The sequence below is a fragment of the Aphis gossypii genome, chromosome 2 (genome assembly GCF_020184175.1).
Source record: "Aphis gossypii isolate Hap1 chromosome 2, ASM2018417v2, whole genome shotgun sequence".
NCBI lineage: Eukaryota > Metazoa > Arthropoda > Insecta > Hemiptera > Aphididae > Aphis > Aphis gossypii.
In genome coordinates this window covers 69,884,950-70,029,128 of record NC_065531.1, presented here as the reverse complement: position 1 = coordinate 70,029,128, position 144,179 = coordinate 69,884,950, and the positions used below count along the sequence as shown (strand labels likewise).

Sequence of the window (144,179 nt, the reverse complement as noted above, 5' to 3'; positions counted from 1 at the left end):
ATGTGACATCCAAGTGACATGTGAATTTATTCTATTTTACTATTTTCTATTTTCTGTACAGAACTCTACAGGAAAAATCAGTCTAGTAATATTATTCTTTGAATAATTTAGAATCTAAACCAATAACATTTATTTACTCTGAAGAATATACAGTCAAACTCAATCAATATTAAATATTTAATACTAATACACCAATAGGTACTATAGAATTTATTTAAAATACTACCATAATTTAATTTTCTATTGGATTTTTTTTTTTTTTTTTTTTGTCAACTGGAAATCGTCGGTTTTACATGTATCATAGTAATTTATAAATATATACACTTAAGTATACAGGTTAACAATAATGTACCTAACTTACACGGTAGTAATAATAATCTTAGACATATTTTGGAACTTTCAATAATATAAATCACTCTCATGTCAGTCGTGGCATGAAGGAACTTAGATTCTACCGAAGTTTTAAAATGTATAACTTATTAATGGTTAACTATTTCAAGAGCTATGCCCTATCTATTGTCTTCTCGTATATATGGACAGAATCTTATTTCCAGTTCAATGTTACATATAACTAATAGCTGTGAAGCATATCACTCCAAATTTAATTCAAATCAATCCCAATATTTTTCAATCTATTGAAGTCCTAAAGAATTTGCAATATGATTAATTTTTAGAAGTATATACCTACTAGAACATTATCAAAGATGACACGAGTAAAGCATTTTATAAATACACAACTACAATTTATGTTAATTTACATTTGTTTTTTTAAACATCTCGTGCTACAGTAATCCAAAAAAAATCTACCGGACACAACTCATAACCCATAGGCATACCTTGGAAAAAGCTAGAGACTCAATAAAAAACTCATAATATATAATTTATAATAATTATACTTTTGAGTATTACACCAATTAAAAAATTATAATTTATATATATTTTTCAAATTATAATAATTTATAATAGATATATTTATAGTTATTTCAAGCAATATAATACAATACAGTCAAAGTACTTTATACCACCGACAACATATTGTTTCAAGTATTTCTCAGTAGACTCTCGTATCGTAAGTATGATTTAGTATTCATATGTTCATATTTTAATTGAATATTCCTATATCATACTTATTCATAATTTTATGATTCATCTTGATGTGAATACTGAATCATACTTACGATACGAGAGTCTACTGAGAAATACTTGAAACAAGTAGAGTACCCTAAGATGTGTACCTATATAAACGTAAAATATGCAGATCGGAAGTTATTCTACTACTATTGTGCATATGAGTACACAGTAATAAAACAAATTGTGTATTTGACTTTTTTAATAATAAAACTAAAATTACAATACAGCAACAATGGCTAGGGTATTTATGCTATTGTCTGTGATATTCATCAGTGTTTACGTGACAGAACAAGCATACTTTTTGGAAGAAGATTACATTAACAAAATCAATGAGCAAGCAACCACATGGAAAGTAAGTCTTAGATTATTTTTGAATTTTTTTTATGTTGCAAAGAGTTATGCAAATCTAATAATTTAATAAAGTTCAAAATTAAAAACTCTCTGTAATATTGTTTATAATAAATTATGAAAAATAGCAAAAATTTAAATAACAAGTATGTTCTTTGTATGCATAAAAATTGAAATTGGAATGAAATAACTTACAGTAATAAAATAGATATTAATTACGTATTTGTGACAATAAAAATCTTCATTCGCGTGAACTTATATTATTATGAATTTAGTATACGCAATGACTTTTTAAATTTATTTTAACACAATACCTATCTAAAATATTATAATCTATTTTTACTGTTTTTCGATACTTACAGAATAATATTAATAGATTTTAAATTATATAGGTTGATGAAATATAGTATGGATAGTTAAAGGTATTACTATAATTATAAATTATTACTAAAAAAGCTCACATAATATAATAAGTGTAATACTTTCGAAACAAATTGTATCAATATACTGGCTGTATTAATAAAAGTGAAAAAAAATGATATAAGAAGGTTATCTACTTGCCCACTATTTAATTGTCGCTCATACTCATCGAAACATTTAACAACCCAGGCAGGCGCCAACTTCGACCCAAAAATGGCTGAAGAACATTTCGTAAAACTTTTGGGATCCAAAGGAGTGCAAATTCCAAACGAAGTAAATCAGAAAATGTACAAGACCGAAGATGAGTCTTACGACAACTTATTCGGCAGAATTCCAAAGCATTTTGACGCTAGGAAAAAATGGAGACGTTGCAGCACGATCGGAAAAGTTCGTGACCAAGGAAATTGTGGATCCTGTTGGGTAAAATATCAATTGATCTGCATGTGTCAAAATTTGAACATAAATTTTAAATTGTTTATTTTACTAGGCATTGGCTACGAGCTCTGCTTTCGCCGATCGTTTGTGTGTAGCTACAAACGGAGATTTCAATCAATTGTTATCCGCCGAAGAACTCACTTTCTGCTGTCATACATGTGGTTTCGGATGTCACGGTGGTTATCCAATAAGAGCCTGGAAACGTTTTAAGAATCACGGTCTAGTAACCGGAGGAGATTACAAATCCGGAGAGGTAAGCCACTTGTTCGAAGATGATTATTATTAGTATAAATATTTAGTTTAATCGTTCGTTTGTTCGTAATTTGTAGGGTTGTGAACCATACAGAGTGCCACCTTGCCCTTATGACGAACAAGGAAATAATACATGCGCGGGTAAACCAATGGAAAAGAATCACAGATGCACAAGAACATGTTACGGAGATCAAGAGCTCGATTTCGACGAAGATCACAGATACAGTATGATTCGTTTTTGCAATTGATTAAATGTAGTTAAATTTTATTGATTTATTAACAATGTTTATAGCACGTGACTACTACTATCTGACTTACGGCAGCATCCAAAAAGACGTTATGACTTACGGACCAATTGAAGCATCGTTTGATGTGTACAGCGATTTTCCCAGCTACAAGTCAGGTAAAACATATAAATCAATATCCATATAATTATATACTAAATTTCGCTTATAAATTGTCTTTCATACATTCTATATGGTTTATAGGTATTTACGAGAGAACCGAAAATGCCACATATTTAGGAGGACACGCTGTGAAGTTAATCGGTTGGGGTGAACAATACGGAATTCCATATTGGTTGATGGTCAACTCATGGAACGAAGATTGGGGTGACAACGGTTTATTCAAAATTCGACGAGGTACAAACGAATGCGGAGTCGATAATTCTACAACTGCTGGTGTACCAGTTACCTACTAACAAATTTTGGTATTTGTCTAAGAATAACAGTGTAATTTTTTTTGTGTTTGAATAAAATTAAGTTTCTTCCTTAACGATTTGTTCGTATTGATTTCTCAACGGTTATAAAATTTTACAACGTAGAGTTAGTTTTACAATATTTATTTATACACCTAGGTCCTTTGAATCTTTGTAATTTTATTCCCTCACTACTTGTTTCAGTTCTACCTAAATACTATTAAAAATTAAAATACTTTTATTTAATTTTCCTAGTAAGAGTATACGGTTATGCAAATATTTTGCTCAATGTTTTTCGAGAACTGCGTATTATTGGACATTATACTGATGTATACGATTATAGTGTTTGTATCTCAAAATATCTAAATAATAGATTTTATTTATAATCTAAGTTATAACGACGCAATGCTTAGTCTTTTTTATTAATATGATGAATAAAATTACGAGTATGAATCAACTTACTGCAAATCTGCATTTGTTATATGACATGACGAATAAGTTCTACTATAATAGGTATACTAATTTATTTATTTATTAACTGTATGAGCTAAACTCACGAATATTGGAGTACAATTGAAGTTACAAATAAAACTAAGGTAGCTGCAATTGAATAGATGTAACCGGAGGAAATTACAAATCTGAAGAGGTAAACATTTTTTCGGAGATGAGTATAAATATAAATATTTAGCTTAACTATTAGCATATCGTTTTTAGGGTTGTGAACCTTACAGAGTGTCACCTTGTCCTTATGACGAACAAGGAAACAATACATGCAAGGGAAAACCAACTGAAAAAAATCACAGATGCACGAGAATGTGTTACGGAGATCAAGATCTCGATTTTGACCAAGATCACAGATACAGTATGATTTATTTTTACGATTTATCAAAGGTGGACTAAGTAATGAAAATAAGAATATCGTGTAATGTTAAGTGAATATTAATTCATTGTGTTAGTAGTTAATAATTCACAAATAATAAATTTAACACTCCAAATTTAATTTTAATATGGAAAAATATACTAAATTTTTTCAATTTAAAAAAGTTATTCTTCTTTTTCAATAAACTAGTACGTTGTTCGCATAAATAATGATTATGTTCTTTCTAATTTCTATGCCAACATAATAAATTAATAAATTAGAACTCTTGTAATATTATATTTTGTGTAAAAATATAAAAAATTTTAAAGATTAAAACATAATTTAAAATAAATATTATATTTTCAAATACTTATATAGATAAATATAATATTCAACATTTTAGTAATATATTATTTTGCTATTTGTTCACAGTTTAGGTACAGCGTTATTTCTGAGTTTTTTTTTAGGCAATTTTGCTAATTAATATATTGTTAATTAATAATTATCGTGTTTTAACTTCTGGGATGAATTAATTGTAGGAAATAAATTTGAATGTTTAATTAATATTTATAGTTTAAGAGTAAATTAGAAAAAAAATCGACTATGAATAATTTATGAAAAATACTGCAGGTAAACTATTTTTATAATATTCAATTACTCATTAAGCTCATACACATCATATCATTTATACATACTATCTACATTACTATTTACTACATAGGTAATATATTACTATATTATATAATATACATAGATTTTAATAAACTATTGATATTGATTAAATTATACACGTTGACGATGTCGTATTAAGTATTTAAAGAAAAATTATAATATAAGCGATGAAACAATTTTTTAATTAACATTTTAATAATTGCATATTATTGTAAAATGTATTTTACTTTAAATAAATGCAACTATATATAATATTTTAAGTATCAGTGTGAATAATCTGTCGTCGTATACCTATATATGAAATACATTTTGCTAAAATATACGAACGATAAGCTGCAGTCACTTTTCAGCTGTAAAATTTCAAACGATAATGATGTTAATGATATAAAAAAAACATCGTTGTATCTATCCGCGTTTTGTATAAAATATTATTATGTTTATACGGTATAATTAATTTTACCCGCAGCAATTTCGAAGGCCTATAGAATAAACACCTTCACCGACCGTAGTTCCCCCCCCCTATCCCCATCCGCCTATTGTTTTAAAAAAAAAAGACGTAGTCTTTCTTCTCACAGACATCGCGAGAAAAAAAACTAAATAAAACTAAAGGAACGAAAAAAAAAGCATAATAATAATATTATAATATAATGTGATAAAAACGCAAAACGGAAAAGGCGGACGGGCGCATATTATTTCTCCCCCCTCTCACTCGCACCCCCTCCGACCGTTACTATAAAACCTCGTCGCGTATATATTATATACGACGCTCTCGCTGCGGATGACGACCGCCGCACGGCCCGTTCATTATCTTCAATTTTCCCATTCTCCCCTTTTTACTCGAGAGGCGCACTAACGACGTTATACACCGCGCTCGGCGTGACCGCACGACGCCGACGAGCACGCACCGCGCGACGAGCACTAAAATCAATTACTCGCCGTCCCTTCGTGCTCGCGAAACCCTCTGTATGCTCGTCGCCGCAGTCCTACGCGGACGTATATATGTATATATCGCGTCCTTCGCATTTCCGGTGAACGGCAGCAGCGGCAATAACACACTATCGCCCCTGAGAGTCATCCGACCTTATCAGAGCACCGCACTGCACACACAATATTAATATAATATAATATACGTACAGATAATAACAGTTCCGTAGTCAATATTTTCACTGCATATTATGTATAATATCTTTCCTATAAACACGCGCATGTAATAATATTTTGTAATGTTATATTATTATACTCCGTTTTCGTACATAACGAATTAGCTGAGTACCTACATAAAACGATTTCTCGTGTACAATAAAATAATAGGTGTATAGATTTCTGCCGTCAAAAGGATGAGCGTATTTTATATTATAATATATAATATTATTCCCTCGAAACGATCGTAAAGCGTTTTTCGACATAAAACAAACCGAATCGCTTAAAAAACAAAACCATTCCGCGAATAATCGTCTTCCTGTACATACAGCAGTATATATAACGGTTCTGCAGTACGTCGACGATATAGTGTGTGCCGGTCGTAAAGCTTATTTTACATATATTATTTTATTGCTATTCGCGTTTTCCGATTACAATATGTATATAGGTATACTGCAAACGCTGTACACGCATTATATTATATATATACAGACATTCCGAAAGCGCAATATATTTTTATCGATTTGGAACGCGAGCGACCAATTGATTTTGTTTATACGTGCAGTTGTGCGTATCTATACATATATACGCATACCCCAGCCCGGGGACTTTATTCATTCCGGCCGTGTACCGCGGCGTATATATTATATATATATATACGTACACAATGAAGACGAAGACGAGACTGCAGAAGAGGGGAAAAGCAATTTCTTCGCTCCTATAAAAACGCTTTCTCCGGCATTATTCGGATAGAGGGACGCACCCTCCGTAGTGTTACCACACGATCCTTTTACCGTGAATATACTCGTTGATGGGCACGGGGACGGTATGTATATATATATATATATATATATAATGGAGGGAATACATGATTGCGTTCTTCGCGTGTAGCCGCGGGTGCGTGCGACAGAATCTTTTTGAAAATATCGAAAGGGCCCTGCACATATAGGGTAGGGTTGCTGGTGCAGAAGACACCCTTATATGTATACAAGTATATATACACACGCGTTAGTGTGTGAGTGTGTGTATATAGTACGATTTGGTCGACAAAGGGAGATTTTAGTCGTATGCGTATATACATATATTTGCGCAATAATAATATTCTATACTATATGCGTTTAAGCAGAATTGTACACATTTGCATTTCTCTCCCCATCTGCAGCAGTGTTCAGGCGAATACCTCCTTTGTCGGACTTACGTCACAAATATAAAAGCAGTAAACGGCTTTGGCGTACCTATACATGCTTGCAGTGATGTGTATATATGGTGAAATATAAAAACTGAATAAGTAGGTATACTAAACAAAAAAATACAAAAAGTGTAATACTTCTATGCGCTTAGAATATATATTGTGTACATTTAAATACATTAATATATTGCTATGAATATTGCAGAGTACGTGTATGTATAGGTACTTACTATATACATAATATATAGTGTACTCAACTTCTGAACTAGAATACATTATTTATTAATCCTGTAAGGCCAAAATTAAATCATGTTTTATTAGTCTGCATATTTATCTATAACTGTATAAAGTTGGATTAAAATTTGGAGTTTGATTATTGGATTTAGTGTATATATTTTCACAGCCAATACCACCCGTTCACATATTTTTAATATAAAAGTACATTCAAAAGATAATATTATATACCTAAAACATGACTGCAAAATATAAAATGTAGTCATCACCATCAATATAACGTATAATACATTAATTTGGATCAAATTATAAGTAGGTAAATAACATTTATGTTTGTTTAACTACGTGTTGTTATTTATAACTTATTACTTTTTAAAGTTTAAAATTTCACAAGATTATGCAAATGCAGGTAAATATAAGCTTTTACAAGCATAATATATTGCATATATAGGTATATTGCTAATGTAAGCAATGAATTCTTTAAAGTATATAAATATTTTTCTATAATTATAGATAAATGTATATAAGTATTATACAAACTCTATGTATATATTAAATAAGTAAACTTTCGTTTAGTAGGTAATAGGTATATACTATTTTTGTAAAATAGCACATATAATTTTTGAAATAAAATACCTAGCTACTTATAATACTTAGCTTACTCACCTTTTTTTTATACTTATAGATTAATGACGAAACTTAAGCTTTTCCATCAAATTTATTTTATTGATAAATTAAATATTGTTGAAAGTGTGGCGCAAATTAAATATTCCATTTCATTTTCTGTCGTGGCGCAAAATACCAAAATTAATTTGTATATATGACCCAAAATACATGTTATATTTTTATATTTTGACACAAATTAGGTTTATACGTATTTAAATATACCTAATGTACCCTAACCTATTCGTGGCACAAATCACAAGTAATAAAATTGGCACAAAATACCATCTCCCTTATTTTTATGTCTATAAAAATAAAACTTTATCAATAATTAATGTAATTATTTTCTAATTTATTTCTCGTGTTTATTATTCAAAATTCTTAACCAGCTATATTCAATTATATAGCAATAGAAATATTTAATTTTTTTTTTTTGATAAAAGATGATGAATGCTTCAGTGCTTGGACACAATACAAGTACCTATACCTATTAACTATTAGTTTTTATAATTATTATTTATACGTACTATAGTATAGACAATATATAGTAATAGTAGTAATTAGAAGAAGAATACAGAATTTAAAAACTTAATATTTCTGCGTAACTGCATACCTAGTATATACAAACTTTAAATAATTCATATTATACTCGTGTAGAGCTTCTTCAAAGTCAATTCAGTTTAATGTATTTGAATTTATTCGTACATATTTTAATTAACCAACATATTGAATTACTATAATATATGCCAAAGAATGGCAAATATACGTATATATATATATCTAGTATTATGTAAATTATTATCTTAATTGCCTTCTTATCCATATAGGTATATAAACGTAAAACTACTATATAGATATACTACCATAGTATTAAAATAAAAACAAGTTTAAAATAGTTAAATTAACATTATTTTTCTATGATTTATATATAATGTAATTGAAAATATTTAATACTCATATGTTTTTATGTATACGCATGAAAAAAGTTCATTATAGATGAGTGATGATATAAAGAATATCTAATTATGATTATACCTAAATCCTATAACTAACTAATTATATTAAATATACAAGTAAAATAGTGTCTATAGTAGGTAGGTATAGTAAAATATTGTAGACAAATTTAAAAATATATAATATATTCAATAAAATGAAGTGACGAATATTATCGATACACGATTTACCACTCAACTATTTTGTAACTATTTATTAATTTATATTATATCATAATATAGATATAATGTGATATATTATTATGAATATTATTAAATTATCACAAATTATTCGTTCATAGATAAATAAATATTAATATTGAACTTATAACTCAATTATTATTTACTGTCTATTATGATTTCCTTTCTTTTAAAAACAAATTTTAATAACATAATACTATTATAAGGTATTATTAAGACATAACAATAACATCATTTATTATAATAAACATAGACAAGCAATAAAAAATACAATTTATAACTGCTAAATAAACAAGATTATAATATGTTTTGTTGTCTAATAATATTCCTCCTATCGTTTTGATTTGATTACTATTTCTATGCTCAATACTTCTATATAAAACGTATAATAACATAACTATAAACGCGCGTTTCCAAACTACATATTATTTATACTATATTATAGCTACTAAAGCTAGATAAATAAATATGTCATTATTATATAAAGACAATAGTGCATGTGTGTAGTATATAACTATTTAGATTAAATAATGGATATTATTAAATGGTCGGTTATGGGTTATTATAACTTACGAATTTATGATAAATAATGAAAATGTAAATTAATATAGGCATCGAATTGTAATAAAAACATATTCATCATCAAACGTAATAATGTTTGCTATGGATTACCTTATTATTGCCTAAAATGTATATATTATTCAACAGTATATCTAATATCTATATTATTACCTTTTATTCACATATAATTTAAATTCTACGCAAAGCGATGACACTTTTATAATAGAAAAATACTTAAATTTTTAACTTTGAGCGAGGTTTATGACGTTTATGCGGTAGCATTTGGATTTAGTTTATTTTATACTTTAAGGGTACGGGGAGGAGTCAAAAGTTTAAAAAAAGGAAAGTATAAGTATAACTGCTATACCTACAGTTTAGTAGCTAGGAATTAAGTGTACATTTTATTAAGTATATTATGCACTGTAATTAATAGATATGTAAAATTTGAATTCAATATTTCAATGATAAGCCATTGTGCATATTTTATACATGTACCTATATATGTAACCAAAGTTACCAAATACATATTTTAATAAAAACATTAAAATCTTAAACAAATCTCGTATCTAATTTTTTTAATTTTTCTCTATTATTTCAAAAAGGACTGAAAAATGTCAATTTTGCAGACAAAACTACCTAATTTTCTATAATAAACTTCCATCAAAGTTGATTATTAGAGTATTTCTTCTACCGTAGAAAAAGTGTCTTTATAGAAATAAAAATACACATCATTGAAAAATTAATACATTCATAAGGTACTGACTACTGTACAGGATTTAAAATTCTCATTGATATTCTTTTTAAAATAATAATAAATAAAAAGTAAATAAAAAATATACAAATATTTGGTAAAATTATTGAAATAATTGTGCGCTTACCTTATTCATTAATAAAAAGCTAGACCAACTTTGATCAAAATCTTTTTTATATGGTTATCGTTCATCATTGCAGCTTATATTTAATTGAATTCGAATTCAACATATCCCGAATACATACTCCAACCTCCTTTACAATAAAGGTACACTCGACATCTATAAACTGTATATAAAATATATATCATGTAAAGCAGTTACCTATTTATCAGCTTTTTTTTAATTTAACCATAATGCAAATAATTATTTACTTCAAAATAGCTGTTTGAAGCTGTTTAATTATAAAGGAAATAGATATGATAATTACTAAACTAAAAATTTTTGAAAAGTCCAGTATATGGTGAAATTTAAGTAGATGTATAGATTTTCATGTTTGTATTGCTTACAGGTAGGTATTAGGTTTGATATATAATTATGAAGTTTATGGCGTAAAAATTCAGTGTATGTATAAAACATGATAATACACATAACAATTAACATTACACATATTATCGTAATTGTTTACCTATATATCTATATTTTTTAGTGTGCAAAATACATATTTTGACTCCAAATCATCCTAATAATGTATAATACATTTTAAATGGATTTAATCTACCTAAGTAATTTAATTTAACAGGTTAATTTTCAATTTAAAATACCATAATTTGTACATTAATATGCTGGGTTAATAGACCCTATATTATATACTTATTATTAAGTTTAAATAAGACACAATACGATCATGAAGCTCTATAAATTAATAATACACAAAATACGTATTTATTTTAGACGTCTTTATATAACCACCATGTCACATGTTTTCTTATGGAATTTTTTGAACTATATTGACTGTAGAACAAAATTATACATAAATGATCATGAATTTTATACATAATTTATTATTATTTTTGATAAGATGACGAGTATTTAGAAATTTTCCAAGTATTGATTGGAAATGATCATGCGTAAAGGATTATCTCATATGGAGTTTAACCTATAAATTAATAATACATATATAAAGGGAACTATTAGCTCATTACATTGTATTATTTTAATTTTTATGAAGTATGATAACTAAGTATAGGTTCCAAGTCTTACTTAAATTGCTATATATTCACTAGATACCATCAAGATCAGGAGACAGCTAGTGATTATCAAAAAAGTAGACAAAATGAAAACAAAATACAGCGATAGTAAACTAATAAAAATAAACTTAAAACATACTGCACTTATAAAGACATTTCAAGGTTTATTAATAACAAAACGATCACGCAAGTGGAAAAAAAAGAAACCAAACTAAATAAGAAAAAACTGACAACCAAAAAACAACAAACTTATGTATAAAATAAGAGGAAATCTTAACACATCTAAAAATAGGACATAACCTACACACACGCAGTTACTTAATGGACAAAAAACACCCTATAACAAATGTATAACTTACAATCAAATATCTTCACATTGAATTCAAGCAAACGAAAGCTGACAGAATCAAATACAACATATACCGAGTTCTTTCACCAATCTTATTTGGTCAAGATGAGACAACCATTAACAAAAACATCTATAAAATAAATTGATATTGAAGATGCATTAGGTATAACCACGGTATAGAAGATAAAGTTATAAGTTATATCTTCTATACCGTGGTATAACAAAACTGCAATAACATATATCAATATTATTATAATTATTATCAAAAATAAATAAATAAAATATTTACTATTTCAAATGTCTGCCTGCTATGACCGAATTTGCGTGACTATTATTTATAATTAAAATTACTATTACGTATATAATGTACATATATATACAGGGTGTCCCGTGAGGATTTACCCATTGCGATATCTCGTTATCTGTATTTGTTACCACTATGGTATTAAATAATTCACTGTTTTTCTAGAAACTAGAAAAAATATTAAAAATCAGGAAATTAATGAAATCAAAATGTTGAAACGTCAATATTTTCAGAAAAATTAACTCTACAAAATGGCTATCTTCGATTTTTTGAAAATAATTAAATAAAAAAATATATTTTTTAACTTTTTTACCAAAACATTAAAATAAATTAAAACATAAAATATTTGTAGTTCTTATTCCTGTGAGTCTTATTAAAAAATCAGAATTATGATATGTCCATTATTTCAGGAGATATCGCAATGGGTAAATCCTCACGGGACACCCTGTATATATATATATTATAAACAGATAAAATGTCATTTTTACAAGTTGAAGAGATTTTGGCTATAGGTAGTATTTTTGTAACGACTAGTAAGGCAAAAAATTTCATTTTATAAAGACATTTTATATACGAAATAGTGAACATTAGTGTAGGTAGGTACATTATAGCTAGGGCTCAGATTTAAATGGCCTAAAAAGTACAAACTATATCAAAAAATAATCAAAACTTCAATAAAAAATGCCATTTCACTACAATATGTATTGTAAAATAATGCTATTAAAAAACAACCAAAATTTGTTTAACAATCACACATTCACGCAAGTTAGGTTAAACTTTTTAAAATGTTAACACTTCTTAATTTATTATCTTTAGAAACAATGTACTTATTTGCATTGAAATACTACATTTTTTCATAACGTATAATGAGATTTTAATTATTTATGATTACATTATTTAATCATTAAAGTTCAAATAAAATTAAAATTATAAATTCTATATTTATCAATATTCGTTTAACTTATTCTAAAGAAAATAAAAATTATTATAAATCCGATACCAGCGATGATAGGTACCTATTTATATTATTGATTATCAATCAAAAATAATGTATGAAATTAATTGATTAAAAATATCGATACTACAAACTATAATTCATAAGTGATATTGAGTGTGGACAAAATAAAGATCTATATAGTTGGTCATTTTTTAAGCTTATTAGTTATTATTATGTTTACTGTTTAGTAAATATTAGTTTGCAGTAAATTAGCTCTAAATCGAGAAACCGTAATATTGTGATGAATGCTAATAAATAATCAAAATATTTAATAGTAAAAAATAATTATAGAGTACCTATTGTCACTCGATGACTAACTGTAAAAAACGAACGATTGCACACAAAAGATGGTCGAATGCAGCTCTTATTTTTATTTTAAGAATCTGCAGATCTCCCATATTACCTATACCTATTTATAGCTCTTATATGTGCGTATTGAATTTTTTATACGTATATGTATATCGGTATTATGAGTCTGATTGGAAATAAAAAGTCGAAACGCGTCGACTACAACGATAATATTCTATAATAATTATAATATTATGTTATTAATTTTAAAACGATAAAAGCACGACGATCGCCGCGGCGGCGTAAACCCTCCGGGCACCCGTCCGACAGTTTAACGTCCGACATCTTGGCCACACTGTCGCGTGGCGTTTTCATTTTTTTTATTTCTCGTCTCCTCATTACTCGGTTCCCCTCTCCCCACCACCCCGACACCGCCGCCCGTAACCACGACCGCGACTAGACGACGACAACGACGACGACCGTCGTAAATTACTCCGTCGCGGCCCGAGAGGGGCCCACACACACACACACACACACCCGTCGCTCGACGACGCGCCTCAACGCACGAGCCGGCAACGTCGCACCGCGGCCGCCCGTTCCGAAACATTACACACACGCACACGCTACAGTCGGCGGCGCGCACTGTTTTTTCTATTTATTTTTTATTTTTTTTTTTCCTTTCCTTTCACCCCTCCCCGGCTCGTCGCCGGTCCGTTGCGGCGTTCTCTTTGTAGACGTGCGTTGAACCGCCGCCGCCGCCGCCGCCGCCGCCGTCGTCGTATAGCCACTGTTCTGTGTCGGATCGACTGTGGTCTAGGAACGAGATAACCGATGATGATAATAATAATAATAGTAGAAGAAAAATATTAAAAAAAAAAAAAAATGATTTTTATTAGCCGCTTACGCGTTCTCACCCCCTAACCCATACCACTGTATTACCGTCAACCCTCGTAAGGCACTTCGCAAGGGTTTAAAATGGATGTAAAAGGAGCTTTATTGCTCCAGGTCGCGGTTTTTCCTTCCCGCATATTATACACGTCCATAATAATATATTATACACATAAAATGTATTTTGTCTTACTGTAACTCCTTGATAAGAGGTACCAAATTTATATAGATCACTCCAGGGCAGCTGTGATCCTTAATTCAGCTCTGATATTGTATAAGATAAGGTCTATAATATACCTCTATATACAGGATTTCAGCGTTTGATTCAATATAAAAAGTAGAGACCTTGTGAAATATTTAATTTAGGGCGCTTATTAACTAAGATGATTGGTAGAAATAAAAGAAAATAGGAGAAACTATTATTTAAGGAAGCTGATGTTTTTTTTAGCTCTCGCGTAAACTAGATACTACGTTTATATTATATTTTGATTATTCATGCATGATGGCATTTTATTTGATGTTTTTTGCAATGTAGAGACTATACAGATTATCTGAGTATATATGGGTATTAATAAGGACCTATAAGGGACAGGAGTGATATCTTGAAAATGAGAGGTCCCAAGCTTCTGTATCGCGTGCACATGAGTGTAAATTAGCCCAGGACGTGTGTACCTTTTAAATCTGCATATTATATATCATAGTGCGCAATCGAATAAATTATCATACCGTTAAACTGAAAACGAATTAAAATAAATACTGAACGACCGCGGTAATAAGCTGCAATAGCAAAAAGGACGCCTGAATCGAAACCGTTGAAAGTGTGTATATACGCTGCAATTTATTTAAAAATATCATTGATTTCCGGGAATAACATCGAATCCAATAAGGACATATAGTGAGGTTGATACGTATATAGTTAATATACTGAAACTATATGGTCGGGATTTTTTATCAGTGTCTATAGTTTCAATTATATATATTATATAATCCGTTGCAGATTAAAGGTATTCATGCACTGCACTACTGCAGTATTATCCATATGTATATGGGTATACTAACGCCGACAAAGAGCGTAAGTGTAGCCTGCAGAGTTACGCGAAGGTACACATTTTACGACCACCGTTGTCACGATAATATTATTACGATGTATCGATTTTTTTTTTTTTTAATTTCTAATTCGGAAAAATTTCGTTCTATGATTATACCCGCGACTGTACTAGTCAGACCAGCTGCGCTTTACCGGTTTAATAATGTAATTTTACGTACTTACTAAAACTGTGCAGGCAGTGTGATGTATATAGATAATTTATTATTTTATTAACATATATATATATCGGTGAAAAAATTGTCGCACACTCACTCGCACGACACTCATTTTGTTCCTCTCGAAGTCGTCGTATAATTACAATTTAATATACATTTGAATATTTCTATACTGAACGTGCGGGCGCTAATATTATATTATATACAAGACGGGACGACAACGTCGCGCGTTAATTGACTATTACACCGTCACGCCGAAATAAGGATACAACCATTATGATCAAGTGATAAAATGTAGTTTTAAGCTCGTTTCACACGGACCCGTTAAATTCATATACGCATTAAGCCGACGAGGAAACGCACCACGTTGAAATTATTTATAGCATATATAGATAACTTACATTTTTTTCATATAAAAAATGTCAATCGACTATCGTGTGATATAATCCTAATTAGGTACGTACTTATAATAACGTACGTCGGCAAGTGGTTATTAACTGCGTGGTGACTGGTGATGTGTGGTTATAGGTATAAACGATTAAATAAGTCCTGCTGCAGGATCATGTGGTATTATAGGTAGGTACCTACAACGTGTGACACGAATTAATCTATTAATATTCTAAGTATATGTTTTTTTAATAAAACAGATCCTTTTACTATTTTTTGAAGTATTAATAGTATACGTTAATATAAATATTATATTATACCTACATAATAATAAACACAAGTGATAGATTATTATCATCGAGCGTATATTCAATAATGCTCCGCGATTATTTCAAATTTTAAATAAATAATAAGTGATTATTGCTTATATAGCTATATTTGCGGATACAGTGTTCAAAAATTCGTCCTACCTAATTTGGATAATTTGGAAATAAAATATACTATTAAATTATGAGGGATTATATGCATATTAAATAGCTGTCGAGCGCCGCGAGCGGTCACCCATCCAAACGCGGTGGGCGACGCGTCGCGACGTGACTCGCGATCGTGACGCCGCGCACCGCTTTCTAATGTACACAGCAATATTATAATATAATAATATACTTGTGTACAAGCGGTACGCACTACTTACACGAGTACGCCGCGACGAGCGCTCTTCTCGAGTTGTATATACGTCGCTGCCAAAGTCGTAAGAATATAATAATAGTGTATAAACGATACTTATATATATATCTATATAAGCTCGACGGCAATAATAACAGGACTCAGGACTCGTATAGTGTCGAATCGTGTACGACGATGACAACTGCACAGTTAAATGCAAACTGTGTATATAGTGCGACACGTCCACTCATCGTCGTCGTCGTCGTCGTCAACGTTTATAGCATTCCGTTTTATTTTTCGCGAAAACAGAAAGTCACGATAATATATAAATAGTGTTTTGACCGAAAACGGTCTAACCCCCTCTTATGGGCGTATTTGAAATTGTATCATTGGCCGTCGTACACACTGCCGCGCATTTAAACCTGCATGCTGCACCTGTCGCGTGCGACCGATTGCATTTACTCGTACTCGCTATTATTTAGTATTTACAATTTACGCAAATAGGTAATATATAAATCATTATAAATAAATTGTAGGTAAGTAGAACCTACCTACCTATAGTATTTTTCTTTTTTATTATTTGTTGTATAGGTTCATCGTATTTATATTTTATAAAATAAGGATAACTATAAGATAAGAATATAAAATCGAACCTAATGTAATAATCTGCGCATCATTAAAATGAAACATTAATATACAATATTATGAGGTAAACATACAAAAGGCGCACATTAATTATATTATAATTGATCATTACTTAATTAAGTCGTTAGAAGAGACACGAGAGGCTTGATGACAGCTGTGAACTCGAAAATGAAAGAAGTAAATTAATATAGGATCGATGTTTGGACAAAAACGGGGAAGATTTTAGTTAGAGGAAATAATAGTGTGAGCATAAGAATCTATGGTGAACCTACAGTATTATTGTATTATACAACACTACCTAATACCTAAAATGTAGTATCTATACCTATTTTTATATATTATTGTCTAGTGACTTGTACACAGCCGTCTGAGATTAAAAAAATATATTCCTTTAAAAAAACATTATAATATATAACCCTTTGTAGGGTGTATTTTCAACAACATGATTACAGTGATTACACCATGATATAACTATATTTCCATGGACTACGGGATACGTTTAGTAGATAACTACTTAAGTTCTCCATCATACCTGTAGAAATTGAGACCTTACAAGTAAAATAGAATTGAAAAACGTGCAATATAACGTACTGCATATTATTTACACGGACAATACAAGCTTTCAAGCTTGTCGAAATAGTTTGGACGTTTAACAATAGACTATCATAGTATCGTGTAAAATATGTAATTCGTCGAACTTTCTCGAAAGATCAAAACACATTCTTCCGAGCCTACACATTAACGGTCGTTTATAGATTTCAGCCACGTGCGACAGGATTCACCTGAATGCTTAGAACCGTTCAAGTAAAACTAAAAATAAAACGGATAGTGAATTAGAGATACCTATACAAAAAAATAAAATAAAATCACTCTCTCAAAACGTCAAATGCAATCGTCTAAGTCCTAAGTCACAACCATTACACGCATGTATGTGTTTTATTTTCGACAAATTGTGTTTCAAAAATTTATTTTTTGAAACAATTTACAAACTCTTTTAGATTTAATAGCGGACAAAATTTCGATAACCGATAGTGACCACAGTATTCAGATTTTACGTTTACAAAACATTTCACAAAATCACATTCGAAGTAATGTTTATATCTCACTCGTCAAATTGTAGAACTATAAAACTGGCAACCGTCACATATATATAGGAATGACGAATGTAATATGTATAATTGTATAAACGAGACAGTTTATTGGCAACAGTGAAGAATATGCACCACTACTGCACGCTTCATAATTATTGTATTTGACGAAATTAAAATGAAAAATTCATACGACAGAGTTATAAAAAAAAATTATAAAAGTTGGTTTTTTAAACTATACAAAAATTTGTATGATCTTAAAATTCAAAAGTATTTATTAAATTCATCTATAGGTAGGTATAATTGTATGAATATTATATGTATAATAGGTAATACAATACATAATACATTATTATATTATTATATTTACCTAAACTTGTATCTATACCATAACTAATATTATGACGGATATTTAAATTTAGAACCGAATGTTTCCAGTAACACAGTACTATACGGATAACATATATTTATCGTAAGTATATAGATAAAATAAACAAACATTAAATGTACCGTGAGATATTTGGAACATAAAAACGCGAGTACGGCGCTTTGTTTAAAGTTTAAACGTTTTATGTTTGTGTTTTTTTTTTATATATTGAGAAATAAACTTATTGCGACTAAAATAAAATCTAGCTTATTTATATGTTGGTAAATTAAATATTAATACTTAAAAATTAAGACTTAGCTATGTTTAATATGGTTATTGGTCAATGGTCGGCGCGCGGCGTCTGTCAAGTTAAATAATATGTACTTCATAATCCAAACCTTTTGAAAAAAATCGTGATAGGAAACATTGCAGGAATACAGTCGAACAGAGACTCGCGGGTTTCTTTATTGCTAGGTAAAATTTGCGTATTGTGTTAATGTGTTATAAATATCCGATTGTTGGTTATAAATTGTTATGTATAGACGATAACGAAAATCCAATCTATATTCTATAATATGTGGTGTATATAGGAAACCAATATATTTAATTAGTTATGCGAACGAGCCGCAGACCAGATTTATAGGGTTTAGTAATGCATATTTATTATTATCGGATAGCATATAGATAGAACGTCGGTAGACATTTGGTATAGACGATTTTAATTGAAATTTACTACGTTTTATGGTTTAAATTTTAAAATAAAAATGATTTTGAAATTGAGAAATATATTATTAAAGAACACATATAGCAACTTTGGTGAAAAATCTGTATTATGACTTATGGCTATATATTTCTCTACTTTTGCTTTATTTTTAAAAATCAGAAAAACTCGCAGGTCCAAATTGGAGTAAAACGAAGGACGTGAATACGTGATCATGATTCTATAAATAATTGGTCATATAATTTTATGTTCATGGCTTAAGTTTACAAATGGATTAAAAATTTTTTTTTTTTTTGATTAAAAAGTAATTTTGTTTCATTCATAAAAGCTAAATCGGTGTTCTATTTTCCACTCGGATTATATATAAGGCACATAATGTATATAATAAGTTATTAAATTTGTTAATATATAACTCACTGTCAGAGCATATTATCCACTTATGTCTTATACTGACTAATGAGAGAAAGGATTGTTTCATGAACTTGGAGGTTATCCAATTCGTGCGTACAAGAGTTATCAATCAAAAGAGTCGTGGCAAATGAATCGTCTTTCGCCATCAATGACGTGAAAAATATAAAACTACATATACTAATGTATTTTTTGCACCTAAAAAGCAATTCACATATTATAGTTATATGTGTTTTGAATACACAATATTGTGTTTATCACTTATCGATATAGGAATGGGATTCTAATGTACTTTGACTTAGTATATTATCTGTCAATATATAATTAGTCACAGGTCTCAGTTTTATTGCAATTCCGTTTCATACGCATATTGTCGAGTGTTATCACTGAATACCTCTGTACAATTATACGCATATTTTAATTAGGTATACATTTATTGAGAATTAATAGTAAGTTATTAACTTATAATAACTGTATAACATATAGTTAACAATAATAATAATATAAGTTGAGTTAAAACAAAATACACGATTCTCGAGGCGCGTTCTGTTGCGCCGATCTCGCCCGGTGATCCTTACCTATATTAATTCGCTTCGTCGCGATTAATAGCTGGCGCACGCGGAGGCACCACGTACCAGGTGTGACGGCGGTAATGACTTTAACTATTATTATCATCGTCGTCGTATAGTCATTATAACATCGTTCATATTATATTGTACGGGCCACAGGCTTATACAACTCGAATTAAAAGCAAATTGACGATTACGTCGCAGTTTTGTACGTTAGCCGGTATATAGGACCGCTGTATCGCCTGTAAAACACGCGACGGTAACAAATCGGACTGCGGTATAGCATCAGCAGGTACCAATAATGATAGGAAATAAAATATCATCGCATTACTGCTCGAAATCGGAAATAGATGGTAAAAACTTAAAATTTTGAGTCTTAAAAGATGTAGGTATATTACGGGAGTAGAGTGTCAACCGCCATCGCAGTTAAAATGATACAAAATATTATACCTATATGAGTGGCGACAAAATTCGTTAAAATCGGCGAGCGCCGAGCAGCGGTAACGATAATAAATTATAACGTAATGTTTTAATGACGGCGATAAAACCATTTATTACAATAGTGTTGGTGTATTTTATGTATATTTATATATTATATTATTGTAAACATATTATTTATTAAGTATATATAGTCTCAGCGCATGAATTCTCAGAACAAGAAATTAATGGCGTCAAACGCGCGTAATTTGTCGTTTTAAAAAAGACACAATAAGTGCGTAAATACTAAATATTATAATCTTGCGCAAATTACACTCGGTAGTTGGTAATTGTATTTTCGATTAATTAGTACCTACATAATATTAATATGTCAAAGAATATCAAAACGTCGGACGACCGTTTTCAATCGATTTATTATATTTCCAATTATTTACCCGAGCAATATTAATTACTATATTAAGACTCGAATTTCAAAGCATATAATAAGTACCTAACCAAAAAAGCACACTATTGTTTTTTTTTAAAAAAGCAAAAAAAAAATATTTATTTTTAAAAAAAGCAAAAAAAAACTATGACCAAAAATTAACATGGACTATTATAATTATAAAAATGAATAAAAATTTAAAAAAAATTAATTTAAATTTAAAAAAGAATTAATTACCTTGTATTTTCCTTGATTTGCAGAAGTGAAACTGACTTTATTGTCTGACAGAATATTTTTATACGTATAAAACGAACTCTCCACATCCACTGAAGTGATCGGAGCATCTTTATACAAAAGGTTTCAAATTACAAAATTAAATCTTAAATTTTGATATGGTTAATATCGATGTTATATGCATACTGGCAGTATAGGTACTGCAGGCTAAATGTAGATCGATCGACGTTTAATACATTTAATAAACAACCCGATAACGAAAACAATAATAATCCAATATATCTGCATTCTGGGTTTTTACATTAATTTATTAATAATTTTTTTTTTTATTTTATTCAAATAGCATAGTAAAGATATACAAATTCACAACTAGAATAATTGAAAAAAAGCAAAAAAAATCATCTACATTAAAAAAAAGCAAAAATAAATTGGTTTAGGTATTTGAAATCAGAATGACGTGTAACGAATTTATGTACAATAATTATAAAAAAAAGAAGCATATGCTTTAAAAACCGAGCCCTAATTATTATCAACCTATAATACCTAAAATAATATACTTATAGGTATGATCTAAAATCTGAATATTTATGCTTTTATATAATTTACGCTTGCGACCAAATAAAATATAACGAATTTTATTTTATTTTTATATAATACCTATAAATAACCTAACCACGGTTTGGCCACCCCTGTTATGTACACTGGTGTATAGAGCTCTAATAGAAATACACATAAGTACTTAGAGTATATTATGATTTGAAATAAAAAATTATCAAATACTTTTCTAAAACCTCGTGAGGTGATCGTCAAATTCGTTTTATGTTTAGTAGGTTTATCATAAATATATAATTAGATTAATATTTAACCTACGAGTATATACTATATTATGTAGTACAAAAGCACTTGATATAGAAAAATATTATACATACTATAAATGTTCTATTCTAAAACCAAACCGAATCAATAACCAACGACAGTTATAGCCATACGTATATATAATAGTTGTTAATATAAAAAAATGTATTAAATTTGACGAAGAACCGATTAAAAAAATAAAAATGAAAATATTTTTAGAGTAAATATAATATTGAAAATGTTTGTAATTTTTAAATGATACTTTATTGTTAACTAGGATTTTTTTAATGTAAGTTCAGATTTAGATTGTTCTCTGATTCTTCTTCGTCGTATCAGGTCGTTTTGCTGTAAGATTGACCAGTGTTTGGTTCATTGTACGCCCCTTGGCCCCTATTGTTTATATCCTTCGATAAAAATAGGTACCATACACCTACTACTAGAACGAATTAAAGAAAACACTAGCTGTTACCTGTAGGGGGCACCGCGTAGACTGTAGAGGTCCTTACCATGTCACCAGATTGTATTTTTTTAAATAAATTAATAGAGAAATCTTAGTAAAAAGTTGCACTCCTTTATCGGCAATTTGTTGACGTGTTCTGTCATGCGGCTTATAATTTATGTATTGTTATGCAAATAAACTTACATGTATATAGGTAGGTACGCATGATATAAACGACGGTGGCAGCAGGTGACGAAGCGTGAAACACAAAACAGGTATTATATTTTTACGCCCGTCTGTATTGGTTGCTCATAATAATATTATTACACTGACTTCGTGACAGAATGGTTTTTTAAAATTTTTTATGAAACGTCCTATATAATATTAAGATAACCATCGCGAGACCGCTTACGCGTGCACACAGTTTGAACTGTTTTGTGGTATCCTGTAATCTTGACGGACGGATGTCCCTTGACAATAAATTGTATTACATTCAACTATTATCAGTTATGTATGTGCATAGTACATTTGTACATACATTATATTTCAGTATATGGCGTAACTTAAACAACAATAAATCTATACATACGGTTTCATACAATGTTGCCATTTATTCTATTATTATTAAACATCTTGCAGTGAAAAAAAAACATTTAGCAGCTATATTTATTTCATAAAATGTATAATTAATTTTAATTTTCAAACAAATTCTTTTTATTATACATGTTAGTATATGTTACATATATTATCGTATACTTAATAATAGCTTAGAAGTTCTAAGTTCTAAGTGTTAAATGAATTATAATCGTTAAAATTACTGAGTCATAATCTTATATGTATGTTTAAATTTTCTATGGATAAAGCTTTTATTTGAAAAACACTAAACAATAAAACGTAAATCAATATACCTACCAATATATTATAATCGTTATAGTATGTTATAAATAACTACGAGAATAAAAGACTAATAGTGTTATAGAAAAGTAATTTACTACATCAAATTCATTTTTTTGATGTCTTAAAAACAGTTTTTAATAAATTTGTTATTATATTTATGTATAATATGATTGTGTTATACTGTTATGTTTATATTAAACGTGTTATTAAAACCTTTTGACAGTCACCTACAAAATTATTGCGTGTATATTTTCTTCATTATATAATTTAAAAAGCTTACATATTATGTATGGATAACAAAATTATACAAAAACAAAAAACCAAACAAACAAAAAGTATGTATATTAGTAATTATGGCAATAAAAATAAGAGTTTAAGTACAATAAAGTATAAGAACTAATTATTATAAAAATAACCAAACGCGAGGCAACAACATGTACTCGTATTTTAAAAACACATTGAAAAAATAATAATTTGTGTAAGACTTATAAGAATAAGTAGATACCTGCAGTTATAATGTCCGTTATTTTAGATTCTGAACGGATGTATTGATTTTACAATGATATGTTTTTGTGTTTGTGAACATGATAACTTGTCGAAATAATGCTTCAATTTAAAACTTCAGGGGTGGTATCTGTTACCAAATTGAATGTTCTTAGTGCGCTTAAAGTTCAAATACTTACGAAATATTTTAAAATCGAAAACATTTGCAAGTATCTAATTTTGTAGTTGAAAATTTATAAAATGTTATATAAAAATTTGAATAATGTAATATTTTATAAGTAGTTGCACCTTATTATATTGATAAAATTAATCAAAAACTATACTATATATTTTCGCATATACAATTATATTCTTGACTTATACCTGTAGTTCAAACTCCAAATACACATTATGTGATACGCTACACAAATTTATTATATTTTTCAGTCGCCATAGATGCATATTTACCTATAACCTATATGTACGGCTGTCTCTATAATAATTGCAATACTGTTGATATTTACATCTCGGAAAAATTTGATTCCCAATAGTACAATAGTTTTATAACATATAATTACAATCCTTATAATTTGTTTATACAGAATATATCACAATGATCTAGCACATTCAAATATAATTTTGACGTAAAAAATTTCAAATCTTCATGATACAATGTGAATACCTTTATATGACTTATCCTAGACTCTTGCTGTATGACTATATCTATTCTGCACAATTCATCGTGTATACGATGTTTTAACTATATTTCTTGAATCATATACGATATACATATTCATGTAACTCTATATACAAACTAATCTTCTGTTAAATATAAATATTATATATTAACGATTTTATTAGTTATTATTTTGTTAATTAGCTAACGTTATTTTGGTGTTATATTTTTGATAGTATAAAAAAAAAATTGTTTGTACAAATAAATTTTATTAACGTTTTTAACAAATACAAAACATGGCTGAATTATTCACGCAGAAACGTACATTTTAAATTCCAGAATAACTAAATAAATAAAAAAATAGTTGACTAAATGTGCCACAAAATTTAGCATGAAGAAAACAAAATGTGTATAAAAAAAATTAACCGCGGCTTAAAGAAAAAAAAATTACAATTTCGCCGTAGATCAAAACAAAATGTGATAAGAAAAAAGTCGCCAAAGTGGCTTGTTTTAGAAGAACATAAAACAAGATGTATAATGTATATACAATTAAAAAAAAATTGCCTAAGTGGCTATAAGAAAAAAAAAAAAAAACAAAAACTTCGGATAGATAGGACTTCTCAAAAAACGGGAAGGGGGATACGAGATGGCATATAGTTGGTACATGATATTGCGTATTACAGGCCACTGGTCACCTTCGCACATTCTTACGACCGAACCTGCTGGCAATGAGTGCCACGGTTGCGTTTACTCGGGCACGTAATGCGTCGACCGCCATGACGGAAAGCGGGGCTCGTTTTCTTCAGTCTGCACGGGACAAGGGTTGACGACGATGGAGTTAGTGCGCAATGTGGTGCGCGTCGTAAATGACGATTCTCGAAACGGAAGGTGGAAAACAAAACACAATAATTGGTGCTACAGAATGGCAGGATTGCCGCAGAATGAAAAAAGAGTCAGCGGACTGGTGCAAAACGCGCCGCAGTCCTGATACTCTCCGTAGATTTCCCCATGGCATCTTGTGAGTCCGGTGACCGTCAGTCACACGCCGCCGAATCCTGAAACATTAAGTTTTTGCAAGTCCGGCGCCGCATGACGTCTGTATTCCTAACTTAATAAGCTCACTCCGCGATCTAAGTCTTCACCGCCGTCGTTCCGAATCGTCATCACAGCATCATCGTCAAGGCGGAATCGTTGCCCATGTCCGTACGGTATACTAGCTGCCGTGTCATCGTCATCCTTCGCTCTGCGTGACCATAGAATCTGGGCGCCCGCACAACCGCCAGAGGTCGAGCGCGTCGGCGACCGCGGAGCTCACGATAACCGCGAACTCGTCGCGCAGCGGGTAATCGAAAAATGTGCGTAGGCGACTTACCGCCGAGCACCGTCCGTGCACTTTCTCGTATCCCTGCTTCGTCCTTACGTCGCCGTCATTCTGTCCGAAGTCTTCGGCTAAGGGGTTAAGTTATTTGGCTTCCGACGGATGTCCGAATCGGAGGCAACACACGCCACATACAACACGCTTGACGCATCGCCACACCGTGATAAAAAAACCACGTCGTCGGCGAGAAGCGCGTTGTCGGGGTATTGCTCCAGGATCAAGCAACCCGTCGAGCTCGCAAAAGCATCTCCTAACTTTAACACCCTTAGCCGGCAAGACGTGGTCGACATGGTTCGCCGAAATTGCAGCGTCGCCTTGACCGTCTTCGACACCTACAGACGTTCTTTTTACGGAGGTATCGACGATCTGTAGTGACGGTGCATCACCGCTATGCGATTCACACACCAACGTTAATAGTTCTTTTACCACATCATCGACTACACTTTCAACCGTTTTTCTTCACATTGTACCTTTATTAAATCTAATATTGCATTTAAATCTTTAATGATATCGTTAAGTAATGTTGCAATGACAATGTTTTCGTTTGTGTCCATATTGTAAGTTATAATAACGATGCGATATACGATTGTTGAAAAGTGTGTAGTACACGTCTTGAATTTTGAATTGTAAGTCAACTAAATTGGAATATTGTCCGACACCATAGATGATAAATTCGAAAATCTCCTAGACAACGAGTACCGCGTCGTTATTGTTACTAGCCAGCAATTACCTATACGTTCAACAATCCTAATCAGCTGACATAAAAATTCCACGGGTCCGTTTATTTTTCCAAACATTATTATATACCTATATTACAAATTACCAGCTATTACCGTATGGTACCTATCATAATAATTTAACCAAGATTTCAAGTATTTTGATTCGTATTGTACCCATTTTAAACTTTAGGCGGTCTTTTTAATTTTATATTTTTATGTACCTATTATAGGCGTACAACACCTATGAGTTAAAACGTAATATTATATCCATTGCAGTGACCTTTTCAAGTACGCTACTACGCTAGACACCTATACACATTACAATATACAATAAAGCTACTCGGTACCTCGTTTCGAACATATACTTTTTTTCTGTCAAAATTGTTTGAGAAAATTGAAATTTGAAGTGTTTGGTAGTTAAATGGAACACTTGTGTATATATTATATAGGTATGTTATGGATGATATAATATCTACTCAAGTCTTGAAGACATTCTCTGTATTGTTCAAACAACATGAACATCGGTGCGTACTATAGACACATCGGAGTGTAAAATGGCAAAATGACAGTTATACGGCAATGTAAATTGAATAACAAAGTGATGGAGTTTGTATAATACGCATATTAGGTATAATAAACACCAAAAAAAAATATTTACTGCAAGTACCTTAGCTGTTCGGTACGTGACTTCTACGCATATTATAATACAATTACATACTTGGCCAGCTCGTTATATTCGTGCGTTCTATTTTCGGATGTATATTCGGACCCCTAAATCCTGTACCTCGTTACGTGGGTTATTAATAATACACGCGTGTGCGAGCATACGATGATTGGGGTGACGAGTGCGTGTGCGTTGCGCCCGGAAGAATGCGTTTAAAAATCACAAATATAGATCCCAATTAGTATACGGCTAAAAAAGGCATTGCCATTAAATGTGTTGCGCACGCGCATATACACACACACACATATTATACATGAGAGTAACAGTATACATTATACATCTGTAAATCACCATTGAACTATATTGTATTGTAATATGGATTCAGAAAAATGTATCACTTCGTCATATTGACCTCTTATTGTTTCCGACGAAAACAATCAGCCACTATCTATTATACAGGGTAATTCGCCAATCACTCCGATTTTCAATCAATTAATGAATTAATTAAAATTCTTATTTTAAGAATTGTTAAATATATATTACGAATGATAAAACGAAATTAAATTAAACTAAAAACGAATTTGTACAACAATTGTATATAGTGCAAATAATTTAAGTGTGGATAAAGGACGCTCCGCTGTAATTTGAAAATATATGGTCTTTAAGCATATTTGAAAATTCCAAAAATCAGATATCGAATAACTGCATTATTAAGAAATCAGAGGGTGAACATATTTGGTGAATCACCTCGTAGGTATAATATTTAAAAGATATGTATACAAGCATACACCCCTCGTATATGCGAATCACGAGAAATAATCCAGTGCCTTGTCATTATTTGTACCTACCTACGATAACCAATGGCGCAGTGAAGGTATTATTTTTGAGCGATTATACTCATTCAACATTTTCGGGGGTAAGTGATACTCCCTGCCCCAAAATACCTAGATATATCATAAAAATTACCATGTATAGTATATACAAATATGAGTCATATTTGCATGTGTGACTTACACCATAAAACTGTGTTTGTTGTATAATAAACTATATAATTATAAGTGGGTACATATATGTATACAATAATACGAATATCTCTATAAATAAAATAAATACTTTTCTTTTGTAAATTAAAAAATGTTTGTTGATGTAAATTCGATGTCACTACTCACTATAGAATACATTTTTGTTACTCACTAAAAATTAGACTACAGCACTGAGTCGATAACAACGTACACACACACACACACACACACACACACATACACACATTTACACATAATGAATACATTTTCTAAAGATTATGTATCGAATCCCCCACTGATATCATCTGCGTCGCAGGTCCACGTATAAGAATACCAACATGTATTATAATCCCCACTATTCTTGTCACATGAAATTTTCAAGACCCTGCATGTACACACGCAGTCTTTATCCGAAAAAATAAATCGTATTATAAACTATATATGTATAACAAATTCGAGATACTATTACTATATAGTACTACACGAGTTGTGTAAAGACTATACGATAAGCTGCGTAACATTCCACGGGTCGGATTGTCGGAACATAATATATGATATAATATATTATAATTATATTATTGTGTAGAGCGTTAGCCTATCGCTTTCAAGTCTGTGCGGTAGTATATATAACACGAGAAATACGACTTAGAACCGTATCCCATTGTGTATATTTAGTATAGGTAAAATACATATATTATAATGTTACGTAATACACCACCGTTCGTTTCACATGAAAAAAGTACACGACACGGACAATGCGACGTCGGTATATATTACATAGATACTGTTATATATATATACCTATACACATAAAAGCATTAAGCACTTATACATTTATATAATCTAACTAATGCTCGTCCAGGCCCAATTCTTTTCAATGCACACGAATGCATTATGACGGTAGTTACGTGTGTCTTATATACATACAATATATACATATATACATCTATACAAGTAGTAAAATATGCACTGTTAAACGTCTGTTATATATCTATACATTAATTTGCATACAGACAAATGCCATCAATGAACCGCGTGATACAGATAGTATCAATATTATTGAGCTTTTATAATTTAGTAATTATATAATAATTATCATAAAATTAAATGTGAAGTTTGATTATTTGAGGCATCAATAAAATTGTTAAGAATAGACCAATTTCAAATTTTTTAGTATTATTTCATGCTTTGATATTGATAATCACTTAAAACTTTTGTTTTGTCGTTTTTCGTCCGTTTGATTGAAGTATTAAGTAACTTTCTATGCTTGGTGGCGTTCTTATATACATATTATAACATATAGTATATGCTGAAATAAAATTATAAATTTATGGTAATTTATGGATCGCATATAAAATTGACCATTCTAGTGATTGTGATTAAGAATTCTGAGGACTGAGAAAAATTGGATATCTGCTGACATTTCAAGTGATACAATTGCAAAAATATAATAAGAAACGCTGATATTTTTCATTGTCGGTAGCAATAGAAAATAGTTCATTTACAATGCATCAGCAATTTCAGTAGAAAGTAAAACCGTCAATCCAGAGAAATCGTTCAATCAATGTGAAATTTTAGATTTATTTTTGTCATATTAAATTAAATTAAATGTCCATTATAATGGTCCATGTGTAAAATATATGTATACTTTTGAATATACAAGCAAACGAAAAAACACAGATTCTCATTTAGAAGATGCACACGAAAGTGTTAAGCTCTCTATAGTGAATTGAATTGCAAGAAAAAGTAAAAAAAAATATCTAAGAATTACATTTTTTTTAATTAAATTTGTTTTCATCAATGTTAATAATATATAGCTATCACATGTGTACACAATCATTTATTTTTTTTTTCATAAAAAATATATATAGGTAGGTATATATTAAGTGTTTTGAAACTAATATATACGTGTATAAGCTTTTGTATAATAAGTGCCTTATACTTGCATTTATAGTTTTATGTTTTATAAACGCAAGAAGAATTTTATGAGTGATATTTTTTTGTGGGAGCCTCAAATTTTTTTGTTATGCCGTTGAACAGCTAGCTAGCTGTTTGACCGGAATGCTTAATCATTAAGTATATATGCCCATGTCCGGCTACGATTGTTCTGTTATTCTATATATTATATATGTACATAAAATCCCAGCACTGCGTTTTAATTTGTATAGCACCTATATATTCATTATGTGTACACTGCAGCACACATTCACACACACACACACACACACATATATATACTTGTTAATATTGTAATATATACATATTTTTCTATACCGTATTTTATTTGACTGTTGAGTAGTGACTTCCGGAAACGCAAACCCACACAAAAAAATATATAACCCGATTAGCCCACACATGTGCGTGTATTTGTGCATAAAAAGATACCCTATTGTATTTGTTATACACAATGTCACTACGTTGTTAATTATTTTCGACTTAGAATTCAAACATTGTAGGCATAAACATGTATAATTTTGATGAATGAATGAAATGTGTACACGATTTACTGTATATCGACATATAATGGCATATATATATATATATTACGTGTGTTAAATCATGTTACTTCTGTAACAGCTAATAACTCAGTTGCTGAATGATTGATATTTGATACATCACTAAAATAACAATTTGTTTTTACGGAGGTAATATTGAATATAATGACAACGTAAGATATACACGAATACGATTTATAGATTTTTATATGTATTTTTTTTACACGAACAAAAATTAAAATAACTTTTACACACGTCATTTCACTGAATCGATTTGTATTTCTGTTATAATTTAAACACGTCATTGAAATTCCACTCATATAGGCCATAACCGACTCATAATTTATCTCTAAAATACGATTTCTCGGAATCCACTAAAATATAATAGTTATAAGTACTAGTAAGTATTAAAAGTCAAAAGACATGTTATAAATATAGATTAATGGGTGAAAAATATTTTATCTATAATAACTGTCTTCAATTGTTCATTAAAAAATTTTAAAAAAAGTTCGTGATGCTAGGTATATAAAAGACAGATGATAAAAAATACATCTCAAATTTCCCCTTCAGTCATCGGAAGACGTTTTATTATAAGTAATTGAATTTCCTAAAAAGGAGATTTTATAAATTTCATGGACAAATGGACATATTCTCGAAAACTGTATATTATGTTACGGGCAAAGTATATAATTTGGGCATTTTACACAATGCCCGGGCATTTTATACATTGTCCGGACATTTTATACAATGCCCTTCGTATATTGGGCAATATAGAAAACGGATGAAATGATTTAACGAATAATGATAAATCGTAAAACATGACTAAAATAAAGTCAAATTATCATTTAAAAATTATTATCTGTCACTAGGTAGTTTGTTAGTAAGTTCTTATCGTATTTTTACAATGGGGATGTCCGCTTGTCCACATATTATATACGTGTGTACGTGACATAATATATTACCTATAACTATATTTACTAATTTATAAGTTAAATTATATGTAGTTGTAGTGCTTATCATGGAGTGCTACAATCGGCCTTTTAACTATTCTCAAAAATAAACTATTTAGTAACCGCGAATCGTTTGTACGTTATAGTACAGGTTAATTGATTCAGTGCGTAACTATTGTTTCGAATATGGAAAAGTTTAATGAAGATTTAAACAATTTGTTAAAAAAAAAAAGGTTAGCCAGCTAGGTTACACGAATAAAAAAAAAGTCTTCTCGTGTTCACGAAATGAGCGGATTTATTTTAATTATTAACAATACTGATTAAATGTCTAATGCAAAAAAAAAATAAATAAATAAATAGAATTGTTTGACATAATGCACGATTACAATATAGGAGTAATGCCATAGATATATTGTATTATAAAACCAATTTAGCTATTTACATATAAATATATTCTGGCCACAAAAACAATAGAAATGTTGTCGTCAATGAAATGATTTTTCGGTGTTAAAATATATCTATTCATTCCTGTTAGACATAAAATTTCGTCAGTACTATTTTGAACGTTCAACCGTAGACATCTGCAATATAAAATAAATTTAACTCGTCTATAATATAAAGAATTCATAATTTATATTTGCATTTCACATTTTACGTGGTATTCATAAAATATAATTTTGATTAATCATATTTAATTCGAGTATCTAACTTTTCTTTTGGCATTCTAGAATCCTATTCTAATAGTAAGCAATATTGAACAATTGTTTAAATTGTAAGTATACATTTAATTATTTCAAGAGTGTGTTTTTCAATAATCAAACTCGCCTACGTAACTTTACACAGAGATAATTACTAAAATGTATTATTAACCTACTTTTATCAGTTAAATCAAAAATTGTATTTGTTTGAAGGTGATATTTCAATTGTGCTTAATTCATTCAAGATGAATTTTTTGAACTCCTTGCAAAAACTAAAGACGTGGTCGGCAGATTCCTATTCGTTTATTCAACGGTTATTAGGAATCGTGTATTTATTCATTCTGGACTCGCTCATGCCCGGCGAAGTCGATATCGCCGATGCGCCTGGAACAATTATTGACGAGCGCCTCGGTGCATTAGAGGACGCCGTCCGGCTACTCTCGGCCGAGTTCGCGCAGTTCAAGTTTAACCACGCGCTCACAAACCAGGCTTCAATTCAAACAGTTCAATCAGTAACAAATCGCGCTCCAACAAATCGCGCGACGCTAATTCAAGCGCCAACCAATCGCGCGCCAACAAATTGCGCGCCAACAAATAGCGCTCCTCTAATTCAAACCTCTGGACAAACCCATACAATCCCAAAGTCGTGGTGTTATTACCACGTCCGGTTCGGAAAAGAAGCGTACAAGTGCTCTAGCGAGCTTTGCACGTTCACGCCAAAGATATCGACAAAAAATAAAACATTTAAGAAGACGTTATATACCTCTAATAAACCGGAAAAATGCACCTACCCGTGCTCTGAATGGAGAGACTTTTAGTATATTCAGACCTTAGTCTTAGTCTTTATGTTTATCTTTATCTTTATGTTTCTTTCTTTAAAAAATGTTTTCTTTTTTTTTTCTTATCTTTATTGTAAATTGTTATATAAATAAAACTTATCAAGAAAATATAATTTTTATTTTTGTTAACTGTGAAAGGTCAAATTTTAAGTTCAAAATTTAAAATAATATACTGTTTCTAAGGTGAAGGAAAATAATATTTATGGAAATGAAATGAATGAGTAAAATATATTAAACATTAAAATTAAGAATATAACCTCCAAAAATTTAAAAATTTAAATTATTTTCGAGACATAATATTTTACCATTTTATTAAATCAACTATGGCTTATGTATTTTTTACGACGTATACATATTAAATAATAATATTAAGTCATATTAAGTCTTTTTACCCCATACTAAAAACTTATAAGTCGACGTATCATTCGGTTCATCGGTAGCTCACTGTTTTATACGTCTATTACGTCTTCTTACATAGAGCGTCGAGACCATCGGTTACTGTATATCAATGTTTTATGATAATCCATGCTACTCTATGTGTTTATCGTTTGTCATGAAATGACTGTTCCATTTCCAAAATATTAAAACAAAAGTTATGAGTTTATGACGCATCTTAACAATGTGAATTTTTTAAATTAAAAGGGAATTTTTAAAATTGTATTTGTACAAAAACATATTATTTCTCAAGTTGGTTTAAACTATTCTACTTAGTTAGTTCAAAATTTACTAGAAATGTAGAGACTGTTATTGATTAAAATTCATCAAAATACAATATTCATTATAACAATACTTAAAAAAATATTACCAAAACAAATAGTTACATTAATTTGTAAATTATACTGAATTCAAGCTATATGGCATTACTATTTTCTATTACTTTTTCTCTTGTTATAATGTACCTAATAACTATTTACACAATGTTTATTTTAAGTAATCATAAATTATTATTCTAAAATACATTTGTTATGATTGAAAAAAAATGAAGCTCTTAAATAATATTTTTTATAATTTATAATTGTTGATATTTTGTTAACATTATAATCATATAATTATATATAATATACACTTATCTATCTTGAAAATTGTTAATTATACTATACATATAATTATGAATTTAAAAACTACTCTCACAGTGCCACCAGAGTTGTGTTAAGGGGAGGGGCAAAGGGGGCAATTTCCCCCGGGCGCCTTAATTTTGTAATTTTGTAAAAGTAAGGAGCGCCTTTATTTGCGCTTAATATGCCACCTGTAGTCTCAAATGAAATTTTGCCCCAGGGCGCTGAATTACTTGACACGGCTCTGGGTGCCACCGCGGTATCAGGACACATTTAAACTGCATTTTTAACTAGCTATAAAATATATAATATTATGTACATAGGTTCTATTATATAATAACGGAGTATATAGGTACCTGCTACCCCTTTACAATATTTTTTCGATGAAATAATTATCAGTAGAATATTAAACGAAACATTCAGACCGCTATACGAGATACTGCAGACACGAAGCGAATGGGGAAAATGATATAACATATTATATTGTATTACATAAATCAGGACTTGTGTCATTTCCTGCGCCAAAAAAAACATTTTTTTTCGTCGACAGATGAATTATTATTATGTCGTCATCCCGGAACGTCACGTTACAGGGACATTGACAAATTGAACGATTGACGTTTCTTTTTTTTTTATCCACGATCAGTTATTATAATTACATAATATGTTGCGACAGCTTTTCACGTGCACGCATTTATATAATAGTTTATATAAATCAGTTTTTCACCCTCTACAAATATATGTAATATCCCGACGTACGAGCGGTGCGCCATGTGTGGTGCGCGGTTATCGCGATGACGACGTACGTAATATTCTCGATTTGTACGCATAAATACGATCTATATGTACACGCCGCGCGCGTATATATTATATCTCCGCCGAGTCACGACGACTCGAGAGCCGGTGCACACTCAGAGCTGCTTTTTTTTTCATATATAATATATATTATTATTATTTATTTCAATGGGAACATAAAAAGAAAAATAATAATCAGAAATCGCTACAATGTTATAATATATAATATATATATGACGCTGTCGACGAATAATACTTATAAAAACACCTTTCCCGGCAGCGGCCCACGCACGTACATCATATATATATATAGTAATATTATATTCGAGTACAATGCACACACACACATACTTTGCAGCCGGCTGTATCGAAGCGGTGTTTCTCGGAAAAATAATAATAATATTGTATTATTATATATATGTGTGTATGTGTGTGTATACTATATTATATAATATGTGTATTTTTGTATGTGTGTGTGTGTGTGTTATGCGTACATTATTATCATTATATGTATAAACCCCACGCAGCCCACGCCTCACGACCACCGACTGGATCCATTCGATTTATTATATTTTTATATTCTTCGGCGCGCCGAGCCGAGTCTCCATCGTATCTCGTATGTATATATTTCGAAACGCATAAAAAGCACTAATTTATTCATCCACGTCGGGTTTACTTTTCGAAAAGATTATAATATTATGATGTTATATTATACAGCAATATAATAACGAACGTGCTACAGATAATAGTCTCGTTACGCTGCAGAGATACCCGAATCTACGCGCGCAACGACCTAAACGTTAATTGTAATATATTATATTATTATAATAATAATATAGAATAGAAGGCACGTCTCACGTTTTTTTTTTTATTATTATTTTTTTTTTACCGAGTTTAACGACTAGGTAGGTACCTCTCGTTTCGGACCACCGCCGCCGCCGTCACCGACGACGACGACGACGACGTTCGAACGGGTTTCTTCGTACCTATATAATATATAGATATAATGATAGTATCATGCCTATCTACCTACTTAAATTAATTTTTTTTTCATTCCAGTTCGTCGGAACCGAATACATGGTTACATTTTTTTTTTTATGTATTCGTATAATATATATATCCGTTCAAATCATTATGTGGCACATCGCCATTCGACGCGCTGACGATGATGATGCGTGTACACGAAGAAGTTCTCATATCTATATATAATCGTTGTTTTACTATTTATAAGTGTGTAACCTGCAAGAATTTTTTTAAGGGGGGGGGTGTTTTAATTTAGATTTAATATTTATGTATATATATACTATACTAAATGTATGAAACCCTTATATAAAACATATATAAATATAGGTAGGTACAATAGCGTTTCCTATGTCTCGTTCTTACTTCTCAATATCATTCATTCATCATTACATGGCTATACACTGCTGACTTACACGCATTATATAGGATTATTATAGCTACCCTATCAAAAAGTTAATGCAGCCAGCTTAACGTTTCCCGGAAAATTATTGACAGTATAGATTAATGTATCCACCCACCCCGTAGCTTCATTTATCACCCTCTTATACGTGTTTTATACCTTATAGTCATAATCATCCCCATTGACCCTTCGAGTCAGTCATCCATACATATGATAGTAGGTATATAGTCAATGTCCACCAATATCGCAATGGCTATTATTATTTTAAATCAGAATGTATTATTATAAATCTAAACTGTTGTCATCATAACATATTGAATATTATTATATTCATTGTTATTTATATTGTACTTGTGTAATTTCCCATATGGGCATTAATTAATTAACAAATAAATAAATACATTAAATACATAAATTATACGGTGCGTGTGTGCTTATACACAGTTACACCCCTCGTCAAGAGTATAGGGTATACACGAGGTTTTAGTTTCGCTCGAGATGTTTTGCACCAGGAAACCTCGTAAGTATAGGTTCGTGCACAGTAATAGTACCTAAAATTATATGTGTATTATTTTCAAAGAGTCACACGCGATATCGCCTTCGTAATTATATAGAAAAGTACAAATATTATATGTGCCTAGGCCTACGCGTGTTTGTAATACTATGTAATATAATATATATTATACCGACTTTGCCCCTCTTTGAGTTTCGATCAATTTTCAGTAATCGCATTTAAAGCTTAAAGCCGACTTTAGACTACGCCGTGTCTGTATATATATATATAATATTATTCAATTATTGTATAGGTAATGCGTAACAAACGTTATGTTATTACTACGTATTAATATACAGAAAACGAAACATATAATGGTGAGTGGCTTAAAATTTATTTCTCAAGAACTTCCCTACAATATTAATATATTATACTAATTTTTTATTTTTATTTTACATTTCATATTTCGTCTTATACACCTTATGTTTCTTATATTTACCTGCAGTTAGGTATAACAAAAGTTACAAGTTTGTACAAAGGTAGTTCCAAGGAATACGTCGGATCATTGTGGTGGTTCGTTGAGTCTGCAGTATATAAAAGAAAGAATGGTTTTTATGTATGGCAATGGCTGACAGGACGACATGATGAATGATGGTTACTTGTTGAACAGACTCGTCGAGTTATTATTTTGACCAATACCATCAAAAAACATTAATGATTACACAAGTCATTGGTCGCATGATAGAAAGTCGAATAATATATACGCATATTGCATGTATTATATGTAAATAAATACACAGTATATAACTATATATAATATATATTATAAGTAGGTATATATTATTCGAAAGTTTGATTTGGTATGTCAAACGTTCATTATTATTAAAAAAATATATTGTGTTGAGTGTATATAAATAAAACTAAGATATCGTTAAGGGAGTTGACAGTTGACACACTGTAAAAACTATCACATCCACGTACAGTGCATGATGGGGCGTAAGTATATTTTAAAATGGCGTAAAATCTATACATATGGTACATTTGCTGATTAATTTTCAAAATATTATTTATATACATAAATATTTATAAGAAGGCTATTAAGGGTGCTGTTCAAATAATTGTACATCAAAATTAATCCACTATATGCGTAAGAAATAAAAAAGTCCATAATCTGTATGGTTCATTCACGCTCATGATGATGTCATATATAGGTACTTATATCATTGTCACTTTAAGTATAATAGAATATCATCACTTACATAATAGAGAGACAAAAAAGTAACTGTATTTCTCCGCCGTGTATAAATGTATAATATATATTGAATGTTGATATACATACATATATAACTCGCGTGTATAAAAAGACATTTCAGAACTTAACTAAATCAAGATATAGTAATTTTATGTGGTCAAAAATAATTCAAGAACGCATTACTGATTTCCCTAACCTTAAGGTTTTTGTAAAACACATAACAGACTTATAAATATAAAATGGAATACAGTATAATACATAATATAGCGTTGCACGTAATGATGTATTCGTATAATAATATTGTATTCCGTAATATTATATGTAATTATTAATTGGAAAAGAATCAATTGGTATAGTAAAGAGTCACAACAATTTACTTATGGGTACGTTAAAAATGAGAGTTCTCAAAGACAATGAAGTGAATTTAATTAAAACAAAATTATTCGGAGAAACTTGAACTGAACACATCATCCGCGCTCACATCCTCACAAGTCTCAATTTAACGACTATGGTAGAGGTTTATTTAATTTATGCAAATTAAAAACATTTTCAGTTTTTTTTTACAAACCATTTACTACCTATATACCTATCTGATCTCTCGCAAGTACAGAATTAACAATAAAAAATATCAGCTATTAAAATTCAATCGTAATTACGAATAGGCACGTCTATATAGCGTTAAATTTTCGTGACATTGTGAGTCATGACCTAACTTCAATCGCCTGTAAAAAAAAAAATACAAAAATATGCATGTTTTATTTATGCATTTAAACTAATTGATTACGAATTACATATTTTTTACGGATAAATACATAATATTATTAAAACGAAACGGAGAGGAAAATTATGCACAAACGCAAAAAAAAACAATTTAACGGAAAAAAGTTTAATAGCTGCAGGTTTATACAAGTTATATACAAAGTAAAATAAATTTAGTTGTAAAAAAATTGTTAAGTCAAGACTCAAGATTATATTATATACATACTAAAATATTATAATTTCTAAGCGTTGTATATCATCAATTTAATTATTTTATTAATAGATTATATAGTGTACGGTACCTAGGTTATTATATATTATGTTATATTATATACATATATTTTATATACGTGTACGATATATATATATAGGTATATTACGTATATAAATATATAATAATGAACTGAATATAATATAATCAATAGTTAAACGCCTACAATATAATAGGTATAGGTATTTAGTGAATAATCATTATATACCTACCAAAAAATTATAAATGTATGTAAATATTATAATATATATATATACACACAGAATACAGGCAAGTGTATTCAATAATAGTTACCATAGTAATACGTAAATGATTAAAAAATATTTTAATTATTATAGGTCGAATCATCGAGCGCGGGCGTACCGCCGCTAATACTATACGAATCATAAAAAAAATTATAATGCGTAAAGTGTATCTTATTATAAAAATGTTACTAAGGTATAAAAACTAAAAAATAATATTTGAACGAAAATCAAATTATATCCATATAAAAATAACCTATTTGTTTCATTATAATATTATATAATTATAAATGATGATATACATAATACTATAATAGTATGTAGAATGTAGATATATATTACATATTTATTAATATGCTATATTTTATTTTAGATTCAGTAATATATGTATTGATTTTACAATGATCATATATTTTTTTTTTAATTATAAAATTGATTTCATACCAGTCGAACTTAGATTTTCAACCTCAATATCTTTTCTGATAGCAAACTGAATATATTGTTGACATTTTGAGAGGTTGAAAGTATAAAATCCCCAATAATCTTTTTAATAATAGGGAAAAACGAGAATTTTTACCAATTTAGTTTTTTGTCAAATCAATTTTCGTATTTTTTTTTTTTTTTGCAATTCAAAAACGAATAACCCCATAATTAATTTTTTTTCAATATCAATATGTTTTATATTTGAGGGTCGTAAAGAATTTGTAAAACAAAAAAATGCAATGTTCTTAGGTTTGTCTAACCTTCTAGCAACATAAGTATTTTTTTGAGAGGTAAAAACAAGCAGATCGAATGACAAGTTTTCAACACACATTCCATGTTGAACGCTTATACTAACATAAAATTATATTTCATACTTTTCCAATAATAAACCACATTATTTATATAATTTGTCGATATAAATAAATAAACCTTAAGAATTAAGATAAGTAGTATTTTTAATGGCCTGGAAATATTAATGATCTTATGTTTTATTTTAAAAGGGAGAAACTAAAGGTTTTCTTACAAACTTTGTTCGTAAATGTTGTCTCTCTATATGATACGTAATTATACTCAATAATGCTCTGCATACGATAAATGTATGTATTATTATATTACTTATTGCTAAGTTATTTATGATGACAAAAAAGGAAGAGAAGTTTCAAGTTGGCCATCCTAGGATTATCAATCTGCAGCATTGTGATGGTATTCGAAATCATGATAACAATAGAACAATGAATGACAATGATAACTTTAGGTTAGTTAGGTCAAAATATTTATAGAACAATAATATGATGTCCAATAAAAATAATTATAGGGGACTTGAATAAGCTTGTAATTTGAATATAATTGTATATTATTACTGTATGCGCGTAATGTCATTATTTTTAAGATATTTAGATTAATTTTAAGCCGGCCATTTATACCGTACTACGCATAAAAAGTATTATAACCTTATAGTTGTATAAATTAAACCGTCTTCGCTAAGAATCGTTTTTAATATGCAATAAAATTTAAAAAAGTTACAGTACAGTGGTTATCAGAAGTTTCTTAGTTTTTTTAATTTTCTTTCTGCTGGGTACTTACATCCAAGAATTTTCGTTTCGTTTTGATTAAAACTACAATGAAACTAACTTTAATAACAACCTGCAGTTGTGTATCATTTACAGTCTGGCATAATGTGATTTTCGACTAATGTTAACCATACAAATATGAAAGTCTACATCCAAATACTTTAATTGGAATTATTATTTTAAATGAAGTTTTAAATAATTTTTACATTCATAAAGCTCTAATTGCGTTTAAAGGTTATATACTTTTTTGAAATGTTTTTACTCAAATCGTTTCTTCTGTTGTGATGATAAACAGTATAAGGTCGGTTATTAAAACCTTGAATTCATATGACGTATTATTTAATTTGGGTGTGTTCGAAATGGCTTTAATTTCTTCAAAACGAGTTTCCATCTGTAATCGTGTCAATTAATAATGTAATTAATTAAGTATATAAATAATATAATAATAATATGAATCATTACCTATAAATTTAATGTAGTTAAGCTCCATTTTATAACAGATAATTGCGTAAAATATATAATAACTATTTAAGCGCAGTATCCCTAAGGACTGCCCTTCTCTTTCGCTTTGGAGATAAATTTTAAGTTTTGGGCACCTATAGTAAACTTTCACTATATTCTTTTAAAACTTTAGTGAATATATTATTTTCTTAAACTGTACTTAATCCAAAATAAATATTATGTAATAATGGATAGGTATACTATATTATACTTTATTTTATTTTGTATTTTCGACCACGATACGATACGATATAATATGGTAAATAATAATATATTATGATTAAATATTACGATAACGTGTACGTCGTGTACGTCTATATATACGTCTGCGATAGTCCGCGATTATCATTGCGACACGCGACCGTTTGTCGGTCGCCGTACAGCTCGCCTGAAATCATAATTTTAAGCATATATATATATTTTAAAACCACTGACTATTAAAGTCCGTGGTAAAATTATATCATTGACGCGGCTTTAGTGTTTTATAATATATTGTTGCGTGAAAACAGAATTTATTGCGAATAACGACCCCTCCGCACGGGCAGCGATTATATTTACGTAATATATATATCATACGCGCTGCGGGAACGATTTGATCAGGTGCACTCAATGCGAAATGTAGCGTACAGACACCCAGTAATATACGTAGTGTGCACTAAACGATATTATTATACTGTTGCATTATGCACTGCGGGCGCAGCATTCGAGTATATAATAAACGCTAAACTGAAATTACTGCGACGAAAGCAGTTTCATTAACCGCACTGGTAACCCGTAGGTACACTCATATACGGCGGCACAGCACGATAATAATTTAACATTATATTGCACAAATACAGTACGGTAAATAGACAATAATAATCATTATTATACTATTATCAGTATTATCATATTGCCGGTATGCTGCACCGTTGCAGCGAATTATGATATATCATTATAGATATGCGTCGAAATAATTATTGTAATATAATAATATATTACGCCTTTAAAAATTAAAAATTACAATTATTATTATTAAGTGTCGTGTTGTTATTTATTGGCATTGTGTCTGTGAGTGTGTGTGCAGTGCGCGCGTATTATCGAGCCGAGTACATTGTACTTGTGATTCTGAAATCTGGTAGTTAGAAATGTATATATAGCTAAAAATGTATAACTATATATTCGACCGAGCATGGTGCAACTCGAAGATCGTTTTTTATATTTTGCATCATTTCAAAGAGGACCGGATGCGATTTGTCGAGTCGCTAAAAAATCGTATGGGTACACAGCGTGTTGCAGACATTGCAGCGGTAACGGAAAATAAAAGTTCATAATCTTACTTATAATATATCATAAGTCATCGTTTTAAAGCTCGTAATCGGTCAAAACTGCGGTCCAAAACGAACGCGTTAAAAAACGTGCGTATAGTCTATATTTATCGGAGCAGTTCCAGACGAGGTTTATGCGTTGGCATTATTTAATTTGCCACGCGAACAACTCCGCAGTCGGCGAGGGGATAAGTCGTCGTATAATATTTATAATATAATATGATAACCGCGGCTCAAATCGACGTGCTCGCGTGCGAATAGCATATAATATTATAATATAATACACCGCGCACTCGAATCCGCGACGGCCCACTTGTACTCGCGCGGTCCAGACGACGGAGCACGGCGAGATGATGATAATATATTACACTGGCTCGTTCGTTACCGCCGCCGCCGCATCTGTTGCATATATTATAATATACACACATTATTATATTATATAGTAATAATATAAATTACGACGACGATAAATACATCATCGTCACGACGACGCACGTAAACGTCGTACACTCGTATTAGGTATATATACTACGTATATATTATATTATTATTGTACGGGCGGCGACTGGCGGCAAAAGGAATATATATGCGTTGTTTACGTTCCGCAGCTATTTAAATCGAGAAGTATACAGAGAGAGGTACTCGAGAAGAGCGTATTACATACATATTATTATACATAGGTGCCTATACGCGTATATACACACGGTTTTTTTCACGCCGCCGCCGCGCGCCGTCCGGAACAGATTAAATCTTTTTATCGACACGAATAATAATTATTAACGACGATCGCGCACGCCTTGAGTAAACAATTTATTTAACGCGGCGTCTAAAAACAGTTATTCGAGTGATATTTTATTCAACGCATATTTATAAATGTAATAGTATACATAATGTTATACAACGCTAATATACGCCGTGCCAAAACATAAAAAATATATTGTCGGGAATCTTAGCGGAACGAACGACCGTTTTTTTTTTATTAAATGTTAAATTTTAATAATCATAATATTATCGAATTCGTTCCATTACACTATACACTATATACATCATTTCTCGAAACGATGACGACCGGATAGTTTCAATATAGGTATTGTTATAATATAATGTCTGCAATATATTGTACTATAAAAACTATAGTGTTTGGTTTCCGTGGTTCTAATATACTGCACCACTGAACGGACAATGCGAATTTATTTTTAGTGGTGTTTTGGAAAAAAATTTATACATGATTAATTACCGTATTGGAACATAAATCCTAGTCACCTATAACTGCAGTCTCTGTTTTTTATTTTATATACCTAATATGTACGTAATGTAATGTACACTCGTTGTAGATATAAGTATAGGTTATCACGTACACATACACGTGCAGTCTCACACGGTCAACAATATTTTATAGTGTGATAATTGTATATTTACACATTAACGCTTCGGTACTTCATATATATCTATTAAACTTGCGTGTGTCTTTTTTATTTGCCTTATATAATAAATTAATAAATACGTACTCGAGTTTGGTTTGATCGTTTAACACTCGCACTACATAACTCGCTATAACGACCCTATACCTAAATGTTGTAACAAAATAAACGGTCAAAAAAGAATTTTTAATTATCAAAAAAAAAAGGAAAAATAATTAAACTATGATAGAAAATATTTTTTATAATTTAATTTTTTTGTTTTATTAATAGTTAACACTGATAAAACTATATAATCTGTATTCCTATGACGCTATAAACTATTTTAATATTTTATCACCCATCTATAATATACTATAACTACATTTTATTCTCAATGACGGACAATTAATTTCGACAATAAAACCTAACAATTTCACATATTTCAATCAATAAAATAGTAGACCGGAAAATACCGAGATAATATTATATTATGTAACACAATTATTAGAGAAATTTATGACATTTTCATAAAACTATTCTAAAAGTATAGCAAAGAAGTACGTTTATGATGGGGAAAAAAGCAAAGCAAGTGGAAACATAAAAAAAGTTTACTTTATTACAATCTAAACCGCGATCGAAACGAATTAATGAAGTGAATATAGGATATATAATTAATATAATTATACCCATCATACAGTTTTATCACAATTTAGCCACCATAAAAGTCCAAAAATTTCTTATGTATAGTTATAAACTTATAAACGTATACCCTATATGCATTACATATACCAATTACGACGGTATAAGTATCATAATATTATAAGCTTATAATGTACTGATGTATATAGGACGTAGGTGCACGTGTATTATACTACTATAATGGCGTTTTATCGTTATGATCTCGCGACGAATATAATGACAATATTATTATTCATATCGTAATATTATAGTACCTATATTATATTATTGTGGTTTTGTCGAATATAGCACGTCGATTCCTGCACGCGCGAATACGTTAATAACATTGTACATTACCAATTTAGTTTTTGTAACCATGCAAGTGCGCGTACATACAATAATACCAGCTATATATAATAAGGTAATGTGCGGGGAAAAGCGGTTGCGTTTCTGCACCCCTATACAGATACATATATATATATAACTGCAATAGTCGCAAACCTATACATATATGTATACATCACGTGCACGCATTTAAGCAGCCCCCGAGTGTAGTATAGGATTTTAATTATACACGTACGCCACACTCGTACTGCAGAAGGGTAACGACGGCGGCAACCCTAAACAACAAAGTCTGCTCCCTCTCTAGCGCGCGGTCTGTAAAATAATATATTATACACATCATAATATGTACCTAAAAGCACTGTCCTGGTCGCGACAGTTTGCATTACGCACCCTCATTACAACCATACCACCCTGCGCACCGCCGAGCGTAACCCCTCTACACCAGACTTATCTTTTCCTATATATAATGTGTTTATATACATTGTTTCACCTGTACCGGTCGGCGCATAATGTATATATATATATAATATAATTGCGAGTCGTGTGCGTGTGTGTTACACATATATACATATTATAATATATTCCACTCGTATGTAGGTATATATAATATGTATATATTACACATGCATAGGCGCCATGTAGTCGGGTCCGGGTGCTCGAGCGCACCATACATTTGGGATCGAGTTTCGTTAATAATTAATGGTTTTCTTCTTAAAAAAAAAAAAATAAAAAATAATTCGAAAATGTTTTTTATTTAACGAATAAATTTAATAAACGCGTATGTACATGAATATCATGGATATAGTATATGAAACTACGTATAGATAATTTATTTATAGGGCGAGTATTACTAATAAGTAATCAGTAAATAAGTGTTTATAAGTGTTTTCGTATAGTCGAATATAATATTTACGGGTATATTATTATATTGCATGTCTGAACTATTTTTGTTAAACGGTTTTAGATACAGGACTAACATTGTTTGACTTCGTTTACCAAATTCATTGATCTTCAAACTCGATTTAAACTATGCAGCAAAAAACAAGACCGTAATGCGATCAGTGGCATGACCCATGATAGTACTGCAAATATAAACGGCCATATCACGATATCATCAAGAACGGACGATTATGAAAGCTTATATAAACAATATTTTTTTACTTATATTATATATTATACCTAGACCATATAATAGAGAACACATGATTTTTTTCGTTTTTTTTTTTTAAATCTTAGTACCTTTTAATGATTATAAACCTTATTTAAATGTACACCTATATCATCTACACACACACACACATTATAATATACATATGTACAGAGACCTAAGCGCATGCATAAATATGTATAGTTACCTATACATAATAAGCGCGTATATCTGATCGTCTTTGTTTCTATCATAAATATTATATACCGATATACCTGTACAGGTATATATATACATAATATCTGCTGCAGGGCGTGCTCGATTAGTAGGTATAGCGCATTATATTATATACCCGCAGTACACGTATATTATTATATGCGTATTGTCGACGGGTCGGGCCGACCGCGAATAGTAATTAATTTTATAGTTACACGCGCGCGTAACTCTTGCAAGTAGGAATATATACATAAAACAAGCACCTATATAGGTACTGCGGGCGTCATCGTATACAGGAGGTCCGGTGAAATTCTACACCTTTGGTAAAATGAGATTTTATCCGATTTCAAACCGCGTACTACACATTATACAATTATAAATACACGAATACACTCACCTCGTGCGCACGAAATCCATACGCTATATAACGTATTTTTATGTTTATATTATTACAATATAATATTTTATACATAATAATATGTCATATAAATATTGAATTTTCATCATCGAAACACATCGCATAATATTTAAGTATGCTATTAATATTATAATGTATGTCTCAATGTCTCATACATATAACTCATTTATATAGACTATTGTATTCATAGACGAATACGACCTGTATATTATATAGACTTTATACGTACAAATATCTCGCGAAAATGTATCATTGTGTATACCTAATTATTATCACGCCGAAAACAGTTTATGACGCATCAGTGATTGTTATGTAAAGTTTTTTGATATAGATATACCTACACGAAAAATACTTGAATGCATTTAACTTAGAAATAAGTTTTCAGAACCGTTCTTATACATTCAAAATGTTCACGTTCCCGTGCTACTGTATTATTGCTTCCTATCATACTTATACACACAGAAATTTTGAAAAAAATAACTGCACAATGTTTACTATCATCGCATGAACACTGCATTATTCATACATTCACAGTTATATATTATTTATCGATGCATAATATTATAAAAAAATTAATAAAGAAAACGTTTTCCATCAATACATTAATCACATATTAAAACATATTGTACGTATTGTGTTCAACTATACAATAATCTGTAAATAACGGCCGTATACCTATAGAGATATTCTATGAATCTTATATTATACGACATTACGACTTAAGTACGAGAGGTAGCTGTGATAGTTGTGCGCACGGGTGATGCAAGGTATATATGCAAGTGCACCACTTGCGGCTTTACAGTCTGCAGTTGTTTGTTAAAGAAACGAATTGTTTATTCAATTATGTAATTAAATGCACATATTTTGGGTTTTGGAATAAATAAATTTAAAAAATAAAAATGACTTTCAAAATATGTTTTCTTATTAATTATCATACATCTGCATTTATAGGAACCACAGTTGTATTTCAGTTTCTACAACTGTGGTCATATAAAGTTTGAATAAGTTTTAAGGCTCTCATTGTTATACAATTTCGTTTTCAATTCACAATAAAAATTAACACACATCATTTTTTGTTACATAAAAAAGGAAATTTATAAAATAATTAATAAAGTAAACAATTTGAATATATAGTATTTATAATTACATACTCACATAATGGAGACCGTTTTAGTTTGTAGGATCCCATAATCAGTCGTTCTATAAATGTTGAATTTTCCTGAATTTATTGGTATACTATATACAACCAGATTCATCGAAAACACTGCATTTCAGTTATTACCAAAAATTCCTTATCTCGTACTATATGGTTAAGCAAGGTTTGCAGCTATACGTCTTCTGTCATGGCGTGTGGTATTCTGCAGATTGGCCGCTCTTATGATATTATTTATTGACCATAATCTACCGTGCGTTGGACCGAACTCGAATTTTGAAAACGATACGAAAAACGACATAATATACCAGCTAACTGTGAACGTGCAGGCTTTACCGAAATCGCCATGTGTTAATAATTATCGAAAAACCATATTATTACCATCACTGGTTGTACCGTTGAATCTCGATTATACCGGTTGTAAACAGATACCGGATATCGAGGTATCAGATCAACATTTTAAATAACGCCAGCCCTTATCAGTAAACATGATAATTTCAATCGATACATCTGACGGTTGGCCAACCGGTACAGCAGCCCGTCAGTATAATTTATACAACGAAAATGCGCTGCACAACATATATAGGTACCTACTTTATGCAATATATACCTATAATGCATAATTCAATACGTTGTCATTCTCTGTACACTCTCGATGTGCACCGGTTTTCGTATATTTTGTACCGTGCACATATTTATTTACACCGGTAAATATATATATATCGGCCATTCGGCCATTTGGAAATCGATTTCTCCCTCGATCGTGCACATATTGCCGGCGTACTAAGCCTGAAACCATATTTCAAATGTTACCATTCAAAAAGATCTTGTTGATCCGTAAACATGTGCTAACACTTAGACAATATAGAGTGTAATCAGCTATGGTCACATCTCAAGATAAAAATATTTCGAAAAACCCACAGAACTACATTTGAACTCCTACATCGTCACCTTATTGAAGCACGGTGGAGGTCGGTTAACTCTCTAGACACTTAATTGAAGTTTTTAATAGATGTTTAAAATATGTTTATTGTATACTTGAAAAAATTGTAATTTGAAAAAACTGAATTATTTTTAATTTTAAAAAGTTTTCATCATGAAAATATGTAAGTGAGGAAAAAAATGTATTTAATTCACAAATTTTAAGTTGGCAGATCACAATATCAACATAGACCATCTGCTACACAAATGCTATTTATTTTAACTCTTACGTAACATATGTTATCAACTCGCTGGAATAGAATGTACACCTGAATACAAGAAACATGTGATGCGCCGATGCGGTTATATAAGTCCGACTTTTATGTTTAAAATAAGTTTTAAAAAAATGATAAAAAACATTGTTAGCCACACGTTACCTATATATTATGACACAGCTAGGTTTATTAACGTTTATGTTGAAAATAAAACTGTTATCGATTAATAATCGCATGTATTAGGTATTAATTATTAACAACGCGGAGTCACACCATATATAATTGCACCTATATGTGGCTATACGGGGTAATAGCCCTCCAATCAATATGAAATATTTTATAATAATTTTACCATACTATAGGTAGATTGACGAAAACGGGAATCGAACCTTTTTGAGGAAACGATAGTTAGGTATACCTACATGCACATTAAATGAGAATATGCATTTGGGACTGCATCCGAATTGGTTCTCATACCAGAAAATTTACATCGAAATTATTGGTTCCCGATAAACACTTTCGAATAAGGCGAAAACAATCTAATAATATTATTTAATATTATTATAAATTTATAACATATATTATTTCCCATCTTTATAAGTACGGGTGTATAAAATCATAAGAGTCATAAAATCCACGTTCTATTATTAATATGGAGAGATATCTTGTCTTTTATTTCGTTACTTATTAGACAGTACGGCATTCAGTAATCCACCGTAATAACCGCAAGTGTACCTATAGTGATTGCATTTGCATTTTTAAAGAAGTCCAAATTGAAAAAGCGGGTAATTGGGTACCGCTCTGCTGTATATAAGGTGCCATGTGGATCACGATTATATATTATAGGAGTGTTAAATTTGAATCCAATGATATAATTATCATTGTATACGAAAAACGATTCTGAACGAAGATGATTTATCAGCATAGGATATAATTTCTAGTGGTTGGTGAAAAAGGTGGTTTATGTTTTAATGGTCTGAATACACCAAAATTTAAGTTCTATTATAATTATTGTAAGCTAAACTTATGAAAAATATTGTATTGAATTTTCAACCATTAGCTACTTATGCAACAATTTTTATTGAAAACTGTTGAAAAATTTTTACTTTTGACCTCTATAACGCACCAAGGATATTCACTTTTCTATCGGAAACCACCCCCAAAGTTTGAAATTGAAGCATTATGTCGACTAGTAGTTATGCTGTACACAGACACAAAAACAAAATAAAAACACACATCATTGTGAAATCAATACATTCATCACTTCGTTCAGAATCTAAAAGTAGCTTATTATTGTTCTAAAAATGCTATTTAAAAACAATTTGTGATCCTATATTCCTATACAAAAGTTTTAAAAGAACCACGATAAAAAAAAGTACAATGTATAACCATAGCTCCAATCATAATTTGATACAATCTTCGTGTGTGTCAAATAATAACTTGGTGGGTAACAAATAAAAATAAAATGAGTTTTTAAATATTTCTACTGATATTATTAAAAATATTGAAGATATAATTATGTCTAGTTTTATTATATTTTATTATACCTAATTCAACATTTAAAGAAATATTGAAACATTTTTTTTTAAATTCTGAATAAAAGACAACATAACATTAAATAAATAAATAATTATGTATTGTATTAATTCATCAAGTCATAAAAATTGTATAAATAAAAATAAAATTACAAATTTCAAAATCCTAAGTGTATAAACATTATACCACTTTATGATTAAAATATATATTATCATTTAAAATAGAGTAATTTTATAGGTTTATTGTTTTCTGAAATTAATAAAAATTATGACTTTATAAAAGGATGGGGAGCGAATTGATATTTTAATACAAAACCTTCAAGCTTTTACCCGCAAAACAGATATAAATTTAAATTTTAAATCATACAGTATTATACAAAATTTAGTTTTAGATATTGTACTAATATTTCATCAATCAATTAATAATCACGAAATCCGATAAAAAAAAAAAAATGACAACATATTCAGAAAAACGACCATTTACGATTATTACGTGTTGGCGTTGATTAATAAATATAGGTAATATACTTTATAAACAAAAACCAATTTATTAAATAACAATAACAAAAACATATAAATTTTATGTAATCAAATACGATTTTCGGTATCTGTCTAAGTATAAGCACCCGTCGTTGCAACTGCACGATTGAATTAAATTTAGAAAAAAGAAAATAATCAGGTATACCTACTTATATTATTAATTAGACATATACGGAAAATCTTTACAAGCAGTCACGAAAATTGTAAACTACTATAATAGTGAAATATTATCTCTAAAAAACAGAATCTGATCATGTATTACAAACTGCAACAAAACATGCGACGGACGAATCTCTTCGTCCGTTTCCATAATGACCGACGTTTAGCCGGCACTACCCCCGATGAGTCGCATGGAACTTGTGTCGGAGTGGCGATGCACTCTATTTTTGGTACATCGTCTGATTTCATCGATACGCAATAATTCGATAAGTTTGGCATCGAACGCCATGGCCGACCGGCCAAATCCCCTGCACGGGTTTTCCCGTCACGGTAATTGATCGGCCCGGGGTTTTGTTCATCAAAAATCTGCCGATTACTTAACACTGCAGATCGCGTTTCGATCTCGACTACCGCCGGTTCTGCAGTCGCAGTGCATGCCGACGAGTTGCACGGAACTTGCATCGGAGCGGCGATGCACTCAATTATTTTCTCACCGTCAGACTTCATCACTATGTAATGATTCGATAAGTTTGGCATCGAACGCCACGGCCGACCAGCCAAATCATCACGGTTCTTCCAGTCATTGAAATTGACCGGCCCGGGGTTTTGTAAATCGAAAATCTGCCGATTACTTAACGCAGATCGCGTTTCGACCTCGACTGCCGCCGGCTCTGCAGTCGCAGTGCATGCCGACGAATTGCACGGAACTTGCATCGGAGCGGCGATGCACTCAATTATTTTCTCACCGTCAGACTTCAACGCGACGTCATTATTCGATAAGTTCGGCATCGAACCCCACGGCCGACCGGCCAAATCCCCACGGTTCTTCCCGTCATGTGAATTGATTGGCCCAGGGTTGTTTTCTTCAAAAATTTGACCATCACTTAACACAGATGGCGTCTGAATCTCTATTTTCTCCCGGTCCGTGATGGTATTGTCGTTAGATGTTGTTGTCATCATTATATCGGGAGCAGACGAATACAAACGGTTTGTCGGCGAGCCCGATAAATCACTAAGTTCTGAAACTTTTGCTGCAGAACTTGATACCGACATAGTTTGATTATCGTCGATTATATTATTCTGCATAATATTGTAATATAAATTCGTAATATTTTCAAACAAGAAGAATTATGAAACGTAATTTTTGTAATTGATGCTCTAGTGCTACACTATTAAAAGCTGAATTAGGAATGTTATATTTTTATATCGGCACGCGACAGCATTTATGTTTATTTCAAACTATGTAGTTGCCAATAGCAACGATAATAGATGTTTTAGTTTTGTAATGGAAATACATTTTTTTTTTTTAACTATCACATGAACGATTTTTAATTTAATTTTGCGTAAATACACAACTCGTTAGAAAAGAATACATATAATATATGTTTGCAAAAATTTATATGAATTATACCTACAAAATAATTTGCTAATATTCATGATTTTGACGAATTTTTGTCAATATTTGAACTTTAAATACTAATAAAAAAAAATTGTGCCTATGTATTCTTATAATTTTTAAATCACTATAAGGATAACTTATGAGAAACTTTGTATTAAATTTTCAAGTATTTTTATTGGGCCAAAAAAATTTTATCGACACTTCAAAAAAAAATTTTCAGAAAAATTGAAAATTTCAGTTGTCTATAAATAGCTCAAAAAAAGTCAAAATATTTTGAAAATTAAATCATGTAAAGAAAATGCCAATCTAAATAACTGGTGAAATTTTCAAGTATCTACGACTTATATTTTTTGAAAAATAACAAATATTTAAAATCGTTTGAGGATAAATCGTTATCATTCCGATATTTCGTAAAAATTTAAAATTCAAACGCACTTACAATTTTTTCTATAATGATGCTTCGAGTTTTCTCTATAGATACTTGAAGGAAAACTTATGGAAAACTTATTGTTGTATTTTTATTCCTTAGTTATTAACACAAAAATTTTTATGATTTTTCAACTTCAAAATTACTTGCAAATTTTAGCGTTTTCGACAGATTTCGTAAAAATTTGAACTATAAATGCTTATGAAAAAAATTGTGACTAACGATTTTAAATTTTTTTTTAGCTACAATAAGAACAACTCGTAAAGAACCTTGTATTAAATTTTCAAGTTTTTTTGATCATCCAAAATATTTTTATCGACACTCAAAAAAAAAAATCTCATAAAAACCACTTCGTTCAGAATCTAAAATATGTAAAATTGCGGAGTACAGAGAAACTACAAAATCTAAAACCTAAAAATAAAGTAATATATATAAAAACAGAAATGGACAAATATAAAAATAATAAAATTATTAGATTAGAGTTCATACAAATTTTCGGTAAACATTTGTACCTCAACAATACTAAAAATACTAAAGAAATGGACGAATTAAAAAGATATTATGTTTATTAATATTTATTTTATAAAATATTTTTATTATAAAATAACATAAATATTTATTTATTACATAGACAGTCTTGAATCTGTATAAAATGGGAAGGAAAATAGAAAACGCTTTGATTCGGGAACCTGCAATTCGGACGTTTTGGAACCAATTAGGATTCGCCGGCATTTTGAACGATCCTTATATACAAATAAGTTATAATATTATATAAGTATGTATTTTTGCAGTGATCTAAATAATCTAATAACATACATTTTCAGTTGTATAGAAATTTTTTTTTAATGTAAAATAATATTATACATCGCGTAGCCGCGTAGGTAAGTATCATATTATGCAGATACCATTATTTTCAAAATTAAAATCAAACGTATAATCACGCGTACGTGATATTATGTTGGTGCATCTCCGTATAATAATGTACCTATATCTAAATATCTATTATTTCGTGTTTATGATAGGAAACGTCGCATAATATGTCATGTCAGAAAATATTATACTATGCGCAAATAATTGATATTAATTTCACTTTACTCGCCCGAACACGTATAGGTATAGACGTATACTGTAATATGTTATATGTTATAATTATTGCTATACGCTTAATGTCTTTATAATATATATTATTACATTAACGATAATATTATATACCGTTAAGAAAGATAATAATGTACAAAATGTTATTATACATCGTATACGCGTACGCTGTAGATATATATACGCCGTCATATAGGATAATATTCGGTCGTATATATAATACATATCACAAATATCGCGCGTCATTAGCAAACCTCGTGCAGTACTCTAAAACACGATGATGTTGCCACGGGTTTAATATATTTTTAAAACGACCGTATTATTATATTATCATAGACGCTGCGGCTATACCTCTCATACTTCCTAACTTCAGTGTTTATAATGACGCGCGTACCCGCGATCGTTTTATAAAAATACGATAAATCGATATCACGACGCCCGCGCGTCAACTGCAGCGCAGCGGATTTCGCCGAATCGTTTTTTATTTCGAGTCGTTCATACTATAATCAATGATTATTAATCATACTTGCCATCGTGTATATAGTACGAGTATTTTGAGATGTATGACGTATTATATATAGTGCGATGTACCGTGTACGCTTGATTGCGCGTATATTAGCGTGAACAGCGCCGCCAGTCGAAATATTTCTATACGCGTGCGGTGTGCTTTCTGTCTGTACAACGTAATACGTCGTATTATGAACGTCAGACGCACACGCCGCAGCCCGATATAGTTAAAAATATTATGATCTTCTCGAGTTCATTTATAAATTTACAAGAGACTCTCGTATACCAGCAGGATATTTTGCGACTTGTATTTTTCTTTTTCCACTGCAGCTGCTGACCGATCGGATTTCAATTAACATGCCGAACGCGTCGTGCTTACACACAATTATTATTTGATTGTGTTGTTTTTTTCATCCTGCTGCACTCCAGCTGCGATATGAGAAAACAGTTTTCCGTTTATTTTATTCTTAGGAGATTTCCATCGCGGTGGTTCCCGCATTTTACTTACACTGCAAAAGATTGATATAATATATTATTATACTTTCAGTACTTTTGTTGTTAATTTATCCTTATACCATTAATTATAATTAATATTTTTATCTTCAATATAATTTTAAAGGATTATCATACATTTTTATAGAAGATTTTTTTTTTTTTGGAGGGGGGTAGTGCATTAAATTCTTTCTAGTCCTATATTGGCTATTTTTATGATCTTATAAGGGGGTGGATATTATTGATATTTTAAACGTTTTAAGACTTGGTGAAAATGTTACACTGATTTGTAAGTATATATTAAACCTTTATAATCGCATTATTATATAGTCACATTTATTGCACATATATATATATTCGTGTGAACCACGATGTACAACCCAATTCGAAAAGTTCCGCATTGTTTTCGATTTCTTCTCTCATTATATAGATGTATGTGGTTAGGGTGGTGTGGCAAGACGAATTGAAAATGACCACACTATCGGAAACCACGAGACAAAAACCACGATTTATTGATCCGTTTTATTTTTATACAGACAAGTATAATGAGTACGTAATAAATAAAAACGGAGATTTCTTCAATGGTCATTAAGTACTATATAAAATATAATGATATATATTATATATTATGAGAGGGACTGGAAAGATTAATAGAGATGGCCATCCCACGGCTTTATTATTATACTTATTAAGGACAAAATGATAGATGTATATAATCTACTCTGTGCACAGTTTACGTCGAAAGTTTTAGCTCCGAGAGAATAATATATTCGGCTTATATATTATGTAAAATACGTACACAGCGGTATAAGTTATATTATACTTCGTTCAAACGACGTCATTATATAATTATTATTTATGTATTAAGTCGGGCGGCGGCAGACTAACGACGGCTTCCACAGGTCTCTAAATTATAATACAATATATATATATATCGTACATCAAATAATTAATTAAGTTTGATATAATTTATGTACATAAATTATATTATTTTTAATACCCGTTGTCTTAAATATATAAAATGTATATTATGTTATATCGTACAATCGCACTACAAACCACATTCGAATATAATATAATATATTTTGATCGGACGACGAATTATTCTGTCAATATAGAATATATGTATTTTTGAATGGCTTTTGATATTATATGGTAAATAAGCGTCCGTACGAATAGTAATAAATAACAATAATTATACATTTATTATACAGCCACATAATATATAGCTACATAAGCACAAATAGTAGGTTTGGACGATGAAAAAACAATATATTATTATTATACTATCGTGCAAAACGATATGAATACAAACAATCAAAATGTAATCAATTATACTTTTTATTTTATTAATATAGTTATTGTGTATAGCTGCTGTTTTGTTGATCTCTATTATACGAAATGCTTTTTTGTAATATTATCTCGTAAAATATTTGATTCGTATTGAAAGTTCGACTATTCATTGCCGAGATATAGTAATATGGTAATATTATTGCTCAAACTGCAATTTATAATAAAGTCCTTTTTTTAAATCAAAATAATATAAATCAATAAACTACCATCACTGCTACCTATAAATACATTTCGATTTTATTTGCAGCTCGCGTTTGACTTCCCTTTTTATTCGAGCGCAGATCCTTTTTATTTATATTAAATTATAATACACAAATTACCGATAGATACTTATATTACAATATATCATTACAACCGTTCTGTATTATACAGCAGAATAAAATAATCGATTTTTCAAAATAAATTTATAAATATATATACAAAAAATAATAAAATAATATTTAATAATGAGGTACGACGACTATATTATATACGTTCGCAGTTAACCCGTTCGATTCCGATAGTCGTGTACCAGTGTACCACCGCATAAAGTATTCAAACTGCCCGCGGCTGTAAATATTATATTATTATATGTTTTCGAAAATCCATTACACGCTCGTGTACACGGCGGCGGACGATTTGTATGGTCACAGAAAGCATATAATATAATATTAATAATATTATATATTATACGCGCGCAAACGTTTTTATCGACTTCGTGGCCGGCGGCCAATTCGATTACAATGTGCGTGCGTGTACGTATACGTATAAAATATTATTATCACAATAAAATATAACTTGAATATCTGAGACTATTTCTGGAATAGGTCTCGAGCACGGGCGCGATTAAAAGAGGGTTAAAAACAGCCGCAACCAGTCGTAAAGTCAAAGTGCGGTGTGTAAAAAGGCGAATGCATAATATTATAATGGTGTAGTTCTCCTGCTCTTTCTGTTCAGTCGTCGCACGCGATTTTGATCGCGTTTATGACATTTTCCAGCCCTCGCACACAGCATATTATTTAATAATATTTTTTTATTTTTAAGCGAGCTGCAGCTTTACCGAGGCCACAGAGCTACAGCGTATAGGTATACTTATAATATTATATGTACACAACGAAATCCTTTGGCAAACATCAAGACGCGTCGATTGCTGTGTAAATCATATTATTATAATGTCGATAATATGTACCGAACAGAAGGAAAAAACTTTCGTCGCGGAATATTTGAATAATAGTATAACATAAGTACAGGGAAAATATGTGTGTACGAGTATAGGAACATCGCGGTATTTACTGGTCGTTTATCGGACGATTTTTTTTATTGTACGCGGTCTGTATAGAAAATCGTTATAAATTATTATTGTACGTCATGTGTACGCGGCGCACTGTATGTATTATGTAATAAGTCGGCGATATGATTCGATTCTTTTTAACTGCACGTTGATTTCGTATATTCAAAGCTTGATTAAAACCTCTTTTTTTTTAATGAGTCGATTTACAGACAAGTGTAATCAATAATAGATTCGTAAAAGGCCGAAAAAAGACTTGGCACGATGATATTTATATTATAGCCGCCGTATAGACAATTCTGTAGCTACCTCTATGTTTTTAATTACCTATTTTATACGCTATAGTAGTCGAATACCGCGCACTACAATATCTTGATGACTCGGTATATAATATTTCGGTATAATATGCTCTGTATAATATATCGCCGAGAACCGGGAGTTAATGAGAGATTGAGAGAATTGGCGCGAAATATGCTTTGTGATTGCGGACAAGGACAAAAATGAAGGAAGTAAAATACCTACGTATCGCCGTATATATATATATGATGTTATTATTTTTTTTTCTTTGCGCTCCTACGCGGCACGACTCAACAATAATATTCTCAAAGTCGGTAGACGGTACAGCGCGTCGCCGCCGCCGCCGCCAAACTAGTCATTATGTGTTTCGTTTTTGTACAAATAGGTACAGAACATAATATAATCCGTCATATGAATGTTATTACAATAATACGTCGACGGCGCGCGCGGACGAATATATCGTTTATCGTGTACAATAATATGTAATATTGTATTAGGTGTGAGCGCGAGCGTTATATAGGTTATAAATTGTTTTAAACAATTCAATACTTAATGTATTACATAATAATATTTTAGGCACATATGCTGGCCTTTTTTTTCTCTGCCGAATTTCAGTGTACAGCTGTGTAATATAAGGTGCTCGTATCTATACTGTATAGTACATACAGTCGCGCGCGTTTCGATGAACCTATATACGCTATTACTGTATAGAGTGTAGTGCCCTGTGCGATAAGATTTAACAAGTGTTATTTTAAATGGAATATTATACGTATATATATTTAGGCATAACCTCTGTAACGTTATCGATTCGATGGAAAAGGAACAATAAATACCTACTTCATACCTGTAAAATGTTGTACAACGTATGTCATATTACAGTGTTTTGACTTTTGACGTACCAGCACGCCCAAAAAAAAAAAACATTTGTATATTATAATACTAATATACATCATGCATGCTTTATTAAAATAATATTATGTATACCTAATAATATAGTATGTAAATTGTGTATAGTGGTGGATATAAGATGCCGCCACACCCGCATGTGTATAATTGTCTCGATCTTACGAACGTTAAGTATACGAAATGGCAAATTTGTGTCATAATTTTTAATAAAAATATTATCGATAATATATTATTATATCCAAATAAATTAACTTTTGAGGGAGTTAGGAGAATTTTTAAATGTTGCAATATTTTATTCATACACATAAAGCCATAACATGGTTGAAAACTAAAATATCATTAAAAAAACCCACGAGTAAATAGCGGATAACGTGCATGTACCTCATAGTTTGATGACGGATCAACTCGTTATACATAAATCATTGAAAATCACTAGATACACAAAATTAGAACTATTAGACACAAATTAACCGTATCGTACGTTTGTAAGGTGGGGACAATACACTCGGTTCGTAAACGTTACAAAGGGCTCTACAAAATAATTTTTCAGGAATAAGAGTGGTAAGACAACACTTATTTTGAATTGTGTATATTAAAATTTTCAAAAATTAATTATTATAATTAAAATTAACTAATATAATTAGTAATATTTGCGTATAATTTCGATTTACTGCTGCTACAGCGATCGCCCGAGACCTTTACCTGCAGTTATCCGTATAGTTGTACATGCATAATGCATATACTTAAGTACACGTTTCGATGTTATACGAGCTGTACTCAATAGAAAATGAAGATTATATTATGCACGGCACGCATATAATATATATATAATATGATATTAAATTGATCACGATCCATTACACGCGAAAACGTCTTTTTCATCTCTGCAGCAGTACCGGAAACGGTTTATTCCATGAACTCTGTATTTTATCTATAGACAATACGCGGTAATAACTAAATATATATTATATAAACTCACAGCGAGCAACCTGCACAGTTTAATATATATATACGCATACCTAACACACACACACACGCACGTAAGGAAGCAAACACATTTATATCTAGTTAATTTAAACGATGAGATTGAAATCTCCCTTGTTACGTTTAATTATTAGACAACGTCGAACGTCCTTCCCGATATAGTATTGAAAAAAATTGCTTTAATCGTATGCAAATGACAAGAAGTGTAAATAACTACCGATGGTCTATGTATACATATATATATATCTGTTAACTGGCGGCGAGAAACTCATCACGGCATCACACGCGGTCAACCGGTTCCCGCGTGATGCCTGGCGCTTATAATTTCCCGCGAGTGTGACTACAATATATAATGTATCGATTGACAAGCCGCACGTTACTACGTATAAATAAATATAATAAAGGTATATATTATTATAATAGAAAGAAATGTCAACGCGTTTGAAAATAATATCAAAAAAGGGTAGTGTACACTGCTTTTATATATGGAGAACGTTTACAGACGAGTGATGCCGATTGTTATTGTACATAGGTATGTCATATGACAGATTTTCTTTTTATCAATAATTTCGGATACATCGAACCGGAATATCCGGAACGAAACGCGAGTAACACGCGACCGTGGTTGTCGGACCGTCCATAAAATACGAAAACAATCGTCGAAGTGAAATTCGAGAAAAAATATTTCACGTTTTGGGATGAGCGAAAACGATTTGTTTTCTTACGCGCATCTACGCGTTTTTCCGGTTTTTGAATCCGAGCTATCCGATTCCAAATTCATATACCGATTTCTCCGATTATTTTATAATAGTATGTTTTCAGTTTTGTATGCGGCACTGGTTGATGATTCAAAATGTCCGAGGACAAAAAACGAGATTTAAAAATTGTCCCAGTGCATATTCGACCCGGACAAAAAGTCCGAAAATACAAATGAATTGTTCAATTTACAAAATTTAAATTTAAAAAAATATTTAAACTATTGATTTAATTTTTCATACCATATTATTCCTAATACCTAAAATTTAAAATTTCTATTGTTCTTAATAAAAATAAACTAATAAGTCTGAAAATAAATTTACAATGGAAATTCGCTCTACATAAATCGCGTATATTTATATTTATCATCCATTATAATATAGATTATAGTCAATATTATTACCAAAATCATTGTTTATTTTTTAATTTTGTGAATTAAAAAATTTACTTTTTAGGACTTTTTTTCTGACAGAAAAGAACGAGTCCGACCTTTTTTTAAAAGATACCTATTATGTATAAAAACAAATTGTAATAAAACTCTGGGGATTCATTGATACAGTCTACCCTTTTGGTATGTATATATTTAGTACCATTTAATATCCGTATCCTGTGTATACTATATACAGGTACCGCCGTACCGGAAGTCCGGAAGTCCCGGTCGTTGGTCGCGTGTTAAAATCATTGCGGTGTAGATATACTATTCGGAATATGGACACAACCGTATTGTACACATCGTGACTATAGTATCGATCACTATAATATTGAAATATTATTTTTGCTTTTAACACTTTGTCACTGTATACGTGTAAATACGCAGATAAACGATTCTCAATTCTATTTCATCCGTGCGAGCTGTGAGGGCTGCAGTCGATTATACGCTTTGAACACGTTCTGCGGGTCGTCTGCCGTCGTCCCGTTACTGTGAAATCACATTAATGTATATTATATAATGCTATAGGTAATAGAGTTTTTGACAAAAAAAACCGTTTTTTGCTGCGTGTTTACTCCAAATAATACGACGACGACGATTTTACATTAAAATAATATTATTATCAACGCCGCGTTGTCACAGCACGGCACCGGCGCACGCGATTTCACGGCTTGCAACAGACGACAATATAACAACAAAATAACTCACCGGAAAATAATGATATCATAACTATAGACCGTTGACCTTTGGAAAGCCGCTGCGGATAAACGATTTAGAAAAAAAAATAAAAATGGACATAATCTGCTGGGGTGTGCTTTTGGCCGGAGGGAGGGAATGAAGATATGACAACATTCTATATGTAGGTTTTCTTGCAGGTTGATTTATTTCTCATCGTTTATTGTTAAAATACAAATTCGTGTTTTCAATATTATTTTCTGTGTGGTTTTTAGTTTTTCATACAAGTTAGGTTGATTGATAACAATATACAATTTATTACAAATTATAATGAGAGCATATTTACGGCGGCCATTCACCGTGGTTTACTCTAAGACGTTACTAATAAAATATATACCTAACATACCGGGGGCGTTCTCACGGGGGGAATGAGGGTGTCATATCCCCCCATGAACTTTTTTTCTTATGAATTTATTCATTTTGTGTCAAGCTGAGCACGCCCCTGTAACATACAAATCCCCTTATACCTACGATCAATGATGTATTGTGTAGATGATTAATATTATAATATCACCTGCGGGTAAATGGAAAAATATTTATCTACATGTACCTATATTCTTATATTAAAACGCTTGATCTGCAGTTGAAAATCCATAATTTTTCAACTCGCGGCCTCTCAGTTTTCGCGCAAAGTACGTATAGCGTTAATAGAACATAATAATAATGTAGTCGTAAATTTATATACTTAAATTATAATATTATGTGGTGACAGTATCTTTATAATATAATACATCGCTTGAAATCATTCGCGTGTGATTAAAATAATATAGGTAAATATATGAGTTCAGAGTTATACATACTGCTAGGCGCTGGCACGTTTGTATCTCTCTCTCTCTCTATTTATAAATATAATATATATTATATAATAATATGAGTTGATAACAAAATATAATATAAAAAGGAATAGAATAATGCTGCTACCGCAGTGTCGGTGGTATATGGGCGGCAAAAGGGCCCGCCGACGTAGAATGTCGACTGCGACGTAGGTCTCGTGTACAACTATACATAGTGTATAATATTATAATATATACATATAACTATATAAAGTATATACATCGTACGTGTGTATAATATATCATTATATATGTATATATAGTTTAATATAGATAAATACAAAGCGTATAACCGACGGATTTCTGCTGTATCATTTGTTTTTCGAGTCGCGGCGCGTTTATTATAAGAATATTATATGTTATGTGCGCTGTTTATATAGTGTTTTCATTATATAATAATCGACTCTCTTCGCGTGGGTTTCGCATATTGTAAATAGGAATAGGTATACACACCATAAGCATGCACACCCGCTAAGCCGCGGCCGAGCACGGCCGTCATCGCAGTCGTTTTCACGCGCACAGACGTGTTAATTACAACATTTACACAACACTCGTCGCATACCGTTGTACAATAATAATAATTATTATTATCGCACGTCATAGGTATATTATACATCATCACCTCGCGCCGTCGGAGTCACACGCGTCGAACGGCGGACGGGGCCTCGGTCGTCAATGTCTGTCATTATATTGTTGTGTATGTATATGTGCGTAGATTCTCTATAGGTACACCTAAAATAGCTGTACGAAATACAAATCATATACACGTAAACAAACGTACTTACGTAAGTTTACGATTCAAGCCACGCCGCGAAAACACTATTCGCTATTTTTTCGGAAAAAGTATACATCGCATAATCTATTAGTAGTTCAACGGTCGAATAGTATTGCAGGCATATATTATATGTTATACACTGCTGCAAGTGCATATTGCGTTTGTTGATAAAAAAATATAAGTAAATACATGTCTACGTATTGTGGGAAAATCACGAGAAACAATATTATATTTTATAATAATATATATTATTACGATGAAAATATTCGCGTGATGTATTAGGTCGCATATATATATATATAGGTATTGTGTACGATTAGGACGATTAGGTATCGCACACGATATATGCGCCACAGGGCTGTTGTTGCTTCATGTTTGTGAACTTGTAGCAATAGCATTTTTTTTCTCATAGTAAATGTACAAGAGATCTCGCCAAAACGTGTAAGATGTAAATTGTATACGATATAGATTAGATTTGAAAATCTATTGTCAGTTGAGCTTGTTTTTATCAATTTTTAATAACCGATTGACGCGAATCTTTTATTTGATTTTTTTTTAATGATGTGTAACTACGAGTGTTAAAAATTCCTTAAGAAATATTCAATCGCATTCGAACCGTTTACATTCGGGTGTAATATGTTTTATTCTGACGGTAAAATCTCTGCAAAATGGTCAATCATGCGTCGGGTAAAAATTTCAAGTGATATAAAAGATAATTGTAGGTAATATGTATAGGTATATTGGAGCAGAAAAACATCGTAAATAATATAGTATAAATTGTAAATCATATTGTGAAAGGAAAATTCCAACAACGAATAATCGGACAACAACTGCAGGAGCCCGGAGGGATATAGATGTCGGGAAACTGTATCATTCGAAAATAAAATTATGTAAAGTTAATAATTTTTGTTTCGACGAATTTTCGGGAAAAATAAACTTCTACTCCCGAGTCCTGACCCGTGTGGACGTTGTATGTACGGAAAGGAAAACTGAAATTTTGTCTATTAGATCGTTATAGAGGAGTGTAGGTACCTATTTACAGTATTTAATATACGTTAAGTCGTACACGTGTTTGATAGTCGAACATTAATAATTGTTACACGTTTTGATCGTTTTTAGCGCCAAGACTTTGTATAGTCAGCTCGTACCGCATACGTTTTAAACGAACGCCTTCTGCCGCGCACTCATACACGTGCATATATAGGGGGAGGTTTTAGGGGTTCAACCCCCCTCCCAACATTTATTGTTGGTTTTACGGCACGCGTTGCACGTTTTGCGAACCAGCCTATAGAAAATTAACATAACAGTAACCCCCCTCAAATAAAAAATTCCTATATACGCGCTACTTTACGACGTTGTATACCTATAATTTGCCGCGTGTCGGAACCGCAGCGAAACAAAAAAATTACCTAATAATAATGCAATAAAACGTTCGACGATTTTGTCCCGTCGAGTGACAACGTCAGTACACGACGACGTTCGACTCGTGGCGTACAACGGACGAGCGTACGTTACAGTCGCTGGCGACTCGACGGCGCGCGTGGCGTGGCGTCATCACAAAACGCGATACGTCTGTACGGTGGTAATTACACACAAATACCATAACACATGCGTGCCGCCGCCGTTTCGATACAATGTAGTCGTTATATAACCTAAACGTTATTTGTGTACGAAATACAAATATTAACAAAACGTCAACGGATATTAACAGTGTCAAACACACAGCACACAAACCCAAACACACGTTTTCGAATTATTATAATATTATTTTTTTCTTTTTTTTTATTATTATTATAGACCGCGCGCGCCACACGCAGTTGTTCAAAGCTTGTTCTTTGTGTTCGGGGCGTCGTCGTCGGCCTCCGCCGTCGCGGCAAACGGACCGGTTCGGATGGCGTACGAACACGGCGCCGCCGCCGCCGCCGGTAACCGGTCCCGTTATCAGAACCGGCGCGGCATTATTGATAACGAACGCGCGGGCCACGACGATTTGTTGTCGACGAAAATTGGCCGCCCTCCGGCAGCCCCGAGACCGTCGGCGTGGGATTTTGGTTTTGAAAACGGCCGCGTCGTTAAAATATCGCTCGTAAAATCATTAAACCATCTGTGTAACAGTCGTACACGGATTAACGGATTATCTAATAGTCGATCCATATACGTTCGACGACGACTTCAAATTGTCATAACCGTGCGCAGGTCCTCACGCCAGCAGGAAAAGCAGCAATAATCTGTATCTTGGGAGAGAGAGCACCCGGAAGTCTGTACACGCGGCAATTGATTTCGACCTATGACTGAAACGAGACAGCGAACTGCACGTGTAGTTGTGGTTTAACCATAATATTCTATATTTATATCAAAATATAATATTATATTATACGAACACGATTATCAATATAATAATACTACTGCACGACTGCAGTTTTCCTATTTACAATAATAAAATATTTTAATATAATTTTACCTTTGCAGTATTTGCTAACCTATATTATGCGCATAGCGCCATAGAGTCGCGGTATTGTCAAAGAACAGACCAGCAACCATATGAAACCGAAGGTGTTATGACTGTTATGTAACCTTATATACCTATATAGTATATATTATATTATAAAAAAAAAAACATGTAAAATAATTCGATCGATATTATTTTAAATTTTGATATTGAAAATGATTTTTGAAATTATTAAATATACTCCGACGGTAGGTTTCGAGGAGAGGGACGGAAAATCTTGAAGGTTTACAGGAAGCTACCATATAATATAGGCTTATGCTATACGTTACGTACAAAAAACGTTTTTTTTTTTTTTTAAATCTTGGTTATAAATTCGGGTTTAATCAAATCGAGAGAACACAGCTATTCTGCACATCCCCTCGCAACACCTTGTAGCCTAGATCAGTTCCACGTTCCACTACATCTCAAGATGCCGAGGTGTTAAGCGTAGGCCCGTTATAGGGATGCGCAAAAAAACCAATTTTCGTCGAGCCGCGTGTTCTCTTAAACAGAGTATAGAGACAATGATAAATTGCAGGTTGAAGCTTGCAGTGTAAAACAACGCGGAATAAAATTTTAAAACTCGGACAGAATGTTAAGACAGTATACATAAAAATTAACATTTTTCTTTTAGGTACATTTTTAAGTGTGACTTTTTTTATAAATCATTATAAAACAATTTGCTTAAAATGCCATGCAAGACATTTACTATGCTTACAACTTACAAACATTAGATTAGTAAATAATGGCGATGACTTGTTGTGACTTTCCGAGGACCATCACATCTCAGACAATCGGCGTAAAAGGGTTGAACTCACCGCTAGGCACCTACTCATCCTACTCACACAAAAACAAAACAATACAAAAACAAATAAAAAAATTAAGAAACTATAATTATGGCTATAAGCTAGTTTTTTCTTCATTAAATTTTGCTTGCGTAACTTTTCGAAATCTATTAACAATTTTAGATCTGTTTACTGTTTAGTGTGTCCACTTATTAAACAATTTATCGAATTTCATTTATTGCCACTGGTGGTCCAGTTATGTTTCATGTTTATAACGGATATCATTGACCAATTATCCGACGTGGAAACTGAGGAAAATATTATATAAATTCTTTACATTTTCTATATACTTCTTATTGGTACCTAATTAATGAAAAATATGGAAATGACGTTTTTTACTTATATATTTTTGGTTTCACATTATATTCATAAAAAATACTACATATTATATAATTTCAAATTTATCATGACAATGGAGCATTGGCGATAGCGTCTTATCTGTCAAAAATAATATCCAAGCTAAGAAAAAATGTAAAATCGTAGGGCTGTTAACAAAATTTTTTCGAAATCATTTAGTCAACACTCGGAATCTGATTCTAAATAAATAGAGACCTAGTTCATTATATTTTATTTTGAGTTTTTTTACCTAAATTAAACTATAAACCTAACCCCCTTTCAAAATTATAATAAGAAATATATTTATTTTTATTACCTATAAAATATATTTAAAGAAGCTGACTACTAAATAAAAGTGTACCTAATCAATAAAAAAGAACGGTTTTATCCAAGTTAAATACAATAGAAAAGTATTTTTTATTTTTATTATTTACAAGGATCAAGAGCCAAGGGGCATCGTATACCATAACCTATAACCGTATGCGCTATGTATAGGTAAATCAAGGTCTAAAGGTTGTATAGAAACATTATATTTCTCGTAGAAACACTGAATAAGACAAGTATAATTAATGTATTTTAAATTTTCTCCGGTTATAATTCTTATCTCTAAAATAATAACACACGTGTGTGGGGACGCGGTTATAAATAAATCTATTACTTAATCTGTGTAAATTATATAAGTTATGTAACCGTTCGTTTTTAGTATACACGGAACCGATAAGATTTGTTCGGAAATTTTATTTATAATATATCAATTATATCATATTGGTAGATTTATTACAAAAATACCTACGTACATCCCACGTATCGCGTAATATTGTTCAATTTACTTTATTTGCACTGACGGAAAAACAGAAAAGTGAGAATTCACTCTTTGACTTTTGTACGACTCCACTACGATTGCACCGCTGTCCGGTATATACCTTCCTATTTTACGTCGTATAACTGTTATTAATAGTTTTATCATCATTGTAATTAATAATAATGTACTGCGCGGGTAACAGACTATTATATTATTATTATCTTTACAGGGTCGTGAATCGTGACAAATGTAAAATACGACGGAACAGCTTTAGTTATGTCATAACATCCACTTACAAAACGTTTTAAATGTTATCATGATTATTATTTTATATACGCAATTATATACTGCCAACTGAATGTTATGCTGATTTTGGATGGAAAATTACTTTCACGTACATTGTCTAACGCGTGAGAGTCTAAGTAGTATAATAGTACCGTCGTAACGTTTCATACGTATATTGTATTATAATTACAAACACGCGTGTTCGTATATTATATAGGTACGATTATATAGATATTTAATTGCAAATTTAAAAAAAAAAACAATATCTAGGAAATGAGATTTTTATTTTGTGTTTATAATATTTTTAGTTAATTTGTAATATTAACGCTTGAAAAAACCAAATCGATAATTCGATTAAAATTAAAATTATGTATTACTCCTCGTATATGTCGTATAATATACCTATTATATTTACGAGAACATATTATGAAAGCACGAAAACCCCACACATTGAGCTCTTATATTATGTATTCAATAAAAAAAAAAAAAAACACGACTTCTTCGTGTTCCTACTATTTGCTTCTACAGGTACCAGTACGATACTTTACACGCGGTGTACTACACGAAACGCGAGTGCCAATTCCAGGCCGCCAGCGCGTATATAGTAGGACGGGACCGAGTCCTCGGCACCGTGACGGACCGGCCCGCATCGATTGCTGGCGACTGTGTAGCGGCAGACACAATACGACTGCGGCCTGCGAGATTACACACCTGTGACCGAACCGTTACGTAGCGCGGCGTAACGGTGAATACACTCGGCACAAAAGTGTTATACAATTACTATTATTATTATTGTACTCGTCCGACGTTTTATAATATTATATATTATTATATGCGTTAAAATACGACGTGCGAGCAAAGCGTGCAGTGTATCCATTATACCTCCGACCTCGTGTGCAGTTCGTCGCTCGGACGAAATAATAATAGACGGCGTGTACTCCGCTGCGCAAAGAATATTGTTTGGGTATATGTTATAAGTACAGTGGATCGTGCCGAATACAGACGATTGTGCAGTGTGAGACGTGCGAGTGCTGCACTTACACACATTGCAAGTATTGCGGTGCAGGCAGAGCCGTGTCAAGTAATTTAGCGCCCCAGGGCAAAATTTCATTTTGGGCTATAGGTAGCATATTAATCGCAAATACAGGCGCCCCCTTACTTTTACAAAATTAAGGCGCCCGGGGGCAATTGCCCCCTTTATTCTCCCCCTTAACACGGCTCTGGGTGCAGGTTATTCACGGGACTTGTGGGCAAACCTAGAGCGATAACACTACCTATACGATGATGACTGCAACCTCCCACAGCCCGTTTCGCTTTTATAAGCATTTTCGATCGATATTTCTCGCACGCGTGATACGCGCCGCGCACGATGCATACATCTATATGTATATGTTGTTATTTTGTGTATCCCTCGGGGCGAACTCGCGAAATGAAAAACTATATTATGCGATCCGCGAATTGCAGACGGACGAACCGCGCGTGTGATTGCAATACGCTCCGCCGGCAACGAAACGAATCGTTTCGTTTTCGTCCGAAAGGTTTTTCGCAAACGCGTTTTATGCTGCGACATCCGAGCTATATGGGCGGCGTTCACAACAAACCCTGAGCAAACGAGTAAAATGGGATGTTGAAGACAACGGTATTATCATAAGGTCCGAGTGTAAAGAATTACCGCGGGACTATGAAATAGTTTGCTAAAATATTCCCGAATGCTCATGCACGTGTTACAGTATATAGGACCTATATACTTATAGGTATAAAAGATCTCGAGGGCTTAGATGAAGTATATTAACATATCGAGAATTCGATTAAGATACGGCCGAGCAGAGATAGGAATAAAAGTCTCGTCGACTTAGAAGATTAAAAAACTAAAACAATTTCACCAACACTATATTATACAAGTAGGTACCTATAATTGTTTTTTTAAACATATAACAGAGTTAGTATAAAATGGATAAACATATATTATGTTTATATAGACTTAGGTCTAGACTCTAGACTAAGTCTATAGACTTTTTAAAAAAACCAAAATAGCTTAAATGTTGTATGAAGTATACGTAAACATATATGTTTTAAAATTTCATTTAATTCCGTATACGCATTGGTACAATAACACTTATTAATATATTTATAAATTTACTAATTAAGTGTCTAGTCGTACGCTAGTCCCCCATTGCACGTACATATATATTTATATTGTATATATATATATTATGTATTTATGTATAAAAGATTAATTGTATTTGTTTTACGCGATTTACAGTGCGGAACAAAATATTATTGTTACTAATGCAGAGGAATAAAAACTGAATGTAAAGAAAAAAAAAAACAATTATCGCTTCTAAAATAATATAATATTATATTATACACAATATACATGAAACAAGACACGCGTACACGTCATTATGTGTCTAATAAGTTTTCCGTTCGTATATATTATATGTATATAATATATAATAGCCGTACATTGTATATCAAACGCGTTCCGTAAAACCACCGACCGTCCAATAATAACAGAATAGTATACACAACTACAGCTGTAGTCTGTAACACATATAAACACATGTAATTGCGTTCTTTATAATATAGTGTACAAAAATATAGTACATATTTCTGTAACTATATATTAACACGCATAATATTCCTACAGCGATTTGGCAAAGTATTCACTAATCAAAAATATTTTCTAACGAGATCGGTGTAATATAATTTATTATATTATGTGATGAAGTATAGTCCAAATTATTATTTTTGTACAATATAAACTGATTTTCTACCCCGCGGGTTACAGCTATTGCCTATCAAAGTGGAGACACATATTATTGGTACGTTTTTTGGGTGATTACCTAATCGTAAAAACGTCGTTAGGTATATATGAGGTCATATATTGTCGTCTGATATTTATTAATAATCTAATACCGGCGTAGTTATATTATATACATGATATACATCATGACTATTCATGACGGCTTGATCACGTCATTACACATCGTCAACTAGATAATATGATGTATATAAAGTATGTTTACTGTTTAAAACGAAGACGATAAACGCGTCCACTGTGACGCGGACCAAATTTAATGACTTATTTTAAAAGCGATAATTGTTTTTTTTTTTTTTTTTTTTTTATATTCAGATTTTATTCCGCTGCAGCAGTGTCGTTCCGCGCCACAGATCACGTAAAACGAATACAAATCTTTTTACGACCAGTCGTTTAAGATTACAGTGTGCGATGTTTGACTAGATATTGAGGTCCGTCGCGCGTGTATAATTCATGTATAATATAATATTATCGTGTTTCTAGAAATTACCAGATTTTGACCTTCAAGGGATAAAAGGAAAAAAATATATAAATCTATAACATGGTATATACATAGGTATAATAAAGTGCAATATGTGTCAAATCTCAACTCTTTAAAAAGTATATTTATACGGATAGATTATAGGACGATATATCGAAAACGACGAGTGGGACAATATTTTAACATCGGTATTGGTAATTTGTAACGATATAATATGATATCGAGTGTTACCGTCTCAAAACTTTAAGTGTGATATAAACGAGACCTTTTTTTTTTAAACACAATTAGACGTTTAGGACGTTTTTAGACGTTTTGGTGTTCCGAAAAGTAGGTATATAGTCAGAACTGCAACGGGATATTCTTTTAAAAATTACCGGAAGTGATATACAGCGACATAGCTGCGTATTAAATGTTCACAATGTAATTCTACCTATGTATACGGGTTTCTTCTAGGATTAAGTCCTAATCCCAAAAACGCAACGTATATTATTATAAATTAAGAAATAATAACACTCAACCGTCAGATCGTTTCGTTCTATATCTTTTATATAATGTGTGTACGTTTTTAACTGTGGAAAATTAAAGATGGCGTTTTTCATATAGTATGTGTGCGGGGAGATAATTCCTAGCTTATTATAGGTTAAAGTCAATTAATAATTATATATGATCAATAAATTCACATATGCATTATACAAAGTACATTGCGCGTATCCCCGCAGTCAAGGATCGTTATAAATTATATAGGTCCGAGAAAATATTGATTTCGCGTCAAACCGCAGTAGCCGTTGCAGATTCACACAAACAATAGCGATGTATAACAATATTATTGTAATACTCGGCACGTATAATAAGTACGCGGAAAACGTCAAAGGCCTCATCGTCGTCGTGTCGATGCACGTATTATTTGCTCGCGTGAACGCTGCTTCGGGCGCTACGCATGCAATAACGCTCCCCTCGACGTTGGAAAAATTCATTATTTATACACACGCATCATGTACAGCATTCTACTCTGTCGACGGTAAAAAATTACCGCCACCCCGCGACGGCGAAGTGCGAAGGAAACGCTGCAGCTCGTTTTTCCCTTCTTTTTAAACCCCCTCGCGGCCGCGGTTGAGTGATTGCTGCTACAGGTACCTATATATTATGTATCGTCGTGAAAAATGACTAGTGTTATGATTTTTTTTTAATTATTCATTGGTATGAAATCCTGTCAACTATATAAATTTATAATTCTTCTATACATATAGTTATCAAAAAACACGAATTTTGTTTGTTTATATCCATATCTATATACACAAACTTTAAGTAGGTATTTCTTAAGCAATATACCTAATATATAATTATAGTGACCAAGTACAAAAAACACATCTTAATCTATATTGTAACTATTAAAACTATGTTTTACATATTGGATAAATTGTATATAGGTATACCATTTGCAGTACAACTGTATACAGCATAATGATGGTTAGTATTGTTTTTATTTGTTTTCATATTATACGGTGAAAAAGCATTATATGGCATTTGTAGTATACACTATACTTATTACTTAAGGTACTGATATTGAAAAATAATATTACACTGGTATATATTTTCAAAAAGAATAGTTCAATTTCATATACTTAACAATATTATGTAACATATTGTTTTTGACAATACAAAAAAAAAGTATACTTCCGGTTACCATATAATATACTAATACATATATGATATATATATATTAATCATTAATATATTACCTATATAATCTATATGTTATGTGTTCCATGGGGGCTTAAATTGGTTTTTGCTTGCACATAGTGTTTAATTTACCGATGTATGGTTTAGATGAGCAAATTATCGCTTGTAAACTGTAGACAAAAGTAATGGTATAGTAAATCGTAGATGTCTGCTGCGTCCGTTCGTTTCGCTTCAACCTTTTTATAGTATCACTATAAGTATATATATCTATGGTTAATTTGTGTCTTATGCTCTAACGATCTTTAGCTCATTTGAATTATTTTGGTTCCGAGAAATCGTAAGAATATAATTAGAAATAGGTGCCTAAAAATTACAATAATAATATATTAAATTATTTAAACTCAAATTTACTCAACGATGATAAATATATTTGATAAAAATTAAAAACATTAACGTTTAATCTGCAATTATATTACAATTTTAAAATTTTAATGACGACTATGTTTACGATATTACCTATTTATGGGATTTTCAAAAACGACGAGTTGTAATTTTTCAAAAAATATTTCATGAAAATAGATTTGATATGTGGCTTTCCGAAATCAACAAACCTGCAATCTTGGTCAGCGTTGGTGGTTTTACCAAAGCAGTGGCCTGCGGTGATTGATTAGCGTTTGATGATTAAATCCTTTATTTAAATTTTAAACACATAACGATAACTGCATATTATGAATTCTGTATACATTATATATGACGGCACTGATATACTTTTAGCACATTGTACTGAACGCGTTTATAATAATATTATAATGTTATATAATGTTATGTTATGTTATATTATATTGTTCGTTCGCTGACACCTACACATAAAAATGTAAAATGTTACCTATTATAATAGGTTTAATACCTTTACTATGTGTGTAGTCGATGAATTGAAAAAATTTAACGAATTCTTCGAATTGGCTATAAACTATAAAGTGTTATCCGTTGAAATAGGACACTGGCGTTGCAGAGCGAGCGTTATGGATTTTTTTTCTTTTTAATTGGCAGCCGCGGGGTGCCGAACGCGCGGGATACGCCATGTGCACGCGAGTCGCATATAGTAAATTTGTATGCGGACGACGGTATATGTGTATATATGGTGCGATGCTCGGCTATTTACCATACACCCTCGACCGGACTATTATAGTGTAAAATATATGTAAAATAACATAATCGCGACGGCTACGACACCGGCGACTCTGGATCCCTACGGAAAACCGATCTCGTGCACGTTTTGAGCGGAAAACCTATATAGTTTATACGATATAAAAATGAAAACTAGTGGCGTAAAAATCGTTTCTGCTGTCGCGTATATAATGCGGTATGCAGGACTTTTCCGCGACCCAACCACCGGCTACATCCCCTAAATTAAACTGCGCCCGAGGCGGGAAAGATAGTCTGATGCTGTATATATAATATAGTAATATGATTCCCTGCAGTATACAATATAATATAAAATAAACTTATATAAATGAACAACAATATAATGAGGCCCGTTGGCTGTTTAATTTTATAGTGACTAAAAGAGCGGACGAGGATGTCATCACAATATAACAATATATACCTATCCTCCCTTCTCGTTTTTTTCTTTTTAAATTTATGTTATTGGTGTAGTTTATTATTATTTATTTTTTAATTTATTATTATTATAGATTATCAATAAAAATTACAACATATTCGCGGTATACGAATCAATATACGAATTTTATAAATCCTATACTTATGTCTTGTCTGCAGATATCACTATAACGGAAGAACGCGACTTTTTTTGAAAATAAGAATAAAACCAACGTTTTTGCAGTCATTATCTGTTTAAGTATCAACCCTCATTTGTAACTTTTGTCGTTTGATTTGTATTGGTTTCTATACTAATTAAAATAAATATTATTTTTAATTTAATAGTGTATACTACAGTAAATATATATATGAGTGTATTATAGTTATAGGTTCCTATTTACTATAAACCTAATTTAATATTTTTATAATTATTAAATATTCATGTACTGTACCTAATAATTAAAAGTACAGCCGTACAGGGTTTTTATTTTTGAGTATTATATAATACTTATCCATAAAATAAAATGTTATTTTTCTCCTATCAATGCATTTTATTTATTTTTAACATGTACATCAAGCCAAAAAAAATGTCCCTGTGCATCATTTTATATCAATATATTATCAAGTTTTTATGTTTTTATAAATTATATACTTTGAGCTTATTTTGGGTTGTATATACGCGTCTTTCTGTCATTCATAATATAGTAACTTTCTGCTGGACCATTCATGCCTGCACTGTGGTTTCGGGATAATTCAGAACATAATATATATTATGTACATTATTGAGTGCGAAACAGAGATTCACTATGATGTATAATTTACTAATATATTACGAATTTATCATCGGGCGCTTTTAGTTGTAGGTAAAGTTTTTTTTAGAACGAACCTAAGATAAATGTAAAGTTACTGGGGAATTTTCAACGAAGAACATGATTTGTCGCGTAGTAGGACGGAGAAGAGAAAAACGTCTAAATAATACGCACAAAATCTTACAGAAAGGCCTCGTCACGTGAATACCACAACATGGAAGACTGCAGTAGAGAAAGAAAACAATCGTTCAATCCCAAAGGACAATCGGCGGATTGCTCGTAGCAGTTGCGAAATCGATATGTAAGCGTGTTGTCCATTAGTCGTGTGAGCTTTGTGTCCGCGTCAACGGTATTGCACATTATACGACCTACAAGCTTCCCTTTATATAATATTATATATATATACGGCAAAATCTATTTTTTTTTTTGTTATCATCCTTCGTATTACGCGCATTACAAGCTGCACAGCACACAAAAACACGTGAGGTCTACTCCGACCTTTTTATTTGAATAAAAAGTGTGTATATAGTCTTCGTTTGGAATTTAAAATGAAGAGAAACAAACATATAATATTTGAAACAAAAAAAAAAACGATACGACACGTTCAACGCTATAGAGGCAAATCTCTAAATATATGAGATGAGTGGTCTGTATAAACAGGCACAATAAAATATATTTACAAATTAGAAATTCAAATAATAAATCTACCTATATAGTCGGAGGTAAAATATTAAACGGATTATAAATCTACCTCGGCGTCTGCGTGTGACGAGTGACAATATATAGCCACGACTGTATATTATATCAGTTATCGCACACGCAGCTTACATTTTTTTGTTTTTATATTATAATATATGCGGCATCGTTTGAATTTCGAAATCATATTGTTATGAAATTAATTTTCAAAGTTCGATGCGTCGATTTTTTCCCAACTCATTATACTACCTACCTATATATACGCGTGTTGTTTATGCGTTTTTCACGGTTCGCACGACAGACCCGACGATCTTGCAACGATTTTCGACGATTAATAATAATCGGTGGTGTTTGGCTCGGAGCCAGTTAGCGTATATAATAATATGTATTATGCAGGAATAATCGTCTTCGACGTCGTCGTTTATTATCAATACGGTCGACGAGATTGAAAAGGAAAAAAAAGAAAAATCACAAACACAAACCGCTCGGGGGAGCAGCAGTGTTCGCAAATCGTCCAATTAAGAGACGAAAAGTCACCATTGAATAGTACATTGTGCACACACCCAACCAAACGATTTTGTACGGCATTTAAACGAGGAATTCGCGAACGTCGAAATCGTATAGAAATCGGATATAATATTTAATTATTGCGTCCCAGATAACGAAGAGTTTTGTTCAGGTACATTTTTGTCACAAACTATTTGCGTCTCGGGATTTCAGACGTGAGTTATAATATTGTTATGACTTATGACATTATATAGATAGGCAATCTACTATAAGCGAACATGCGTTATGTTATAACAATATATATTTAATAGAGATAAATAAATTTATTATAAATTAGTAATACTTCCAAGTTTCGTTATGACCGTTATGTATATGTTCGACATTTAATTTATTATCAATGATTATAATAAAATATGTGATTTTAAATGTCATAATGTTGAGTTTTGTAAAAAAGAATTTTCGTGAAAATATCAACCAAATAATATATAAATAAAATTAAAAAATATATTTATTTTGAGTATTGATTACCTACCAAATTATTTTTAAAACGGGATCTTAATTAATCATAAGCGGGAATATAGGTTAAAATTATTGGCATGGCTAGTAACTTAAAATACCATATAAAATACACAATATTTTTTCTTATAGAATTTATATTGTATATTATATGAGGTGTACAAGTTATTAGTTAGAGTAATCTATAACTATATGTTTATTATATTCTACATCTAAATCTATAATTATTATTTTATACAGCTACAACTACATTCCTAGTGTAAAATTTGGATTTAAAATAATTCTAACCATTTCAAAAAAAAAAAATCATAGAAATATTTTTCGTTTTCTAATATAATTATATTTTTAACGGATAAGATTGTGGTGTTACATATAATATATGAGTTGATTGAATGATGGTCACAATAATATTGAGCTATAATTCAACGGACAGATATTATCTCAAATTGCACATTTATAATATAAATATGAGAACATTTATTACATAGGTACCTACCATTAAAAAAAAAATAATAAAAACATGTTATTTAGGTGTTGACGTTTATTTACCTTTATACATCGTTATGTAATTGAGTGCAATTCATGAAAACCGTTATCACCCGAGAGCAAATCAAACATTTTAATTTAGATTAAAAGGAGTGCAGTTTTCCAATCACCGATTAAACTGATATCTACACGAAGGCGCTCATCGGAGACATTTATAAATGAATATTAATCAAATCGACTAAAAAACGAAATAAATAATAATAATAATATAATATATAATTATTATAATTATATATATACATTTTATATACATAAAATAGTACGTATATATTCCGCGGGTTGACCTTTTGGCATATACTTTAACACATAACCCATTCAGTAATAATATATATTACATATTTTAAATTCTTGACTTGTACATTTCCGTTTACCACGCATTTTCCGGACTTCCGTCGGTTATCGCGTTCTCGAATAGCGGTGCAGGTTTGCTGTCACCACCGGGCACCGACTACAATCGAGTAATATAGGAATGTGTTCTACATTTCCGATGTATCAACCGATCTAAATGTGCGATTCTGAAAATATTTTTAAGCTATATCGTGAATACTGTACTTGAAATCGACTTTCCAAATAGTTCAATTCGCTTTTTTGTGACTTATAGAAGTAAAACCGGAAATGTGGATAAGTTGGCGCTCTAGTACCTAAATATATATACATAGATTAACGTTTCCATTTATTCAAAACTATTTATATACATTAGAATATACAATGACGACTCCTTTCGGGAGGAAGAGGCCCCCGCTGAAAAAAACCTATAAGACTGACGGTCGTTATACGTCTTGTGTGTTGTAAAATAAATAGAATGTACATGTGTATTGTAAATACAATACTTCTATCATAGATCATAATTTCCTATGACTTTATCTACTGGCGTAACGCCTACGCCTATCAGTATTATAACAAAACGTAATTTCATGGTTTCTTCTTCTTTTCTCGTGTCCGGATTTCACGGTATAGGTACCTCGTACCTACTAATAATAATAATGCCAATCATATTTTATTTCAATACTTTTTAAAAATTAAATAAAACATACAAAACGTATAGACATGTACTCACTTTATAGGTACAAGTTCACAAATTATAATACGGTCTATATAACATATACTGTTTTATACGTTCCGGTCAAGATTTAGAAGACACCGAGACCGTGAGACGATAATCGATGTATACAAATATATAGGCATTATATAGCATCCGCGGTGAATTAGTCGCGAAAACAATTGGTCGATGGAATAATATTGATCGTTGAATAAACATTTTTTTTTTTTATTATATAGTAATTACATAAACATTATTACACACATTAATACACACATTTTCGAGTTGTATGTTTATTATTTTTAACATTGAAATATTTAGTTGTCAAATAAAAATCAACGTTAAGTACATTGTTAATTGTTAATAACTAATAAATACACATAAAACATGATAACAATATCAGTTAATCAAATTTAAAAAATACAATTTGAATTTAAAATTGAAGTTGAAAATTATGGGCTATATATTCCTTTTAAAAAGTCTAGCTATTATTTCTCGTATTATATTAGGATCACCAACTTTTTCAAACAAGTGGGTTACATTCGAAATTTTAAATCCCAGGTGATCGACATCCTGGAGAATTTAGGTCTTTAGTTGTTTGATGAGCAAAAAAAAAGGGTCTAAGCTCCAAGGAATAATACAATTATTTGGTTGGCTACCTCTGTCGTATGTGATAGTGTCACGTGTTTTTATAATTTTTTTTTTTTGCATGGTTTTTGTACGTCCATTTAACACCCATAATGTTTCCCACGATTTGTTGCTGTCCTACCTGTACCATATAAGGCACTCTTTTTTCTTAAACCAATCTATACATATATATAACAGTTGGATGACATGCGTTCAGACTAGATGCAATGTCATTGTGCCACATTTCAACAGAATATAGTTGGTCTGGGGGATATTTTCGGTGGATAAATTTGTACTTCCACCTATATAAGAGTATATAATTATATCTATAAATCACATTGTAAATTAGATTAACTGTCCGTTATTAAAAAATAAATGAATAAGAGTATTTAAATATTCTAAAATAATAAACATAATAAATCTGGAAAATGTGTGTAATTAGTGTAATAAAATAACTAAAAAAACTAAAAATGTTCGTTCGACAATCAATTATCCTAAGGTCCTCGAGTGTAGTTCTAGCGAGAGACTTGATGACAAATAATAATTTATTTTGGGATCCTTATAGAAGGATTGGAACAGTTAATCACCGTTTCGATCGGCACAAAGACTAAATTATATATAATATAGTATCACCATGGGTGGCGAACGCGTATTATAATAATATTATATTATACACGCACCACGCACAGTGAGACGTGCCTGTACATAGCCAATACCTATGTATACCGACAATATCTACCTAGTACCTATAACTCATATAGAGGAGTAGGTATAAAGATTATGAATGTGAGTATAGTTCAAAAATTCAATTATACTTACGGATGATGAAAGTATGGACGTCTTAGAATGAGACTTGAGATTTAAAACGAGGGTGACGCTGTCCCTATTTGTATCTTATATTAAGCGGAAATTACTTCGTACTATACATATAATCATCGTTTATCGATACTTATCAGCCAAGGCTACGGTCAATCGTCCGACGCTCGTCTTCACAAAAATTAATCCAATAGCATTATTTTATATGATAAACAGTGATTAGAAAAATAAAACTTGAAATCGAAAAATTGTGTAATGTGTTGTTTTATTGATTTAAAAAATATATATATTTAAAATTAATAAGTACTGTTTGTACAGAAGTGATACACCTGCAATACCTCCATCGGCTCCATTAACTACCCAACTATATAAATATGTAGCACAATTAAAAAAAAATTAAATTACCTGCAGTTTTGAGTACAGACAACATTTATATCTTTAAGGGTCACTTCTGTTTCCGACAGCTTATGTGAATATATCACGTTATTTGAAATTTGAATATTTGTTATAGTATATTATGATAACGCAAGCTTGGAAACGTATTTTTATAAATAAAAACAATTGAACTTTCGTTTTGATTGATATAATATTTAATAAATTTCATCGTTTCGTGGGGGCATATAATGTTCCCGTTATCAATAATAAACAAATATTATGTCGGACATATTAATGTATAAACGTATAGTACTAAAGTGTGTTACGCATTATTGGTGTAAAATTATTTAATTTTCAGCATATACTGATGCACCAAAGAAAAATGAAGCTACTGTTTAGAAATTTGCAACCAAAGTCGGTAATAATTGTTACTTTATATAATTTGTACAATAAGTATAGAAAAATGTATAAAAGTATTATTATATATAAATTATGTTTGAAATATTTGTAAATTATTTTATCTATATTATAGTGTTTTTTTTTCCATTGAGACCCAATGATCGTGCTTTTATTAATGGCAAGGGGGTAGTGTTCAACCCCTCCTTTACTATATAGGTACATCGTTTGGCACGAGTCATGTATAGTATATATACGTTTACACGGCCGATTTCAATGTATAGAATATAGACAGGTGTTTGGTAAATGAAATTATATTATTTTGAAATCGATCAATCGCCGTCATCGCCAGCTCCAATAAATGTATAATATCATATCTAAAGCGAACACCGGTGGTGGTTGGTACTTATACTTACCACACGATATGCGTGTAGAAAAAAAATTATCGATTCGGAGGATAGCACCTCTGCCGCCTTTATGGTCCTTGAGTAACCCCGCCGACAATCCCGTCCTTTCGCGTGCATCGTATATTCGACAAACGTAAACAAACCGTGTGTCTATATATATAATGTATACGATATTAATGTTATACGTTTTATGACGGTTTGAACCTAAAGCTCATTCGTAAAAAGGCGTGTTCCGAGTACTGTCAGCTTGACCCAGAAATGAAATTCGTCAAAACGGTCTTATTATATTAACACGTCGAATTGCAGTGCGTCGTACGCATTAATATCATTTGTTGTTTTTTTTCAAAAGCTACTATACATCGTAATTCGTCGTCGTAACCCGTTTACCTGTGCTATATATATTATAATATATAGAGTTTATTATATTTCCTGGATAATTAGAGACATATCGTTTGTTATAGGTTAACCACTGCAATAGGGTCGGAGGTTTTCCGTCTTCAACGCATCTTTCTGCAATTTTATTTTTTAGCGGTACAAAACATTTTTTTACGCCCAAAAATCATTAAACTCAAAAAATGAAAACGAAAACACTATTCACACACGATACATACTCACTTCTGCGTGCGTTCATTATATACACGTTTGCCACAAAGGAAAGCGATTCCAAACGATTTGTTCTGTTGGCCTGCAGTGTGTACGACAGTGGCACGCATAAATTCAAACTCTACTTACTTGAAAAACCTAAGAGATCAGCGGTAAAAGCTATGCCTGCGTGGGTTTAACACTTGTACCTGTGAAGACAGTGGCGTAGCCAGAAATCACTCGAGGGAAGGGCTCAACAGATATAACACCATAATCATACATTGAGGTATGTTATTGTGTTAATTTACAACAATCACCAAGCGGGGCCCGAGCCCCTCGCCACCTCCCTAAATACGCAACTGCCCGAAGACTATATATAATAAAGAGGAACTGTGTATTTCATCAACTGCAGACTACGATTTATTGTCCGTCCATTCGACTTGGGAACGTAGTCACGGACATTTGTGACGGTTGCGTGTGATGTCATCATATACGAGGGCAGCAGCATTTCGGACACAGCGGCGGCGGCGTAAGTGATATCGTTGCGTGTTTCACATAAAGATAGGTAAGTGCGGTTCTAAGGGTTGAGATCATAGGAAGTATCAATGAGCGGAAAAAAGGTTTGCGTCGATGTACATAAACAACGTGTCGTAATAACAAAGAAAATCAATTGTATTTAATATTATTTACACACAACAATACATTACTATTGTATACTTAATACTAAAAATAGTATATAAATAATATTATTAAAATTATCGCTACAGTAATAATATAATATACATCATATATATCCAAATAGTATTATTACTTAATATAAGTATGCATTACAATTTAATCTAACCCGTCTATACGTATTATAAATAATACGAGTAAAATAATAGTTAATTAATTTAACTAAAATTTTTGTACATAATATATACATCGGTAAAGTAATTTTATGTTTTAATCAACATAAAAAAAATGTTCTTAATTACAATCAGTCTACATCTAACAGTTAAACGATAAAACCTCAATAAAATATATAATATAAATTTACAGTGTAAGAGGTCACACCAGCCCTCCTGATAAAATATTATTTAAACATTTGTACCATCCTCTTATTAGTATAATGCGGGTTGTCTTCAACAACGCAGTGGATTATAATAATAAGTAAATAAATTAATAAATATAAATAAATAAATAAATAATAAACATCAATGGATATTGCAATTTGCCCGGCGCATTGTCAGTCTAGCCCGACAACGAAAAAAACATAGTTTGTTTATAATAGACTTAAAATATTATAATAAAAATAATAATAGATAATAGTAATATAATAATAAAAATATAAAACTAATAATTCACCGGTAGGTGGTACTGCCACTGAACGTAGTAGCATTTATAGTACTTCAACTCGGGAGTTCTAAGCGTGCGCGTCCGCCGTTCTCCATGAAATTTTGCCTAATAAATATTACACACCATTGAAATATACTCGTGGTATAATAGAACTTAGCATTTTAAAAAATATAGACATATTTAAGGCATCATCCCCGACGATAAACGAAGCATTGGTTTTATTGTTTTCCAATAATAAAAGACTCGGCGTACACGAAAACAGTTTTCGTATAATAGTGACATAATGTGATATTCGTGAGCAACCTTACGTTTAATACTAGTCACGGAACGAAAGAAGTATTTTAGCCCGAAAAATCAATCCGACCGAATAATAACGGAATTATTATTATTTTGCACTGAGATCGATTCGACAACAACGTCTCAAGACACGCGGACACGTACGTACATACACGCGCATTGCTTTGTACGGTAAACAGGCTAGTCACGTCTTATGAAACGTTACGATATTATATTATATAGGAATGTGCTAATAACAGTGTTATTATTTTTGTCGGAACAAAATGATAAAAAAAGAAAAAATATTAAAATCTCACGTTAAAAAAAAATACACGAATTTCAGGAATCATCCGCCGTTGTCTCTTGTCTATCGCCAAACGTCGGGGGAAAAAATAAAATGATGGTGACGTGGTATAAAATACAGTGAGAGATGCCTTTTATTGATCGGAAGGTCAAGAAAAAGTATAGCGGAAGACGTAGAAGAAAAAATGAAAATGAAAATAAAATATAAACGGTTTAAAAAATTACTTGTAAAGCGCGTTGGCCTTGACCGAAAGTCCCGCGGCGACCTTCTCGATGTTTTTGGTCAGGTTTTCCATTTTCCTGATTGTGTGCAGTGGTATGGCGGCCGGCATCGGGTGCGGTGGTATCCGGGATGGTGCTGGCGCCGGTGGGTTTGGTCTTTTGTTGTTGTTGGCGGCTGCGGCATTGGCTGCGGCGGCCGCAAACTGCGCCAAGTGCTGTTGGTGATGCCGGAACAACAGCACCGATGGGTTTGGAATGTGTCGGACGGCCTGGTTAGGGGGCCCGTGTTTAGGTTTCGTGTCGGAAGCGCGAGATGACACTGATGATTTTACCGGTTTGTTCTGAGAGGCGGCGGCGGCGGACGCTTTGGCGAACGAACCGGAAGTCGGCGGTACGGGAATCCGGAGAGGTACGTTTCCGTTGAGACGTTTTGGAGAACACGATCCATTTCCGCTGTGGTTGTTATTGTTGTTATTGTGGTGGTGGTTGTTGTACCGTTTTTTCGCGTCTTGTTGCTGCTGATGCTGCTGTTGTTGTTCCTTACCAGTCGGCGACGGTGATGAATTAGACATCATATTTCTAATGTGTACCGCGGTGTCCGAAAGCGTCATCAAGTTCCGCATGCTTGGAGGCTCGTATTGGCCTCCATTACCGTTTGTATGCGATGATGATCCCTTGTTGTTATTGTTGTTATTATTGTTTTTGTTGACTGTGGTATACTGTTGACCTCCGTCTTTCCTAGATGATTTTCCGGACAAATCTAACGCCGAGTCGTTGTGGGATCCGTTTTCCAACGAAATCGTCACGCTTGTCTTAATGTCTTCGACTTTTGTACCGTTACTGTTATTGTTATTGTTGTTGTTGTTGTTATTGTTGCTGGTAGGACTGCGACTTTGAGGTATGATGGTTATCGACGGTTTAGCAGATTTTATAGGAATAACCGCGGGCACTGGCTTCTTGGTCTTCGGCCTAGATGGTGCGGGTTGTTCTTCATGGTGCTGTTCTTTAGGCTTGGGGCTGGATTTGGGTACTTCAACGGTTATTGGAGGCGTAGTAGGAGGGCCATTGACACGAACAATTTCCAACGATGGTCGTTTGTTTTCATAGTCATGATTACCTGTTAACATGAGCGTCTTGTCCTTTTCCATTTTTAACTTTTCTTCAGCTGTAATAATGCTGACCGTGATTGATGACGGAGGCATTATGATCATTTTGTGCGATGATTCGGAGTTAGATTGCTGTTCTACGGCCGGTTGTTTTTGTTTAGTTCGTACAGCTCGTACTTGTTGCAGTGGTTCCTTAGCCACAGTCTCACACCTGGGTGATTCGACTACGGCCTGTGAAGAAGATCGAGACATTTGAGATTTACGAACATCCCCGACATGCTGCTTTTCATCTGGCAATTTAATTTCTTCCCGAGATTTTTTGGGTAAAGCAACACTGTCGCAAGATTGTTCTGATAATACAGAGTCGTCTTCTTTGTAAGACGATCTGCCAGGAGATGACACAATCGAAGATGCTGACGAAGCGCTACCGTTGTAGTGTTTGGAATGCCTGTGATGTTTATCTTCTTTGTGTCGATACCCTGGCAATGTATTCAGTTTTACCTTCAATTTCATTATATCTCTATCAGGTGAGTGTACGATGGTAGCCGATGGAGGAGGTGATTGTGACAGTCTTCGTTTGTGGTGATGATGGTGTTTTGCCTTCTTACTCTTTCTCTTGTTCCGTCCTTCTGATTTCCAGTGCTTTTCCTTCACCACTTTTTCACATTTTTCTTCTTCGGGGGCTTCTTCAATAGCTTCATCGATGACAAACATTTGACTAGTCGTTTCGTCATTATTTACTTCATCTTCAGAAATATTAGACGATATCCTTAAACGGCCTATGTCATCATCGTCGTCTTCCTCGATGATCTCTTCGATATCTTGTTCATACTTGGAATAATCTTCATCAGATTCTTGGAAATCTTTATCCTCGTTTTGGTTATTATTTGTTGTACTTTGTAGGAGACTGTCAAACAGGCTCTTCTTTGGTTCTGGTTCTTCATCAGAGATCACGCGATCTCGCTTTCTCTTTCGGTATATCTTTTCTGATTCCAGTCTCTCAAATAAAGGCTTTGAATCCAAGCTTGTGTTTGAAGCATCGTCGCTTTCAGAAATACTTTTGGATGACAAAAATGGTAAAGAAGAAGAGGCTACACTATGAGAATCTTCTTCCATATCAACATCCTCAACCAACTCTACTTCTTCTGTAATTGGAACAGCAATAGTAGATTTTTCTAGGATTTGGAAACATAATTCCATCGGTGAGGTCTGGAAATAATTAATGAGACTTTGGAATCTTAATATTCAAAAACTAAACCGACATAAGTCGGAAAACTAGATAATATTATGAATAAATACAAATTGTAAATGTTTTATTACCTGTTTCCATTCAAAGCAGTAGGCAATGTCTATTAAGGATAAATCATCGGATAAATTTTCCGAAGCATGAAAAATTTCCACCTGTAACGCAAATTAATCATGTTTCAATAATACATCTTTTATTAATAAGTTAACTTATTAATTTGTTTATAAACACAAGACTTGATTTACATGAATTTGTCTACAAAAGCAATATAAACATAGTCTAATTAAACTAAAACTATAAAAATATATATTTTCAAATAAATTTGGGTAATAAATTAGGAAAATTAATTATTTGTTGTTAGCTCAAATGATTCCATACACGTTATTATTTTGTTGAGTTATTTTTATAACGAGATATTTATTATAATTATTTCACGGAAAATTCAAAATTGTTGATACTATATAATTTAACTTAATTAAACACATTATAATGTTCATATTTATAATTAAAAATACTAAGGGAGTAGAGGGAGTAGTGTATAATGTAGACCAATTACTCTTAATTTACATCTTAATAATCCTTACATAATAAAAACATTCTTAATATTTATAAATCTATTACCTGGTGTTGGTCTGTTAAATTATATTTCAGTATTAAAAACTTCTTAAGGTGTTCCACAGTAACCGCAGCAGGACATTTGAGGAATTTTTTATGAGCATCCTGCCAAATAAAAACAAATTGTATTCAACTCATTAGACAAAAGTAAAAAAAACCAATATACAACAGAATATAAATCACGACCCCCAATAATGGCACTACATTACAACCCAATTTATTCACCTTTAAATCTTGGGTCACTGGATTACTGGTCTCGTTCTGTTCAACATCTACGGTTTGGGAACTGTAAAAAAAATAAATAAGATAAAAATGAAAATGGATTTGTTTTTAGTTTGAAAACAAGACGTGTCGAGGGTCGAAACCTGTAATTTTGATGTTACAAACGACCAGCCATTTATTCCTTGGGGGTTTAGGACGATTACTATATACTTCAAAAACCCACAGGCTTATCAATAACAAGACTGGGGTTGAAGATTTCAGTTGACTGCCCGCGACCACTACATTTATTACATTTCCGGTTTTTTACGCACGAACGAACTTTTTATTTTCCTTATCAAAAATAACTTGTGTGTACCAACCGCGTTACTATTTTGTATTAACACCTATAGCAGATTAGTTTTAATTTAACCAAACAAGTAGTAAATAAACATGAAATTACAACGTTATTTATCGAGGCGTGACAATATGTATAAATTACTATGATGCTACTCACCATCCAACCGGTCTGATCAAAGAAAAGTAAAACAACATATAACATTCAATAATGACGTTATGTACCTACAAATATCATTCTTTGAATTTCTTATATTAATACACAAATATTTAGGTAACACAGTTCGGACTGAGCATAAATTGTAAATAATAATAAAACGTATAAGTATAATTGCATAGCTTAAAGGGATAAAATTGTAGTTAATAAAAACGTAAATACATGGGTACATAGATTTAGGTATTAATCTAAACTGCCCCTAGAATCAAAATAAACTAGACTACTGTTCTGGACCCGATAAATTACAAACGTTTATCGTTTATCATCACTATAACGGACGCACAACGTTCCACTCGGAATAAATACATATTTGTTTAATAACGTAAGCCCAATATGTTTCATCCAGAATATTATATATATATATATATTTTTATACATGCACAGTAACCCCTCAGCACATAAATTGCTGACATCGTCATCAGAGGGGCGATGGGTTCGATTTTTTAAAAACAGCTCCCAGAGGGTTGGAAGACTTTTAATCAAAACGCACATATCCGTATCAGTTTAATACCACTACAGGCACTGCTGTCCATTATACTTCTTTCACATTTTTAAATCAAAATCTAACACGAAAATGCTCTGATGGGATTAAAAGTTTAAATTAAGTGTCGATACACAAACTCATTCACACTAGATAAGATGAGTTTGATAAGAAATAAAAAAATAAAAAAGATATTTACCATAAATAAAGCGCATTTAGTAAATAGTTGACTACATTTTAGTTAGGTAGGTAGGTATTTACCTCACTTCCTTAGTAGGTAGTATTAAAAAAAAATATTTATACAATATTTGGTCAACTATTTACTGGATATCCAATAAGTTTTATGTTTTTAATCATACTATAACTATAAATATAAATATTATTTTTTATTCGCGGGAGTATATACGCATAGTCGTTTTTACGCTTTAAATTATTCGATTGACGGATTTAAAACAAAATCAACAATTTACAGACCATAATACAACGGTACGTTTGGTAATGGGCCAGTTATTGCGTATTTCAGCTTTTTAATCTGGCCAACCACCAAAACTTATCACGTTCTATTTGCACCTAAACGCGTGGACTAAGACAACCTTTAAAATTCCATCAAACCATATAAAATGTTCGTCCTAAATAATTTCCATACAGCGAGATGTCAACGATTATATAGTTTTGGGCTATCGGCGGCCACCGCACTAGACGCGACGACCTCAATACACCGAGTACGTGTCTCATTCGAGATTCCATGTAGACAGTAGCCGAAGCGTAACAAATAAAAACTTCAACGATTAACCGGGCAGTGACATTTAGCGAACAATACTTGCGCGTTGCGTATTATAGAAAACCCCAACTGCGAATTCGAAATATATTTTATGTTCAAGATTTCAAGTCTACACCTACGTATTTCCCGGGTCGGTAATTTATAGGTACTTATATATCGGAGTAAGGTTAACGTCCGCGCGCTCAGACTACAATCTGTAAATTGTTATTAATTATTATCTATTATGCATAATGTATGGTGATCGATAGTCAAATTTGCTCATAACATATGCACTATTATTTTAAAAGGTCATAATAACATTGTTGAATTATAACTGTCAATTCATAATCCCGAGGCACCGAAAATCGTCTTGACCTATATATCCGAAGAAAAAAAAACGTTTAAAAAAACAGCATCCGATCGAACGACAATCACAGCTGTATAATTGTGTGGGATGTTGTAGTTTTCCATTTCAATTTTCAATACGAACGCAAATTGAAATATCGACGCGCGGAAATTATGGACACCCTTGTTATTATTGCACGAACTGCAGGAAAAAAGCATAAACAACGTTATATACAAGTCACGCGCCACTTGACCCTCGACCAGCGCGAGAAAACCGTTTATTGTTGTAAATTATGTTTATTATAGATATTATGTACGTATATACGAGGTTTGTTGTGGGCACCGATTCACTCATGACACGCTCCGTTTGACAGTGCACGCGGTTTGCGTACGTTTTTTCCCCTCCTTTGTATTTCCTATACTTTGCGGTCACAGTACGGACGAGTATAAAGGACCCTTTACTAATATGTTTTTTTTTTATTTTTTTTTTTTCAATCATTTTTCGTCTTTTTTGTTATTGTTGTTTTTGTTTATGTTTATCAATATTCAGTTTCAGAAACGCTAACGTTGTCTTCAAAATACAAAAATCGTCACAAATTAATTATGCTTTGGTATTTTTTTTTGTTTTTTACTTTTAATCGGGCAGCATCCGTCGATCAAAAACCAAAATAATGAGAGCAATTAAAAAAAAATATATAATGTCTCCTGGTCCCGCGTTTTTTTTTATAGCAACAATCGATTCAATACGAAAATACTTTTTCAACATAATACGAATAATACAAATCAACTCGACTTTTAATAACTGTATGGAACAGAAGTTTAAAATAATAATCGAAATGTACAACAAAAGTATCAAATATAAGTTAGTAACTGTCTATAATTTATCCGTAGCTCACACAAGTTTAATAAAACTATGTTTAAATTAACTGATTGGGATTAGGCTATATACGAAGGGGTGAATCCTCTCGTGAGTCCAGTGCCCGTGATCAGCGTTAGATAACACCCTGCTCGAAACAAAAACCAGCCACACGTTACTGGCCGCAACCATAATTTATTCCATGATCAATATAGTGATGGGCCATGACTGCGTAGGTATTACGTGATAGAAGAATACCGTGATGAATATCAATATGGTATAATACATATTATCAATAAATATATAAATATATATTTATATGATGTAGGTATGTATGTTATTTGAATTTTAATTCTAATGGCGTAATTTTTCGAAGTTAATGCATTTTTTATTTAATAGCATTACAGCAATGTGAACGAAAGTATTTACTGAGCATTTTTATCGAAAATTCTTTTTTGACTACGAAACTTGAAGTTAAAATAATAACTATAATATCCTTAATTGTCAAATAAATAGGAAATTAAATATTAAGAAAGATCTAAGAAAATACAAGAAATATACCTATTTGATTTGATCGTACATACTTGTACTTTACCACTATATAGATATAGATTCAACACGCGTAGGTATATTCTCGATTTTCTTTACGTTATCGTAAAAACTAGATGGATTACGTTAAATTGTATTATTGTATGTCTATTGTCTTTATACAATAATTATTTGCCGATATACTATCGCATAATATTTTCATGATAAATCGTACAGAATTAAATAAACAATTAAAAAGTTCGTTAAAAATTAATGTGGACACTCAAAATATTGACAATTGACCGCACTTGATAAAAATAAAAACAACCATTATAATGATGTATCGTTATACATATAATTTCTAAATGTTCTCCTCAAAATGATGATTTCTGGATAAAAATGTATATATTACCTATATTCTAACCGGGGTGATAATTTTTATTTGATCCAAAGTAATTGATGAAAATGGTTGTTTTAAGTTAAGCTACCTATATTGCAAAATCGCGACCATTTGAGTTACGCAAGCGCCGCAATCTGTCTATACTAGAGTACACAAGATGTGCATAATTCCGCATAATGTAATAATATGTTTAATTATAACTGCACCACAAAAACCGCGTCGCGGTGAAAGTCCTCCCGCACTAACGACGGACGGACGTGGGCGGTAATCGTTATTTTTCACAGCAGTCATACGTATCTGTCGGAGCATATGTCTTGGACCACATTTTTTATTGTTTTTGACAGACGTCAAATGATCAGACCAACCCCAGTCATGCCTCTGGGTCATTTCTATACTTTATTCATACCCGATTATTGGCTTTGGACTAGTATCAGTGACTGGATCAATTGGATTTAATACACGCATGACATATTATTATATTACATTTTGTATACAAACCAATCAAAATGTTTTTTTTCTACACAATTATTAGAAACGAAAAATTACTACCAAAATAATGTTAAAGCGTATTGTTTCTAATCTCGGGCTGTTCGACGTGGTCGTCAATAATTTATTGAAAACTCAAATAAACATAACACGGTTAGAGGTTTAAAAAATCAATTTCTACGAAATTTTATATGGTATAAACATGATGGTATTATATGATCGCTGTGGTATAATAGTCGTATTTCTATCACATCGATTAGTTTTTGTTTTCAATAATATCTCCTAAAATAATAGATATTGTACGAAAAATATATTTACCTCGCCGTGTCTTCGACATGGTACTGCAATACGAGACTGATGAGATCGTCCGGTGATAGATACAATTCAGTGTTCGGCAAGGCCCTGCGGGCCATCTCTTTGGCATGTAGCCCGGGCACGATTTTGTACACGAGTCGTTCCAATATCTTGTCCCGTCTGCAAACGCCGAAGAGATTAATACGTCATAATATTATACAACGGTCAAAGTTAGATAATATTATAATAAAGTTTCATACCTGATGCTCAACAGCGGCCGAGTCTTGTGCAGTTGCACATCGCATATCGGACAAAACCGACTGGTCTCCAAGTACTTGACAATGCAGGACCGGCAAACTGTGTAAAAACAAATACACGTAAGTACATGAGTATGATTTTACTAATAATATTTTGAGGTAATAATAACGTTCATAACCGCGGTAACAACAATAATAACGAAAATCTGACGGTAATACAGAGCGTTATTTATAGTCATCGTTCGTATATTATATTATGTGTATAGCGAGCAACGTCTATTTATAATGTTTAATATGCGTCGTGTACGGAACACCCTCGTGCGTATATTATAATCATACTAAAAGGTACCGCTGGAAACCGGCTTGCAAGCCCTCCCGGCAATACCGTCGTCGTGTGCGATAAAGAAAACACAACACACCCACTCGCGTTAACACACGATAATATACTCGAGTAATTATCATCACCAATAATAATTAGTGCACATAACCCCGAGTATCGCATAACCCGACGTGATAATATAGTAAGGCAGTAAGCTTATCGGCAAAACGTCGTGAATTATATGTAAATAACCTACCCTTATATTGTGATTAGACTCGTCGTTTTCCCGCAACCCCTGGTCGTGGATCAAAATATAAGTCATCGCGGAATGTATGGATGCAAAATTAAATTCACGATTGACGGAGACCTGATTCGTGAAGATATTTTATATAGCCACGGTGATGTACTATGAATTATATACTATTCATCACGATATTTGAGTATACTGCGTAGAACACGCGCGCGGTTGTCGATGACGAGATCGTTCGAAACGAGAAATTTAACTTATATAACGTAATAATTAAAACAAGCTCAAACAACTGTTTGTCACCTGTCACGGTTATTGAATTACGATTTTATTACGGACTTGCAGCACTGCAGCAGAAAAGTTCAGATGATACGAGACACGATCCTGCGGGATTCCGAGTACGACGGCGACATCGATACGTCGAGAAGAGCAAATTACAATTGTACCACTGTATACATATACATAGGTACCCATAATGAAAAATGTTGTAAACTATCGTCACGCTCCGCAGTTCATGTGATCACATCGTATATAGCACGCGGCTATCGTTCCGTCACGAACATGGGAAATACATTAATAAATTATACAGGGTGTTTATGAGGGAAATATTTTGAAAATCATATATTTTTGCCTTATAACAATCTGCAATCCGGACACCTAAAACCTTATACAGTTATACCGACGCACATTCGGCTAGTTACGTAACCTTGTGTGCAAAAACACCTTCGCAAGTCATAACTGTAGGTGCTGTATGTCTCGTCCAACTTGTTTACTTCCCGCGCTAGGTTTTTTCAAACCCTCTCCCCCAAAAACTTGCAAACCTGTATTGGATTTTTTTTTTTTTTTTTGAGTAGTATATAATATTATTATAATGCTCGCAGCGATCAACGTCTGCACACACGATAACTAAATAAGATTAGATTCGCGGGTACTGCGCACATTACACAGCAGATAACCTATAGCAATACAGCACATAATTGTGGATTACTGCAGAAATAATTAGACATCGATAACACGATGATGACGTCGTTATCATATATTTTGTATAGTATGTCTGTGGTATGTTCCGGCGCAGCGTGTGTATAGAATAATATTATGTCGTTACATATAGGTATAACATCCCATACTACAGAATCATAACTGTCGGATTAATAAATTACGAGTGTGATATTTGTGACCGGGTACGCACTAGAAAACCATAATTAATTAATGAAGGATATAAAATGTAGTATAGAGCGATAAACGTATACTCTAAACAGAAACTATATACATATAATATATCAACACTATAGTTGAACGATCGGAAGATCGTTGGACCGTGGGCATATGACCTTGGCGGGGTACTATCAATTGAAAAAACGACAGATTCCGAAATATCTTCCTCTATTTTTTCCACCTGCAGTTACCTAACAACGCAACGCGCGATCATTAGCAACAGCCGCAAACATTATAGGCATATTACGCTTTGCAGCGCAACGTCCTCGGCGAGGTAGAATTAAATATTAATACAACAATTTTGTTGTACTTATTACTGCTCCTCGACTATTTTCATTTATACTTATCCCCTTCCCACGCGTTCGGCTACCCGTACGTTATGAACAAAATTTTGATCAGGTTACGTTGCAATTTCGAATTGAATACACAAAGTTAACCTTATTTGCATCGTTGTATGAAAACAAAAACCGACTTTACCAACTCATAATATAACTTTGTATATCGTTCCAAATAAACACGTAAGTACGAATATGGTGTTATCAAAAACCATACATTATATCGGTACGTTTGTGTTGAATACAATTACTCGGTACAGGTAGAATACAGGCACCAACAATGAAATTAATTTATGCACTGCATGAATTTGACCTTAGTCGTGAATATCGTCGTGGCATGTTTTTTGTTTTGTTTTTGAAACAGTTCAAGTATAGAAATCGCTAAAGTTGTGTGTATATTGTACAATACGAGTATTAAGAATGACGAGTGTACGGAGAGAGTCGTGTTTATGTATATATTGTATACAAATATATTTAAATTAGCACTGTAAAAACCGTTTAAAATGCATATACTATATACACGCAGTGTTAATTTGTCACAAACATAATATTAAAAGCCAATAAATTGTATTAAAAGAGTTAGAAAATGCAAGACGCGAGATATGAACTGCAGTCATTTATCGTATTCTTTTTGTAAAGCAATTGTTTTATTACAAAAACGAATTGTTATATAATAACAAATGATCGATACACTCCGTAATAAAAACTAAAAAATATAGATAATGTACACCCACTTGGTTTTTCTTATACACAGAAAGGGATCACTCGCAAAAAATATATTTTATGAATCGCGTAATAAAATAAAGCCAATCTCGACAAATGTCAGTGCATTTGCTTGCGTTTGACCCATTATTTTCACATACGTTTCTCACGTATACGTATAGTAATGTCGAGGACGCCGCCCTCGCTAATCGTCGGCAATTAGTGACTGAGCTATTCCAACACACACGTACGCCCGCACCACACACACAAACTAATATTTCATGAACACGCGCCTTCCGGGCATGCCAAGCTCTCCACGTGCATTAAATCTCATATATGTGTACGCATAAATTTGTTAACCCTTTTTGTCATAATCCGGTGCATTTTATTATTGTATAATGTATGTATAAATAAGTATAAAGATACGCACTTAGTAGTGGTGGGTATCTAAAATATAAAAGATCCGAGAATGATTTACAAGTTGTAAGCTCCATTTGGAGGACCATATAGTTAATATATATAGAGAAGAAAAAAAATACTTACATGAATGAAGGCACTCGACAATTGTTGTAGGGTCGATATAGTAGCCAGCGCATAGGACACATACCAAATGCGGGTTCAGGTTTTTCACCAGGGTCCGATGTGTTTCTTTCATGATGACTGTCACTCTCTGTAAGGGAAGATAAAAAAACTGAATAAATATTTTTGTTAAACAAATTTGACGCACGTTCGTGAGTTCGTGACTGTATAACTTCTATTATACGCCCAAACAAATCATTCATAAAACTTATATAATATTTTTGAGGATGACTTTTAAAATTAATCTAAGGCATAGGTAGATATATATGCTAAGGTTTATCAGTTATACGAAGGTTTCATCCCCGCGATCTATTGTAAGATAGTATAGACACTATATAGATCATAATAAGTATTCATTATAATGTCACAATAAGTACCTATACACGGAGAAACTGGTAGGTACCTTTATTGTATTATTAAGTTATAAGTTATAACACAATAATATACGATTCACGAGATAAGAATCAAATGTAAATTGTAAATATAAAAATGAAACAAAAGTAATGATGTAGTTTAAAACCCTTTATGATACAATAATACATAAATAAATTATTTTAATACGTATTAAATGTATTGTACCTAATGTATTCATAGGTATAACAACCAACTTAAAATTTTAAAACAAAACTGCTATAAGTATTTTTTAAATTATAGACGCGCTGTTTTCTGATTAATTATAATTTTAGTCTTTAGTGTGTATCTAAATGTGAATAATGATAAATATATAATCTGTATAGGTATATTCAAACCGTTTTCAAATGTTCATTATTTTAGCTGTAAAAGCGTCATGCATTAAACATGTCTTAGACTACGCAGAAATATGAATTGCTGAAAACGCTTTGATAAAAAAAAAAAAATCAGTCTGAATATAATGCGGAAGATTTTCCGGTCTCTTTGTACTCGGAGTGGTGGTAAGACACACAAAGACGTACACACGAAACCCCAGGGAAACGAAGTAACGGTTGGGGGCGAGGCGACAAACACGACGGGGGATCAATGATTCATTTCATTAAAACGTGTAAACGATGTTCTATATATAGTGAAAAACACAAGTAGCGGTGGTTGTAGAAACATATATAGTTTAACAAACCGTTAAGAAAATAAAATACATATTTTCTTTTATCATGTATCTTCTTTTTTCTTAAAAATGAACGCCAATAAAAAAAGATTATATACATATATATAGGTATTAGCATTTTCCCCTTAACTTTTTATTTTATACAATTAGACCCTATTATACTATAATGATCTTGAAAAACCGCAATCCGGAGTTTGAAATTTCCTCCTTTAATCTCCGGGTTTTTGCCCGGAAACCATTTTAATGCGATTGAACAAAAAAAAAAAATGAATAAATGAAACCAGTAAAATTACTTTTGACATGTCGTTTGGATCTTGAAGATTTTTATTACTTAAAAACGAAAACCCTTGTTCGTCATTGTATAAATATGATGGTTTTTAGGATAGGTACGCTAGCCTCTAATACATCTAACATATTGCAGCAATTACATATCTATTTATCAAAATTATTACAGATAAATAGAAAAACATAAACGATAAATTCAAACGTTATATACGTATTTAAGCGCGTTATTATTATTTTTTTTTAATAATATATTCATAAATAATAAGTTTGTATATTCTTAATTGAAAAATAAATATCGTTCAATTAGGTATATAAGTATATTACACATTCATAATCAATAATCATAAGAACTAAGAAGTGTAAAAATGTATAATATAGAATATATATAGATTATAGTTATTAGTTTAATACTTATTAAATGTGCATTGTTCATGCTATCGTATTTATTTGAAACGAAACATTATATAATAGTTAGTAAAGATATAAGAATATAATATGTATATAAAAAAAAAAATAAAAACACGTAGGTATAATAATCGACAAGTTTATAGATAGCTATTAAGTATAGGTGCTATAGGTAATTTAATTTCTTTAATAACATCAAAATAAAATCAATTGTAGAGTTACGTGGTATTTAGGTCCCATCTAGGTTTATACTACATTTTTTTGAGGGATAAAAACCATAGAAAGTATTAACTCTTCGTGTGATGCCCTCTCTTGTTCTCCTCCTTCACCTCTGCCACCACACTGCAGCGCAACAAAAACAAAACAAAATTGGATTAACGCCCCGCCGACGACGACGGCGCCGAGTGTATAGGGTCGCAGAGTAAAAGTATTATTATATAGCCTTTTATTTAATCGCATTACCGAAGGGGGTGGCAGCCCACCGAAAAGTCGGTTTTACCTAAAATCGCTAACGCCCCCGCCGCCTGCACATAAATCATCGTTAAACGCACACGCCGTTATTGTCAACATCACTACCACCGCGACACTGTGTGGTAGTGGCCTGCGGCGGGCGACGTCAAGTGACTCGAAAGATCGATAAGAGTTAACGCGTTATCTACGCACCATATATATTATATTCGCGGACTTCTTAACCAGTAATTAAGACGATAAAGCGAGCAGGACGAGTATTATTCGGGGTGCATGAGGATGTATGACTATACTAAAATCGTATTTATTATTTTTTGGAAAAAGTAGGTTTTAGTGTAACCAGATAGTCACTGGCCATAAGGTTTATACCGTGGAAAATACATATAAATAATATATATAAACAGTATATAGTGTGATCAATGTGTCTACTATAGTTACCATATATAATGGCCCTAGTGTGCGGTTGTGGTTACGGTTTATGATTTCTGTATGAAATTCTATATTATTATTATTTAATATATTATCAGTTGTGAGGATACCGTGACCTTAATTGAATGTAACCACTTTGGCAACTACATATAGTATAATATGTTCTTCGATCACACTATTAAAACATATACAATATACAATACGTCCCGCGTTCATTATATGTAAAAGGTCGGAAAATTATGGCTATAGGTACAAATTTTAATAATATATAAGTATGTCAACAGACGTGTAACTGTGTAAGTAGGTGCAATAAAAACGTTATTTATTACACACACCTATATTGGCTTCCACATTTGGGTACAGTACTAAACGTCTACAAAGTACCTACTATTATTATTATTATTGTATACGTTTTGTATTGATATTGTAACTGACGAGTAACTCCTGTTGCAGTTTCCCGCGACTGCAGCACAGTCCTTAACAAGAACACATTTTTTATATACACGGGGTAATAATAATATACGTTCACGTGTAATGTCGTGTATATACTTATAACCGTAACACATACCAATAATAATGTACGAAACCCACGGGAACGATATAATATATCGGTGGCGTGCGGTCTACGCATATAAAATACGAGTAATATGACGGTCGGAGGGAGAGAGTTGACGACGTCGATTTATGTACTCGGAGCGCCACGTGCGATTTATTATCGGTTGCCAACGCGCGCGCAATACACATATAGAGCCGAGTGTGATATACGCGTATATATTAAACAACAATATTAATATATACCTATCCTTCTTTTACCACTTCCACCGGATAGATAGATCTGGATTGCGTCATTAATGTATTCCAATCGTCGGCTTATTAATCGACGGCCGCCGCCCCCCACACCGTAGCCGTAGACGACTATATAATCGAGTCGCCGAGTAGCGCGTCTTGGTCCGTTAAACTTACAAATAGCACAGTAATTACACACGGTATACACACAACGAGCACGGTCGGGTTGACCGTCTACTATATTATAATATAACCTCAAACGGTTTTTGGCGGTTGAAAAAAAAAACCAAATACAAGTCGCAATCGTGTTATAATAATATGTGCTAGCCGTCTCCGGCACACCCGGCGCAAACTTTCAAAAAATTCCACGGCGATTTTAACATCAGGGTACCATGGGACCGGCGTCGTAAACGATTTGTATACGCGCGTGCGTTGACCGTCCGACATCAGCTGTGACAGAGTTCACGCGGCTGCGGAGGGACGGTATTTTGAATTACTTTTAAATAATAATACATAGTAGTAGTATTATTATCATCGTTCCGCAATCGGGATGATTGGGCTACTGCTGTGTTGTGGCGGCGGTGCATTGTATATAATAACACACATATAATAATAATGTAAACCGTGACCAACACCCATGACGGCGGTCGTTCCCATGGAACCACAACGTCAGTTTTTTTTTCACGTTATCCATTCTTCTTCTTTCTCGTTTGCCGGTCGCGTTTCTGTTCGTGAATTTTTCGTATCTGCACCCATCCGTCCCCCGTGGCTCGTACGACTTAACAAGAAATACACACGTATATAGTACTCGAACAAGTCCCCAAGCTCAACACACTCGTGTATAGGTGTATATTATACGGAAAATAATATGGAATTCGTTTGGAAAATCGTTTCGTATGCATCACGAGAATACGGATACAAACTCTTTCGCTAATTCCACCTGCAGCTGCATCGCGGGTCGCCGAATCAAGTCTCCAGCTTTTGAGCCGACAGCGCGAACGGCGCAATAGCAGTGTTACCAACCGGCGCGTCAAGTCTCCGTACATAGTTTCCCGCGCGCTGGAAAATTCGGCCGCCGTGTTATTGATCGTACGCGGCGCCCGCAGTACACTTGCGCATAGCACCCACTCGCGGAACGACTGGCACCGGGTGCGACGACTTCCTAGAGCAACAAGTGCGAGCGACCTTTTTTTTCCTCAGTGTATTTGTATTCGCCGGGCGGCGTAACGCGATCGATAACGACGACGACTCGGGCGGACGGTCTTTGGCCACACAAAGACGATATTATACTTGCCCGCCCGAACGAAAAGGGTTTCGTTTCCTCGCTATGTACGAAAAACGAGTGTGAAAAAAACACTACAACAATAGTCCCCCTACGCTCGTTCCGGAGGGTGTTTTTGACGTCGTCGAGGGAGAGGCGACGCACGACACTTAAATCGGTCGATCGGAATTCCGGTCGACTGATAAGACGAGCCGTGCACACACACACGCATTATAATAATAATATAGTACGGTCGTACCTACCGCATGACATTTAAGTACACAATAAAATACTAAAACAATACGACTATTAGGTGTACAGAACAAAACGAGACATAATATAATATTATTGTTTTTATTTAATATCGTCGTTAAAGAAAAGAAAAATATATTACCTGTTATCAATAGTGTACAATATTAAATATAATAATATTATCGCCAAAGCTAAAATATAATAACAACAATATTATTATATCGTAAGCAGGCGGGCAGGCAGGCAGGTACGCGATGTTATTATCACGCACGACGACGACGACGGTGGCGTTCAACGGCGTGACATTGCAACGTTGCCGGGCGGGCGGGCTGGACGTGCTGTAGACGAAGCGGCGGCGGCGGCGGCAACGTGGCGGGCGCGCGCACACTACACTTTCCACCACGCGAAAAGCTACGCGGCGCTCACACACGCACCGATACAGTACACTACACCGCTACGGAGGAACGACGGCGGCGGCGGAGACGTACGGACGCACACGCACGCGACAAACTACACTGGTACCGCACCGCACGCACACACTCCACTGCGACGTCAGATTATTATTCGGCACGCATGCGCACAAAACAACACTACGTACATACATACATATATATACGCACAATTATTACGAGAGGAGCGTACTGTGAAACTCGCGGCGGAGCGACGACGAAACGCACTACGTGCACGGACGGTTAGCAGCTCTCGACTCTCGAACGGCGACTGGCGACGCGCGCGACCGCTGCCGGCGGCGGCGACGACGACCACGACGACGACGACGACGGCGACGGCGACGACCGCGGCGGCGGCGGTGGTCGGGTCACCCCGCCCCCGCGCTCCGCCGCCGCCGCCGTCGGACGCGTAGAGTACATTATCGAACCCCTTTCCACCGGACGGACGAGCGGGCGGCGGCGGCGCGGACGCCACGCCTGTGCCCAATGGTAAAGCCGGCCGTGACGTCAGCTCGCGGTGGGGATACGGACGACGGGTGCGGTGCGTGCGTGTGCGACGTACCCCTCCGCCGCGGCGTTTGGTCGCCGCCGCCGCCGAGCGTCCGTACGATAACATTATTATGTATATACTTTTTTTCGTGTGTACCGCCGCCGTCGAAGAGATGATATTTTTCATCTAGCGCTCGTCTCTCCCACACACCCCCGTCGTCGGTTCACCCCTTTGCCGAAATCCACCCCCTCGCGCGTGTACACCACTGCTGCTGCTGCTGCTGCTGCTGCTCCTCTCTCGCTGCGGCGGCGGTGGCGGTCGTCTGCACCCTCGCGCGATGGGGCGAGCGCGACGGGGATGGATTTAATGGCGTGGAAGGAGGAAAATGAACGGCGCAATATATCGAATCGTAATAGGGGTTTTATTTTATTTTACTTTTTTTCGTGTGTTTGTTACGTCGAATACACGCGCGTTAAATAAAATTCCGAATTCCGATCGTATATAGATAGGTAGGTAGGTATATTTGTATTGGAAATTCGCTGCATATAGGTAATAATGTGCAGTGCGAATGATGCAATGAAAATATGATTGTTATATACATAACGGATGGACTTATTCATACTGCACTTAATATAATATATTGTAAAATTATATGTGTATAGGTACACGAAAAATATCGTCTATTTTATTTATCATCGTGATTTATTATTTTTCACGTACTTATAATATTATAATACCGCTGTCCGCTAAATAATACATGGATATCCATATCATGTTATATGGTTATCTCGTCGTGACGTTTACTGCAGTATAGATTTACCGAACTTTCTACAAGAACAGTTACATTATAATATACATCTAAGGTCCGTTTATCTTATAATATAATATAGGTAGGTACTTACGTATTTGCATACAGTTATAACTTATAAGCAACGTATGCATACGGACATTTAAACAATGAGTAATTATGAACCTATGTATGATATTGAGTATAATACTTGTTATTTAAAAGATACGCTATTATGTATAACAATATTTATTATACCTAGTTTACACAAAAACGCTATTAGATTTAGGTACTGTAAACAATTTTATAGTCGTATGCATAGATAATATTATCATCTACATAATGGCGTCTAAAAAAAAGTTACACCTTTTGTCTGTGTATATTATACACTATACTACAATAGATAGTATATAGATACCAGCATATATAGACAAACCTATTGCAATGTTTTAAATTTTATACTAGAGTACCTATAATATTATGTATATACGCATATGAAATTTATCTATATTAACTGCACTTGGTTAAACAAAGCATTTATTTATGAATAAATTATAATGGTTATAGGTATATAAATCTGATAATAAGTATCTAATCTATACGCCTTTTAAATTTATCAAACATCAATTATTATAGGCATTCATATTGCATTTGCAAATACGGACTTGCACGGAAAAAAATAATTAGTTGGTTTAACTAAAAATATATGTACACTAGCCATAAAATGTAGTTCCGTATGGCATAGCCCAACATTTAGTTGCAAGTACCAAACGGTTATAGTTGCAAGATTAATAGTTAATTTGACTACAATTTATAGTTGCTAATTTTTTTAACAATATTATTTAGTTAAGTCAACTATTAATCTATTGTAAATATATAGTTGATACAACCAAAAGATATATTAGTCTTACTATAGCATCAGTCAAATTAACCAAGTCAATTTTCTGAAACAACTAAACAATGCAGTTGACAATTTCTCTAACTAAATATTTAGTTAAACCAACTATTGTTATTTTTGACATTTATAGTAAATATAACTAAACCTTTTATAGTCATTACTATAATTTTAGTTAAATTTACTAGTCATTTTTGTTTGAAATTGCTAAAAAATATAGTAGATTTTTCCAAGTCAATTAGCTAGTTTAATTTAAACTACCTACTAATATTTTTGGGGTGATCAAGAAGTAGGAAAAAGAAAGTACAAGGACCTGTAAATATAAACAACATAAATTTCAAAAAAAAAAAAAAACAGATTCATTAAGAATAATAAAATATTTATTAATAAAGAAATGTTTTTTTATACATAGTAGATAGTAGATACATAAAATTTTTGTATTACATATGTTTATGAAGATATATAAGATAAACCATTTGATAAGACACAATGAACAGTGGGATGTACACAGTCTATAATTGTTCAACTGAACAACAAATTAATTTTTCAGTTAATTGCACATTATATGCTTGGAAATGCTCATCAAAATATTTATTCTCATAAATCTTACAAATAAAAAATGGTATATTATTGGTTTGAATAAATATAGATAAAATTAGTCCAAAAATTGGTAAAATATTTGGATTATCACTGAAATTAATAAGAACAGACATATTATTGCTATTGTAAGTGGTTCCTTTAAAATCAACCCATGAAACAAATATTGCATTTTCCAAAAAATTCAAAAGGAGAACATAAAAATTCAACTTTACTATACTCGTGCCTTGTAGTTTCCGAAAGAGTTATTTGACGACCAAACTGCATATCAATAATATTATTATTTGATGACAAAACTCTGTATGCCAAACTAAGTTGATGTTTCAATGCTAAAGTATAAGGAGAGTTCTTACGAGATGTAATTGATTTAGCAGTTTCCTTAAGCTGTTTATGTTTTGATTGAAATATTTACCTATAATAAAAATGTGTTTTAAGTTATATTATGCTGTCCATATTATAGTATAAGCCCTGACTATATTATTTATAATTAATAACAAAATAAGCATAAAAAAAAATATTAACTTACCTTTAAATTTTTCAATCATATCTTCAAATCCCCATTCGGATAAAATATTTTTAGTGAAGTCGTCCATTGAAATTTAAAGCAATACAATTTTACGAGTAACAATGTTTAACGGTTACGGATTAACGTCGGCAGACGGCTTGTGACTAGTTGTTGTGATGGGACTCGAAGGGACTACGGTAGACACTAGACAGACTGGCGACTGCGAAAGGCGCGAGCAGGTATCCAGGGATTAAACAAAATTAACTAAACGTATAGTAGATCCAACTAAACAATCTAGTGAAACTCTTAAATAACCACACCATTTTAGTTACTTCAACTAACTTTATCAGTAGAATAATTATATTTTTTAACTATAAAATTCTAGTTCAGTTTACTATACCATTTAAGTAAATCTAACTAAAAATTAATTACTTCAACTAAATTTCTGCCAACTAAAAATATTTAGTTTATATTTTTTTCCGTGTGATAGAAAACAGATAATACTTTTATAACGACATACCTTTTATAATTATTATTATTGATTAATATAATAATAAACTAAATTTCGTCATTATACTAACATTAATTAACTGTAAGTATAATAAATTAAATTTATTTAGCTAATATATCCATATATTTTATAATAAATGGCCTATAATTTCATACAAATTACAATATTGTTTCTTCAGGTTTAAAGCAAGTGAACGGGTTATTGGAATGTCGAAATTGTGTACCTATATACTACCTATACATTTTAAAATAATATGATAGTTGTTAAGTATTGAAAAAATATAAAATAATATATTAATTTATTATCATTTAACATATATACTACCTACACGTCTACACATATCCGTTGACGAATGAGAATGATTAATGAATTTTGATCGACTTATTTTTCTTTAAATTCTAAATAAGACTAAAATTGTTTGGTAAAAGCCGCATAATTGACAAATAGGCTATAAATATATTAGTTTTATAATAAAAACCAGATAAATTAAACCACTAATTATCTTAATAAAACTGGTACAGCTGCTGTCCAAACTAACTTACTAACGCGATTGCACTTTATGCGACAAATACCATTAATTATTAAACAGATAAAATAAATTACATTCTGCAAGTATAGCAAAGTACATGTACCAACCTATATTGTACCTACTAAACATCGAATATTCTTGGTACGTATAAAATTAGGGAAATTCAACTAGATAATGAGCAACGGTTTTTAATCTAATTATGGAATACTATAATAACAAGTTACAGCTACCACCAAATTAAACTGTGCAGCAGTAATTGAAATAATCAACATTTTATTACGCTTTTAAATAGTAGAATGTTTTGTTTGATATTTTAATTAGGGCGAAGTACTAATGCAAAATTCAAATTAGACTATTCGACTATGCGTAATTTTTGTATTTGATTGTAAAAATACAAACAATCAGGTATTTATATTGGACATTATAATTGTAGTACCTATATAATATTTTAATAATTATTATTAATTTTAATATACTACGTAATTTAATGAATTTAACCAATTTAAAATATGTTCATTAGGTGTAATATAACAGAAAAAAAATAATGCCGTTGTAAATCAAAATTTATTTTCGTTTAATTTTCCGGAAAACAATAATTGTGTAGGTTCCTATTTTATATACCCAGCTATGTCGTGGCGCTACCGTTAAATCATACCTATTATCATTAAATCTACTGTCACGAATATACATATAAAGTGCGTGAGCAAGCGTTAGGTACATCAATTTTGTATACAATATTATTTTAAATATTAGCATAAAAATATAAAACTATATATAATCTCCATGTATATGAAATAATAGATAATATGATTTTAAAAGTGATTTTGCTAATTTAGTTACTTATTTAGGAATACCTACGTATTTTAGAAGTAGGTATATTGCCACTTTTAAACATCTATAACGGAGTACTTTTTCCATCAAATATTCTACGTATATATGTAAGTACTGAATATTTAAAAATATAAATGGTTAATATTTATAAAAAGTATAACTATATATGTATATATATACTATATAGGTATATACTTTTTATAGTATCTTATTAGGTATACTATACATATAATAGATAGTGGATTTTTGTTAAACATATAAACTCACATTTGAAATATAGATGTATATAAGTCTTTACCTACCTATGTTATTACCTACATGTTAATATTATACTGCAGAATGTTGAATTTACATAATTGTCATATAGGTATATTGAATATTATCAAGTTTATATAGGCTCATTCACACGAATTATCCATGTATTTTCAAAATTAGATGAATAACAAAAACTAGGAAACTGTATAAAAATCGTAGTATCATGTTATTCATATTTATACCTATATAATATAATATATCATAATTTAAAAAATATCATGGTGCCTAAATTATTGTCTCGAAAAATTCGAATTTGAAATTTATATACATGAATAAATTTAAATAAATTTAATTAAATTGTATTTCCAATATATACCTACGCATGAGATCGTACTATTAATTTGAGATTAAAACAATAAATTCACTGCAGTGAAAAATCAAAATTTAATTATGTTGTCTTATTTCAAATCGTATGTCACATAGGTAATAGATATCATATAGCCGCCAGTCGATCTCAGATATCCTGCAAAGTGAAAAAATTGTACACTATCAAAGCCAATATCGTGTACCTATTTTTAATAAAAATTAACATTAACCTACAACCAACACCTTGAAGATGTAAACAATAAACTGAAAACCAGGAATAATATTATTAGTAAACTATAGCGGGAACAAGCCGGGGCTGCCAAATAAATGTAGGTATACTTTACATATCGATCCTGACTATGGTTATAGCGTTGCGGAGTATTGCACCCCCGCCTTGGAGAGAAGCGTACATGCAAAAAAGGTTGACACTCAGCTGAACAATACTATGCGAACCATTACAGGCTGCGTCCGGTCCACCAACCTACAATGGCTACCAGTCCTCTCGAATAAATAAGCCCCCCGGCGGCTCGAAGACACCTCGCAACCGTTAAATTGTTACAGAAAATCAATAGATCGGTGAGTCTTCTTGAATACAATAACATAAATAACGCATCCATTGAAAGACTAAGATCAAGGTACCCAGTCTGGTCAATAGAAAATAGCTTTGACAGAATGGAGGACATGTGGAAACAATGCCGGGTAGAAGGTAATACAAAAAATAGACACCTGATAATAGTGACCCTACACAAATAGTCTCAGGGTTTGATTGTCCAAGAGCCATATGGACCAACCTAAACAGGATACGAACAGAGCAGAGTAATTGTATAACTACCTCCTACATAAATGGAAAATAAAAAACTCTACCCTGTGTGACTGTGGACAAATATAGATACAAACCATCAGACGCATTGCAGCGGAGGAATGTCCTCAAAAAAGATATACATGGGAGGAATTGAGGGACTTCACAAGGGCGATGACGAATCAACGGACTGGCTGTCTAAAACTTATACGTTCGCCTTTAAATATATTATGATCTTTTATCATTATTATTTTTGTTATTATTAAACTTATTAGTGCATCGTAAATCTATGTAACCTAGTCCTCGTTATTTCGTTATAATTTATTGTTTATTTTGGTAAAAATTAACTTGTTAGTTTGTAGTAGATAAGCTTAATATATATAAACTAAGATTTACCACGATAATATGTAATTCCTAAGCAATAATATTTTCATAATAGTTTCACAATCCTTATTGCAATTATATTTATAATTTCTTGGGTATGTGGAATACCTATGTTTAATATATGAATCATAACTTGTATTTATGATCGATTCCGATTGCAGATTATATACAACATTGGTTATTTTCATAAGGGTATATAATATATATTTTATACATGCATGTATAATATTATTAATATTAGTAATACTATAATATAATATATATATGTGGACTATAATCCACGGAAACGGAAGTAGTTACATTCCACACGCACATGTTATATGATATATAACATGTGTGTATGTGTTATATATATTATATACTTACATATACTTATATAGATAGATATGTATAATATAATAATTAATAATATAATATGATATGGGTTAAATATTCAATTTTTATATCGAAAACGAATATCACGTTCATATATAACTCTGCACCACGTGATGGACGTCTTATCGCATATATTATATTATGTATCAATAATCAATATTTATTATCTACACTTAGGCAAATTCAAAATAGCGAGGAAGCTTAAAAATTAAAATATATAACATACGTATACCTATTACGTTTTTTTTTAACCAAACCTAACCTGACCTAACCGCAATTGATATATACGCAGTGTGATCCACCGAGAGCATATAATATATACATCCCCATATTTCTTATAATAATTAATTTATTCAAGTTATTATATTATATGCATTATATAATAATTGGAATTTATATAAATAAACGTAATGACCATATTTTAGACTTAATATATTAATATCATTTAAATTTCAAAGAGTATCCAATAACGATATAAATTCTAATTTATAACTACATAGGACGCTAACAGAAAATAATATTTAAGCTCAAATATATATTATGTATGTAGTGTTAAAAAAAAATGTATTTTAATGTACAATATATAAATATTAGAACTACTATCCCGCCTTACTATGGATATTATATTAATTGTTTCTTGAATGTGATTTGTTACTGTAACTATACAAAGTTCCTTTATATTTTATGCAATATACTTGAACAGTTTTTCATACATTATTGATATGTAATAATAACCGCAACAATAATCTGCAGTGTTTTAATTGTGCTCATATTTTTCATAGTAACTCAAATTTATAGCTGATATATTCGTTAGGTTAACCTAACCTGACTCTAATATAGACAACATACAGTCAAAGTGTATCTACAATAATATTGTAATAGTTTGAATCCAATAATTATAACTAAACAAATCAATAATACTTTATTAAATAACTCAAAAGTTTATAATTACATAATTTATAAATTTCCTATGAATAATTACCGTTTAATAAATTATTATTTAAATACACAAAATATTGATAGTACTTCATGAATAATCAATGAAGATTATATATTGACGAATTATATTTTAACAATATAATAATATAACTTATAAATAAGTATTATATAAAAAACCGGAAATAACATTGTCAAAATAATCTTAAAACAGTTAAAACTGTAATAATATATAATTTAATTGATAAACTTAGATTATTGCATTGCAATGAGAAAAATAATTATACCTAAATTATATAGCTATTCAGTCTTCAATAGAAACTCTTTATACGAACTAAAATTCACTCATACGTTCATAATAATATAAATTGATGATTATTATAGACATTATATAGTACCTACTTTTTTGTGCTTGAATTGTAGTTTTAGTTATTTTATTGTGCATTTAAATTTATAATAAAAACGAGTTATCAGAAATTATTAAATAAACAAAAACTAATTATATTCTAAATTAACTACATACAGTTATCTGTATAGTATTATAATTTATAGTACATTATAGTAGTATAGTACCAACTACCAGCTATAGCATTTTTAACTTAGTGGGTACCACTTTGATGGATTTGACACCGTAACAGCATAAGAATATTCTATTTTTATAAATTATTATTACATACATTTGACGATTAATGATTAAATAAATGATACAAATTTAATTTATTATTAAAGGGTTAATAAATAGCAAGATTCACGCTATTTCAGTAAATATTAATATCTACGTTTAGGCAACAAATAATATTGTGAACAGCTCGTTGAATATTATTACCTATGTTGTGTATATATGTGTGTGTGTGAACCACAATTTTAAAATATTAATATCATTTTTAATATACGTCTTATGTGTTCTGTTATCTTGCAACTGCATGTAATATCATTACATAATCCTTATGAATCATATTATAATAAATAATATATGTATATAAATTCATTAATGAATAAGCCACGTTTAGGATAAGCCGATAGGGCATATGTCGTCTAAGGATAGAATTATATAAGTTATTAGTGATAACCTATACCTACTATATAATACTATAACTATAAATATACTGTAATTAAAATATAATTTTTTTCTTATTTTCTGTTATTCCAGTGTTCGTGTTTGAAGTAGGTAGATATTTCATAAGAAATAACATCTGCAAACGCTTTAAATAAATTTGACTTATAAAAAAAGAATGGATTTTAACATATCGTTTGTACATATATATAGATAAATGTATTAATAACATATTGATAAATAATATATTAGTTTATATATTACATATAGGAATATGCATAATATATGTTGAATTCTAATAAATTGGGGCGGGGGCTATAATTTTTAGTTAAGGGAATCTAAGACCCCTCAGCCCTTTACGTTTTGAGCCTCTATATCTCAATATACATGCGTATATAAATGTATATCGCACCCTTTCATACGTGATATATATATATTATACATATAGCAGATAAGTATATATATATTATATTTGTACATAATAATATATTGCGTTTTTCCCGCTGTGCGTATATGTGTGCGACAAGATGAGAGAGTATTACTACGTCGTTCGGACGTTGGCGTGTGTGTGTGTGTGCGTATATATATATAGAATTGTGTGCGCTTAGAGGGGGTTCAACCCTCTATATTTGGTGAGTGTACATATATATATATATAAACGCACAAGTGCACCGCCGCAGCAGTCGCACCCCGCGTTGCAATATTGCAGAGGGTCTCGAGGGAGTTGGATCGTTATATATATTATATATATGTACGATAAGAGGAATGAGACCCTACATATATGCCTACGCACATTTCGTATATATATTATATGCGTGTGTGTGTGTATAATAAAATATGTACGACGGGCCCGACCCGGATTTTACCATCATCAATACAAACTACAGTGTATAAAATATACGACGATGTTCGGACGAGTAAATATACCTATATAGATATACCCCAGAATAATACCCCACCCGAGGGCCGAGATCGTATCTAAGTATACACTACATACCTATATGTATACAGTATACATGTATATACATATTATATGTACAATTATATACGCCTACCATCTATAATATATAGGCGGTATGCGTGTGTAGTGTGTGCGACTGTATTTTTAACGTCGTTATTTATCGTCTTTGTGCTGCGTATACGCACTCGTTCCGACGCGGCATATTATATAAACGTCTAATATATAGAGGTATACCTTTAAAATATATATTATGTGTACAAAAACGTATAAAAAAAAAAAATCACATCGTTATTATGGGTATTATTACCTTCTATAGTGCGTTGCTATATATAAATGTCTATACACTACATATATGTGTGTATGTGTGTGTGTGTAGGTGTGTGCGTGTGCGTGTACTTACGTGACCACGAGAGCAGCGTTGAACAACTAAAAAAAACTATTATTTTATTAGGCAGGTTTTTTTTTTTTTGTTCGTCTTTTTTTATATTTATAACCTTCGGACGTACCCGACAACAAAACCGGTATAATGCGGTTAACTGGTTGGTGAGACGAGATTTTTTTTCATTTCGAATCGTTCCACACGGAATAGATTGGTTTAAAACATGAATACGAATACATATTTCTATATAGGTACATATTATATGCACATCTGTTCGTCGATTCAAAATCGTTAAATGAGAAAAAATTAGTAATAAGCAATCCCGCCAAATATATAATAAGAATAGTGAATACTGTAGTCTGTAATGTTATAAAACAATAATAACCTGCAAGATATTATAGGCGTGAGCTCGATATTTTTATAATACTATATGTATCTATATGTATAGGTATCTATTATTATATAAGCTGTATACATGTATAGGTATATATATTAGGTACTATACATCAGTATATTAAACTATTTTTACTCGTCACCGAATTCCCTGATCACGCGATCAAAATGATCCTTGAAAATTGTGCATTATGTTCTTGCTGTAAGTATAATATTTTTCTTATCACAATCGTACACGCCATATGGCTTAAATCTTCCAATTACCGTTGTATGGCAATATATATCATCCATGACGGGCTATCCATCTTTTAGACTCTAGAGACATACGGAATATTGTGGTCAGTAATCACTGAATAAATTATTGCATCGCATAGATCATAATTAGGTATATCTATTTATCAAAATCAGGTTTGACGTAACTGCTTCAAAAATCCACGAAAAAAAAATCAAATTTTGACGTGGATCACAAAAACTTAATTAGATACGTCATGTACAATATGATAGGTTAAAGACAATGAACTAAAATAAATAATAAAAGTATTTATTTGTTATTCATACCTCGCAGTATTTTCGTTTATTATTGTTTTAATAAGCTTGAATACCTATTAGCTATACCTAGTAGTTGTCTATAGGCACCGCGATACAATACATTTTTATAGCTATCTAAATTTAATATTTTAACTATCTGTCGGAAAGGATTTTCTTATTTTTTTAAGGAATCAACGTAATTATTTAATAAATCGATGTCTTTCAAATGTTTACCTATGTTTTATATTTAAACACATGTTTTGGATTTTAATAATAATATAAGTAATACAACTAAAGAACCATTTCCCCAAGATAATTGTTTGTAAATATAAATTAAGTCAGCCATAATGTATGTACCTAATTAAGTTTTTACACGTATTTGTATACCTACTGTATAAATAGAATTATAGAAGTATGTAACCAAGTATAGATAAAATCCATATACCTACTGTTGAAGGTTATATTTACAAAAAAACAACATAAAAATATGTACCTATATACTAAAATAATATCAAAGTGATACTGTGAAATATATTTCAACTGATACGGTTATGCGCAAACACATTATTTCAATGATTACAGCTGCTATATTTGCTTTATACACATAAATTTATCAATAACTATTGGTATTGGTTCAAAAATATAATGTCGTTGGATGACTTTGGTATATAAAATAAAAATTAATAAAATATTTTATCTATAAATTGTTAAAAAGATTATTTAATGTATAAAACTAAATGACAAGTAAATTAATTATAAAAATAAGTTATGATGCTATAATATTTGTATACCTGTAAATATATTATAACGACGGTCTTGACCTCTATAATGCACCAAGAATATTCATTTTGCCATCGGAAACCATCCCCGAAGTTTGGAATTAAAGCATTATTTCGACTAGTTATGCTGTACACAGACACATACAAAAAAATACACATAATATTGTAAATTCAATATTGATACCTACGTCGCATCATCGCTTTGTTCAGAAAGTTAAAACAAAATACCTCATTAAACATTAATTTCCCTAAGGTAAACTTTTGATAAAATCATGTTTTTAATAGATGTTTTAATAATTTATTTATAAAAAGTAATGCTTAAATTTATATACCAATTAGATTATAGTATAATATAGGCAAAAAAACACTATCAACAGGGTAGCTATATAATATGCGAATATATGACCTCTTTATCCATTATTGACTTTATAGTGATATAATTCAGACCTATGCAGTTTCTAAGTGTTTTAATACACATAATTATTAATTGGTAACGGTTGGTTTTTTTGCATTATAAATACAGCCATATATATACTATATATAATAAGCATATTCGTTATTTTTATATAATTATATATATACAATGTACAATACTATAAAAGTGCCAAATCCATGATAGTCTCGATGTCGCTCGTTTGTGGTGTTTAAATGCCAACAAACTATACAAATCTTTTTACTCAGAATATTTTATAATCACACATCACACCCAAAAGATGTAATGTTCCAAGCAAAAATCGATATCCTTGACTGATATAATAAGATTAGTGTTTTCTGTATATAAAAGTTGCTTATAGACCGATTTTTTACAAAATTTATTTTCATTTAATTTTTCATACTTTTTTTTTTTAAAACGCTTGAAAACGATTGTATACGGATTAGCATATATATATGTATATATGTTACGGTAAAAGTACAAATACTGATAAACTTAAGATTTACCAATATAATATATAATATGATATGTTTGAGTTGTGATAAGCACAAGCGCGTGTTGGACGATATTTTGGATTTGATAAATAAAATACTTAAGTATATAATAATTATTGTAAACCTATATAGGTATATATTCTCTTAACATATATCTACTTTCAATTATCGCTCAACGTGTATTTTAGAACTTTTTTCGTAGACATATAATTAATTTAATTTTAAATTCCGGGACGCAATTCATATGTTACTCAAAAAAACTCGGGCCGCAATTCGGAAGAAATTTTTACCGCGGGACGCAACTGGTAGCCACCCATATAAATGTATGAATTGTATTTCGTTTGTGTTTATCGATAAAAAACAAATTAAATTTATTTTACCACGACCGAAAACGAAGAATCCCTTGGTAAGCGTGCGTATCGTGTATTAGTTATAAATTACAACTTATAATATAGAAGCACTATTTGTCTACATTTTAAAATCGATGTAGTATAGAAAGTTCAAAGTTTTCGAATGTGAGTGAATTTTGATGGCTCAATATTTCATTTTTCGTATATGTATGTTTAATCTATTAACCACTTAATATAGTTGAATCGCTTCATAATGTCACCTATGTACGAGCAGATAGCTATAGGTATGAATTAAGGGTAGTAGACACATCAAATACACTTATATATATAATATAATACCATCAAATATTACCACACGAATCGCACTTATATCTGGAACTGAATGCATATAAATAAAATCTTGTATTAACGAAAAGTAACTATATAAAGGATTTTAAATTAATATTTCCCTCTGGTAATAGCATCTAGTGTGTTGAAATATTTTAATACAATAAACGAATATTTTTAACTTAGCCCTATAACAGCTTATATACCTACGTTGCTTGACTATGTTTGTTTTTGTGAACTTAATTGTATACCTATACCTATGTAAAATCATATAAATAACAGAATCAATATAAATGAATACTTTAGGAAAAGTAGGTAATTTAAAAAAAATAATATGATTGAATAATGAAAATTATTTAAAAAAAATATTCATAGAATAATAATAATTGTCTTTTTGTGTGCTCATACATATTATGTTACAACAGCTGAAAACTACAATGAATAAATATGTTTATATTGATTCTAATTAAATAATTTCACACAAAGGCATTTAAGTAATTAAGCACATGAAAATAAACACTCCCATAATATATATATTGTCATTCATCGCATCCTAACTGAATAAATAAAAGGAAATTTGCTTAATTTTGTATGGACTGTTGGAACTAACACTTTGAATTTTAAAACAGTGTACAAAAACACGCATAATATTATTATCTAATTTTTATTTGTATAGAAATAAAAAGTTACCTATACATGCATGATGTTGTTTTACTTGCTATATTTTCCAAAATATACTATAGTAGGTAATTAAAAATCATAAATTAGATGCGAGACTATAGTTAATATTCATTTGTAATTAATATAATTTTTTTATATAATGTATATAATTGTACATAGGTACTACATATTATTATTTTAACTGGAAATCGTTTTCATCGCTTTCGATAACGACGACACGATCAAACTAATCTGTGTACAAAGGTCAATAGTTGTTCGGTATTGTGTAACTGATTATAAGACTGACGTGCATGAGCAAAACAATTTTGTGATTAATTATGTGAAACATTTAAAATAGCATTGCATGCGATATACTTCCCAAATATTTGGTTACCACTCATTAGTTAATCATTACTCAAAATATACTGTTATATCAATTCGTCTTTGTGTTATATGACTTACGAAAGAAGTGAGAAATGGTATTAGATATATTTTTCTGTCATCATTTTTTAAATATAAGAAGAAATGCATAAAAAGTTTGATGTAACATAAGATTTAAATCTATGCAAATTTGGACAGTATATGTATTTTTAAAAGATATACCTATAATATTATCGTTTTTTTTTTTTTTTAAAAAAAAAATCATTATTTTAATTGAGAAGCATATGAAAAAACTACACTATAATATATGCTTCAAAACCGTTTCTATTTGACATGATAATTATCTGATATTTATAGGTAAGTATATACTTATAATTTATAACGTCATAGCTTAAGACATATTACTATAATTTTTATAGGTTTTATTGATTTGAACCAAACATGTCTCTGATTAGTCAGTATACATGTATATTCAAATAAGACCTTTTTTTAAGTATAATTTGTAATAATTGTAATAACGATCTGTGTATGCGGAGATCATCTAAAATGATACATTTTAAATGTATACAACAGCACTGTACTTATGGATTTTACCTATATAGTCACAAGTCATGTACCATGATGTAATTTTTATTGTTGACTGTTGTGTACACATGCAATATGTACACAAGCGTATTATAATCTGCGTTTTGCATATAATATTTTATATCAACTTGTGTAATATAACAATATCACCAACACTAAAACTATGTGATAAAATGCTAGTCATATTATTGTCATTCGTCATTTATTATTTTAATTTTTAATATATTATTTACTATTTAAATGTACTTTACTTAACTGTAGAAAAGTATCAACACATGCTTATCAGTATTTTATAGTCTTATAGTCACGTTAAATATTTTTAAATCACTTTCTTTTATTTTTTTAACATAATTTTTATTTTTGCTTCCTATCTGTTATACATGCGTTGAAAAATGTATATAGATAATAATAATGATAATATTATGGAGATACAATAATGACAAGTAGTACCTATACTACCTATATATAGTAGGTACCTAACTACAAAATAGAAAAAATGTATAAACATGAATAATTTATTTTTATTTTTTATTTTTAAAGTAATAAGCAATCTTTTTCAATAGCTATAAACACAATAAGAATATGTGATTAAATTTACAATTATACTAAATATAGTCATGTGAATTTTGTTGAAAGAAGCCATTCATTGAAGACGCTTTCTATAAAAATAAATAATTTTTATATTTTTATGTACATTCAGTCATCGTAATAATAAAATTAATACATCACATTAGAAAAACAATACATAATATATATTTTTACTCTTGCACGATGTTTTATGGTATTTTATTTGGTATATTATTAATTTATTATACATATATGTATCGCTATAGGGGGTCCGGATACAGTAAATTATGCAACACATTTTGTGTGGCTGTTTCTTATAATATAATTTTCACCAATTATTTTTTTTCTCGTACCAATATATTATGATAATTGACTTGTTTCTTAATGTATAGGTCCAAATTAATAAACACACAAATCGATGTATCTAAAATGAAATATCTTAATTTCTATTGCTACATTTTCCCTCATTAAGTAAGTTGTAATGCATACACAGTTGATCTAATTGGCATTGTCTTTATTATTTGGTAGCACTATTAACTGATTTTAATAAACACTAATTATTAAACCTGTAAAAATTTAAAGAGTATAAATAAATTGTAGGCACCTACGACTTATAAATAAGGTGTTTCAAATTAATGGTTTAGCTACAACATATGCATATACCTATAGTTACAACAACGAGTATAATACTAATTAGGACCTATACCCAATAAATATTCACCTAATTAGATTTTATTCACTATTTAATTAAAAGTCTATATAAATTATATAACAGTATACCTATATATACTGTAGACAAAAGTATAAGATAAAAAGAAGACCGATTTAATCGATTTTTTTTTTTGTTCATTTATATAGATAAAAAATACATGCATATTTATTATATATTATTTATAGTAAGTATATGTTCAATAAATTATATAATTTTTTTTTTAAACAAATGATACTCGTACGATATAAACTAACCTTATATAAATTCATTTATATCATTAACAAAACAACCAGAACAAAATAAATCAAACAAAATTTATTTGTTCAAAAATGTTGTCGTCCCTTATAATTATTATACCTACCTATATATACCTAGTACATATAACGAATAACGATATTATATATAAAATGTTATTAGGTACAGCTCATACATTTTAAATATATTGATTTAACAATATATATCATTTTTATTTATCTTTTTCGCGCAAGTATACCAATAATGTTTTATGACCAAAATGAGGATAATAATTATAAGGAATTAAGCGAGTATATTCATTAGTACACTTGACATTTTCTTCGTGCATCATGATTATGAATCATGATCAGAGTACTGAGTATAAATGACAAATGTTATTATAGCGCGTAATTCTGCAATGCGTGAGATCGTGTAGTGAATTTTTAAGAAAAAAAAATCGTCAAGTGCATCATATAATTATAGCACGCAGTAGCTGATTTGCATATTTTAAGCTATTCGTGGCGGTTAAAAAACTAATACTGAAAATGGTTAATCGCGGATTCGCGGCGAGCCGATCGACCTGTGTAGACGGCGCACACACGATTGTGTGACTATATATAGTATATAATATATATATTATTATTATTATTATTATTGAACTGCACGACCGTGGGGTTATATATAAATGCGCGTACACGTGTGTAAATTTTACTGCCGTTACGCTGTGACGAGAGGGTAGGCGAAGGAAAAGCTTAAAAAAAATACCCTCGTTTGGTTGGATTTTGTTCCGCGAGGCGCGCCAGCTACCGCACTCAATCATTATATTGTATGGCATTATATATATATTGTTACAGGGTGTATATGTATTAAAGCGACATGCGTTACGCGACTGTTCCCGATCAAACCTCACTTATTATTGCCGTGGCGATTTTGTATTTATATAATATTAATGGTAGTTATAGACGTAACTATGCGACAAGTAATATAATTGTATTGTTATATATGATGCAGAAAACCTTCGTGTTAAACAATAATATTTTAAGAAGAAACAATAGATAATAAAAATTTAGTATGCTAAATTATGAAAAAAAAAAAGAACAATGTATAACAATAACATTATAATATGTAATTGCAATTTGTATTTCTCTTGATGTAGTAAAATGATCACACAATATAATATATGTTCGTGCGTTTGATGTTCGATATGCGTGTATAATATGACGTATATATGTTTGATTCGGCTTGTCGTTTGTTTATGACATTTATACAAAAAGCAACGCTGCACACTCTCTTCAGCTCGAATCGAAAATTGTTTCATGCATAATATGCCAATAAATTGTAGTCGTTTTCGTTCTAACGAAATGCAATCGAATTTCGTGCATCCTTTGCGTTTGGCTGCATGCAGTTCACGAACTCAAAGGTTGCTATTGATGCTGCGATCGTATTGATTCTATAATATATAACCTAAGGGTTTCTTTTTTTAATGAATTGACCAAGAAATAATACAGCACTTATAGGGATTATATGTTATAATATCGTGTATAATATCGGCTATGATAATATAATGTTTTATGCATTATATATCTTTTCATTGGGGATGCCTGGAAAACTATACCTATAGGTATATAGTTTTTTTTATAAAATACGTTAAATGAATAAGTATATAGTAGTAGTACTAGTAGTATATAGTCATCATGAAAATGAAACGTTTAGTAGATATGATTATAATAACTTAATTTATTATTAAACACCTATAAGTACCTATATATAATACCTATTATAATATTAATATTATATATAGTACCTAAAACCTATATATAGCGTAAATATTGACCATGGGAAATATATATTACATAGAGTACAACAGGGTATAATATGGGTATATATATTATATATACACAGGAATCTTTGAATTAAAGACTAAAGAAAAGAGAATAACATTTATTTTTTATGATAAGATTGAAATATATTTTGTTGTAATGGAGTTAGGTATATGGATTATAAATCATAAATGTTTTCAAAATATTATTAGTATTACTACCTATATAGTTTTCTAATATTTAATATAATACCTATCTAACCCATCAATCAACATCACCGTCGCATTAATTATAAAATCAGATATTTAATAGTAAAATAATAATTATAAATTAATAAAATAAAAAATATAAATAAAAATTTGTTCATATTTTAAGCACATATATAGTTGTATAGTTAAAATGCGTTTTTAAAATCTTTTTTTTAAGATATATTAAAATCCGGGCCACTATATTAATTATATAATATATAATGCAACCATATAATTATAGGTGCTTTTAATTTAAGTTATTGCATTTTATTGGACATTGGACAAAGATGATAAACCTTATTCTGTATATATATTATATTATACATATAGACATGTCTATGCATAAGAAATATATAGAAGATGCGTTTTGAAATAAATAAAGTTCGGATAGTTTTGTCTTTAGGTATATACAAAATATTAAAATATTTACCTGATATATATTTCAAATAAACATATTATATGGGTATGTAAAATATATATTAAGCAACGATGGGTGTTTTAGTATATAGAATTGTCAACATGAGTCATGCTTTTATACGAACCTATCATATAATACGCAGTGCAGCAACAATGGCATGCGCACTCGGCCATTTTACGGCACGCACCCTCCTGCGGCGGAGTTTACTGCGTAGTGCCTATATACTCTACATACACAGATATATAATGTAATGTATAGTGCCTAAACGTGGTGTATACGAGCGGCTCACGACCCTTCGGCAGTTGCGGCCAATCGTCTGCGCGCTTGTTTCCGGACCCTCCTCCTCGTCCGGTTCGTCGGACCCGACCGGGGCGGTGGCGAAGTGGACAAAACAAAAACGAAAACCATCCCCTCCGCCACGGCCTTGTACGCGCTCTAACCAAAAAATATATAATAATAATATTAACAAAAGAGTACCAGCACCATCCCCTCCCCAGACGACACCGCAGCGGTCGCTGTTATATAATATAATATATATTTCGCCCGTTTTGTCGCCGCCGCCGCCGCCGCCGCCGCTGCAGCTGCGACAAACATCTACCAGGGGGCATTAGTTGTATATATCGTTGTACCGGACGGCGTTTGCACATACCTAATATAATATTATATTGTATAATACCGCGATTGTATGCGTGGTTGTGAGTATATATGGTACATAATTGGTAATAATAAATAATAATATATATAATAAAGAAAACAATTTTACCAGATCCATCACTATAGCACCTATACATTTTTCAATAAATTTGAATATTAATTTAAATATATGATTTTGTCCTTAACTATTATATTTGTAATAAATAAAAACTATATTATTATAATAAATATAATTAATTATATTGTATTATATACCTATATTATTTAATATTATATATCAATATTGCGCTAGGATTCCACTACAACCGCTTATAAATGTAGGTATGTATAACCAGCACTTTTATGCACCTCATAGGTAAGTATATGCGAATTATATGTATAATGGAAACCCCCTTTTTATGATTATGCTCTTCCATCTGTTGTCATCTGTCCGATTGGCCGTTGTAATCACGATGGTCTGTATGTATCATTCACTAAACAATCATGATCAATCGGGAAATTTCGTGAGTTATGAGCTCAACTCTTGCAGGACACGACAGACGACGATAATGACTATGAACCCGTGACTTCACACTTAAATACATAATATTATTGTATATGTTCTATCCGCGCACGTATCCATCTGTATATAATATATGTATACGTATATATGAGGTATCTTATATGACGAGTGTTTTTGTTGTATCACGTAAATATCTACAGCGGTGATGGTATAGCAGATGTTTAAGTCTCCCTTCGGCACGGCGGTTATTGCGGTTCTTTGTACAGCGCGCGGTTTTTCACCATCACCACCACCCCTCTACACCCGTCAACGTATCGTCAATATTGCAGCACCTGGTTTATATGAAACGCGTTGTACCGAACGCCCTTTATTAGATGTATGTATTAAATTATATATATATATAATATATATATATATATATATACATATGTGCAGTGAGTGTCAGTGTGTGTGTATTAATGCGTATAGGGTCACCCCATAATAATATATTATATTATGCTTGTTTATCCGGGGACATATGATTTAAATATATAAAAAAAATATCGCATTGGACGCTGAAGCCCTGGTACAATATTATGTATTGTATATTTATTCATGTCTTGTTTAAAAACTAGCAGTGATCAGCACCCTCTGTATAGCCACTCCCTAATTATGGCCATAATAATTGTAATGCCTTTTTATAATCGTTTTTAATATATATTATCATTAAATATGTATATATACCTATGTATAAATATAGTATAACAAAATGTACCATTGCAGTATGCCAGTGTATATTATTAGACTCGAATCTAGAGGGGGGTGCTTGGGTCCTATAGTACCCCCCTATAGGGATGTTGCTTCCTGGAAAAACCCTATATATTATGTATTATGTATAATGTATATATATATATACATAAGTTGAAAATTACGATTATTGTTTCAGTCGACTAAATCTTTTTGTAACGATTTTAATGTTATCATCATCGCCATTACTGCAACAACAATATATTATAACAATATGTTATTATATGATATACAGCTAAAATAATATAATAAAACATTTATGATTATTGATTTATGCGAATTTCCAGGTCAATAAGTGCATAATATAGGTACTATTTTCTTCTCTGTGACTTGCGAGTATAACTGTTCGACTTCTAATACGATTGCCATACACTATCAATAGATATATATTTATTATACTGACCTATAATTTAATATTTTAACCTCTTGATATTATTATATAAATTCAATAAATAATATTATTATCCAAATAACTATAATACATTTTCAATCAAGTTCAGAATTTATTTTAAACCATGATGATACTTTTAAGCACTCGACAAACCGGCAATGCAATAATTTTTAACTGATGTCTAACGAAAATATCATATTATGTATAGTGTAAGTATAATTAAAATGTTACACACTTATACCTATCAACATTTTGGTTGTTATAAAATATAATACTACACATTTAATGTATTCTAAATTTCTGTACAAAAATTATTTTTATAGGTACCTATATACTTTGTTAGTTATACGATAATGCGTGTTGTGGCGTATTATAAATGTTTCATTATATATAACTAAAGAGGATTCGTCGGCGATACGAGTAGTATATAATGTTGGCTAATGATAGGTATTATAACGGACAGTAGAACAGGTGAGGTGCTAACTATTTTTAATTTAAACTTGTGGTAAACTATAACAATAGTTATAAATAAGTACACTTTATTGTATGTTTTGTATGGTTGTATGGATAGGATAAATACTGGCCCGCGGAGCTTTATAAAACTTTTATAAGCCTAATACTCGTTGAAATGGTTCAGAACAGTACCTATATATTTAATCTATATTAAAGTTATAGGTATATTGAGTTAACTCTCATTATAACTAAATAATGGTTCTATCCATATCTGCTTATAATTACGAGTATATATATTATATATAAACACAAGGTGTTTAGGTATAATATTTGCATTATTTAGTTAAATTGTATATAATCAGAAATAAAATAGATACTGCTTTTACTAATATCTATAATGGTAAATGTATATAGTGATTCAAAAGTTATAAGAATACATAGGCAAAACTTTTTTTTTTATTAGCATTTAAAGTACAAATACCGCTATTAACAAAAATTTGTCAAAATCATGAATATTTGCAAATTATTTTGTAGGTTAAATTCATAAAAATTTTTGCTTATAAATAGCTAAGAGTTAAAAATTTAATAGATACAAAGTTTTTCCATAAGTTTACCTTACAATAATTATAAAAGAACTTAAATGTTGGTGTATTCGGGCCATTAAATCATAAACCACCTTTTTCACCAACCACTGGAAATTATATACTACCTATAGGCTGACAATTCATCTTACCGCCTTTCAAAATTACCTATTCAATATGATACCTCTTATAGGATTCAAATTTAATACATCAATTATAGTGACCTACTATACAGCAGAGCGTTACTCACTTGACCACTCTTTTTTTATTATTACAACTAATTTTTATTAAAAACCAATAGCAACAATTTATAAACAAAAAAAAACTTAAAAATAAAAATAAAAACTTATTTTTACTGATTTCAAATTTCAACCCTTTAAAAATCGGGTGACGTGATGATACTTAGAGTGGTATTTGGAATAATTATTTGAAAACAAAATTTAGAAAAAAGTTAAATAACGTCATCACAAAATTGGTACATAAAATAGGCCTGTTCTTATAGAACAAGTTTTTTCCTTTTTTATAGATGTCAAGGAAAATGTATGATGGTTATTCGTTTTATTTTTAATGCAGGTTATCACAAAGGTCGGCTAATGTGTTCTTGCAATCAATGTATCAATGTAAAAGAACAGAGGTGGCCAACTTTAAAAGACTTGTGCCTCTGCAGAGGTGTTTTAGGTTGTCGCAATCGACAAAAAAAAAAAAGGTTGTCAATAAACAACAATAAAAATATACTAGTTTCTAGACTCATTTTTCAGAATTATTTATTGCCTTTTTCTAAATCTAATTTTTATATTAGTGAGCCCCAGTTGTAGCTCGCAGGATCCAGAATGTTAGAGTTGGCTGGTACTCATTATGCACTTCTTGGTTTGGTGGATGCTCATGTACTGACGAGAGGAGACGACCTGGTCAAACCGGCCAGAGTCGCAGCCAACTCCATCAAAGTTCTCCGCGTTTCTATAAAGAAATTGTCTTTGTTTTTGGTGACAGCTAGAGACCCTCATATCATAACCACATATTAGTGCTCACGAGACCAAATATTGTAAATCGTTCCTTTCATCAATGATTTAAGATGTATGCAGGGTTATAAGGGTTATCTGTGTGTGACAACTTGACCGTTATTTATTTTATTGAATACACAATATACGTGATACCTATGTGACCATATTATTATTACTATAATATTGTATCAATTTAATAATTTATATCCATCCTGCTGAAAAAAATATATATATACATTCTTTCATTCTTTTCCGAAAAGTGATGTACCTATTCACATAAAATTAAATTTGAAAATAATTAAAAATGTTCATATGATGATTTGAAAAAAAATGTATTTCCATTACAAAAACTATAAACATCTGTATATTGCGTTGCTATTGACAACCGCATATAGTTTTGAAATAAATACAATATACCGTCGGTATCGAATAATTTCACAGTCTCAATTTACTCTTCACTCTTAACATATTAAAGTACCTATTACAAACCGTACATTTAATAATTGTTTAATTTCAAACGCATAAAGTTTTAAAACGTATAATATTTATATACAAGCATGCAGAACGTTAACGATGTATGCGATAACGCCGAGAACAAGACTCTGTCTTCGTCCTCTGAGGCCTTGATAACGGAACCTTTAACGAAACCAGACGATGGACAAAGGAAAGAAATCACTGTAGATACTGAAATTGTACCAACAATAAAACGACCCGACGGATCGATGCCAAATATGTCGGCGTCAATAACAAATGATGGCGACACCGCCGCGATCGAAGCATCGGCTGCCGTTGCAGTACAGCAGGTTTCCGCCAAACCACTTGAACATTGCCCGGGATCGATTGAATTAGCCAACTTCGTCGGACCGGAAATGCAGTATTACGTTGGTTTGGTGAACGCAGAAGTGATGGTGCCACCAGCTGCCGCGGGAGAAGACGAGATCCGATCGCCGTCCGTCACATCCGATCCGCCGGTTTCTGTAGCACAACCAAAACACGATGGCTCGGGCGAATTGGATGCTGCGAAGTTCCGAAGTTTCGACAGTCGTCGGCCTAGATTATGGCGTTCAATGCCGAACATAGCTATCCATTACACGGATAAGGTATTTTATAAGACTGCCGAAACCGAGTGCATTACTCCGATGCCAGATTCACCTGACTCGTTGACGGATAGTATTACAACTGAAGTGCAGACAGAGCCTGTAGAAGTTATTCCGGTAAAAATCAAGCGTATCTCGTTGTGGAAGCGGGCGAAGAAATTCACCCGTCGAGTCTTTTGTTGCGGTGCTGCATGATATATGGTCTGCGGTAGTATAAAAATAGACTGTACATAAACATACAGTGTTCAAACTTAAAATTTATTGCATAAAAAATGTTACAAATACTTGTACAGTTGTACAGTATACTTTCTTAAATCAATTGATTTAAATAATTTTGTGAATTATAATTTGTTATAAAACTTATTCGACTAAAATAATTTATAGTCATATATTATTACTGCAATGTTCAAACATATGATAGTTATCATATAAAATGTTACATATACTTGTACAGTTGTACAGTATACATTCTTAAATCAATTAATTTAAATAATTTTGTGAATTATAATTTGTTACGAAACTTATTCGACTAAAACAATTTAGTCATATATTATTACAATGTTAAAAAATATGATATAGTTATCATATAAAATCTTACATACTTGTACAGTTGTACTTATATACATTCTTAACTTTATACTTGTTTTTATTTATTCTCAAATCAATCAATTTAAGTTGTGGATTATATTTTGTAATGAAACTTATTCTATTATAACAATATACCTATATACCTATTATGATAAAAATGCGTTTTTTATTTCAAATTTGTATTTGCAAACATTAGAATATTAACTGGATTTGTCTTAATGTACTGGACACCTGTATCTGAAACCGAAATTTATATTTACGCGTCTATGATAAGTGGAGTAGGATGAGGTTTAAGAGACTGAAGCTCTTCTCCCGAAAATTTAAAAATGCTTTTAGTTTTCTATGGTCTATAAATATATACATACGATTTTAAAATTTTATCTGGATTAAAAATAAAAATAAAATGTAGAAAATATCTCGTTTTAGTTTCTTAACGTATGTCCATTAATATTCTAATATAATATATTGATCTAGCTTGTTCATAATAGGAGCATGTAATAGTCAACTAGTGAGGTAATAGGTATAAATATTACGCTATATTAGTATATTACATGTGGTAAATCATTTATAATATAATATTGTGATTTTAGGCTTGTGATAATATGGTGTATGAGTTAATTATGTTTAGACCAATTGAGGGGGGAAGTAAAACATTTATATTTTGCTATAAGCTACACTAATTTTCAATAAACAAATATTTTATTTGTTTTCTAGAAAAAATTTAAGAAAATGATAAATGGCGTCGCGATTGACTCGCTAATTCACCTCGCGATCAACCTGCAGTTGACCATCCCTGCAGTAATAGAACATCTTTAAATTTTAATAAATAAATTTGTGTTTTTTTAGAATAGTAGTTAGATATATAGTTATCCTTTTAGCTATATATCAATCCGTTGGTTTCTCAATAAATTTTCAGATAAAACAACATAATATAATAAAAATAAGTATCTAAAATATAAAAGAATAAGGAGCAATTGACTCATCTGTATTCTAATGAAATGTATAAACTGATTTTATTGCGATATTTCATGAATTTACCGAGAAATATTACCATAATCTTATTGTTTATCTGCTTATATATACTACATGCTCACTAAGCATCAAATAATACGTTTGTAAAATCTTACAAATGTATAAATGCACAGAGAACACACTTTGATTTTCAAATGTTAGGTAAACAAAAAGTTAAAACTGCAGTTATTATTATGAATTGATGATCGCCATATTGAAATATACTTAGCTAGGTATTATTGTATTCTTATACTCGCAACTGTATATATAGTCTATTATAATAATAATTATCGGATATATTAAGTTAAAAATATCCTTCGGATTTAGCTGTGTTGATTATTTTTTTTAAGGGAGCGAGAGAGGTGCTTACCTATATGAGATGAACGTAAGTATATAGTATAAATAGCTAAAAATTGCTGAGCCGGCTGATATCGAGATACATAATGATGTGCGGTCGTTAAATATTTAACAATATTTTAATTTATTTAACACGACGTCGGCGATTAAACCGCCGCCGACACGACAATGTAATAATTATAATTATTTATATACGTTATTCGCTATGACTATCGATCGCGCGGTCAGTCTAATGATGCACGATGTACCGACGTATATAATACAAATATTATATATTTATACGAAGCGTAGGCGGGTAAGGGTATAGTCCTTTATGTAAGTATATATATAATAATATGTATAGCGTCAGAGCTGCACTATTCAATATTAATTTCTGCTTTCGCAGCCAGCACAGCATTATATAATACGGTGACGGGTCGAAGCGATGAGGGCGTTTTTCCCCACGCATTATCCGCGCACCCTCCCTCCCCCCCAATTACGGCGTCGAGGGTTTCGATGGGGTGGAAATCGGCGGCCGTAGTAGCGTCCACCACCGCCCCAACCCGCCCGCCTATTACCGACGCGGCGGCGTTGTTCGTCCCGAGCGTGCGTGTGCGTGCGCGCGTGCAAAATTTAATACTCGTACGGCGCGGCGGCGGCGACGACGACCGCGACCGATCGCGGGAACGACGTCGGCCGACTGGGCCTTCGGCCGCGCGACGTTGCCAGTTGTGGCGTAACGGTTTCGCCGGCCTGACGGACGGTCGCGGAGTCGTTACGGCGGCGTCCGACCTCGTCGCCACGACGCTGGCGCCGCACGTACGCCATTTTGTGCTGCCGCGCACGGTCGCCGCTGCAGCTGTTTGCCGCGTATAGAGCTCGTTTGTACGTAAAATTTTTAGTCGACAGCCCTACCTACGCATTATTATTATTATACGTGTTTAGAAGCCGCGCGGTTTACCACCGCGGGGCCCCATCCCCCCCACTGATCGGCTTTCGTAAACAATTTAATATATTATATACCACCTACTCATTGCATTTTGTATAAAAATTATAATATATTATTGAGTTTTATTATTAATTTTGTGCGTATATACGATATATTATATATGCACGTCTAACCGTTGTCACGAATTTGCAACAACAAAGTGCTCTTCCGTCATTTGAACGTGTTGAAATAATATACAAATATATATGAATTCTTGCGATTTTCAAGCATAAACTTCGGCTGATGTCGATAATATAATATAGATACCTACGAATGATTGAATAAACATATTATATATTATGTATTATATACCTAAGGAAACCTACCTACTTATAATTTTTACATTTTTCGTAAAACAGATTTTTTTTATGTTTGCTCGCACCTTATTGTGTTTTTTATTTAAACAACTGTATAATATAATATACAATCTATATACTTACAAAATTAATTAACTAGAAAAAAATACATTACAGATATTACGCCTATTAGATATATTATACGTATAATAACTAATACTTAAAAGCATAAAGGTATACATCATAAAATATCTACCTACATACCTATATGGGTATATATAATATATATATTGTGTTTATACCTATGTAAAAAATCCCTCTGATTAGATAATTCACTATTGTACAAAAAATATATGTTTATTAATTGATACAATCACAACTCGAAATAATGATGGATTATTTAAAGTCCATCGTTATTGCAGTAGGTATACCTACTCTGCAACAGTTAACAATCATACATTTATAAATATAATATTAAATATAGAATTTCCGATATCGTATAGGTATATAAAATAATATGATATAGGCAATATATTTTATCCATTATAATAATACTATATTACCTATGTTTTATCTAAAAGTCTAAATTCTAAAACCAATTGTAAAATTTGAATCGTATCACGCGCGGAAACCCGATACAATGAACAATAATGATAAAGATTATAAAAAAAAAAATAATAACCGGTAAGTCGATACGTGGTAACGATATCGTTGAAACGACGACGACGGCCTTCTATACAGCGCACGTGTATCAACATGACGCTAATCAAATTTCTGCAATTTATTATTCCGGGTCAAGGGAGACCGTGATAATAACTGATGCTGTAGTACTTTGTGATCGTACGGATTCTATAGTGTGCTAAAAACACATTTTATATTATAATTGTTATTACGTCAGTACTGCACTTGCACAGCGGTTGAATGTTTAAATAAATACATTTTTTAAAAATCACTCAACTCCAACTTTAGCACACTTATTATAATATATAGCTTACTAAAGCCTAAATTCATGGTTTCTAAAAATTGTTAATACAATAAGCGATAAACTATAAAATTTAATTTACAATTTAAGTTTAAAAAGAATAAAGTAAGAAGTGTTAAATAAATAGGGTTTGTTACGGTTTGACATAATATTGTTGACTTGTTGAATCAATTCGCATATTTTTAAGAAATCTTCTAGATTTATTACTAAGTCATCTGGAATTAAGAAAATATTAAAAGCTTAATTAGAAAGTACCTATACCAGCTACACCTATACTCGCGGACATCGACATATTATAGGTAGGTACTTGAATATTTCTTATTTTAAGAGTATACATTTCTTATAAGAGGTAGCAAGAAGCCATGTTTTACCTCGATTTACCAACATGAAACCAAGCAAATTTTTGTTCAGTAGATCAAATATATTAGGTGATAAGGTTTAGTATTAATAATGTAGAGTACTAGAGTGATTGGCTTACTATATTATCAAACTGAAAGAAAAATTAGAAAATAAATGATTTTATTCAAACGAAATTTATAAATGTATATGCGTTATAATATTTATATTAGCTATCTATTTATTTAAAAAAATTCAAAGATACTTTAGAAATTATGTTTCTATTTTAAATTAAGTATCTATTGATACTTTAATGGTAGCTTTAAATACACTAAATTTATTTATCAAACATTAGTCATTGGTCTATATATATGTACATAATGCGTATATAGGTATTATATACCATATACGTCTTACATAAGGATGACAAAAGATAAAAGGTATATAATAATTAATCGTTTTCGTTTTAATTTTGCTAATTTATTTTTGTAATAAATAAATTATATATTGTTATGACTACTATTTAATGTAAGCCATAATAAATGACTTATTATTGTCTATGAATACAGTTAATACTTGCTATTATAACTCTCCGATAATCTTGTAAATTAAAAATGAGGCAAATGTGCATTAATAATAATTGATAATTACCTATAATATAAAATATATTATGTATTGTTAATTAATGAATTAAATTTTTACAAACATCCATTAATTTGTTATTTTTGTATTTCAGTAGGTATACCTACACAAAAGATACCTATGTTTTTTTTATAGTTTTCATTATATTTTACTATACATATTAATTACTATTATATATATATATTTAAATAAATCAAGAAAAAACAACACTTATGAAAATCCCCTTAACAAAATTATCGACCTAATTGGACCACCCTTTTAAAAGTCGTCCATACCTTTTAGAGAAGAGGAGGTGTGTTTTTGAACCCTCAGATACAAAGGGCTATAAAACGGATATGTTAATAATGAACTGAATAAAGAGAAGGGGGTGTGTATGCAGAAAAACTTTCACCCCAAGTTCGTCACTTTGAAATATCATACAATGATTTATAAATACAAATTATTATACAGTATTTCGAAGGTTTTTATTGTGTATATTATCAACAAATTGATAAATTCTGGAATATTAGATATAAATTGATCACTCATTTAATCGATAGTTAGATTAGGATAGTATATATATATTTATCTATTTATTATAATTATAGTACGGGCAAGAGGCCAATATACAAAGGCTGTATAGTATAAGTACTTAGTACACAATAATTTATTACCTATATCCACAACAAATTAATGAGTAATTTTTTAGAAAATTCTGTTAGGTATTATATGGGTACATATTGTAAATAATATAAAGTAATCTATTTTTTTTTATTGTTTAATTACTATAGTAACAAATGAATTATATTTATACAATTTTTTTTTTCAAAATTCACCTTACTTTATTATTATAAAAATTAAAATAAATTCTTTTACTACAAAACCTATAGAAAAGAAAATAAGGAATTCAAATATGTTTTCAAAATTAAAATCTGACTTGTCTTACTGGGTAAATTTTTTTCCGCTTATCGGTCTAAATATTGCACGATAAAACGACCCACTTTCAAAGTTTGAACAGCTTTAATTAAATTAAATAAAACGAGTATATATTTGCCGATTTTGAGCCGATTTAACTTAGTATATAGGAAGTACCTACCTATAAATTAGTTTAATCTTGTAGTTTTTTAATTATTATAGAGTTAGGTACTATTGTTTTTTATTACATACCTATATTATTTATTAGGTATAGCACTATAGCCGTAAGTATACCTATATATCATTTTACTCGCACATATTGTCCAATTATTATGAGTAGGGTACCTACGCGTAATGTATAATACTCAGTTGGTTAGATATTTTTCGTAGTATTCATAATCCATTATAGTTCTTTTCAATTATTGTATTTCAATTATATTAATTTATTCAACTGCGGCAGCAACAGATTAACATTTATATAGTATATTGCTACCCCATTAGGTCATTCATCGAGTGCACAGCGTCACACCCTCCATCATGCGACTACAACGGCCTACATAATTTTTCGATTATGTTCCGACGTTTAACCACGCGTTTCAGCGTGTAATATGTACGCTCTAACGAATTCTGACGGTCTCTTATTGTACCCTTTCTCTGTGTATAGCGTGCCTATTTTTATCACGCGCTTAAATTTACATCGGGAGAGGGAGATTATAATTCTTCGAATCCGTGCCATGAACCCTAGCTACACGTATTCATTATTTTTAGACGTACAAATGTTTTTTAGAACGACAAAGTGGCATCGCCCACGGACGTTCCCTGCGGGGTGGTCTTTATTGTACAATATGGTAAATTCTCACGCGTCAACGTTTATTTATAGACACGATTACACGAACGTTGTATGTAGCAGACACTGCGACGAGCGGGAAAATTTTAAAACCGTTTAAATGATATACAAAAGGTACACTTACAAGTAGGTAGTATACATTCAAATCGCGCGGTTTTGTCTTGAACGTCATCTATTCACCCAAGTATCAACATATTATGTAGGTATACTCATACGCTGTATAGTCGTGTACGCGTGTATTTTGCCTACATAATTTATAATATTCTATATAATACTAAAAAACTGATATTTACCAAGTTCAGAATAACATGTATTCGAATGCTTTATGATAATACCTATACTATAATATATTGTTCCTAAAGTACTAAAAATACTATAAAAATAATAATACATAAATATACTTACGAATATTAAAATATATAATATTTTTATAAATTCTTTCATCTATCCACAGCATAAATACCTCCAAAAGTCCAAGAAAGTAAGAACAACACTACTAAAATTAATAATAAGCAAAAAAAAAAAATTAATTAGGTATATTATTATTATATGTTGCGGACACTAGACAGTATACATTAAATAATATAAGAAATTATAGTCAGTATATTTATTTAAAATATTATTTCTTCAGAGGAATACACGAATTAATTACAGACAAACTATACTAAACTATATGCAAGTCACCCTATTCATATTTGTAAGTGTCAGTGAGTATTGTAGAACAAAGTTCAGTAAAAATTAAATTAAAAAATCTATATAAGAACTTTCTTTAAGACTTGAGTTTTGCTACTTTGTATAAGTCTTAAGCGTCTTAAGAGGACGTGATACCCGCATGTGTTGTCTCTGTCTTATACACGCATATAACATAGTTAAAAAGTGTTTGGCGCGGGACGACTTTACTCCCTCGATATTCATATCAAAATTACCAAAATTTTATATCACATTGAGAAGAATTTTACCTGTGATGAAGTGTTTTAATTTTTTTGATAGTGGTAACCAATACTTTTTAATAATTAAATGAAAAAGTTATCGGTTTGAGAACATGAGGTTTTTTTCATTTAATAACGAGTATAAATATTATATTAATAAGTCAGGGTGAACTTTTATATTATTATGTACCTATTGACTAATTTTCTTTTTTTTTTTTTTTTTTGTTTAATAGTATTATTAATTTTATAATATGTGTAGTATTAGAAATACTGTATAATTATTGTATAATAGTGCAATGTTGTCATTCGTTTTATATAGATCTAACATATAAATATAAAAGGATTAACGATCAATCTATTTTGACTGTTATCCTCTAGTTTTATTTAATATATATGTTGCAGTATAAATCTTGTTTGTCAGCTGTACTGTGATACATATTTTTCTAATGAATTATCTATATATATAGACAAAAATAAATTATAACATATTTTACAGATCTATTCGAGTAAAATTTATTTATTTTCAGATAAATTTGTGTGATAACATTTGCAATTTTATTTCTATACAATATAAATATATATATATATTGTCTTTTAACTATATTGAGTAGACGTTAGTCTGTCCAACAATTCCATTTCAATTCGCCACACGCAGTAATAGGTAGGTATGTATAGTATGTACCAGTTTTATAGATTTATTGGCAACTATGAGTACAGATGTATAATAAAATACATTAACGATCAACTTTTTTTTTCATAACGATGTGGTTTCATTGAAATGGAAATTCCGAAGTGTCTGTTTTTTCCACGAAATTTCATGTTGAATACGAATTAATTACGACAATAATAGGTATACCTAGACTAGATAGAATAATTTAATGGTTGTTGCAATAAAATAAACTGTCATATTATTAAATTTAACTCAAAATACCTTATAAGTTATAGTATAGTACAAAAAAATCATTCCTATCATATTGAAAGTATGATAATAACAATTCATATACTATAATATGTATATAGGTACCTATTATTTTCAAAACATAAATTAGCTTGGCGGGCTGGTTCAAAAACGCTGGCGGGCCAGATTTGACCCGCGGACCGTAGGTAAAACCCTGCATTATATAATTACCTACGTACCTATATATATGTAGTAAATATTTGTCTATTTCTCCATAGATTTCAAATTCAGCAATTTCTTAAGTAATAAGGTATTAGTACTATTATTATTATTACCATTTATATATATGTAGATCATCGCATACATAGTATATTATGTAAAATAAATTGGCACGTATATAACCTATATTCATTAAGTATAATATGTACATAAAATATAGATATTTTTATATAATTTATGTCTATGTACATATTTATAACAGTTATAGCATTGCAAATGGTGGGTGTGGTCTATTTATTATTTCTTACGGAATTCAATCGACTATGATGCAATGCATATTACCTAAGATCAATATAAGTATAATAGGTACATTCTCTTAAAGGCTTGTAGTTTGTATGGTTAAAAAGTGAAATTGAAATCAAATAGGAAAACTATATAGACGCCACAAAGAAGGAAGCATTCTGTGATTATATATATTCAATAAATAGTATACCTGATTATAATTTTTAGCATCAACATTTTGGTATATCGATGCATAAGTATATCATAATATATTATACTTAATACATTCGGTATGTAGACGATTGTGATTTGTGAAAATTATTTAAAATTTAGGTAGAAGGAATATGATTATTATTATCTTGTTGCTTACTTTTATCGTAGATTTACATTCAAATAATCTAATTAATGCCTTTACATATGTGGCTGACGCATGTTTTAATAACAAACCATAATGTTAAATGCGTATACATAGTATGTTAGTCTGTATTACATTTTACATAAATATATAATTACCTATACATAACTACCTACACGTGGCTTTAGGTACCTATAACGTGTATAAGTAAAGGTATAGAAAATTAATGTAATATATGCACGCGCGACTGCTAAAGAACATACGTCTGTACACCCCATTTCGGTTATTAAAAACCTACATAAACATAATTGAATAACCACAAAACCTTGGAACGGACGGAATTTAGACGGAAATTTGCCGTTTATGGGTGGGGTCAGACACAGCAAGAGGCCATACCGATCTGTATATATATCGTTATATACATACATAGGTAAATAATATGCGTATTATAGGTGGTTAAATTACAGACTTAGAAAATGGTACACCCTGCGCATGAATTTATTAAAACACCTACATTATACACTATAAGGAACATAATATTCAATTACATGAGTATACTATTCTTAACACGGAAAACGTTTTAAAAATTGTATATTACACCATTTATTTTGAAATTATGTAATTATGTCCGCGCATGATGTCGGTACTTATATAGTTATTTTGATATTATAATATTATATATTATATGTATAGCACTATATAGCTGTATATAGGTATAGTAGTGGTCTGTGGGCATAATATCCGTATTTGAATCAAATTTTTATCTATAAGAATTGTCTAAATAATTCAGATTTATAGATTTATGTTCTTATATTGATTAGTATATATAAGATAACAAAAGCGCAAATAAAAAGGAGTAGGAAATCAAATATATATTATACCTATATACTTTTGAAAATTTGTAGAAATTATATAGGTACGTTTATTAGAATATATAAAAATTGGTCGTTGAATATTTGAATGTCAAAATTGAGTTGGAAATCCGAATTATCCGAATATGCCTATCATTGGTAGGTATATAGTATACGTATACGTATATGTATATAATATATTATTAAACTAATTAATATTAACCTAACTAATTACTATATATACCTACCTATAATGTATAATAATGTATACCTTTATTGCTATTATTTTTATTTGTGTAATGCGGTGTACCTATACTCATCATGATGGCCGTAGCCCGTAGTTATATTGCGCTATTAGTTATATATACCTATATTATATATTAATAATTGAATTATGATAATTCATATAACGGGAAAAATAATTGCATTGACTTTTAATTTTTCTAGTTAATTTTGGTATGAAAAATAGCTGTTTAGACTTTGAACTTCATAAATTACCATTATCATTATGTAGATCATTGTTTTACCATTCAAATTTAATTATAAGAACAATTTGAAATTATCGTCTTTACTAAAATGATAAAAATAAATATTACCTATAATCTCTCTTGATTTTGATTTTAGTCCATATACTTAATATTCTATATTTACTGCTACTATACCAATATAATAAACTATATGTTATAGTATTTAATATTTACCTACACCATTGTAAATTATTTAAATAATAAGTACATAATAAAAGTCATATAAAGTGAAAATCCTTATGTTACGTATTATAGAGTAGGTACAAAACAGAGTTTGACTATGTCTATTATATAATATATTATATTTTAAGTATCTTATAATTTGAAAATTTAATACATTTAATTCATATATTTTTTATCATAAATTAGATGCTTGTTATTAAATGCCTGATACGAAAATAATAAAATTACTATTACAAGACTCGTTGAATAGTAAAAAAATGTTTTGGTTAACTATTATTTTTACAGCATGTATAACTCATAGTATAAGTAGGTAATAAAAAGTACAACTATACTTATAAGAATTTGGATATATTCCAAAGTGTTGTATTTGATGTTAATAATTATTAGATAACTTATAATTTTATTTACTATATAAAAGCACTAATCCAGTGTCGCAATAACAATTTTGAGGCATATGCAAAAATATTTAAGAGCAGTCAATAGAGATATACATACGATATGATGTGATCTTAAATCCGTTTGTTTCAAATTTGCAAGGTTATTCAAATATAGGTATATAATTATTTCTGTTAGATGTTATATTTTTTTTACAATCTATTTAGGTGATTAACAATGTATTTCCATCATTTGATTTTAACTTTAAATCATAATCCTTATCAAACCTTTAATTGTGAATATACACACTACAATGATTTAAATATGCCTGGTACATACCTATTACCTACTATATATTCTATTATAACATTTATAACATGTAGAAGTCTGTGATTGTGAATGGCTTATTGTAATATCGCAACGATATGGTTATGTAGACCACGCAACTGTGCAGATTAATTGCCGATGGTATAATATAGTAGGTATATGAAAATATATAGGTACCTTATGATAGTTTTATTATACCATTTAAACCATATACGTTATAGTGGAGAGTTTAATACCACTGACCAAGAGTGAACGAAGGAATAACAAGCTTTCAGCGACGTCGCAGCTCCGTTTAAATCCATGTCCAGCACACACTATATAGTCAGCTGATTCGTGAACTAGCTGTATCACGTATTTGGTATTATATTGTAAGCGATGTCATGCACTCATGTCGCATTTTGCTAATGAGCTAATTAAAACTAGTAAACATGAAAAAATTGACCGAAAAGCCACCCATTGATGACACTTTCGGAATATATTAATTAACTCTGTAGGTTTTTATAGAATTTGTAAGTACTATATAGTCTATAAAAACAATTTTACAAAAAAAAAATATAAAACAGATGTAGATAATATTGATAGATATTGATAGTATTTATATAGTGACTATATTAATACTATTATTTAATATTCAAACACATTTTATAACTTAATCTATTGATAGATTAATATTAATTGCTAAATATTTTCCAAACCCGTGGACCTATATATTATTATTAAATATTAATACATTTTCAAAAAATTCATTTGTTGAATAGTTTATATTGGATGAAAAAGGTGATTCTCATTTGGAAAAAAAGAAGTTCGTATATTAGGCATTGTCGTAGCCACGTGACACTCCCTAAAAATGATAGAATTTATCTATAGTAAGTATATTATGTAATTATGGACCTTAAGTATACATATTTACCTATTTAAAAGTTTCAATAATCAGGATTATAAAATAACTTCATTATTAAAGGGAAATTGGGTGTGCTCGTGATGCTTGGTCAATCATCTTTTATATTATACTAACGAACTAAAACGACTACTCACGCCAACATCGATTATAATCAATTTAAATTATCATGTACCTATATTAAATATATAATACTTATATATTCTCAATTCTGTGCATGAATATAGAAATTTCGTAATCCACACCCCTCGGTAGCAACTAGCAGTACAACATACCTATCTAATTTTGTGAATTTTATATCCTATAGGACGAGTATAGGACGTCCCACCCTATTGTTATCCGTTTACCGAATATTTTCTAAAATTCACATCATCTTTGCAGGTTACTAGCAGTACCTATATCTATTATCTAATATATAGGATGCATCAACCACCTCGTTATTTATATAATAATTACGTAGTTTTGCATGTTGCATTATAGTGCATTAACGTCATTAACTAAGCAATAAGCATAATATCTAAAATCTATAAATAAAACCTATTGATAAATTAAATAGATTATCCCTTAAATTCTGTAAAAAATAATACTTTAAAAACAAACTTTAGGCTAGGTACCTATATATGATATTAGTTTATATTACTATTGATATTATTTTGATTTTATACTAATTTTTGTGTTAGTCGATTGTAAGTTTTGGAACAAAGAACTTGTTTTAACATTAAGATTGATAACGGGAATATTTACTCAACACAATATATTGTTATTATTACTTCGGGAAAATAATATATTTACAATATAAATGTTTGAATTAGATTTTTCTATAGATATGATAATATTTTGGCACTTATTGAGCTATTTATATAGACATTTTGAATTTAATATGCATTGATGAAATATTTATTTTTCGGTTTAAATGTATTTTAAGTTTATCGTACAATTATTTATTGTATTACTACAGCAGAAGCTAAAAAATATATCAAAAAAATATTCCATACCTTTTTTTAAAAGTTCAAAATTTGTCGTAAGTAGGTCTACCTTAAATTAATAGCATTATCAACTTTGATAACTTAATTCTGAAAAATGTAGAATTTCGAAGAATTTATAGAATTTATTATTATAAGGTTTGATATAGGTACATATAGCCTATCTTATACCTAAAACAAACATCATGATAAATTTTTTAGTTTAAATCATTATAATAGTACAACATCCTATACACGGAATAGTTTCTGTTGATCAAACAGTGGTAATAATATTATACAAAACTGAAACCGTACAAAATACACAAATAGATAAAAACGCGAACATAAACGAAACATAAATCGTGCACTCATCTGATGGCAGCATTTGAAACCGATTCTTAGCTCCCAATCAGGTATTTTAAACCATTTAACATTTTATTGTATACCTATAGGTACTAATAGCGGCCACTTGTAACAACATCGACGCTTTGTTTGAATTTTTCAGTTTTTTAGAAACTTCATGAGCCACACCTCCGAGACGACAGTGAACCATATTACCAAAATACATTACACTATGTAATATATAATGCCTCAAAACATTTTGTATATTTATTATTTTGTTTTTACTATAATAAAAACTGTACGAAATAGTATTAATGTAATTTAATATCTATTCTAGATTTTTCTGTTAAGAATTTATTTAAAAATCTATTTTTATCGGACTACTATATTTATAGCCTTATATAGGTATTCATAAAATACGTAAATCATATGCAGATTTTAGTAGGATTAGTAGGTACTCATATAATATTTAATAGGTATCTATAAAAATAATGTTAAAGAAATGATTAGGAACTATATTTAATTTTTGATTACACAATGTTTCTAAAACATAGTTTTATATTCTTATGTTTCATATAGTGTTACTTGAGACTTTTTGATTATTTATATGTTTATATAATATTATTAAAAAAAACGTGTTTGGCAAAATTCAAGACCTTGGTATATAAATTTGATACCCATACGCCTTGCGCGATGAACCGCCTGTATATATTTACAGTAATTATCTCAATTCAGCTGTACTAATCTACTATCATTATAAATTATAATAACAACAAAATAAATATAGTTCCATTATTACAAAACGTGTGAAATATATAAAAAAAAATCTAATATTATAGTTGTGAATATGGTTTAGCGATTTAGGTGTAAATAATTCAAACAAACTTTCAACAGCAAATCGACCTTTGACACAGACGTACAGTGCAGTTAAGATAAGACATCATTTTATGTTGTTATTTTTCTACAAATGGACAACTTAGCAAATGTATGTTTAGCAATTTCAGTTCTACATGTGGTTAGCTTTAATATGTCGAGTGTGAATTTAAATGTTATCAAACCTAATACGCCTATAATATTATCTGTAATATTCTCTCGTCGGTTTTTTAAAATATTTTAAATTTAAGCGAGTTATTAGTATTTTAAAATTTTAATATTTTATATATTTACTATACAGTTTCGATAAGTTAATTCGCTCTAATATACTTATATAATAACAACAGATAATTTAAACTACGGGACTTGAAGTTTCGGTATGTTATATGCTATAGTAAAACGGAGACAACACACGCGGTTGTAATGTCATCATGTATAAACTTGATGTAATATTTGGAAGCAAGTCCAGTGCTTTCGATTAAAATAAAATAATATTTATTTATACCTATGCTGTAAAGTGTAGAGTATGTGGAATAAAAAAGACTAAGACTATTTTTGCGCCCCTTCACGTATAAATATAATATGAGCGGCCGGTCGTTGTTTTTTAAGCCGTTGTCTCGTGACTGTAGTGGAAACCGGAAGGGAGGTGGTAAAAAAGAAACCTGTGTGCAAAAAAAAAAATCGTGTGCGGTGTTACAATATTATTTTATATTATATTATTATAGTCAGATGTAGTAACACTATATAAAGAAACAACGCGGCAGCGACACACACACATAAAGGCATATTATAATACATTACGTGAGTGCTCACTGGCGGTGTAATTTTTATGGGGGTAGGGGGGCTTGTCGGGTTAACAGGCAATGCCTCTGCTTTCCATGGTCAGTCAGTGTTTCAAGTACGAAAATATATTGAAAATAAATTACAAACTTTTTCTTGGTTTCAAGTACATTAATTGACTCGAAAATAGTACGTCCTCGCCACTTCTCTGCAGTTCTCACACCACACTCAAGTTTTCCCCAGTTCGAGGCCAATTATTTACCATAATGCGTACAATATTTTTATATCAACGGCACGGAATATTGATAATGTTTATTTTTTTACAACCCGTTCTTATCGAAATGAGTGGTGACAAGTCGTGTTAACAAATGGTAAAAAACGAAATCAAAAAAATCAAATGTGACTTGAATAATAATAATAATAATAATAGTAATAATAATAATAATAGTAATAATAATAATAATAATAATAGCGTGTGACGGTCGACTACGGTCCCCGGGAGGCCCCTCTACTAACTATTATTATTATTATTATTACTATAATACATTTTATTTCACAGCCGACGACGACCATAGTAATATTCGTCGCCGCCGCCGTTCAAAACTATGCGCTGCCCGTGTGCCGCCGACGGTAGCGCAGTCCGTTCCAAAAACAACTCTCAAGGCCGACACACGACTACTACAAACACGCGGATTTCGCCGTTGCCGCAGTGTTGCCAACTCGACGGTGCCGGTGCGGCGGCGGCCGCGATTACGACGGCGGCGGTGACGGCGAGGGGACACGACGACGCCGTAATTAGGACGACGGGCGACAACGTCGCGCCGCCCGGCCGTGTCGATGATTCTCTCCGTCCGGTTGCGAGTGCGACGTATATATAAATTATAATATAATAATAATAATAATAATAATTACGACGTTTCCCTTTGTGTGTGTGTGTGCGGTACGTGTTGCACGCAGCACGCGACAAAAGAGAAAACGCATTATTTTCTTTTTTTTTTTTTTTAAATCTAATACCTACGCGCTTCCTGTATGGACGTATGGTTGTCGTATTGTTTATTCGGTTGCACGTTTATGAAATTCGTTT

The 144,179-nt window shown here is 31.2% G+C and overlaps 2 protein-coding genes and 2 long non-coding RNA genes across 4 annotated transcripts; 2 read left to right on the top strand and 2 right to left on the bottom strand.

Annotated features, from left to right (window-relative positions):
* Nucleotides 1-1,263: 1,263 nt before the first annotated feature.
* LOC126550501 (cathepsin B-like) lies at nt 1,264-3,360 on the top strand. The gene is made up of 6 exons (XM_050202265.1): nt 1,264-1,483; nt 2,089-2,319; nt 2,387-2,587; nt 2,664-2,811; nt 2,879-2,989; nt 3,075-3,360. Exons 1-6 carry the CDS (start codon nt 1,364-1,366, stop codon nt 3,284-3,286), a joined length of 1,023 nt encoding a protein of 340 aa, XP_050058222.1. The 5' UTR covers nt 1,264-1,363; the 3' UTR covers nt 3,287-3,360.
* A 29,558-nt stretch (nt 3,361-32,918) lies between these two features.
* Nucleotides 32,919-33,994, top strand: LOC126550503 (uncharacterized). Its single transcript, XR_007604628.1, has 2 exons — nt 32,919-33,116; nt 33,256-33,994. It is a non-coding gene; the product is annotated as an uncharacterized LOC126550503 (long non-coding RNA).
* Nucleotides 33,995-83,977: 49,983 nt separating this feature from the next.
* LOC114132694 (polycomb group protein Psc-like) lies at nt 83,978-102,593 on the bottom strand. The gene is made up of 9 exons (XM_050202264.1): nt 102,020-102,593; nt 96,878-97,004; nt 93,520-93,616; nt 93,284-93,439; nt 88,563-88,623; nt 88,344-88,442; nt 87,797-87,877; nt 85,374-87,685; nt 83,978-84,674 (listed from the first exon to the last, which is right to left on the bottom strand). Exons 2-9 carry the CDS (start codon nt 96,987-96,989, stop codon nt 84,623-84,625), a joined length of 2,970 nt encoding a protein of 989 aa, XP_050058221.1. The 5' UTR covers nt 96,990-97,004; nt 102,020-102,593; the 3' UTR covers nt 83,978-84,622.
* Nucleotides 102,594-104,860: 2,267 nt separating this feature from the next.
* Nucleotides 104,861-105,771, bottom strand: LOC126550504 (uncharacterized). The gene is made up of 2 exons (XR_007604629.1): nt 105,622-105,771; nt 104,861-105,507 (listed from the first exon to the last, which is right to left on the bottom strand). It is a non-coding gene; the product is annotated as an uncharacterized LOC126550504 (long non-coding RNA).
* Between the last annotated feature and the right edge of the window lie 38,408 nt (nt 105,772-144,179).

Coding starts and splice junctions, on each gene's coding strand:
- LOC126550501 (XM_050202265.1), top strand. CDS start 1,364: ATGGCTAGGGTATTTATGCTATTGTCTGTGATATTCATCAGTGTTTAC. Junction 2,588..2,663: donor GAGATTACAAATCCGGAGAG/GTAAGCCACTTG, acceptor CGTAATTTGTAG/GGTTGTGAACCATACAGAGT. Junction 2,990..3,074: donor TTTTCCCAGCTACAAGTCAG/GTAAAACATATA, acceptor TATGGTTTATAG/GTATTTACGAGAGAACCGAA.
- LOC114132694 (XM_050202264.1), bottom strand. CDS start 96,989: ATGAAAGAAACACATCGGACCCTGGTGAAAAACCTGAACCCGCATTTG. Junction 93,440..93,519: donor CGGCCGCTGTTGAGCATCAG/GTATGAAACTTT, acceptor CGGCGTTTGCAG/ACGGGACAAGATATTGGAAC. Junction 87,878..88,343: donor ATTTAACAGACCAACACCAG/GTAATAGATTTA, acceptor TTTGCGTTACAG/GTGGAAATTTTTCATGCTTC.